This window comes from Xenopus laevis, chromosome 4S (assembly GCF_017654675.1).
Source record: "Xenopus laevis strain J_2021 chromosome 4S, Xenopus_laevis_v10.1, whole genome shotgun sequence".
NCBI lineage: Eukaryota > Metazoa > Chordata > Amphibia > Anura > Pipidae > Xenopus > Xenopus laevis.
The window spans coordinates 1603798-1747976 of record NC_054378.1 but is presented as its reverse complement, the minus strand read 5'-3'; the positions used below and the strand labels follow the sequence as shown (position 1 = coordinate 1747976).

At 40.5% G+C, this 144179-nt stretch overlaps 3 protein-coding genes across 53 annotated transcripts; 2 read left to right on the top strand and 1 right to left on the bottom strand.

Annotated features, from left to right (window-relative positions):
- The first annotated feature begins 2523 nt into the window (after positions 1-2523).
- nxf1.S (nuclear RNA export factor 1 S homeolog) lies at positions 2524-33663 on the top strand. 2 transcript variants are annotated; one of them, NM_001091506.1, is given in 21 exon segments: positions 2524-2559; positions 9123-9315; positions 9402-9537; positions 11052-11135; positions 12357-12461; positions 12870-12950; positions 13261-13330; positions 13419-13507; positions 15852-15959; positions 17398-17507; positions 21023-21059; positions 21311-21379; positions 21468-21523; positions 22396-22506; positions 22638-22696; positions 22991-23106; positions 24504-24546; positions 25854-25926; positions 27447-27623; positions 29308-29368; positions 30235-30353. In NM_001091506.1, coding segments are annotated over 21 exon segments (1845 nt in total). In that variant the 5' UTR covers positions 2524-2531; the 3' UTR covers positions 30274-30353.
- Positions 33664-48939: 15276 nt separating this feature from the next.
- slc3a2.S (solute carrier family 3 (amino acid transporter heavy chain), member 2 S homeolog) lies at positions 48940-59497 on the top strand. Its single transcript, NM_001086777.1, is given in 10 exon segments — positions 48940-48962; positions 49636-50049; positions 53089-53262; positions 53792-53895; positions 54005-54076; positions 54912-54976; positions 55259-55439; positions 55825-55968; positions 56061-56162; positions 58670-59497. Coding segments are annotated over 9 exon segments (1611 nt in total). The 5' UTR covers positions 48940-48962; positions 49636-49637; the 3' UTR covers positions 59027-59497.
- A 9151-nt stretch (positions 59498-68648) lies between these two features.
- ahnak.S (AHNAK nucleoprotein S homeolog) lies at positions 68649-122643 on the bottom strand. Of its 50 annotated transcripts, none has more exons than XM_041560740.1 (19): positions 122381-122641; positions 94780-94858; positions 92227-92389; positions 90590-90777; positions 85385-88187; positions 84128-85216; positions 83025-83635; positions 82803-82857; positions 81473-82251; positions 80755-81436; positions 79477-80592; positions 79066-79308; positions 77663-78726; positions 76831-77503; positions 76343-76671; positions 75598-75685; positions 74852-75099; positions 74635-74692; positions 68649-73641 (listed from the first exon to the last, which is right to left on the bottom strand). In XM_041560740.1, the coding sequence occupies exons 3-19, from the start codon at positions 92387-92389 to the stop codon at positions 69464-69466; spliced, it is 14367 nt and encodes a 4788-aa protein (XP_041416674.1). In that variant the 5' UTR covers positions 94780-94858; positions 122381-122641; the 3' UTR covers positions 68649-69463. The 50 variants fall into 50 exon arrangements, with proteins under 50 accessions (XP_041416674.1, XP_041416673.1, XP_041416675.1 ...); XM_041560739.1 differs by having other exon boundaries at positions 74635-74787; positions 74947-75099; XM_041560741.1 differs by having other exon boundaries at positions 74635-74796; positions 74956-75099.
- Positions 122644-144179: the final 21536 nt, after the last annotated feature.

Here is a 144179-nt window from a genome sequence, read left to right as displayed (position 1 = left end):
GCTTAGCATTGGTTCTGAATTTAGGGTGCCGACCGTGACAGGGACTAAGTGTGCTTAGGGTTGCCACTAGGGCTGCCACTTTTGCTGGTGGCTAAACCCGAACACAGAGGACAGGGCAGATCGCATTGGCGATGGAACAGTGATATTGGGATGGGCATGATGACATCAGAGGCAGGCACAATGATGTTGTGGAGTCAATTGCATCATCACTTATATGCAACTGGCTGGATTTCTGTTCAGTTTTCGCAAAGTTTTAAATGGGACAGAAAGTTTTGAAAGGACAGCCCTTTGCAAACTGAGATGTCCATTGCTGGAAAGTGGAAACCCTACGTCTATCTATTGTGCCCGAAGACCAATCCTTTAACTACAGGTCGGGATCTATTATACAGAAATCAGTTATCCAGAAAACTTTGAAATACAGCAATGCTCATTGAGAAAATAGATGTCTTATTTTTTTATTGATTTGCTTATTTCTGTTTCTGTAATAACAAGAAATGAAAGGGATCCTGTCATCGGAAAACATGTTTTTTTTATCAAAACGCATCAGTTAATAGTGCTACTTCAGCAGAATTCTGCACTGAAATCCATTTCTCAAAAGAGCAAACAGATTTTTTTTTTTTTGAAATCTGACATGGGGCTAAACATATTCTCAGTTTCCCAGCTGCCTCCTGTCATGTGACTTGTGCCTGCACTTTAGGAGAGAAATGCTTTCTGGCAGGCTGCTGTTTTTCCTTCTCAATGTAACTGAATGTGTCTCAGTGGGACCTGAATTTTACTATTGAGCGCTGTTCTTAGATCTACCAGGCAGTTGTTATCTTGTGTTAGGGAGCTGCTATCTGGTTACCTTCCCATTGTTCTGTTGTTAGGCTGCTGGGGGTGATATCACTCCAACTTGCAGTACAGCAGTAAAGAGTGACTGAAGTTTATCAGAGCACAAATCACATGACATGGGGCAGCTGGGAAATTGACAATATGTCTAGCCCCATGTCAGATTTCAAAATTGAATATAAAAAAATCTGTTTGCTCTTTTGAGAAATGGATTTCAGTGCAGAATTCTGCTGGAGCTGCAATATTAACGGATTCATTTTGAATTTTTTTTTTTCCCATGACAGTATCCCTTTAACTACACTTGATAATAACTAAGCCATGTCAAGGAGAGTATCTTGGTATTTAATTGGTTTTCATTTATTGGCCAGATTATTGTTCGGGTGTCACAAAGCTGAAAACCGAAGAGAAAGTTGAGACCCGAACAGACCTTAGAAAAACCGAACCGTTCGGGTCAAACCCTAGTTGCCACCTTTTCTGGAAAAAAAATACCGACCTGCCTATATTTTTATGTTTTTTCCTATAAATAAAATTGGCATCAAGCAACATTTTTAGCAGCCAGGCCGGGGGCAGCCCTATGGGCAGAGACACACGTGGAGATTTGGGGAGATTAGTAGCCTGGCAACACATCGCCTCTTCATCAGGCGACTAATCTCCCCGACTGCCTTCCTGCTGGCTGGAATGTAAATTGGCGGCGGGATTGTCACTTGGAATGCTTTGTTTTCCAAACTCGCCCAAAGTTTCCTCATGAGGCAACTTTTTAAAATGAAGTGTTCTGAGTGCCATCCCGCCAGCAATTTAGATTCTATCTGGCGGGAAGGCAGTTGGGGGAGATTAGTCACCCAGTGACAAATCGCCTCTTCTTCGGGCGACTAATCTCCCAGAACTGCCTTCCTGCCGGCTATAATCTAAAGCACCAGTGGGATGGCCCTCGGAGCGCTTTATTTTGTCTCACAAGGAAACCAGACGACTTCAGAAAATGAAGCGCTCCAAGTGCCATCCCGCCAGCAATTTAGATTCTATCCGGCGGGAAGGCAGTTCGGGGAGATTAGTCGCCCAGTGACAAATTGCCTCATCTTCGGGCGACTAATCTACCCTGCCGGCTAGAATTGAAATCGACGGCGGAATGGCACTTGGAGCGCTTCGTTTTCTGAAGTCGCCTGGTTTCCTCGTTTGGCAAAAAGAAGTGTCCGAGTGCGTTCCCTCTGGTGATTTAGATTGTAGCCGTCACAAAGGCAGTTCTGGGAGATTAGTCGCCCGAAGAAGAGGCGATTGGTTCCCGAGCAACTAAATCTGCCCGTGTATCTCCTCTTTTAACTCGTATTGCCAGGGCCTATTTCAAATCCCAGCCCTGTGTTCTACCCACACACTTGTTGTTTCTATTTGTGTGAGACTAGTACAGTGGGTCACACAGGAGCTTGTGTTACTGGGACACACGTCATGTAACTAATGTATCAGGATAAAGTCACACTACAGACGGACAGCTACACATAATCATCTGCTCTCGTATTAATGGGGCCCTTCAGCCCTTTATTTGTCACCAAACGAGCAGCGACCCCCCCCACACAACAACTTTATGTCTAAAAAAAAACCCCGCACTTCCTCTGTTGCCTAGGCGATGCTTTCCCGGAAGTGGGCGGGTCTCCATTAAGGGGAAGTGGCGTCAAACCATCAGAGAGAGAGAGAGAGAGCTGGACACAAAAAAAATGTCGGACGGTGGCAGGTGTTATAGCGGTAAGAGTAAATGTGAAGAGCAGGGTCTGGCTGTTCATCAGTAGTTTATGGCGGTTTGTGTCGGAGATCAGTTTCTACTTGTTTCCCAACGACACGGGCTGGCGAGTAGCGGCTTGAGTGGCCTGGGCTTTTATACACAGCGGGGTATAGTCATTATATTTTATATTTATATCGTTCTACTGTCAGGCAGTGTCCTGAGTCACAAGTCCCTGTACAAGTGTCTGTGTGAGGCCTCAGTATTCTCCTCTCATAAAGTCTTTTTCTCTCAGCCCTGCTGTGTTTTGTAGCCCCTCCTCTTGTAACAAATCCCACGTGTTGTTTTCTCTCCTCCTCAGTCATTGGGGCTCATTTATCAACACTGGGCAGATTTGCCCGTGGGCAGTTACCTATAGCAACCAATCAGTGAGTAGCTTTTTAAAGCCAGCCGCAAGTAGAACAGTGAATGCAGCAATCTGATTGGTTGCCATGGGTTACTGCCAAATTTGCCCAGTGTTGATAAATGATCCCCCACTGTCAGCTCTAATGTACAAAATCAGCGCAACAGTCGCCCAAATATAACCCAATATGTGCAGTGAGAAATAAATCTAATAAATGAATATATGGGAAAATGTGACTTTATTACATTTTCACTGTTTCCCAAATTTTGCCATGAAGTAAAATGGGAGAGATTGGGCCGTCACCAGGGGGGTAAGTAGAGAGGGGGCCCAGGAGGTATAGGGGTCCCTAATACAAATACAATTTCATTAAATATTGGTCAAACAGCTCAACCTCTAGACATTTTGGTGGTTTTTGCCCCAAAATTGTCTGAAATGGAGGAAAGTGAGTGGAAAAAGTGAGAATGCTTAAGAGTGACGGGAGACTGGGGTACAGAGGCCAAAATGTGGGAACTGCCGACTTCTACACAAGTCAGTCCCATTGCATGCTGGGTATTGTAGTCTTACATTCAACTTGCCACAAAAACCACATTACCCAACATGCACTGGGACACACAGGCTTGGCACATTAGGGCAACGAAAACATTGACTGGTTTCCAACCAAAGGCCCAAAAGTAGCCCAAATCTGTACCTTGACTAGTTTGTACTTTCAAAACCAGTCTGGGCTTTGAATTAGTAGCCCAATTTGGCTGGGAAACCACCAGTTCCCCCAGTAGCTCCCCTTTAGCAGTAAAGATCTGTGTCTCCAAAGATGCCCCAGTAGCTCCCCATCTTCTTTTCTGCTGATTCACTGATTCACATGCTCTGTGCTGCTGTCACTTACTGAGCTTAGGGAGCCACTCACAATATACAGTACACATAGAATAGAAATGTCACAATATAAGGCTGATTAGTAATTAATACACATAATTACTACATGGCAGCACAGAAACCAGTGCAATTAGCATCAGAATTGAATAATCAGCAAACCTGTAGCATCAGCTTATATTACAGCCAGGGAAGCTCATTTTCTGCTGCTGGATAATTAGTGACGAGCCCTAAGCTTAGCTTCTCAACAGCCAATCAGAGCCCACTGAGCATGTGAGTGTCACAGACACTTTCCAAGATGGTGACCCCCTGTGACAAGTTTGAAGTCCTGGATCATTGCTGCTATTGACAAGCTCAAACTTTAGCCTCGTGCAATAAGTTCACTATAGAAAATAGGACATTTCTACCCATATTCATTTTTAGGGTTTAGTTCTCCTTTAACTCTACTAGAAATTATGTAACCATTAAATAGTCTAATAGGTTTGTTTTGCTAATTATATTGATTTATGCAGCTTCATTATCATCAAGTACAAGCTGCTCACAGGTAATTTCAGACATAAAGGAAATTCGAATTCTTTCTTTAAAAGGGACTGTATTGGAGAAGATGGTTTTCACATAATTCAGAACTTTCTGGATAAGGGATCTAATAAGGTATCATGAATTGCTCGGTTTTAGTGGCTATTGAAGGTGTTGTTCTAACTGTGTTTGATTTTAAACCAGTAAGGTTATTTTTAGTGACCTGGAAAACTGTATTCCATTATCCAGTCTATTTAATCATTTACATTTCGGTTCAGGTGATACTTCCCAGCCAGGTATTACATGCGGCATTTGCAAGGGAACTACATTGACGCTACTTTTTATTGCTTCATTTAATTGTACATGGACAGAGCAGTTGATCCAGAAGCATTCAGTGTGAATCATATAGCAGAAATGGTATAAGAACATAGTATAACCATAATAGAAGTTGTTTTCTATGGAACTTAAAGGGCTTGTTCACCTTTGAGTTAACTGTTAGTATGATGTAGAGATTGGAACAATGTGCAATTTGTTTTCATCTTTTATTATTTGTGGCTTTTAAGTTATTTAGCTTTTTTATTCAGCAGCTGTCTAGTTTGCAATTGCAGCAATCTGGTAACTAAGGCCCACATTTCCCTAGCAACCATGCATTGATTTGAATAAGACACTGGAATATGAATAGGAGAATTCTGCATAGAAAGATGAGGAATAAAAAGTAAACCTTCATTGTCAGGAACATTTGTATTGAATTGACAACAATGCAGATACCTGTGTCAGCTCATTAATATCATTACTCCCCAGGCTTTAGGCTGATAGAACACTAGGATATTAGTTGTTGCCATAGTAAATCTGCGCCACTTCTGCTCACTAATCTCCTGACAATGCTTTTCTACTGGCACTAATGTAAATCCCCAGCAGGGAAAATACACTTCAGGTTTCTCAACTTGCCCAAAGATTTACATTATTGCCAGTGGGAAAGAAGGATTTATTACGGGTGACAAAATGTCCCATTTACCAAGACCCTTAAAGGGATACTGTCATGGGAAAAATGTTTGTTCCCAAAACACATCAGTAATAGTGCTGCTCCAGCAGAATTCTGCACTGAAATCCAGTTCTCAAACAGATTTTTTTTATATTTAATTTTGAAATTTGACATGGGGCTAGACATATTAGGCAGTTTCTACTCAATGTAACTGAATGTGTCTCAGTGGGACCTGGATTTTACTATAGAGTGCTGTTCTTTGATCTACCAGGGAGCTGTTATCTTGTGTTAAGCTGGCCATAGATGTTGAGATTTTTAAAAGATCAGATCCTCATACGATTTTTCTCGGAACGATCGTACGAATTGTCCATCAACTAAAAAGACCAACTTGTTAGGAAAACAAAGGGGAGCTGCCTGCTTGGCCCTGCAAACATAGATACATTGCACTGGGACCGACAAAGATTTTTTAACCTGGCCGATTCATTTCCTGACGGCTGAAAAATCGTAAGATGGTCGATCGTCCGAATCCCACTAACCGTACGATAATTTCGAAGGATTGGTCGGACTTCCCTAAAATCGGTCGTTCGGCAAGAAGAATCGTTGCGTCTATGGGGAGCTTTAGGGAGCTGCTATCTGGTTACCTTCCAATTATTCTGTTGTTAGGCTACTGGGGGGTGATATAACTGCAATTTGCAGTACAGCAGTAAAGAGAGACTGAAGGTTATCAGAGCACAAGTCACATGACTGAGGGCAGCTGGGAAACTGACAATATGTCTAGCCCCATGTCAGATTTCAGAATTAAATTTAAAAAAAATCTGCTCTTTTGAGAAATGGATTTTAGTGCAGAATTCTGCTGGAGCAGCACTCTGTGTTTTGGAAAAAAAACATGTTTTCCCATGACAGTGTCCCTGAACAGTATCCAAGCTCAGTTTTGCTAAATAAAACGGTTCTATTTGGCCTCATGACTCTGATTTGCTCAGCCAGTAGCGTGTGCTCCTGAGATAATGAACATTGTTTCTATATTGTTTAGCAGCAGTGTTAAATTCGCTGGAACGCTAGAAACTAATCTGATAATCCTGCTTTTCAGGGCCAGTAGTACCAGCACAAAGTGAAAAAGATCAATTTGAAAAGACATAGCCCAGTTCAATACTTGTACAAACAAACCCCCCACCTGTTCCAGTTGCGTCTGTTTGTTATGGCGACCTATAAAGTTATTTAATTGGGTGAAATGTTTAGGGCCTGGAATTTTCTCTATAAGGAATCTTTGTGTAAATTGAACCAACAGGGCCACAGTCTACTGAAAAACAGGGCAATCGCATGCTGGACAATTTTGGGCACATACCCCATCTTTAAATATTCTGCAGCTGATCCTAATCTTGAAGCTGCCCAATGTGTTGTTCCCCTTAAACATTAACCCCTATATATAACTAAAGGCACAACTTTTCCCCTGGATAATAACCAATAGCAACCAATAAGATGCTTCCATTTAAACAGGTGACCAGTAAATGCTACCTGCTGATTGGTTGCTATGGGTGATGAGAAGTGTAGCAAACTTTGCTCCTGATATTACATAGCCCCCTAAAAGTTCAGTTCAATATTCCTTATCTTGGCTTAGTTCACATCAAATACATTGTACTGAGCGAAAACTATTCAAAAATTGTAATTAAAAGTTACACATGCTTAAAGGGGTGGCTCACCTTTCTGTTAACTTTTAGTATGTTATATTATAGTTATTATATATTATAGTATTCTAATGAACGTTTCAATTGGTTGTCATTACTTATTTTTTATCGTTTTTTTTTTTTAAATTTAATTTGTCTTTTTCTTCCGACTCTTTCCAGCTTTCAAATGGGGGTCACTGACCCCATCTAAAAACAAATGCTCTGTAAGGCTACACATTTAATGTTACTGCTACTTTTTATTATTTGTCTTTCTATTCAAGCCATCGCCTATTCATTTTCCAGTCTCTTATTCAAATCTGTGCATGGTTGCTAGGGAAATTTGGACCCTGGCAACCAGATGGCTGAAAATGCAAACTGGAGAGCTGGTGAAAAGGGCAAAATAGCTCAAAAACTACAAATATTAAAAAATAAAAGCCAATTGCAAATTGTCTCAGAATATCCCTCTCTGCATCATACTAACAGTTCATTTGAAGGTGAACAACCCCTTTAATGTGCTAAGTAGCATAAAGTTAGTAAGTTAGAAAATAAATATATAGGCACCCCTCCTTAACAAATGGAATATAACCAAAAGCATAATGAATGTAACCAAAGGCTGCAGCGAAGGTGATTTATACTCGTTACAATCAAACTTCAGAGTGGCTGCTGTGGGGATTGTTGTTCACCTGTGATGCAGTGACTGCAGTTATTCAACACCCTGAATAAAGTGAATATTTTATTATAGGAATTTTGAGAAACGTACCTATGAAGTACAGGTGCATAAGCCAAAATGAATTCGAAAAATAATTTATATGAATCCCTTTATATAATTAGCTCTTTATTAGGTATCAAGTTTTAAAATGTCCTTTGTGTGGACGTGTTTTTTTTTTTTTTTATCAGTATGAATTTTAACCCATTTTTGAAAGGTTACATTTTTAGTTAAGAATAAATGATGGGGCTGCAAATAAGTTATTCTGGAACCAACCAAAGAAATGCCTTGTGTTCGGCACAAAATACTTGTACTGGAGATTCAGAACAGACATTGAGTTCATAGAATTCGCTAATGTTCACAGGCCCCAGCAGTAATAATGATAAAAATCTTCCACAAATATAGGACCTGTTATCCAGAATTCTTGGGACCTGAGGTTTACAGGATAATGGATCTTTCAGTAATTTGGAACTTCTTACTAGGGATGCACCGAATCCACTATTTTGGATTCGGCCGAACCCCCGAACCCTTCACAAAAGATTCGGCTGAATACCGAACCGAATCCGAACATATGCAAATTAGGGGTGGGAAGGGGAAAACATTTTTTACTTCCTTGTTTTGTGCCAAAAAGTCACACGATTTCCCTCCCCACCCCTAATTTGCATATACAAATTAGGATTCAGATTCGGTTCGGCCGGGCAGAAGGATTCGGCCGAATCCGAATCCTGCTTAAAAAGGCCGAATCCTGGCCGAATCCCGAACCAAATCCTGGATTTGGTGCATCCCTACTTCTTACCCTAAAGCTGGCCATAGATGTAAAGATTTTTAAAAGATGTTTTAGTTAATCGTTAGACCACGATTATCTCGAAACAATCATTTAAATGTATGATTTGTCCATCAACTTAAAAGACAATTTCAGGCGATATTACCAGGAAAACCAAGGGGAGCTGCCTGCTTGTCCCTGAAAACATACATACATTGCACTGGGACCGATAAAGATTTTTTAACCTGGCCGAAAATTTCCTGACAGACGTCGGACAAAAAATCGTAAGATGTTCGATTCCCACTAACTACACAATAATTTTACGGATTGGTTGGATTTCGCTAAAATCATTGCGTCTATGAGGACCTTAAATCTACTAGAAAATTGTGTAAAAAATAAACCCAATAGGCTGGTTTTGCTTCCAATAAGGATTAATTAAATCTTCATTGGGATCAGGTACAAGCGACTGTTTTATTATAACAGAGAAAAAGAAAATAATTTGTAAAGATTTGGATTATTTGATTATAATAGGGTCTATGGGAGACAGCTTTTCCGTAATTCAGATCTTTCTGGATAACTGGTTTCCAAATAACGGATACCATACCTGTTCTATCCTGTCATTGTCTCTGAACTTGCAATAGGTGCTGCTGACCATGTTACTGGATATTTATCAATTTGTTTTTTGCTTTCATAGACCACGATGATCATTATGGAGGGGGTTTCTTCGTGAAAAAACGGAAAGGGCGCGGTCCATTCGTGGGCAAGATGTACAGTGAAGGTCCCCATAAATATCGAAACAAGGGGGGCTATGGACCTTATCCCCGTTCTCGTCTTGAGGAAGATGATGGGGATGTGGGTGAATCATATGAATCGTCCCATCATAGATTGTGAGTATTTTTCTGAAAAAGCAAGCCTAATTATCTATGTTCTTAATGAATCTAAGGATGGAAACCTATTATTAATCTTTTTGCAGTATGCCATATGGTCGTGGTGGTAAAAGAAGTCATGAGAAAAGGGACAAGAAGAAATTTGGTGGCTTTCACAGAGACCCTCCGCACCAGGGCAGAGCAAAGTATAACGAGGGCTGGAAATCATGGTACAAGGTCACGGTAAGATGTTTCCTCGCAGACTCTTGTATTTAGTACATTTACATTATACAAACGCCTTACATACATGTTCTAAATGTCAAATTTCATCATTTTTAAATTGGATTTAAACATAGTAACATGGTAAGTTAGGTAGGTTGAAAAAAGACACACGTCTACCTTTTAACTCTATTTTAACCTGCCTAAGTGCCGGTCGAACCAGAGGAAGGTAAAATAAACCCATTTGAACCTCTCCAATTTGCCTCAGAGGGGGAAAAATTCCTATTTAACTCAAAAATGGCAATGGGACCAGTCCCTGGATCAACTTGTACTATGAGCTATCTCCCATATCCCTGTATTCCCTCACTTGCTAAACACCATCCAATCCTTCCTTGTACCTATCTAATGTATCAGTCTGTACCCCTGATTCACTTCCCAGCTCTCCCTGTAACACTCCTTTCCCTCCTCTAATCTCATTGGCTCCCTCCTGTCTGCTGGGAGGAGCTACTGGTGAATAAAGCATCCGACCCTTCCTTGTACCTATCTAATGTATCAGCCTGTACCACTGATTCACTTCCCAGCTTTCCCTGTAACACCCCTTTCCCTCCTCTAATCTCATTGGCTCCCTCCTGTCTGCTGGGAGGAGCTACTGGTGAATAAAGCATCCGACCCTTCCTTGTACCTATCTTATGTATCAGCCTGTACCACTGATTCAGGGAGACAATTGAACATCTTCACAGCTCTCACTGTAACAAACCCCTTCCCAATATTTAGCAGGAACCTCCTTTCTTCTAATCGGAATGGGTGACCTCTTGTCAGCTGGAAAGACCTACTGATAAATAAAGCATTCCAGAGATTATTAAAAGATCCCCTTATATATTTATACTAGGGATGCTCTGAATCCAGGATTTGGCCTTTCAGCAGGATTCGGCCGAATCCTTCTGCCCGGCTGAACCGAATCCGGCAGGGCAGGGGAAATGCGTGATTTTTTGTCACAAATTTTTTTTTCCCTTCCCACCGCTAATTTGCATATGCAAATTAGGATTTGGATTTGGATTCAGTTTGGTCTTCGGCTGAATCTGTTGTGAAGGATTCAGAGGTTCGGTTGAATCCAAAATAGTGGATTCGGTGCTTCCCTAATTTATGCATCGTTATCATATCACCCATTAAAGGAGAAACAAACAATACTAGAAAAAAAATCCTGCCATGGGGTATGGTTTTTTTCTAGTACGGGTCTGTTCCTCCTTTAAACAACATTAAGGGGATGAGATTGCTTACGTACAAAGCATTGTGCATAATGGAGTTGTTCTAGAAGATACTGTCCTACATGTGGTGCTTACCGTTGTTTGGAAAGCACATATGATCACCTCTTATATCTTCAATTAAAATGTCAATACAGAAACCAACTATGAAAGAGTTCCTGAGTGTCCTGTGATACGCACGTTAATGCAGTAATATTGTCCATTGCTTTTTCAATAGATTGTAAAACCTCACAGTATTAAGTTTGATTTTGCCTGACGCCCCCTAATTCCTACTAGATACCACATGGCAAGAAGTATGACAAGTTCTGGTTACTCGACACGTTGCAAGATGTCTGCCCTGTTCCCTTTACTCCAGTCCAGGTAGGACTCTTTTTCTACAACCTACATACTTTGTTGCCTTTAGAGTCTCTAAATGAAGTTAAGGGAGGCAGCGTCATGCAAGTTACAAGAAATGGGCAGTGTAGCAACATACTACACTAAGGGGCCGATTCACTAACTTCGAGTGAAGGATTCGAAGTAAAAAAACTTCGAATTTCGAAGGTTTTTTTGGGCTACTTCGACCATCGAATGGGCTACTTCGACCTTCGACTACGACTTCGAATCGAAGGATTCGAAGTAAAAATCGTTCGACCATTCGATAGTCGAAGTACTGTCTCTTAAAAAAAAATCTTCGACCCCCTAGTTCGCCATCTAAAAGCTACCGAAGTCAATGTTAGCCTATGGGGAAGGTCCCCATAGGTTGGCTAACTTTTTTTGATCGAAGGATATTCCTTCGATCGTTGGATTTAAATCCTTTGAATCGTTCGATTCAAAGGATTTAATCGTTCAATTGAAGGAATAATCCTTCGATCATACGATCGCACTATCTGCGCTAAATCCTTCGACTTCGATATTCAAAGTCGAAGGATTTCAATTCCCAGTCGAATATCGAGGGTTAATTAACCCTCGATATTCAACCCTTAGTGAATCAGCCCCTAAGTATGAAGTTGATGTAAACTGCAGCTTTATAAGTAGATGTCTGTTCCCATATGGCATGTAGGGTTGCCACCTGTAGGGTAAAAATGATGGCTGAACCCAATGATTTTAATTTGGAAAAAAGTTAAATATATAGGAAGGCCGGTATTGTTTTCCAGAAAAGGTGGCGACCCTAATGGCATGTGATTGTGTCTTTACCACAGCAATTTTACATGGCAAAACAGTCTCCTTTCAGATAATAGAAAATTGACCCTTGGGAGGCCCCACACCCAGTTATGTAGCAAATTAAGACATTGTGCTGGTGAGTTTTCCTGTTTACTGGGAAACGTTGCCAACATCAACATCCCTGCTACTAAACCAGTGGATACTGAGCCTAGAGCAGATCTTTTCACTGGATATCTGCTCCCTTCAATCAACAATTACTACCTCTAGATCAGAGTTTCCAGGCTCCATCTCCCAAGTGAAGCTGATGTTGGTACTCAGGACAAATACTAATCAAGGAGAGATTTTGAGAATCCTGCTAACTCAATGTCCTATCAAAGTAATACACAACTTGTGGGAAGACAATAAAATAATTATTGGCATGTGTTTCCCCCCCCGTAATAGTTTCATACTGACCATTCCCGGGCTCATTTCTATGTTGACAACTCTGCGGCTGGAAAAGCCTTAAAGCAAATATCTAGGACAATCACAGACCGAGACAACTTCAAGGTAAGTATTTAAGTGTTTAGACATTACTATAACCAATTCAAAAACAATGGAAATAAAGTCCAGAGAATGCTAGAGAATGTTATTTTGTTGCATAGACAACAAATAATATATACACAATTTTAGGCGCAAAAACAAAAAAAAAACAACAATGTAGGTTGCACAAAAATGAATGAAAATCGCTCTAAGTAGGGGTCTGAAATTCTATCTTGATAATTCTGTTATACAAATAAAAAGGAAAGAATAAAAAAACATGAAGCAACAACTTAGAGAGGCATTAGCCGTTTCTAAGTTTGACTTGTAGATCATTGTGTTGCAAAATGTTATTCTAAGGTTGAGGGAAAATGGTTCTAAATCACAAATTTTCCTAATGTTTTAGTTTCTAAGTTTTGTTTCATTCCCTAATTACAGGTCACAATTTTAACACGGCCGTGTCCTCCTCCTCAGAGCTTGGCAAAGGAGCTGAACGATGAAGAAATAGAACATTTTAAGGTATGCATCACTAATACCATTGATAGCTTTAGTTGAAATTATTGTTTTGATGTTGTTTTTTTAAACTCAGACTTTGCTAGCACTTATTTGCAAAAATGGATAAGACTAAGCTTTTGGATATAACATTATCATATGTATATAATGTAACTCCTTTTATAAGCCCTGTCTTGGGTGTGTTTTTTTAGACTCATTTTTATATAAAATAGATTTCATTTCTAACAGGAAATAACTCCTTTAAGCTTATGTATAGATTTAAGAATGGCTCTGAATAATTGTGTGCTTTCTTTTTTTTTTTTGTTTTCTTTGCTAGAACTGTATGCAGAAGAGATATGATGGTGCTAATCAAGCCATGGATATGAAGGCTGTGCGGAGTGACCCTGGTAAAGCCCCTCTAACAGCCTGTTAATACCCACTTTGACTATCCTTAACCTTAAGCAGCAGCTCATTGTATTCATCTCTCTCGCCTAGATTTAGTTGCCAATAAAGTAGATGTAATCCTGAACAGAAAATGTTACATGACAACAATGTTGCAGATAATTGAGGATAATGTACCTGAGGTAGGCCATTTTTATATTTCACAGTATTGACCTTACAATAAATATGATTTCAAAGGCGCAACACCTCTATATTAAAGGAACAGTAACACCAAAAACTGAAAGCCCTGCACTGGTAAAACTGGTGTGTTTGCTTCAGAAACACTACTATAGTTTATATAAACAAGCTGTTGAGTAGCAATGGCTGAAATTGAAAAACAGCTATATGGCACAGGATAAATAATGGATAACAGATAGCATTACGTTCTACAGAGCTTATCTACCATCTGCTGTGTAACTTGAGCCTTTTCTCCTTTGAATGGCTGTCCCCATTTCTATACAGCAGCTTATTTATATAAACAATTCTTCTGAATTCTTTCTGAAGCAAACACAGCAGTTTTACTAGTGCAGGGCAACAGTGCATTATATTTTCATTACTTTAAAACTATTTCATTTTTTGATGTTACTGGTCCTTTAAGTTGTGTAGTTTGAGGGGCAAAGATTTTTTTCTCTAAACCCTAGCAACTACTCTTTGTTTACATTCCTTATTCTTACCACACTACTGAATAACCACTATGTAATTTCTAGCATGCCTAATACTATTATTCCACAAGAACTGCTCTGTGCACAGCAAAATTAAACAGTAAATGTAATTCTTCTAGGGCAGTGCTGTCAGACAAGTTTCAGCCCCCGGTTCCACAGAAGTTGGACAGCACTGTTCTAGGGCAAGGAAAGTGAAAACCCTTGCAACTGTCATTTTAATAAGGTTTAAAGGAATTTACATCATTTTAACTGTTTCAATATGAGTTTCACACTTTATTTTCAGTGCCAGGCAAAAATGTTGTGCTTTTTTTTTTTTTTTTTTTTACTTTGAAGACATTTCAAACATCTGGTTTACCTAGCAGTGATATATGTTATTTTTTCAGGGCAACCTAAACTTTCTAAGTTTGTATAATTTCACCTACAGTGTGTAACAAGATATGCTACTTGCTACTAAGCTACTTGCTACTTGCTACTAAGCTAAGTAGCTGTTTTTATGACGTTTCTGAAACTCCTATTAAGGCAAACTTTACATCATCTTCTCTCCTACATATTTTTAGGTACTAAGTAAAGCCATAAATATTAATGGTAAGGGTCTTCTGAACAGTTTACAACATGTCGAGAACCCAAAAGGTACCCTGTACATAAAAAAAAAAATGGTGTCTTTTCAGTTACTGCAAGAACACATGCCAGTCCCAACCAGATAGTTATAGCATTTTTAAATAAAAATTTGAATTATACATGCAATAAATACATTTTACCAAATTAGATGAAAATTTCCCCATGCTCCGATTTTAGCGATTTTTAATAGCACTAGGATTTTCCCAATAAATGTGGTTTCTCTATGAAAAAGATCGACTATATTATCCCTTTCATTTCAGAAAGTGTAGGAAATAATGTTTTACCTTTAGTACAAAAGCAAACTTCTCAATACAGTAATATAAAAATGTTTGTTTACATGCTATGTTTTTGTGTTTGTATGTGCAAAAGACCATATACACAGGTATGGGATCCAGAAACCCATTATCTAGAATGCTCCAAATTATGGAAAGGCTGTCTCCCATAGACTCCATTATAATAAAATAATCCAAATTTTTTTTCTCTGTAGTAATTAAACAGTATATTGTACTTGAACCAAACTAAGATATAATTAATCCTTATTGGAATCAAAACCAGCCTATTGGGTTTATTTCATGTTTACATGATTTTCTAGTAGAGTTAGGGCAGAGACACATGGGAAGATTCGAGGCATTTTAGTCACCCGGCGACTAATCGCCTCTTCTTCGGGCGACTGATCTCCCCGGAAAGCCTTCCGCCGGCTAGAATGTAAATCCCTGGCGGGATGGCACTCAGAGTGCTTTATTTTCTGGTTTTGCCCGACGTTTACTTGTGAGGCAACTTTGGAAAACGAAGCACCCGGAGTGTCATCCCGCCAGCGATTTACATTCTAGCCGGCGGGAAGGCTTTTCGGGGAAATTAGTCGCCGGGCAACTAAATCTCCCTGAATCTTCGCTTCTGTCTCTCCCCTTAAGGTATAAAGATCCAAATTACTGAAAGATCAGGGAAAACCCCAGGTCTCAAGCATTCTGGACAACAGGTCCCATACCTGCATGTAATACTGTAAAAAGTATACCACCGGGTGGAAGATTCAGGAGGAAGAAAATAGGGCTGTAAATGATAGAAAATATTGAGGGTGTTGATGGGGGGGGGACATATGTTGTTGTGACAACAGCAGAAAGATTTTTCAGGTTAGTATTGCCTTTGTACACAATATTTACTCATGAGCTTTTTTTCTTTTTCCTCCTTACTCTGTTCTCCATTACTATAGCTACTTTCCCTGGATATCAGCAACAACAAACTCTTCAAACTAGATGATTTAGCAGAGATTACACTTAAAGCCCCCAATCTAAAGATCCTAAAACTGTCAGAGAACATGGTGAGTGTTTTAGCATGCGCCATGCAATGATTGTTGAACCAATCCTGAAATGTGGCGGCTGGATTGACCTTTGAATTCTACTGTTATCGGCAGCCGACCTGTCCAAACGACCAATCTCCGCCGGACCAAAAACATGTCTGGATTCACCACACCCGGTCCGAAAATCGTACGAATCCTCGATTCATACGATCAGATCTTTGCATCTATGGCCAGCTTAAATCTTAACAGATATCACTACCTCATTTTCAAGTGTTAGTATTACTTAAAGGGGTGGTTCACCGTTCAGTAAAATTTTAGTATATTATAGAATGGCAAATTCTAATCATCTTTTGAATTGGTCTTCATTATTTCTTTATTTTTTACAGTTTTTCAATTATTTGCCTTCTTCTAACTCTTTCCAGATTTCAAATGGGGTTCACTGACCCCATCTAAAAAAAACCACATGCTCTGTAAGGCTAAAATGTATCGTTAATGCTACTTTTTATTACTCAGGCCTCTCCTATTCATATTCCAGTCTTGTATTCAAATCAATGCATGGTTGCTAGGGGAATTTGGACACTGGCAACCAGATTGTTTAAAATTGCAAGCTGGAGAGCTGCTGAATAAAAAGTTAAATAAGTAAAAAATCCCCAAATAATAAAAAATGAAAACCAATTGCAAATTGTCTCAAAATATCACTCTCTACATAATACTAAAAGTTAATTTAAAGGTGAACCATCCCTTTCAGTTCAATTGTTTTCAGTTAACCAGGAATAGACTTTTTTTCAATTAATTTCTATTTTTTATTCTTTACAGTTTTTTCAAAATGTAAGTTTTAAAGTTTAACGTCCCTGTCTCCTCTGGCAGCTCAGTAATTCAGGTGTCGACTAAACTGTTACAATTTTACAACATTTAGTTTTTCAGCAGCATATCTTGAGTATTAACAACTATTGCATAAAAACTGCCTTTAATGAAACCTATGGATTTAGCTCAGCAGGAATAAAGATAAGAAATGTATCAACTAAATGTATCAATTTAAAAGGTCGGCGACCCCCCACCCTTCCAGAGCTGCTTTAGAAGGTGAAAAATTAGATGTTACACTTCAATATTAGAATAACGGTCACACATAGAAAATAGAAAGTAATTGGAAAAAGTCTTCTGAAACCAACTGAACTGAAAAAAGTGTTGGAAGGTGAACAACCCCTTTAAGAACCACTAACACCAAAAAATTGTATTGTTTTGAAGATGTAAAGACGGGTTTCAGAGGCAGTTTCCAGATCAGAGTTATTTGGTTTTGTTGTTATAGGTGTCTCAGTTACCTAATTGCCTAATAAAAATGAAACTTGAATAATGTGCTTAAATATAAATTCAATTTGAAATACAAAGATTTCCTTAATTGCTAGTAAAGATGACTGTTTTAGAAGATAAGAAGGTTTGATTTCAAATGCATATTTTTCAGATAAAAAGTGATCTTGAACTGAATAAACTAAAAGGTCTGAAGCTGGAGGAGCTGTGGTTAGAGGGAAACCCATTTTGTGATTCCTTCAGAGACCAGACCAGTTACATCAGGTCAGTTGATGGATCTTTGTGGAAAGCACATGGGAAGGAGGCTTATTTATTATTAATCACTGGTTTTGCAAATTAATCAAATGACACTTCCTGTGATTCTGAAATAGTTGGAGAGTGGGATTGAGAGGATTGGATATCCCATTTAGATGTTTATAGCATATATTTTATGTTTGCGTTTAAGTGGACCAGTCACCCAATAGAAGTATAATAGAAGTCCTTTTCAAATTAAACATGAAATACAATTTTTTTATTAAAGCAGGTATAGCTGTTGTAAGCTCATTTAAAAACCTCAGCTGTCAATCAAATATTGTCCCTCCTCTATGCCTTCACCAATTACTTTCACTTTCCATTCAGCACTTCCTACATGTCACTGCTCTCCCCACATTCCCCCCAATCTCTTCACCATTTAATTGTGTAACCAGGACATGGGGATGGACATCAGGTCCCCCATTCTGGTGCACAAACGATTCTGAGATGATACAAGACTTGTCTTAATAAGTGTCTGCAAAATGGTTCCCAGACTGAAGCAAACAAGATTCAGATAATTTATACAGTGCAATTAAAGTTCATTTTGCTTGACTAATGGGATAAAATAGGATTTTGAATAATTTTTAGGGGTGACGGGTCCCCTTTAACAGCCATTAGAGGAAGATTTGCAGAAATGCATTTAAATTGATACTGACACATTCCTATAAAAATCATAAGAACGTGTCTGTATCAAAGAGGTGCTGCAATCTAATCATTTACCTCCAAAAGCTGCCCCAGCCCTGTAAATCTTTATGAAGCCTCTGACATTGCTAATGGTTCTTCTGTGGTTGTTTTATTCACGCTGGGCTGGGGTCGGAGTGATCCTGCCATTGGCTGAAGTCCTGTTTTCATTTGTAGCAAGCCCATGGAAGGATCACTCCGACCCCAGCCCAGCGTGACTAAAACAACCACATAAGAACCATTAGCAGTGTCAGAGGGTTGGCTTCACAAAGGTTTACGGTGTTGGGGGGCTTTTGGCGGTAAATATTTATCTTCAGCGCCTCTTTGATACTGACATGTTCCTATAAAATAATAGGAATGTGTCTGTATCACTATATTAAATATTTAAATCCACTTTTAATTGAGCACTATAATCTTGCTCTTGACAAAACAAGTGTTCTAGTGTCTGCATTGCTTGTACTGTAGGCCTGATTATTTTGCTTGACCTTTACTCCAATCAACAGCTATTCTTGGAATCTAGTGGAAGGGAGGGGAGGCAAACGGATGTTTGATGGCAAAATATAGGGGTCAGGGAGAGATGAACGTTTAAAAGGGGGGTGCAATTAGTACACCGGTAAGAACAGAGATATTGACCTTGAGGACAAAGGGGGATAAGAATGTAGAGTGGAAAGTAAACCAGTAAGATGATAATACAATAAAATATGAGAGGGATAATAAAGAATGATTAATGTCATTTCATTAATAAGTCTAGACAAAGGCTGCGTATCATCCTATTTCATAGAGTTTAAAGAACCAAGTTACTATCTAAAAACAAAAATAAAGGCTACGGATATTGTGCACGTTCTTCTTACAGGGCTACCTGCAGAGTTGGGACACAGGTCATTTTTCACTTAGTGATGTATGTGAAGTGACTTGTACTCTACAAATATCACTTTTCGCTCAGTTACATGATTAATGTAAAACAAATCTTGAGATCTGTAAACAGACCTGCGATCCATTATTATTTAGGTGGAACATGGACACTTCAAAAGGGAAAAAAGGCTTTTGACTCATATTTACTTTTTTCTCCCGTCCTCTCATCCTGAACTCTTTTGTGTCTTTGCTCACACCTTTCATTGCATCACTGTTCATTCCCATTGTTTCATATTTTTGTGCCACACAAGTTCCCCCAGCCTTAAAGTAACGCACAGTCTCTGTAAATCCTGAAACAGTCTGCTCTTTATCCTTATCCTTCCTGTTGCTCCTCTTTAGGTCTGGGGGTGACTATTAATTGCCCTTCTCCTAATCAACCCCCTGCACACTCTTTCAAGCCACCCCTCAACGCAGCAAAACAAGTGTAATTTAAATGATATGTTGTCCCTTTGAGAACTCTTTTCACACAACACTCACCCATACCTCCCCCTCCGGCATGTGGATGTTTGGTCTATGACGGGTAAGTTTCCCCAGGAGGGGTACAACCTAAGGCAGACCCTAAAACAACCACAACACAATAGGAGGTTGATGGCTTTGGAGGCAGAGGTACAATGGACTGATCTTTTTTTTCCCACTCTACACACACATCTTCCCTATCCCCTCCATGCCAGGAGAGTGAGGGAGCAACTATCCCCCCACAGGGGACATGGAAATACTATTGCTAATTGCTTGCTACCATGGGGATACTGCTGCACTCTGAAATGCTTTGGATAAGGGTTTATGAGGGGTGGCACAGCACTGATCAGTAAAGTTGGAAAAGGTTTTAGCATGAGGAGGTAGAGGATTATGTGAAGCTAGGGCAGATCCACTTCAGGGAGGACAGAGGCGGTGCCACTTTTTTTTTTTTTTTTTAATGTCACTTTCCCAATACATCTCCATTTATCACCCCTTCTTTACATTCATATTTACACATAATCACTTGTCAACGTTGCCATTCATCCTTCCACCATCTTGACTCCCATTTCTTTCATTCATTTCCAGCTGACCATGTCTTTATAAGTGTTCCATAGCAAGTCTTAATGTTTTGGTCCTGAGAATCACACAGTATGAATAAATAGGTTGTGTGGTTTTAGGATCCATTTTAGAAGAAAAAAAAAAAAAAGTAAGATCCACCTTTTCCCTACTTCCCTGGACGCCTGTCCCTACTCTGCATAGTAGCCTTTGTTTAAAATAAACTGCAGTGGCAATGCCTTTATAAGTGTCCCATTGCAAGTCATATAGTTTTTTCTTGAGAATCCCGCAGTATGTATTAATGGTGTTTTGGGATCAATTTAAGAAAAAAAGATTCCCTGGACTCCTCTAGGCTTACTCTGCATGGTAGTCTTTGTTTAAAATAAGCGAGTGTGAAAATCAAATTGCAAAGGCAGGCTGCAGGTTTGTTAGACAAATTAGTGATGAGAAATTCCTATTGATATAAGCTGGATAAATCTCATTTCATAATGTGCCCTGTGTTGCTGTCTTACAAGAGTGTTGTGCCGCACCGTGGTTAAACAGGTGCCTTATCAGGGTGCGGAATAAAAGAGAGGTAATATCTAATGTTGGCTCACATTCTGCTATCAACTACATATTGAATAAGGCTACCATCCCAAATGATTTAGGACTTAACATTCCTGCTGACATTAAGCTGAATGCAGCACCTGGACTTCCTATAAGAAGACAGTGTGTGTGTGTGTGTGTGTTTATCCTCCCTCTCAGTGATTAGGGGGAGGTATGGTTGAGAGGTTATTTGGGGGGAATGGTGTGTGGGTTGGGGTTTGCTGTTACCTGGCACTGACATTGTGTTCCTTTTTGTTTGTCTGACCCTCTGTGGATCCACACGCTGCCCTGGATGACAGTGTCGTGCGACAACACTTTCCCAAACTGCTACGACTGGTAAGTGTTTTTTGGTCTTCTCTGCCTGTTTTCATATATGCACACATTTCTCTTTATAATTAATTATAATAATAATTTAATTTATAATAATTATAATAATTTATAAGTAATGAACATTTACTGTGTAATGACTTTTCCATTTCTTCTTTCTCTTCTATCAACACAATCTATCTGCTCCTTTTCTTTTTCTGCCATTGCTATTTCTTTGTTCTGTCTCCTACTCTGCCTTTTTCATGTTTTTCCCTTTATAGGATGGCCATGAACTGCCTCCTCCAATCACATTTGATGTCGAAACACCAACCACTCTTCCCCCTTGTAAGGTAAGAAGTTTGTCATAATAGGTGGTGTATAGACCTGCATTAGCAGTTTTGGGCAATCTAATATTTTTTTCTTCTCTGTCTGTTTAAGGGCAGCTATCTAGCATCTGATGACATTAAAGCTCTGGTCTTACGCTTTCTACAACAGTGAGTGCACAAAGCCCCTACCCTCTTTTAGGGATGCGTTGAATCCAGGATTTGGTTTCATCAGGATTCGGAATTCAGGCGAATCCTTCTGCCTAAAGAAAGCTTCTATATAGTAGGGTCACTTGATAGTTGTTACTCACCACATCGATGAAGTAGCCCAGGTGCACCGCCCTGGGCCCTTAGCACAAGGGGCGGATAAACCGAAATCTCAAATTGGAGCAGGCACTCAGGGGCAAAAACTTACACCAGGCAGATGTTCAAATGTGAAGAAGTTTATTGTGTCAAAACAGCCTAATCCTTCTGCCTGGCCGAACCGAATCCTAATTTGCATGTGTAAATTAGTGGTGGGTAGGGAAATCACTTGACTTTTCCTCACAAAAGATGATTTTTTTTCCACGTTTTCCTATGCAAATCAGGATTCGGTTCGGTATTCGGCCGAATCTTTCGCCAAGGATTCGGGGATTCGTCCAAATCCCAAATAGTGGATTCCGTGCATCCCTACCCTCTTTATTTCTTTTTTACTTTTTTTTTTTTGTTTGTTTTTTATCTTGTTGAACTACATACTCTTCCATTTGTGCAAATACAGCAGAGGTACATTCACAAACTGCACACAAAACCCTATAAACAAGTGGGTAATTATTATTACCAGATAATAGAGGTAAAAAGGCATATACTGAAGACAGGGTGTTTTTTCCTGTTGGTGTTTGTAGCCCACATGATTCATCCTGTTATATCTTGATTTAGCAGATGGCCTATCTTAAGCAAATTACCTTGTTGGGTATACTGGACACTCCATTTTCCCAGCGAAACACCCGATCCCCATCCCAAAAATGCAAATTGTTTTCTATTTTTTTTTTTTCTGTTTTTTTCAGGTTTTATGCTTGTTATGATTCTGAAGACAGACAGGGTCTTCTAAATGTGTATCACGATGAGGCATGTTGCTCTTTGAGCATTCCTTTCAGTGTAGGCCTGAACCCATCCAGGTTTGTTATTTCCTCTACGTTATTTACAATAGCCCGTTTTGCATATTTTTCTTTACTGAAATCTGTAATTGCACACGAAAATGAATGAATGCAAAGATTAAGATTATTAATATAATTGTCTCTTTGGGCAGGAGTACTATTGGAGAATATTTCAAGTACAGCAGGAATATAAGAAAACTTAGAGACGCAAGTAAGTTAAATCATTTTCTATCAAAGCGTTGCAGCAGAATACAGCATACTCTAGTTTCCATTGCCAAATAATCCTGTAGGTTTCCAGATAATAAATCTTTCCGTAATTTGGATCTTCAGACCTTAAGTCTACTGGAAAATCATGTAAACCTTAAATAAACCCAACAGACTCACCGCAGTTGTAGTTTGCTTGCCAGGTAATTGGATATACAAACCAAAGCAAAACAAGTGTGAGCAAAACTGCAAATCTAGGATTGGTATGAGGAATATTGTTAAGTAATCTTTTCATATACAGACCTGCGCTTCAAACTTCTTAAACAGAAGCGGCTAAATGTGGTTGGTTTCCTGAATGAACTTCCGAGAACCCAGCATGACCTTGGTTCCTTTGTAGTGGATATCCTTGCTCATTCAGTAAGTCCCCTTTAATCCCTCAATTTGTGGGGTTTTTTTGTTTTTTTTTAATGTTTTGCCTAGAATTCATAGCTATTTCAGTACAAGCTTTTCTTTTTTTATGGGTGGGTGTCTTTTCTTTTTTAATTGCTTTTACATGCTTATCTTTGTCTCATGGTTACCAATGAGCTATGCAATTGAAAAAATAGGATGGCTGATTGAAGCAAAACTAAAAGGGATTCTGTCATGATGATTTTTGTAAATGACACAGTTTACACTGCAAATAATTGACTGTACAATATAAAATGTCATTCCTGAAGCAGCAAGTGTATTTAGTTGTAATATTGGTGTGTAGCTGCATCTCCGCTCATTTTGCCTGGTCATGTGCTTTCAGAAAGAGCCAGCACTTTAGGATGGAACTGCTTTCTGGCAGCCTGTTGTTTCTCCTACTCAATGTTACATAGTTACATAGTTACATAGTTAAATTGGGTTGAAAAAAGACAAAGTCCATCAAGTTCAACCCCTCCAAATGAAAACCCAGCATCCATACACACACCCCTCCCTACTTTTAATTAAAATTCTATATACCCATACCTATATTAACTATAGAGTTTAGTATCACAATAGCCTTTAATATTATGTCTGTCCAAAAAATCATCCAAGCCATTCTTAAAGGCATTAACTGAATCAGCCATCACAACATCACCCGGCAGTGCATTCCACAACCTCACTGTCCTGACTGTAACTGAATGTGTCTCAGTGGGACCTGGATTTTACTATTGAGTGTTGTTCTTAGATCTACCAGGCAGCTGTTATCTTGTGTTAGGGAGCTGCTATCTGGTTACCTTCCCATTGTTCTGTTGTTAGGCTGCTGGGGGTGATATCAATCCAACTTGCAGTACAGCAGTAAAGAGTGACTGAAGTTTATTAGAGCACAAGTCACATGACTGGGGGCAGCTGGGAAACTGACAATATGTCTAGCCCCATGTCAGATTTTAAAATTAAATATAAAAAAATCAGTTCTTTTGAGAAATGGATTTCAGTGCAGAATTTTGCTGTTGCAGCACTATTAACTGATGCATTTAAAAAAATCCCTTTAAAATACCCACTACCCAAAGTTGGTAATTTACCATTTGACCTGAATCCAAATGGGTGATAATCAGTGTGTGGGTTCTTTCTACAGATTTGAATTAAACACCCTGTTGTGTGCTGTTGCCCTTAAGCGGCCTGACCAATCTATGCAATTATTGTTCTGTATCGAATACTCTGAGTTAATGTTATACCGGGCAGGAGCGTTTTGAGACAGTTCACCCATAAAACAAATTAGTGAAGTGCACATCTGTGCCTCATCAAGCAAATCATTATGAGAGATAGAAGCTAGATTCTAACCCAGTATGGTTTTTTTATGTTTTTTTCAGAACACATTACTTTGCTTTGTTGTAAATGGAATATTCAAAGAAGGTAAGTTCTATTTATTTGAAGGGATTTGGATTTTATTTCTAGGGGGCACATTTACTAAGGGTTGAATATCGAGGGTTAATAAACCCTTGAATTCGACCCTCGAGGCAAAATCCTACGAATTCGAATATTAAATTCGTAGAATTTACTGCAAATTCTACGATCGACGGAAAAATCGAACGATTCGAAGGATTTTGATCAGTCGATCGAAGGATTTTCCTTCAATCAAAAAAACCTTAGAAAAGTGATGGGGAAGGTCCCCATAGGCTAACATTGTAGCTCGGTAGGTTTAAAGTGACGAAGTATGTAGTCAAAGTTTTTTTTAAAGAGACAGTACTTTGACTATCGAATAGTCAAACGATTTTTAGTTCGAATCGTTCAAATCGAAGTTGTAGTCGAAGGTCGTAGTAGCCTATTCGATGGTCGAAGTACCCAAAAAAAACCTTCGAAATTCGAAGTTATTTTTAATTCGAATCCTTCACTCGAGCTTTAGTAAATGTGCCCCTAAGTGTCTCCATTTACTTCTTTCATTGAAACACGCCACTTCACTACTTGCCCCTGCATGGCTCAATATACTTTTCAGTATTCTCAGTACAGGTATGGGACCTGTTATTCAGAATGCTTGGGCCCTGGGGGTTTCCAGATAACTGGTCCTTCTGTAATTTGGATCTTAATTTCTTAAGTTTACTAGAAAATCATATTAACATTAAATAACCCCAATATGCTGGTTTTGCTTCCAATAAGGTTTAATTAAATCTTAGTTGGGATCAAGTATAAGCTACTGTTTTATTATTACAGGTATGGGACCTGATAACCAGAATGCTCAGGACCTGGGGTTTTCCAGATAAGGGATCTTTCCATAATTTGGATCTTCATACCTTAAGTCTACTAGAAAATCATGTAAACATTAAATAAATCCAATAGGCTGGTTTTGCTTCCAATAAGGATTAATTATATCTTAGTTGGGATCAAGTACAAGCGACTGTTTTATTATTACACTGAAAAAGGAAATCATTTTAGAAATTTTGGATTATTTGATTATAATGCAGACTATGGGAGACGGCCTTTCTGTAATTCGGAGCTTTCTGGATAACGGGTTTTACGGTTGCCTGTATTAATGAATCATAAGCAATATAAGGATATCTGACCATATATTCATAGATTAGCCCTGAACTGTTCCTTTCAGAAGTGAATGGGGAGGGTATTTACCAAATCAGTCAGCCTTTTCTCTTTTGATGCTTTATGTTTTTGAAATACGAAGCCCCAAACTCTAACCAGTTTCCTTTTTTTGTTTGTCTTCAAATACAAAGTTGAGGGACAATTCAGCCATGCTTTGCGCGCTTTCAGTCGAGTGTTTGTTGCTGTCCCAGGCAGTGATGGAGGGTAAGTCGTAATACGTGTCTAGAATTGACCAATAAAGAATCTTTTATTCTGTTTTTAGAAATGTATGTTATAGAAATGACTTGGGTTTTGTTTTTCCCCCTCTTAGTCTTACTAATACCAGTTCAGGAAGCCCCATGCTGACTCTTACATTTTCATATGTTAGTTTCTGGCATTTTTCTGATGCCAGTAAGAAGTGTTTAAAATAATGTTTTTACAGTTTGCAGTCTGGTCTGAATAGCTAATGTTGATACTGTAGGGAGGAAAACAAATTCATTTTTAAAACATTACAAAACAGCAAGTAATAGAAAATCCTAATAGAATCCTGTGCATCCATGCAAGTCTTTATGTATTATATACTATTTGATAGGGATGCACTGAATCCACTACTTTGGATTTGGGCGAACCCCTGAATCCTTCGCCAAAAATGCGGGCGAATATCAGTGACTCCTAATTTGCATATGCAAATTAGCGGTGGGAAGGGGGAAACATTTTTTACTTCCTTGTTTTGTGACAAAAGTCACGGGTGGAAAAAATCCCCTTCCCGCCCCTAATTTGCATATGCAGATTAGGGTTCGGCCAGGCAGATGGATTCGTCTGAATCTGAATCCTGCTGAGAAAGCCTTATCCTGGATTCTTTGCATCACTACTATTTAAAATGTTTTGTGAGGGTGAATTGCCCCTTTTTTGTTGCACTAAACAAGTCAATATCTGAAATTGAAAGTAAAATCACATTTTTCCTGTTCATCAAATTACCATTCTACTGAGTAACCCTCTGTATAAACAAACCTATGTTGTACGGAAATGATAAGGTGGAGATGGGATGTTTTCAGTGATGTTTTGAGCCATTCAGATAGATATAATAGTAATAGTGTCCATTAATGCTTACCGTATATACTCGAGTATAAGCCGTCCCGAGTATAAGCCGAGGTACCTAATTTTACCTCCAAAAACTGGGAAAGCTTATTGTCTCGAGTATAAGCCTAGGGTGAGAAATGCAGCAGCTTCTGGTAAGTTTCAATCAAAAAATTCAGGGTTTCTGCTCCCATTGGAGGTGCCGGCGTCTCATTTTTGGACGCCGGCGACTATTCTTGGACGCCGGCGACCGCTTTAGCGCTTGACCCGAGTATAAGCCGAGGTAGAGTTTTGCAGCATATTTTGGGGGCTGAAAAACTCGGCTTATAATCGAGTATATACGGTAATTAAATTAGGATAAAGATTAATGAGCAAAATCAGTCACTCTCACAAGTATCTGTATATTGCTATAGCAGGACAAATAGAAACGGAATAGTATCTGTATTGTCACTGCTGCACTGAAATATAATCGACATAGTAACATAGTAAGAATCTGAATACTTCTGCTAAGGGATGCAATAATGGACTTTATTTTAGTACACACATTAATGCTACGTTGCTATGCAATTTGGTCGTTGGTAACTTGCTTTATTCCAACAACACTTTCCTTGTTCGAGATTCCGTGCAAATGCTTGAATGTGTTTACATGAAACTGTCATGTCTCAAAGGCTACTTCTGGTGAATGATGAGCAGTTTATAAGAGATGCCAACACAGAGGAGATCCACAAAGCCTTTGCCACAACTGCTCCCACACCTTCCAGTAGCCCCGTGCACGTCCTGGCCTCTCAAGATATGGTGCTGGCTTTCATTCAGTTATCTGGCATGAATTCAGAATGGTCTCACAAGTAAGTGCAACTCCCAGTACAAGTTACATGTTTTCCAATCTGACTTTTCATTTTGTCCGTTTCTCAAGCACCCCCACACCCATTCTCATGGGTCCATTTCACTTAGATTCTGAGGCGCCACAGCTTTTTTTCCATTTCTCTAATGGACATTGGTGCTACTAGATTTTTAATGTTTAATGTTTCCTACCTTCTCCGCGCTTGATCTTTAAAGGAGAAGGAAAGACTAAAAGTAAGTAAGCTTTATCAGAAAGGTCTATATATATACACCAGTAACCCCTCAAAGTAATGCTGCTCTGAGTCCTCTGTCCAAACAAACAGCACATTTCTTTCCTTCTATTGTGTACTCATGGGCTTCTGTATCAGACTAACTGTTTTCAGCTTAAACCTCCAGGGCTAGGGCTTGAGCATGCTCAGTTTGCTCCTCACTCCCTCCTCCCATCCCTGCTGTAATCTGAGCTCAGAGCTATGAACGAGCGGGGAGAGACTCAGGCAGGAAGTAATGTCACAGCAAGCTAATATTGCAGCTGCTATTTTAAACTAGTTACTTTACTGAACTGATTTGTTACTTTAACAAGGGGATAAAAGGGCATGGGGACAGGTCTGCAGCTAGTTCGCCCCAACATATTTGATGAAAGATATTGGTGAGGGTGCCTCTGAGCTGTCATGTACCAAGTAACTGACTCCCAGGTACCATGTGATGCCAATCACTGTATAGTTCAAGAATTGGGCAGGACACGACTTGAATTGAACAGCATTTTGCTTGCCTAGCACTAAGGTTTACTGTGGAAGTGGACAAGTGCCCAGCTCACTGGGGAGACTGTCAGGGTTTTTAAAGAGATTGTACCTCAGTAATGTGATGCGCTATTTTTGGGGAGAGGATGGGTAGAAAGTTGGAGGAAAAATTAAAGTAGAAATTAAGTAAAAAAAAAAACTTCACTGATAAAAATCCTTTAAGAAAGTGACTTTTGCCATTTAAGGTCATTATTGCCATCCATAGAATCTTTTATTGTGGTATTTAACCATTACAGTTCTTGTTTTATCCCCTTAGTGAGAAAAATACAGAATCACTGATATTAATGCTATTAGTATAGCATTGGGTTGCTTCCTACATGTCACTGCTCTCCCCACATTCCCCCCAATCTCTTCACCATTTAATTGTGTAACCAGGACATGGGGATGGACATCAGGTCCCCCATTCTGGTGCACAAACAAGATTCTGAGATGATACAAGACTTGTCTTAATAACAGTGTCCACAAAATGGCTCCTGCCTGCTTGTTATAATTATGAATTCCCAGACTGAAGGAAACAAGATTCCAATAATTTATATAGTGTAATTAATGTTCATTTTGCTTGACTAATGTGATAAAATAGGATTCGGAATAATTTTTTTGGGCGACGGGTCCCCTTTAAAATTCCACACTTAGCCATTGGCAATTTTTTTTGTGAAAATACAGGAAAAAGTTGCTGCAAAAACAAAAAATCTGCCCTGTCAAGAAGAGGGCACTTATCGCATCAAAACAGGGCACCCATGTCAAGAATTTCCAGAACTTTTCAGCAGTTTCAGGAAATTTTCGGCAAAGTGACACTGGATAGATTCGCTCAAGACTATTTATTACTCACACACAAGATAAACCATTTGCTTATCTGATTTCATGAGTCTTCTTTCAACTCTTCTTTCATCAGGTGTCTTGAGGACAATGGTTGGGACTACGACCAAGCAACTCAAGTTTTTATGAAATTAAATGTAAGTAATCTATTCTGTGACAGCTTCATCCTTTGGGAGATCGTCTGTAAGCCTTTTTAAAAAAAAATGATATTGATCACTAGTCTTAATACACTTCCAGTTAACTTTAAAGGGATCCTGTCATCGGAAAACATGTTTTTTTTCCAAAACACATCAGTTAATAGTGCTGCTCCAGCAGAATTCTGCACTGAAATCCATTTCTCAAAAGAGCAAACTGATTTTTTTATATTTAATTTTGAAATCTGACATGGGACTAGACATTGTCAATTTCCCAGCTGCCCCCAGTCACGTGACTTGTGCCTGCACTTTAGGAGAGAAATGCTTTCTGGCAGGCTGCTGTTTTTCCTTCTCAATGTAACTGAATGTGTCTCAGTGGGACCTGGATTTTACTATTGAGTGTAGTTCTTAGATCTACCAGGCAGCTGTTATCTTGTGTTAGGGAGCTGCTATCTGGTTACCTTCCCATTGTTCTGTTGTTAGGCTGCTGGGGGAAAGGGAGGGGGTGATATCAGTCCAACTTGCAGTACAGCAGTAAAGAGTGACTGAAGTTTATCAGAGCACAAGTCACATGACTTGGGGCAGCTGGGAAATTGACAATATGTCTAGCACCATGTCAGATTTCAAAATTGAATATAAAAAAATCTGTTTGCTCTTTTGAGAAATGGATTTCAGTGCAGAATTCTGCTGGAGCAGCACTATTAACTGATGCGTTTTGGAAAAACATGTTTTCCGATGACAGGATCCCTTTAATGGGAAGTATTAGGAGAAAGGAGGCAACGCAAAACAAATACCTAGAAATTCTACTTTACAGGGGGATACAGATTCTAATTTCTAACTGTCCTAATTAATACAAAATCTCTCCACAGACAGAGGGAAAGATCCCCGATGTTGCCTTTATTAAGTGATTTTTCCATTCAACCATAAAAAGCGATTTCTGCTTCAACATCTTCCATAATAAAAACAGAAGTTTGTGGTACAAGAAAAAGATCTCGGTTATTTTTTGAACCTGCTTAATCCACACACGAGCTTCTACCCCGGGATATCCTATACATATACACTGAGAGCTCTATACCTCACCAGAAGCATCACCTCCCGCTACACACAACTGGGACTTCCCATCGCTCCTGCTGAATGAGCGCCACCTATCTACAATGTTATTTATAACCTCTAGAATAACGGCTTGGCAACAGAGGGCGGGCCTTAACTGGGACTATGTGAGGTTGATGGAGTATTCCAGAGCCGGAGAACGGAAACCATAACACAAGTTGTTCCCTTTTTACATTTTAATTTTGTTAACCACATTGTTTCTAGTGATCTTCCTAAGAGACTCTTCTGAGACATTCTGTCGTGAGAAACCCGTGAGCACTTGTATACAGAATTGTATTGTGCCTGTGCGAAAATACATCTAGAATGACAGCAGTGAATTATATGACATTTTCTTCTCATCCTGTCCCAGGTCAGACTTTAGATTTGACTGAATTCTTTTGCATTTTCATGTGCAGGGTAGATACGTTGGGAACCAGTATATTACGGGCACATAAATCATCAGACCTATTAGTGGCCAGCAGGGAGTAAAAATGTCAGTTCTCAGCAGGAGGAATTCTCTGTTCTTCTGTCAGCAGTGAAGCCATGAGCAGAGACCCCTGCAGCTCTCACCAGTTCTTTTCATTGCACGGCGCAAGTTTCTTTTAACTGTATTTTATTCAACTTTCAATGTTCAGGTTACTATTTGTAACTGTAAAACACTAAAAAAAAAATTCAATTTTGGGTCTAGTGGCAACTCATACTTTAATTTGGACCCTTTTATTTCTAGTTGTAGGTAAATGTGGGGGTGTATTAGCAATGAATTGACTGACGATTGGATGTGAGAGCTCTACTAATGGACTTGCTGCTCTTACCTTTCTGTAGCTACTAACTGCGTTGTCTTGTTTTATATAACCTGAGCTACTTTTAATAGGTCTCCATACAAATATTTTATTTCTTTTTTTTTATTACAGAAATTTTGTTTCAAAGAATTGCAAGTGTTTTTTGTTTGGGTGACAGTATCACTATGATGTTTAGAGAGACGTCTTTTTTTTTTTTTTTTTTTTTTTCTATTTTTTTTTTTCTTTTTTATACAAACCTGTAGGGAGAGACAGAGAGAGCAGAACCACTAAAGGTTCAATAGGAATGATTCTCCCATGTAGTTTCACAGCTGCAGCTATTGGGGCTAAGCTTTTTTTCCTCTTTCCTAGTATCTTGTTCTATAGCCTTGATTAGATCTCAAGGGCATCTTATAGATGATATCTATATAGATCTATTATAGATGCAGCTATAATAAACCAAAATATTAAAAGCCCTTTAACATCCCTCTATTCCTGTAAAAAAAGAAAAAAGAAGGGGAATGAGTGTTGTGAGATTGTGTAGTGTGTAGTGTGTGTGTGTGTAAGGATGAGTGAGCCTTGTATTTTTATGGGCCTAGTGTATATATAAAAAACATAAACGTTGCCCTAAAATTGAGGTAGAGGTGTGTGGGATTTGGATTTTTTGTTGACTGAAGGGAGCCATCACTGTGTGGAGTTGGACTAGTGGTATATGCAAGGATATATGTTGGGTTACATATGGGTTAGTTATGGCTTTGGGGGATTTGAGTGGTTTTTGGGGGACAGTTTATTTCGGCCATGGTGGTCCTAGGAATTGGGTGGTTGCTGATGTTGGGGTGAGTGCATGTGGGTCATAGTAAGGAGGAACAGGGAATTGGGTGGTTGTTGATATTGGGGTGAGTGCATGTGGGTCATAGTAAGGAGGGACAGGGAATTGGGTGGTTGTTGATATTGGGGAGGGTTTATGTAGATCATAGTGAGGGAGGGGATGAATTGGGCTGCAGTTAGATTTGGGTGGTTGCTGATGTTTGGGAGGGATATTGTGGGCCATAGTGAGGGTAGGCCAGGAAATCAGGGGGTTGCTGGTGTTTTGGGGGTTATGTGGGCCATAGTGAGGGTAAGACGGGAAATTGGGTGAACTTGTATGGTCCATAGTTGGGGTAGGAGAACTGATTAGTGGTGGAATGTAGGTTGATATTGGAATAAATTAGTGGGATGGGTAGTGGAGGAGTTAATGAGAAGGGGTTGGTGTGGGGATCATATTGGATTCACTTTAGTTGGAACAGGTTGGGGAGTTAAGGGATTGTTTATAATTTCCATGTTGAAATGAAATATTAGGTGTTACATATAAAATGTCTGAAGTATGAAAAACATTAACCCAATATTTCAGTCCAATATGGAACTTAACTCTCAAGTAGTAAGATGTCCAAAAACTCACTGTCAACTCAATTCAAGGTAGGAGTGCAACTTTCCTCAGTCAGGTCACCAAAATCCTGATCTATGTAATTCAAATGATAGAGAAATGAGGAGAGCACTCAATAGCCTTATTAATGCTGGGTTTGTTTATTTATTTGCCAACTACTAGTGCTACACAGCAGCATTAACAGCATTATTATGCCTATTGAGCCCTCTCCTCATTTCTCCATAAATGCTGTTAGAGGGGGGCTATTTATGGCTGGAACTGCACTTTAGGATTAGGGCTTCCCAAGCAACTGGCAACCCAACTTTATTTTAATTGGGTCGGACCCAATTGCTCAACCCAAACAAGCTCATGTGCCAATAGTGTGGGGAAGTGGTGCTTTTAGTGGGAATGTGTAAGGGATTGGGTAGTGTGTGGGGTTTCTGGAATGGGGTGGGCTTGGGGGTGACTCCTCCTAAAGGCATTGTCAATCCTGGAGTAGAGGATGGGCAACAAATATGGAGTTATGTGGCAATATTCTCTCTTTATTATTTGCAAGAATGTTTAATTCCAAAGCTGATATACCTCGTCTGGTTTTTAGGCAGAGATGGAATTAAATATCTTGCAGATTTTAAAGAAGAACTGAGTGTGCAACATGATTGGCTGTTGCTCCTGTTAATGTCCCTTTGTGCTTGGCTTTATCCCCAAGTGAAATGAAATTGGTTCTGGTAGAAAAGCCGTGTCTCTGTATCAACTGGCTCTTCGTACGACTCTAATACTTCTCAAAGCTTTAGCCTACAATGTAGATAAGAGATTTTAGAGATTGTCTGTAGACTCTCAAAATATGTCTTGAAATGTGTGTGATATAAGTTACCCTTTATCATCTGTCCTGTCCTCCATTTTATCTCCTGTGTTGTGTTTTCTACCCTTGTACATTAGATCCACTTTCATCCATTGGGAGGCAACAGAGAATTTTTGTCTTATTTGTAACTTCTTCTCACTGTAAATTGTTTAATAAATGTTTTTTGGTACAATTGTTGTTACCTTTTAGATAGAACTAAATCATTAGAATAAATATAAACGTTCTACTAAACTTCATATACAAGCCCAGAGGTTCAGTTCATTAACAGTAATGGATCTAGGCCTTTGTTGTGGAGCTTGCAATCTTTTATTTACATGCTCAGTGGGGTATAGGCAGCTGTTGAGTAGCTACGTTTCAAGCTCTTCAAGTTCTTCTGCTGTAGATGCTGGGGCTAATTAGCATAATTTTGGCTGCAGAATGCATTGGTTTCCAATCTGAACCTGAGTTAAATACTAATTGTACTAGGTTTGTCACTTTTATATTGAAATGCTATCTACTATATGTAGTAGTCGTAGTATGAAAGTCTTTTAGCTAATGCCGACCTCATCCAGTGAAGGGGGTCATCATGGAAATGGATAAAAGGTATGGGACCTGTTATCCAGAAAGCTCAAGACCTGGGGTTTTCCGGATAACTGATCTTTCCATAATTTGTATCTTCATACCTTAAGTCTACTAGAAAATCATATAAACATGAAATAAACCCAATAGGCTGGTTTTGCCTCCAATAAGGATTAATTATATCTTAGTTGGGATCAATTACACAATACTGTTTTAATATAACGGAGAAAAAGGAAATCCGTTTTAAAAAATTTGGACTATTCAGATAAAATGGAGTCTATGGGAGAGGGCCTTAGAGCTTTCTGGATAACGGATCCCATACCTGTACTTGAATTATGTCACACTTGTACTGGCGCTCATGTAGTGGGGATTATTTGTATAATAAAGGAAAGGATCTTATGATTTTTCAGGTTTCAAACAACCCACACATTTAGGTGCCTGGAAATCTAACAATGTACTTTTTGTTACTTATTATGGCAACGACCCCTTGTTTGTTACTACTTATTTATTGTTACTGTACAGTGCTTTGCCCTCAAGGAGCGCTATACAAAGAAATACAGGTATGGGACCTATTATCCAGAATGCTCGGCACCTGGGGCTCTCTGGATAACTGGTCTTTCCATAATTTGGATCTTCATACCTTAAGTCTACTAGAAAATCATATAAACATTAAATAAACCCAATAGGCTGGTTTTGCCTCCAATAAGGATTAATTATATCTTAGTTGGGATCAAGTACAAGTTACTGTTTTATTATTACAGGTATAGGACCTGTTATCCAGAATGCTCAGGACCTGGCGTTTTCCATATAACGGATCTTTCTGTAATGTGGATCTTCTTACCTTAAGTCTACTAGAAAATCATATAAACATTAAATAAAGCCAATAGGCTGGTTTTGCTTCCAATAAGGATTAATTATATCTTAGTTGGGATCAAGTACAAACTACTGTTTTATTATTACACAGAAAAAGGAAATCAGTTTTTAAAATTTGGATTATTTGATTATAATGGAGTCTATGGGAGACGGACTTTCCGTAATTTGGAACTTTCTGGATAACGGGTTTCCGGATAACTCTATATATATATATATATATATATTATACACCTGACACACACACACACCTGACACACACGACACACCTGACACACACGACACACCTGACAGACACACACACACGACACACCTGACAGACACACACACCTGACACACACACACACATTAGGAAGGGGACAAGAGCGAATACAGTCCTGTTAAGTCAACTTCTATCCTCTAGCAGTACAAATAATTGTGATGGAAATTCCAGAATAGGCAAATGTGAGTCGCTGTGTAAAATGCAGAAAGTGGACCCCATTATCTCACATACAGGTAAGTACAGTTTATTGCTGGAATATTGTGATATAAGGATACTTAGTGCTCACTAGTAGAACACAACATCATCTGTAGGCCGAATGCCCATTTACACATAAAGAAAAGAGTTGGAAGGAAGGGCACAACAAATGAGGTATTAGCTGAAAATAATACAATATACAGTATATTATTGGCAAATGCTATAACTGGCAAAAAATATTGAAAAATAACATTTTGCTCATGATAATTCTCTATATTTACTGTATAATTAAGCAGTGTAATGCTGTCCTATAACATAAATAATACAAACATAACCTTTTATTTCCATATTAAACCGTTGCAGTTAAATGGACAGTTCACCTTTAAGCCAACTGTCAGTATGTTATAAAATGGCTAATTCTATGCAACTAAATAAGAAAAAAAAGACCAATTGAAAAGTTGCTTAGCATACGTTGCCCTGTAACAAGTTAGACTTTTGTATGTTCTCCTAAAAAGTGTCTAAAAACAAAGTTAGCTTATTTGCCCATGCTGAAAAAGTAGCTTCCCTGGTCAGTATCTAATCTTGGTTTCCTCAGATAGTGATTGGACCAGGTAGAAAGTCCCAGGAGACAAAGACTGGATCTCATTCATGTTTTCCAAGGGTCTTGATGTTATCCAAGAATAAGTCCAAGGGCTGAATGTCTTTGAAATTGGAATGTTATGGCACTGGCTTGGGTTGTGTAGAAGTAGTAGCAGCTGGTTATGGATTGAGGAGTCCACTTGATACATTTTTACCTTTTACAGAGTTGCTATGAGTGCTTTGTGCCAATATTCTGCTCCACAAAGTCCCACCAAGAAAGTGTCCCTGGAAATGATTTCAAAATGTTGACACCGATGCTTTCATAAATATACATGTACCCAAATACCTCCCCTTCTTCTCTCCAACTTCTTGACCCATACAATTCTGCTTCACATTTAGAGGTGGCGTTTGCGGTTCAGCGATTGGCACCAGATCCGCTTTGAAACAATCCCAACTTGATTGGCCGTCACTTCTCATGCACGAGGGTGAATATGTGTGTTCCACAAGGTCACAAGGAATGGAGGACAGCGAGGAAGCTGAGCAGGTGAAGATTCCGTCTTCTGATTGGGACACGTGTGGCGGACGCAAAATTCTGCAGCGTTTTGTGCTTTTTGGAATGGTAAAGTGACTTCGAACCTCTGGCCGCAGTGGGGACTCAGGAGATTATGGACTTCTATGTCGGGAGTTACCTCCTGCTGCCCAGTACCTTGGGGATCAATCAGGAGTTGACAGGACAGGGGGCCACGATCCACAACAACAAAGGCCGTCTCTAAGGATTCTTTATTCCGGCAGTGCTTAGACAAGAACCAGCAGTAATATTGCTCGGAGTCTGGAACCAAAGAAAGATTCTTGATTAGTAAAAACAGTATATTATATATGTATTATGTTTCCCTAGGGTTTAGTTTAACCTCAATATCATTTCATTTTCCTCTATGAGGAATCACTGGCACCACATGTCGTTTTAGCCTTGGCCAATCTGCCCCCCTGTCATTTCAGTAGCGAAGAGGGAGCTTGGCCTAGCGGCACATGACCCCAAAAGGGCAGGGACACTGTGCCAATTAGGCAAGTTGCGAAACTCACTTCAGCTCCCCACAAGTTATCAGGGACAGCAAAAAGCCGCTCCTGATAACTTTAAAGGATAACTAAACCCCCCATTTTATAAAACCTATTGCCCCCTACCCTACATAGTCCCTGCTCCCGCCCGCACAGGTGATAACTCCAGTGATTGTCCCTATTCCTGTAATTACCCCTCGTTGCACAGTCGGCGCAGTGGAGTTCAAGGGAGCCATCTTCTGGTGCTTCTGTAATCTTTGGGTCTCCCTCCTTCACTTTTGGCGCATGCTAGAAGATTGCTTCAACTGCACATGTGCCAATACGGCAATTACATTATGTAGATCACTGAAGCGCCAAAGATGGCACCCGTGAGCTCCGCTGCTCAGACTCTGCAACAAGGGGTAATTACAGGATTTGGGGCAATTACTGGAGTTATCACCTGTGCGGGCAGGAGTAGGAAGGGGTGGACTATGTAGGGTAGGGGGGAATGGGTTTTATCATATGGGTTGTTGATTTCTCCTTTAAGAGCAGAATTTCTGGTTATAAACTATAAATTTGGCTCTTCTGGTGTAGCGAGTGCAATTACAATCAATGTAGACAACCCTGGATTCCCTCCATCACTGAGGGCAGCAGAGGTGTAAATTTTGCTCCTGCAAAAGAAGATGGGCGTAATTAGTCCTCTCTAAGAGAGGCCCTCTAATCAGCTAGCTCTACAGAACGATAAACTACGTGGATACAAGTATGTGGACTACCCGTTAGTTTAATGGGTTTGACTATTTTAGCCCCACCCTTTTATCACAGGCAACAAAATATATAGCTTTTTCCATTAGACAAATATTTGCAATAGAGCTCAGTGACGTTCAACATGGCACTGTCATAGGGTGACACCTCTCCAACATGGTCAAATTTTATGTACATTTTTAGCTCTGTCATTGCTAAGTGGAAATGCCTAAAACAGCAACAACTTTACTATGAAGCTGCAGGCCAGACAATGGGACCTCCCAAGTGGTGGAACATGTTGTGTCTTTCCTCAGTTGCAACTTTCCATACTGTCTCTGGAAGCAACGGCAGCCATTGGTTTAATGAACTGAGCTTTTATGGCTGGTCAACACGCACAATGCCAAACTTCATCTGGAGTGAGGCACAATTTGGAGTAATCAAGCTTCTCTATAGTCTAACAGATTAATCTGGATTTGGTGAATGCCGGGAACATGCTGTGTGTCATGCATAGTACCAACTGTAGACTTTAGTGGCTGTCTTATTAGGCCACGTAATTCAAATCAAGGAAACCTAAAAGCTACAGTATACAACGAGAGACTTGTGTGCTTCCACCTTTGTGGCAACAGTTTGGGGAACGTCTTTTTCTGTTTCAGCATGACAATGCCATTGGGCACAAAGCGAGGTCTGTAAAGCATTATGGAGTCTAATATAGAAGACCTGCATAGAGCCCAGACCTGAACCCAACTGTGAGCCAAGTCCCCTTGCCCACCATGACTGCCTGCCCTCACTGATGCTCATGTGTCTCAATGGGAGTAAGTTCTGTGTTCCAACATCTAGTGGAAAGCACTTTCAGACGAGTGGAGGCTTCTATAGCAACAAAGTGAGGACTAAATCCTTATGCCTGTAATCCAACAAGCACATGTGGGTGAGGTGCCCACATACTTTTGGCCATGAAGTCTACCGTACATTAAGGCCAGCAGAGGAATTCACCTGTACGAAGAACAAACTCTTCAAGGTATAACAGCCCTTCAACACATTCAAATCTAGATATATCAATAGAAACACTGTAAGTAAGATTTAAAGTTAAATGTGCTATAATTCATGTGCTTGTTTATGAGAAACCGCATTGATTCGGTGGCACAGCTATAAATATAGGATAGGTTACAAGTTCTTGGGCAGAACTTGGAGCATGTTAATGCTATTTGAATATTGTGTAATACTTTTGCATTATGCAGTAACAAATGAAAAGCAGATTCATCTCCAGAAGCTCACGCACACGCACATTTCTTTTCATACACTAGCGTGGTCATGCACAGTACCGCAGGTGTGCCCCTACTTGTGGTGGCTTCGGTAAACAGCACGCTCATTCTCCTCCCCTGCCCAAGGATCCTGTAGTAAGTCAGTGTGGCACAGCGCAGGGCACAGTCACTTGGCCGTGGTGGGGTGAAGCGACTTGCACCCTGCATAGGGTGACTGCATCCATCTGATTTCTGCAAGCCCCATGCCAGGGCCCACATTGTAGTAAAAGCCCCCCACAACCAGCCTGCAACCATCCTACTTTGCCTCCTCCCCAAAATCCATATTAATATCCTGGGCACCATTCCAGCACACGAGAGAGAAATCAGAGCTGGCAGGTGTCCCGGGCTCTATATTAACCCATGCAGTTTTAGAAGCATAAAGCAGTCGTTTAGCTTCTTCACACAGATTGATATGTTGGAAAAGAGCAAATAACGACAAAGAGCAAATGTGCAGTTTGAATTGTCCAGATTTGTATAACTTGCTCATGCTCAGTCTATCCTGTTCCTTCACAGTGGCCAAAAACTGCCACAAGATCTATTGTACTAAAAATGTATTACTGCTTAAAGTTCCATCTTCTCTAAAAACAGGAATAGGATTAATTCTATATGTAGGGCCTCATCCTTCTTTTCTCAGACATACGCAATAAGGTGCCAGAACCATCTACATATCTTGTTTCAATCTGATCTGTTGAGGGTGCTCACTTGCACACCGGCCTTATCATTAATGCCATTCATTAGGGATGGGCGAATTTCAGCCGTTTCGGCAAAAATTAGCCGACGCCCATTAAAGTCTATGGGCGTCAGAAAATTTTTGTCACGCGGTGAAATTTGTTTTTGACTCATGCCGCCATACAAGTCTATGGGCATCATTTCCACGGTGAAACAAGGTGAAAAAATTTGCTGATTGTCTTCAGGAGATTCCTTGGTCCAGGGAGCATAGGGAAGGCAGAGTATGGCACTCACATAGGGAGCATAGGGCAGGCAGAGTATGACACACACCGGGAGCATAGGGCAGACAGAGTATGGCACACACCGGGAGCATAGGGCAGGCAGAGTATGACACACACCGGGAGCATAGGGCAGACAGAGTATGACACACACCGGGAGCATAGGGCAGGCAGACTATGGAACACACAGGGAGCATAGGGCAGGCAGAGTATGGCACACACAGGGAGCATAGGGCAGGCAGAGCATGGCACTCACATAGGGAGCATAGGGCAGGCAGAGTATGACACACACCGGGAGCATAGGGCAGGCAGACTATGGCACACACAGGGAGCATAGGGCAGGCAGACTATGGCACACACAGGGAGCATAGGATAGGCAGAGTATGGCACACACAGTGAGCATAGGGCAGGCAGAGTATGGCACACACAGGGAGCATAGGGCAGGTAGAGTATGGCACACACAGGGAGCATAGGGCAGACAGAGTATGACACACACAGGGAGCATAGGGCAGGCAGAGTATGGCACACACAGGGAGCATAGGGCAGGCAGAGTATGGGACACAGAGAGAGCATAGGGCAGGCAGAGTATGACACACACAGGGAGCATAGGACAGGCAGAGTATGACACACACAGGGAGCATAGGACAGGCAGAGTATGGCGCATACAGGGAGCATAGGGCAGGCAGAGTATGGCACACACACTGGGAGCATAGGGCAGGCAGAGTATGGCACACACAGGGAGCATAGGACAGAGTATGACACACACAGGGAGCATAGGACAGAGTATGGCACACACAGGGAGCACAGGGGAAAATATGGCACACACAGGGAGCATAGGATATACCTGGGGTAACCTGGTTTGAGTCACCACCAATTGTGCCATATAAAAGGAATAAAATGACTGGATCAATGTTGACTAAATCAGATTTGGGAGTGGAAAAGATTAAACAAAGTTTTTGGTTCCGGGCAAATGTGATTCTTTCCCATGTTGCAGCTGCTGTTCCAACTGGCAGAAAGGCGATGTAACTTATCATCCGTGCATGGGCACCCCCATACAAATTCAGGGATATTATACTTGTGCAACAACTTCTATGTAATAAAATGCCCATGCGGTTTAATGTATGTGGGTCAGACGAGTCGCCCAGTTAGAGAACGTATAAGGGAACACAAATCTGCCGTAAGGACAAAAATTGTGTGGAAAATGCCATGGGTACTTTGTTGAAAATTGTAAGAAATTAGTGACGACAATGCCAGTAGATGGCGCAATATGTTTCCCAATAAAACACTGTTTTGTTTAGTGTTTGGTAAACTTGAAAAAAGGCTCAGTGTTCCAAAAAAAGGCATTTTTATTCAAATAAGATTTGTGCTGCTGCAAGAAGTCCTTGCCCATAAGTGCGGCCATTTGCAGTGGCACAAAGAAAAATGCACAAGATTTATAGCAGATTATTCCTTTGTCTCATATTAGTACCAAAAACCTTATCATTTGCAAGAATTCTAGGATGACAATTCAGTTTATGATACCCCAAAACTCATTGCCATTTCATGTAGAAATACCCCCAAGAACTCAGAACAGGATGGCACAGTGGTTGGTGCCTGAATAAAATTTTGGGTTTTGTAAATAGGCTAGAGGGATAGAGATTGGAGGAGTCGTAGTGACACCCCTAAATACAGCTCTAACAAGAACAATGGGGTGTGATCTCTGTTGTAAACATCTAAGGACTGTATTGAGGGGTACAAACTGGCGGGCCCTGGATGAGTACAAAGGGATTCTCTCATGATTTTTATGGTGTAGTTTTTATTTCTAAATGACACTGTTTACACTGCAAATAATTGACTGTACAATATAAAATGTCATTCCTGAAGCAGCAAGTGTATTTAGTTGTAATATTAGTGTGTAGGTGCATCTCAGCTCATTTTGCCTGGTCATGTGATTTCAGAAAGAGCCAGCACTTTAGGATGGAACTGCTTTCTGGCAGCCTGTTGTTTCTCCTACTCAATGTAACTGAATGTGTCTCAGTGGGACCTGGATTTTACTATTGAGTGTTGTTCTTAGATCTACCAGGCAGCTGTTATCTTGTGTTAGGGAACTGCTATCTGGCTATGTTCTGCTGGGGAAAGTGGATGAGGGAGGTGATATCAGTCCAACTTGCAGTACAGCAGTAAAGAGTGACTGAAGATTATCAGAGCACAAGTCACATGACTTGGGGCAGCTGGGAAATTGACAATATGTCTAGCCCCATGTCAGATTTCAAAATTGAATATAAAAAAAATCAGTTTGCTCTTTTGAGAAATGGATTTCAGTGCAGAATTCGACTGGAGCAGCACTATTAACTGATGTGTTTTGAATAAAACATGTTTCCCATGACAGTATCCCTTTAAGAGGAAATAAACAGATTGATTACGACTTCCCCGGCGTTTCTCTCTCAGCCTGTGACAGTCAGTAACATACAGAGCAGGGGGAGCAGGGAGTGCTGACAGCTATGAGATAAACAGGGAAAGCTGGGCGGACATTTTAGGTTGTTTATGTGGAGCCATTTTGTGCAGAGGAAAGCGAGCCTGTGCTGAAAGTGTACAGCAGACTGAAGCAGAGGATTATGGGCAAGATATAATGGGAGGAGGAAGCAGGAAGTGCTGATTATGAGTGACTGGAGGTGGGGAAAGAGTAATGTACAGTCATGTTGTGCCTCTACTTGTCTCTGAATTTCTCTGTGTTTTTAACCCTTCTCTGAGCAGAGACAGAGGATTCACTGAGTCCATGTTGTTTATGAGGGACAGAGTCACCCGGGAGTTACATGTGAGAACTCGGCAGCACCCGCGTCTTCTCACTGGAGTTTGGTAAAAAGAATATCCCTCCGCTCAGCTTATTACTGTGTGACTGAGTCAGTCAGGGGAGTGGGGGCAGGGACTGGAGTCGCTATTCAATAAGTCCCTCTGCTGCTTATTTAGTGTCTCACACGAGGACACGAGGAGAAAAAGTCTCTGCCTCAGGGTCACTGTCAGGTCTAATTCTACAAAATCAGCCCAAAACCAGACAATCATCACTTCAACAGTCGCCCAAAAGTAGCCCAATATGTGCAGTGAGAAAAGTCTAAAAAATAAATGAATATATGTGAAAATACGCAGGAATCCAAGACTTTTTAAGGGACAGCGCTAATTCAAAGCTCAGGGGAAAAATATGATGAAAAAGGGGAAAAATTTTTTAATGGTGTAGTATTTACTGAGAGTTGTAGTTCCACAACCAAACTAAACTCTTTGGTGCAGTTACCCTTTACGATTCTTCAAAACCAACGTTCGGCAGACTTCGACTTCAACTAATGCAGAGGCACAGGATCCTCTATACAATGACCAGAGCTAGAAAGAAAATAAAAATATTCTACAGCTTCATTTTCTACAAATCTTCATGTGCTTGTGTTACACTTAAACGTCTGTACCCATCTAATAGCCACGCGTGGTGAATCGTAAAGGGTAACTGCACCAAAGGGTTTATTTTGGTTGTGGAACTACAACTCTCAGTAAATACTACACTATAAAAAAAATGTTTCCCTTTTTCATCATATTTTTTCCCCTGAGCTTTGAATTAGCGCTGACCCTTAAAAAATCTCGTATTCCTGCTTTTTACTCGAGGAGAAACGAGGACTGTCGGGTCGGATAACAAAGGGGAAGATTCAGAGAATTTGGTCACACAACATTTTATAAGTTTATTTATATATGTGAAAATACTCCTTTTTCTAATTTTCACTGTTTCCCAAATATTGCCATGAAGTAAAATGGGAGAGATTGGGCCGTCACCAGGGGGGTAAGTAGAGAGGGGGCCCAGGAGGTATAGGGGTCCCTAATACAAATACAATTTCATTAAATATTGGTAAAACAGCTCAACCTCTAGACAATTTGGTGGTTTTTGCCCCAAAATTGTCTGAAATGGAGGAAAGTGAGTGGAAAAAGTGAGAATGCTTAAGAGTGACGGGAGACTGGGGTACAGAGGCCAAAATGTGGGAACTGCCGACTTCTACACAAGTCAGTCCCATTGCATGCTGGGTATTGTAGTCTTACATTCAACTTGCCACAAAAACCACATTACCCAACATGCACTGGGACACACAGGCTTGACACATTAGGGCAAGAAAAAACTTTAGCTGGTTTCCAGAGTACAAACCAACCAAAGGCCCAAAAAGTAGCCCAAATCTGTACCTTGACTGTACTTTCAAAACCCGCCTGGGCTTTAAATTAGTAGCCCAATTTGGCTGGAAAATTACCCACAGCTACTGCAAAAATTTCCATGACCAACAGACCTCCTTGTGTGCCATTACGTAATATAAATTATGTAAAATAAAGGCTTCAATTTGCCCATGTCTAGTAACCCATAGCAACCAATGAGATGTTTGTTTTCAAACAGCTGACTACAACATGCTACCTGCTGATGTTGCTATGGGTTACTAGACAATTAGCAAATTAGGATCACATATAACATTTCCCCCAGGAGGTTAGAGATTTTTATTCTAGTCCAGGGTTGCCAGGTTGGTGGTTTTCCAGCCAAATTGGGCTACTAATTTAAAGCCCAGGCTGGTTATGAAAGTACAAACTAGTCCCGGTACAGATTTGGGCTACTTTTTGGGCCTTTGGTTGGTTTGTACTTTGGAAACCAGTCCTTGCCCTAATGTGCCAAGCCTGTGTGTCCCAATGCATGTTGGGTAATGTGGTTTTTGTGGCAAGTTGAATGTAAGACTACAATACCCAGCATGCAATGGGACTGACTTGTGTAGAAGTCGGGAGTTCCCACATTTTGGCCTCTGTACCCCAGTCTCCCGTCACTCTTAAGCATTCTCACTTTTTCCACTCACTTTCCTCCATTTCAGACAATTTTGGGGCAAAAACCACCAAAATGTCTAGAGGTTGAGCTGTTTTACCAATATTTAATGAAATTGTATTTGTATTAGGGACCCGAATCTGTCCCATTTTACTTCATGGCAATATTAGAAAAACAGTGAAAGTTAATTTTAACATTTATTCATTTATTTTTTTCCCTGCACATATTGGGCTATTTTTGGGCTACTGTTGAAGTGACTTTGGCTAGTTTTGGGCTGGTTTTGTAGCGACTTTGGCTGGTTTTGAACATTAGACCTTGTTCTAGTCCTAAACCTCTGAATGAGCTTTTCTGGGTTTTAAGTTCAGATAGTAAACAACCAAATAATCAGTGGCGTAACTAGATATTACTGGGCCCCACAGCAAATTATTTTTCAGGCCCCCAAAATGTTTAGAGGTTGACTTGTTTCTCAATATTTATTGAAATTGTATATGAATTAGGGCCTCATGGGGCCCCTATACCTTCTGGGCCCCCCTGCAGCCGCAGGGTCTGCTTCCTCTATAGTTACGCCCCTGCAAATAATAATACCACACTTCAACACAAAGCACACACACAACCCTTACACTAGACCACAAGCCCATACAAACAGACCACTCTAACATTATGTCTCCCTATATAGTTAGTGAGGTGCCCGGCGTTCATTTGTGCTGTATCCCAGTGCCCTACAATATGATCTCCCTAGAATTACATTGGGAATCTCTATGTGCCGGGGAATATACAGTATATGTCAGTGCCATAGCCTATCTGTGCCAATATTTATGTAAGTTTGTGGAAATAACTAAATTGTGAGTTGTTTTTCTATGGCTTCATTGTGTTTGGGCCCTTCCTCTGCTCTACACTCAAATTCTAGACTGTCAAAAACAAACCTCAATGACCTGAGAAACAGCTTTCTCCCCTCTCCCCTTCAGTCTGTTTAGTACACGGAGCTCTGATCCTTATTTCTTAGAAGAATCTGGACGTCTCTTCCCTCCCCACATACCAAACTGTGTATATTTCTATTTGGCTTCAAAGCTCAGGCTGGGGCCGCCCTGTACTTAGGGTTACCACTTGCCCAGCCTGGCCAGTAACAATTAAAGGGACACTGTCATGGGAAAAAAACATTTTTTTCAAAAGGAATCAGTTAATAGTGCTGCTCCAGCAGAATTCTGCACTGAAATCCATTTCTCAAAAGAGCAAACAGATTTTTTTATATTCAATTTTGAATTCTGACATGGGGCTAGACATTTTGTCAATTTCCCAGCTGCCCCCAGTCATGTGACTTGTGCTCTGATAAACTTCAATCACTCTTTACTGCTGTACTGCAAGTTGGAGTGATATCACCCCCCTCCCTTTCCCCCCAGCAGCCAAACAACAGAACAATGGGAAGGTAACCAGATAGCAGCTCCCTAACACAAGATAACAGCTGCCTGGTAGATCTAAGAACAACACTCAATAGTAAAATCCAGGTCCCACTGAGACACATTCAGTTACATTGAGTAGGAGAAACAGCAGCCTGCCAGAAAGCATTTCTCTCCTAAAGTGCAGGCACAAGTCACATGACTTGGGGCAGCTGGGAAACTGACAAAATGTCTAGCCCCATGTCAGATTTTAAAATTGAATATAAAAAAAATCTGTTTGCTCTTTTGAGAAATGGATTTCAGTTCAGAATTCTGCTGGAGCAGCACTATTAACTGATTCATTTTGAAAAAAAAATTTTTTCCCATGACAGTATCCCTTTAAGCTTGAACCCAATGTTATTAATAGGGAAAATGCATAACAACATAGGAAGGCTGGTATTTTTTTTCAAGAAAAGGTGAGAACCCTTCAGTAGTACAAGAACATCTGATGGGCTGCCTGTAATGTCTCCTGGTTTAGGAGAATGTTCCCTTTTATATAAAAACTTTCAGAACATTATAGATCAGCGGGCCCCAACCGTTTTTGGCTTTGGGGACAGTTGTAGAGCCAAAGTTTTTTGCAAGAACCTGGTGAGGGTCGGGAGGGGTCGGCGTCCAATTCGTTGTGCCTCGTTAATTGGTCGCTAGGCTCAAGGGCCCAGTTCAAGACTGCCCATGGCCTGGTTCTGGGCCGCGGCCCGGCAGTTGGGGACCCCTGTTATAGATAGATCTATTCGGGGGAAAAAAATCCTTTCTAACTGGTATAACCTTCAACTGCCAGGTATAATCTGCAACTGCCAGGTGGGCCCAGAATTGTTGTGGAACCTTGAATGATGTTTGAAAAAAATTTCATCTTCCAGGATTTTTGTGAGCCCCTGAATGAATTTGCCTAAAAGTAAGAGCCATTAGCGGTGCTAACTGAAACAAGTAACCGTACTTAATGGGTTTGAAGCTTAGAGTCCTTTCAACCAGAAAAGCAAGTAACATGAAGTCTGACATCATACAACTTCATTTTAATTAGAACAGGTATGGGACCTGTTATACAGAATTCTTGGGACCGGTTATACTGAATTCTAAATGCGATTCTTGTCCCCTATTGCCCTGAAGGTTTAAACTGCTGCTCCAGCTCTCACCTTTCCCCTCCCCCAGTGCTCACCTTTCCAGGGTGTACAGGGGGTCCACTTTGCTAGTGCAGAGAGTGTGATTAGCCCTCGTTTTTTTTTTTTTTTTTATTGTTTTCGGAATTATTTGTGTTCTTCTTTTACAAGCTTTCAAATGGAGGTCACTGACCCCATCTAAAAATAAAAGCTCTGTAAGGCTTCACATTTATGGTTATTGCTACTTTTTATTACTCTTATTTCTATTAAGGCCCTTGGTTGCTAGGGTAATTTGGACCCTAGCAACCAGATTGCTGAAATTGCAAACTGGGAGCTGATGAATAATAAGTTAAATGACAATAATAAACAAATGAAAAAAATAAATAAAATGAAATCCAGTTGCCAAATGTCTTGGAATATCACTCTCTTACATGGTATTAAGGCTGGAACTACACGGTGCGCTTCTTTCTGATTCGATGCGATGAGAGGAAGCGCAGGCGTCACGTTGGATGCACCGAATCAAATGTAAGTAATACAAATGTCGCATCTACAAACTGATTGCATCCCACACAATGCGACATTTGTATTACTTACATTAGTTTCGGCACATCCAACGTGACACCTGCACCTTCTCTCGTTGCGTCGGATCGGAAGGACTCGCACCGTGTAGTTCCAGCCTAAGGGCTCTTACAAACGGGCGGTTTTCCTGCGCTCCCCTGTGTTGTGTTTTCTTCCGTTCAGCCGCAGGGGATCGCAGGAGGAGATGCAGTCAATTATACTCATGCAGACGCATGTAAGCAACAAATGCAGGTGGGACGCAGCATGTTGAATTTCACCTGTGATCGTGTGTGAGTACAGCCCCCTTCACAGTAATTGAGTGCGTCTACTCCTGCGCTCCCCTGCGGCTGAACGGAAGAAAGCGCAACGCAGGAAAAAAACGCCCGTGTGTAAGAGCCCTAAAAGTTGACTCAAATCTCAAATGGAATCATTTCTCAGTTCACCTGAAAACTTGTTCTACGACTACAGCTCGCATTATATTAAGCAGTTCCTTCTTAAAGGGGAACTATCGCAAAAATGAACATTTAATACAAGCTTCATCACACTGAAATAAGAAACTTTCTAAATAATTCTAATCAAGTAAATATTCTGCATCGTTTCTGAAATAATTAGAGCTCACTCAAATAACTGATTCCAGTACAAAGAAAATGAACACATTTTGGCACAAATCCTGCATGTAGAGAGACATGATGTCTGGTGAGTTTAATAGAGTGAGCTCTAATACATCTTCTAGGCAAAAGGAGCTCCCCTATAAGATATATTGGATGTAACTGTCAGTGAATATCTGACACCCAACTGCTGCATGAAGAGAGAATGAAGAGAAACAGATGCTGAGAGAGGAATAGTGAAGATAAACTTGATTATTTCAGAAACAATGCAGAATATTTAATTGATTGTATTTAGAAAGTTGCTGCAGCTTATTTAAAATTTTCATTTTCGCAATAGTTCCCCTTTAAGAAGGATTGGGAGGGGGGGAGTCTGTAGCTGAGGGAGGGACTATGAGCTCCTGCTTTATATAGTGAGACAGCCGCTGACACAGTGTCATTACAAGCACTTACTGACAGTTGCCTGGAGTGTGAGCTCAGGACACAAGGACACCGGTGAGACAGACGTTATCTGATTATTGCCTATATAAAGGGCAAATTATACTATAGTGCTATAGGAATCAATGGAGTCATTCTCATTGTACTGATGACTATATATAAGGCTGTGTTAATAGTATGTTTCATACATATTTTCATCTATGTTGTATATTTTGAAAGATTTTTTTTTTATATAATTTAAGGGGGTCATTTACTAAGCTCCAAAAAACCTGAAAAATTTGTGCTTTTTTTTGGGGGGCGGAAAAAAAAATCCCACATATTTATTATACCCCGAAGATGGAAAAAAGTCCGAACCCGAAAATCCGGCAAAGATATTTTGATCTGCGCTGGGTTTCGTGCAATAATCCAAAGATTTTGTGGTTTTTCTGAGTTCGTGGGTGGAAAACCCAAAAAATTCATACGATTAGTATGAGGGTATTTTCCCCCGCAAACAAAATTTACGTTAAAGTATATTGATAAATAAGGAGATAATATCAGTCGGAGTTGTATTCAGAAATTATTGAGAAAAATTTGAACTTTGATAAATGGGCCTCCCCGGTGTTTGTATAAAAGTTTTGCTTTGTTCATGTTACATTCCACAGGCCATTTTTCTTTTCTCTGTCTTTTTGTTTTCTTCTCTTCTCACCGCTGTTTGTTTTCTGCTGTTCCTTTGTTCCTTCATTGACTTCAGCCATGACCCAAGATACCGCCCTAGACATGAAAGACGTTGAACTGAATGAACTGGACCAAGAGAAGGTCCCAATGGCAGGTGGGGCCGGAGACAGCCCAAATGGAGGGGCAGAGAAGAATGGAGTTGTTAAGGTGAAGCTTGAAGATGAGGATGAGAAGAGTCAGAAATTTACAGGGTTGTCCAAAGAAGAATTACTGCGAGTGGCTGGTACCCCGGCATGGGTGAGAGTCCGATGGGCACTGCTGATTCTGTTTTGGCTAGGCTGGGCCGGCATGCTAGCAGGAGCTGTGGTCATCATCGTACAAGCCCCTCGTTGCCGACCTTTGCCAGCGATGGAGTGGTGGAACAAGGGACCCCTCTACCAAGTTGGAGATCCAGCAACCTTTCAAGAAGACGGGGCTGGAAATATTCAGAGTAAGTAACAGATTGTTATTTAGAACAAACGTGTGATTAGGAATATTTTTTCTATTTAATATTCTATCCCATGAGACCCATAACCAGTCATGACCGGGGGGATGAAGGTGAATCATTATGAGAGAGTCGGGCTTCTAGTCTGAGCATGAAAAGAGTTTTATTAGGGGTTTGTACTAAGGTGCTGTTACATGAAATACATCAGTTCTCTGCTATTAAGCAACCCTAGCCGCGTGCTTCTCTGCTGACGTATGAATGACACTGCATCACACTATTGCATCAGCTACTCTCCAACTGCCAGTTTCAGACAGTCAGGATTATTATTGCATCAGCTACTCCTGCACTTACAGGCGTGTTATTACGCTAGTGCCGGGGCCGATTTACTAGAATAATTCTCTAGTTCTAAATTTGGCTTCAGCTTCTTCAATATAATTTTTTTCTGTTTCTAGACAAAATATATTTATTTATCTATAAAGTAATTTCCTAGTGAATTCATTTGCCATTTAATGTTGTACTTTGAATACATTTTATTTTGTAGTGACCTCTGTATAGATTAGAAAGCTTTCCTTGCACAGCGCAGAATGTGAGAAAGGGGAAAAACAATGTACAGAGGGTATGAAGGCTGCGAGGAGGAGGAGGAGGGGGAGGGAGAGTATTTCAGAGTCCTGTGTTCTGAATGAGAGTGGGGGCTGGGAGAAAACATGTTCCTCTGCATTTCTCTAGGTTATCTGGAGGCATTAAACTTGCTTCTTAAAGGAGAACCAAACCCTTTATATTAAAATCCCCTACCACCCTCCCTGCTCCCCCCCCTCGGCCTAGTTGTTACCCTGGGTTAGGCTAAAGAACCCCCTATCCCCCCAGGCTGTGTCCCCACCATTCATTTAAACACAGAGACATGTTGTGGCAAATATCTGTGGAGGTCACAGGCTTAATTTAACATTTAAAGCATCAATGACTAGGTACACCCTGACCCCAGCTGTGGCTCATATTCTGAAAAAACGTGGGCTCACTGCCCAAACAATTAGGGTTACACTGAATCCAGGTTTCAGTTCGGGATTCAAACAGGATTCGGCATTTTTCAGCAGGATTTGCCCGAATCCTTCTGCCCAGCCAAACCGCATCCAAATCCTAATTGCATATGCAAATTAGGGGTGGGGAGGGAAATTGCCTGACTTTTTTGTCACAAAACAAGGAAGTAAAAAAAGTTTTCCCCTTCCCACTCCTAATTTGCATATGCAAATTCCCCCTGCTCCCCACATTGTGCATAACTGGCACTTACCCCAGTCTCTTGCATGTCTCAGACAAGACCAAGTCTGATGCACACTCGTGACTCAATACCCGTAACTAGGGTTGCCAGCTTTTCGACAAAAAAATACCGGCCTTTCTATATATTAATCTTTTTTCCCTATTAATAACATTGTGATCAAACATCATTTTTACCGGCCGGTAAAATACTGGCCATATGGCAACCCTAACAGTAACCAACTCCTGCTCCTAGAGCCACACTGACGCCTTCATTGATCTCCCTTGAGCCACAGCTGACCCCAGTCAAGTATCACTGACCAGAGGAAGGCAAAAAACTCTTTTCAGCCAATTATCGATACGAGCAGAAATTCCTTCCTGACCCCTTCCAGGCAATCGGTAGCAAGTACCCTGGAGCACAGTCCTTCCGAATGGCTCCATCTTACCTAGAGAGGGAGGGTGGGAAACAAAAAACAAAGTTAAAGGAACAGTAACACCAAAAACTGAAAGTGGTTTAAAGTAATGAAAATATTGTGTAATGTTGCCCTGCACTGGTAAAAATGATCTGTTTGCTTCAGAAACACTGCTACAGTTCATATAAACAAGCTTATGAGTAGCAATGGCGGAAATTGAAAAAAGGCTATATGGCACAGGATAAATAATGGATAACAGATAGCATTATGGTCTACAGAGCTGATCTGCTATCTGCTGTGTAACTTGAACCTTTTCTCCTTTGAATGGCTGCCCCCATGGCTACACAGCAGCTTATTTACATAAACTATAGTAATGTTTCTGAAGCAAACATAGCAGTTTTACTAATGCAGGGCAACACTGCATTATATTTTTATTATTTTAAAACAATTTAATTTTTTGATGTTACTGGTCCTTTAAGTCTGAGTTGCTTCACCTCCCCTTAAGAACCCTCCTGGAAAAACCAACTCCTCCCTTACCTCCACCTCCAGCCTGCCCCTCTTTTTCCCCACCACTGCCAGCCCCTCCATTGTTCTTACCTAGGGGGCTGGGGAAAAGGACACTGGGCTACATCTGGGGGGGAAGGGGGGCCCACCTAACCCCATGTCAGCCCTAAACGGCCTCATTTTACCAAATGCCCCTAACTCTTTACTTACCCCTCGTGGCAGATTCTGTGCCGTGGAGTTCACAGGCGCCATCTTCTTCTCTTCGGTAATCTTCAGGTCTTCTCTAAGAGCTTTGGCAATTTCGTGGTTTTCGGCTCATGTACAGTCATTAAAAAACCAGCAGACTGCGCCAACTGCGCATGCGCCGGCACTTACTTACCGAAGATTACCAAAGAGAAGAAGATGGCGCCCGTGAACTCCGATGCGCTGAATCTGTAACAAGGGGTAAGTACCAGGGGTAACACCTAGGCTGCGGGGGAGCAGGGAAGAGGGTCTATGGGGGGTAGGGTTTTTTTTTATAATTAAGAGTTTGGTTCTCCTTTAACAAGGTTGGTATGTGCTGAGAATGTGTCAATAACCAATACCAGAGGCTTTAAATATGATAACGTTGGAAATTATACCCCACCTTTTCTTGTTAAAATGACCCAAACATGGATGCCGTTCTGTCATTTAATAATCAGCAGCTTCTCTCTTTGCTTTTTTCTGGGTTTTGTGAACATTTTAAATATTTAACCCCCTGCAGTGCCTTTAAGGAAAACCGTAATTGTGACATGAGGTGAGAGGGGTCCCTTCTCCACTTTGCCTTAATGCTGTATTGTATAATAATAATAATAATTCTTTCTTGCTACGGAGGATAACAAGATTTTCCTTGCATCTCCTTCAGGTATAGAGAAGCGCATTGAGTCACTTTCCAGTCTGAAAGTCAAAGGTTTGATTATTGGCCCAATACACGTCACAAAGAAAGATCAGATCGGAGAAACCCAACTCACTGACATTGACCCCAATTACGGCACAAAGGAGCAATTCGCCAGTCTGCTGGAAGCTGCGCGCAAAAAGAGTAAGTGGTTTCAATGAGAGTCCGAGAGTTGTACAACTTTTTGTATCACCTGTTTCCCATTCCTTATAGATTGTCAGCTTAGCGTTAGCCTCTTAATCCAACTGATTCATTCATAACCTTTGTCTGTTAGTTTTTTGTTAAGTCCCCTGTTATGATGGAAGTGATGATGAAGTACTTTGTTATTATTAGGGATGCACCCAATACACTATTATGGATTCGTCCGAACCCCCGAGTCCTTTCGCGAAAGATTCGGCCAAATACCGAACTGAATCCGAATTTGCATATGCGAATTAGGGGTGGGAAGGGGAAAACATTTTTTACTTCCTTGTTTTGTGACAAAAAGTCACTCGATTTCTCTCCCTACCCCTAATTTGCATACGGATCCGAATCCTGTTGAAAAAGACCGAATCTTGGCCGAATCCGAACCAAATCCTGGATTCAGTGCATCCCTAGTTATTCTATCACTATTGAACATGCGGGTCAGCTTGTTTCTATCGCTTCCCATTCCTAAAATGTTCCTTTCTCGCAGGTATTCAGATCATCTTGGACCTTACTCCTAATTACCACAGTGAAAAGAGCTGGTTTGAAAAGACTGAAAGGGAGTCGATCGTTGACTTTGAGGATAATGTAACGGTGCGGCAGATTCAGTCGATATTAGAGACGGCATTTGAACTGATGCATAACTACACAACACTGTCGAAAGCAGATGTATTTGAAACATAATGCATTTCTCTATATTTAGGAAGCGGTTAATGTTTGGCTGGAACGTGGCGTCGGAGGAATATACTTTGGAGACAGTGAGAATTTTCCCAATGTGAGTAACATACTATTCTTACTAAAAGGAACATTAACATCAAAGGGTTTTTTTTTAAGTAATGATAATGTTTCGGAAGCAAACAAAGCAGTTTTACCAGTGCAGGCCAATTCATTTAATACACTTTCATTTGTTAGTGTTACTGTTCCTTTAATGTTTAGCCAATGTTAAAGGGATACTGTCATGGGAAAAAACATTTTTTTTCAAAATGAATCAGTTAATAGTGCTGCTCCAGCAGAATTCTGCCCTGAAATCCATTTCTCAAAAGAGCAAACAGATTTTTTTACATTTAATTTTGAAATCTGACATGGGGCTAGACATTTTGTCAATTTCCCAGCTGCCCCCAGTCATGTGACTTGTGCTCTGATAAACTTCAATCACTCTTTACTGCTGTACTGCAAGTTGGAGTGATATCACCCCCTCCCTTTCCCCCCAGCAGCCTAACAACAGAACAATGGGAAGGTTACCAGATAGCAGCTCCCTAACACAAGATAACAGCTGCCTGGTAGATCTAAGAACAACACTCAATAGTAAAATCCAGGTCCCACTGAGACACATTCAGTTACATTGAGAAGGAAAAACAGCAGCCTGCCAGAAAGCATTTCTCTCCTAAAGTGCAGGCACAAGTCACATGACCAGGGGCAGCTGGGAAATTGACAAAATGTCTAGCCCCATGTCAGATTTCAAAATTCAATATAAAAAAATCTGTTTGCTCTTTTGAGAAATGGATTTCAGTGCAGAATTCTGCTGGAGCAGCACTATTAACTGACAGCATTTTTGCCATGACAGTATCCCTTTAATGTGTAGGGTAATTAAATTCATGTTTATTCTGCAGGCAAGCAGTTTTCTTTCTGAATGGGGGAACATGACTGCCAATTACAGCAAAGAAGGAAAACCAAGGTGAATAGTGCTTTAAAGGGAGACTATATATATATATATATATATATATATATATAAATATATGTATATAAGAAGCTCTCACTACATGTTGTGTATATATATATACATATTTACTTTGTTTCATCTCTGTCTTTTCAAATTCTTTTTATTGAATTTTACAATAAAACAATATGACATCATCTATTTCATCTCTGTCTGTCCTTCTTTTCATTTGTGCCTGACAAATGTTCCTCTTTAGTTATTTTACCTTCTGAAATGTCATTTCTCATTCTCTCCCCCCAGAGTGTTACTGTTATCCACAAGTACTGTCCATAACAACCTTGCTGGTCCCTCAAACGAGACAGTTCAAGGCACACTCTTCTATCGCTTCCTGGATGCTGAAAACAAGAAAAACTTTAGTTCTTTGGGTGCGACCATCAAGCAATATGTGGCCGAGACTGGCATCCTGGGGAACAGTTGGATGGTGAGGACATTGGCATGTTCTTCTCAAATAATGGGCTAAAACAGCATGCCACCTTTATTACTAATATTGTTTAAAATGTATGTTCCAAGTTGAGTAAAGATTTTGGATATTAAGGTGTAAGCAGCTGAGTTATGTCTCTGTTGCTCATCTCTAATTTGATAACTTGCCTCTTCAATTATGGAAAGAGTGGGCACATAATTATGATGATTCTGGTGAAATGAGGCATTTTCTTCCTAACTAGTCATATATACAGTCATATATACGACATTAGGCAAGTGAGTAGGTGGAAGGCTTCATATGAACCAACTGGAAAGTGTTTCCCCCTCATCTGTGTATTATGTTCAAGTAGATAATAATAATAACAATAATATTGTTTCTTCCACAGGTTGGAGCACCACAAATGCGCCATTTGGCTTCTATGGTCAACGAGAATCTTCTTCGTGTCTACCAACTCCTGCTCTTCACACTGCCGGGGACTCCAATCTCTTTATATGGGGATGAAATTGGACTAAAAGACCTTTCTGGCCTGGTAAGTCAGATTGTCTGTAATATTGGCAGCTCTTTTCTCTTCCCAGTCGATAAAGCTTCTGTAATGACTTTCTTTCTCTTTCTTTTTTTCAGGCTGCACAGCTTTCAGGACCTATCATGCAGTGGGGAGAAGTTTCAGTGTCCAATAACTCTCCTCAAATTGCAACAGACGTAAATGCAAATGTCACATTTAAGGTGAGAATAGCACTAGAGCTAAGTTACAGTATGATTCTGTTTGGCTGTAGCAATGGAGAAGTCTACTGTTGGGTGGCCATACACGGGCTGATTAAAGCTGCCGATAATGGTCCTTTAGACTGATTCGTCAGCTTATCTGCCCGTGTCGGATTCTCCTGATTGATATCAGACCAAAAACCGGCCAGATATCGATCGGTCAAGTTTGATTTTTTTTTGAGATCCAGGACGTCATTGGCTAGTTGATGCAGTCCTGTGACCCGTCAGCGGCCATTCTCAGCATTGTAATCCGATTGTTCTGCCCTTGGGCTAAACGTTTGGATTCACCCGATATCCCCAGCTGTTAGTGGGCACATTGGATTCGCTTGTTTGGTCACGTCGCCAAATGAGCGGATCTAATAGCGTATGGCCACCTTTATATTCAACATCTACTGTGTTCAATTAAGCTGCCCCTGTGCCAATATTTGAATTTTAAGCATCTTGCCTCCCTATTGCTCTTGTGACTGCTTGAGGGGTTGTCAGTGTTGGACTAGATAAGAACACTTATCTAGATATTTCCAATCGCGAAAATGCGCGCCGGCGATCATGCGCGCCGAACGGCGCTGTTGCGCATGTGCGCCGAACGGCGATGTTACGCATGCGCGCCAAGCAGCGGTGTTGCTGGCCCGAGGCATTTTAGTAGGGGGACGGGGGGCCCCTGGACAGCAGTCCCGGTGGGCCCGGGCCCCCCAGTCCGACCCTGGGGGTTGTTGCACAACAGGACGGGATCTTTGCTGCCCTGTTCTTTCCATGTATGAACCAGTTAAAATGGAGCCACATTAATGATTTTTAGCCACTTTTTATTACCCTGTCCTCTCCAGGGCAAACTGTATCCATTCAGTGGTGATCCAGACACTGTTAGAGAAAAAGAGATGTCGATTATCACTGCTGATATACCTGGAAGGCTCAGCAAACTATCTATAGACAAATTAGACTATGGCCAACAACGACTATGGCCAACTAAACAAAATGAGGGTTTTGGTGCTAGCAGAAGTATTAATGAACTCATAGTTTGCTTACAGCAACATTAAAGTATACAAGCTCCATGAGAAACATCCCAACATACTTAGTCTATAACAATAGCAGAATATCATTCCACCAACATAAACAAAGTCACCATCAATCACAATGGGTTCCTTAGACCTCTAACTGGTTTCAGAAGCTTCAAATCATGAATAAATAGTGTAAACTACAACTTTTTTGGTCCCAAACCTGAAGTGCCGCCATTTTTATGGGATAATTCAAACAGTTATGGCAGGTTTGACATGCGCTCATTACTAATAGCTCAGTGTAGTATTAAATGGTATCACTGCTTTGGTTTAATATGTAATTAGATGGCTGCTTAGCATCAAGGTGTATAATGTATAAATGATGTGAACGAGACGCCTGATATTTACTGTGTAATCACCTCATTTCTGTTCCACTGCCCTTTAGTCTCAGATTTATGTCTGGATAATCAGCAGATTCATTCTTGCTGTCGTCAGCATTCCAAGCACATGTCTCCACTCAGCACATTTCATTGTTCTCTCATTTCCCCTTCGGCCAAGCCGGTTCCAGTAGTCGCTTAGCTACAACCTTTGTCCTACTTACTCAAGTTGGCTACGGCTACAAAAAAACGGCTTAACCAGACCACAGGGACTTGAATTACACACCAACAATGTTACTGTAATGCAGTGATCCCCAACCAGTATCAGATGAATGGCTACAGACATGGATGTAAAGAATATACATTTGCTACATTTTCATATGAGTTTAAAGGAGAACTAAAGCCTAACTAAAGAACTAGGTAGAAATGTTACCAGCCCAAGGCAACCACAGCCCTTTAGCAGTAAAGATCTGCTTCTCCAAAGATGCCCCAGTAGCTCCCCATCTTCTTTTCTGCTGATTCACTGATTCACATGCTCTGTGCTGCTGTCACTTACTGAGCTTAGGGAGCCACTCACAATATACAGTACACATAGAATAGAAATGTCACAATATAAGGCTGATTAGTAATTAATACACATAATTACTACATGGCAGCACAGAAACCAGTGCAATTAGCATCAGAATTGAATAATCAGCAAACCTGTAGCATCAGCTTATATTACAGCCAGGGAAGCTCATTTTCTGCTGGATAATTAGTGACGAGCCCTAAGCTTAGCTTCTCAACAGCCAATCAGAGCCCACTGAGCATGTGAGTGTCACAGACACTTTCCAAGATGGTGACCCCCTGTGACAAGTTTGAAGTCCTGGATCATTGCTGCTATTGACAAGCTCAAACTTTAGCCTCCTGCAATAAGTTCACTATAGAAAATAGGACATTTTTAGCCACATTCATTTTTAGGGTTTAGTTCTCCTTTAAGCAGAAAAGGGTAGAGCCCAGGTTCTGTAACAATCATTGGACAATAACAATAAGCCAATCGTCTTTGCTAAAACACAGCAGTCAGTTGGACTGATTACTAATATCGTTATTCTATATGTATCTGCAGGGACAAGATGCCGACAAGGGGTCGTTCCTAAACGTATACAGGAAGTTGAGTGACCTGCGGGGGAAAGAGCGGTCCCTCCTGCACGGCGACTTTGCACTACTATATAATAGTGACCAGGCCATATCTTTCCTAAGAAGTTGGGATCAGAATGAGCGATATGTGACGGCTTTAAACTTTAACTACGAGGGGGAGGCAGAACTGTTCCTGAAACAAGATGGAGACAAAGAGCTGCCAGAACAGGGAACAGTTGTGTTGAGTTCCAACCCACAACGAAAAGACGGGGACACTGTTTCCCTAAAAAGCTTGAAGTTAGGAGCCGGAGAGGCTTTACTCCTTAAATATCCTTATAGTGGATAACCCCCGACATCCCTGTGAGGGACAAACACTTCCACATTCCACTTGCTGAGCCTTTTTCTCCAGTGCCAAGACGCACAGGTTAACTTTCCCTTTAAACCCTTTACCACCCGTCTCAGTGAGAGATTTATATAATGTGTCGTTTATATTTACCAGGCGTCTAGTTTATTTCATGTTCAGAGGATAAAAACTTCAGAACAGTTCCTGAAACGCGTTAAGAGCAATAAGTGTCGTTTTTCTGCTTCGTTTTGTGGTTTTGTCACTATTTTGTGCAAATAGGAAATCTCGGAGGATTTGTCATTTCATGTTTATTTGAGGCTGCGGCACTTTTAGTCCTCTGAGCCTGGAGAGATGGACGGGAATATCAATGTCTGAGGGTCTCGTTTATTTGGGGAGGGAAAGTTTGGTTACAGTTTAGCAACACGGGGCTGGTCAGCAAGAAATTCCTACTTCAATAAAGTTAGTGTTTGTGAATCTGTGTCTGTGTGTTGTTATTGTACAATTCCTTACTGGATATTCACATTTTTCTCTACGTCCATCATTCATCTCTCTATATATAAATAATGCACCTGTTTACACCTGTATACTCGTTAATAATAATAATCATTTTGTATACTAAATATAAACATGAACTTACTGCACCACAAGCCTAATCAAACAAATGATTTATGCTTTCAAAGTTGGCCACAGGGGGTCACCATCTTGTAACTTTGTTATACATCTTTGCAAGACCAAGACTGTGCACATGCTCAGTGTGGTCTGGGCTGCTTAGGGATCATCATAAATGATCAAAACAGCACAAATAAGTCAAATAATATCTGCCAGAAGCCGATACACAAGACTGATTAATAATCAGAATATACAGACTGCACTGGGTCCTGTGTTGTCATGTAATCTAATGTGGATTTTATAGTTTTTCTATTGTTTAATACAAACTTTCTCCAACTCTGCAGAACCAGTGGCTGCAGCAAAATAATCCTCCAAATAGAATCCCAGTTTATCTGTTTAAATCTGGCTCCATGATCTTTGTCCCTGCAGCTGGAGTTGGAAACAGTAAAGGGGATGTAAAGGAAAAATAAAATCCAATACAAATCTCTACAAAGTCGCCGACTGCTCTACAGGGAAACAAACAAAGCTGCTTGAGTTCTGCATGGCTGGGAAGTAAGGCGGGGGCTCCCCCTGCTGTACATAAGTATGATTGTTTCCCTGCAGAGCAGTTAGGGACCGTCTGACAATTCCTATCCACAGCAGTAAATGAAGGGAGAATTTCACTGCATACAGTCAGGTTTCTTATAAAAACAGTACAGATTTTTTAATTAAAGTATATTGGAGATAGGTTTCTTTTTCATTAAATGGGATTTTATTTATTTTTCTTTACATGCCCTTTAAATGTATGGGACAAATGCAGATGTAGCTGCTTAATAAACATGCAGTGCTGAATTAACAAATACCTTCATGGTGGCGGTTTTTCGGGGGTGGACAGTGAGTGACATGGAACGCTTAGGGGGTTATTTATCAAAGTCCAAATTTATCTCAACATGTTCTGCCAAAGACTCCGATTACATCTGCACGTCTTTCCCTCGCTTATTTATTATTACATTTTCCTGAAAATGTGGTTTGCGGGAAAAAATTCAAATTTCACATGTTTTTTTTTTTTTTTTGGATTTTCCACCTGAAAACTCAGATTTTGTATGCTTTTTTTCCCAAAACTCAAAAATCTTTGGGATAATGCATAAGACCCAGCACACATCAAAAAAATCTTTGGGACTTCTCCCGTTTACTTATATGTAACCTCGACTGGTCTGAGATGCCGGACATTCTGATTGGACTTTTTTTCCATCCTCTGGGTTTAATAAATACTGAAAAATTCGTGATTTTTTTAAAAGTCTGAATTTATACAAAAAAAATCACAAATGTTTTCAGGATTTTTGCATTGGGAGTTTAGTAAATAACCCCCTTAGAGTGCAGAGGGCGGTGTAGACAGGGATGTTGTGTGTGTGTTTGTCTGCTCCCATTACACCCAGGTTATGTCAGTGACACTACTTGTAACATGACAACTTTTGTGGCCTGTAGACAAACTACTGACCTGCCGACACAATTCAGCACTTATTTGCTCTACTACAAATCGCTTCTTCGGGCGACTAATCTCCCCAAACTGCCTCCCGTCAGCTAGAAACTAAATCACCAGCGGGAATGCAAGTGGTGCGCTTTGTTTTCCGAAGTTGCCTCACGAGGAAATTTCAGACGACTTCAGTAAAAGAAGCGCTCCGAGTGCCATCCCACCATTGATTTCTAGCTGGCGGGAAGGCTTTTCGGGGAAATTAGTCGCCCGAAATTAGTCTCCCCGAATCTGAGCGTGTGTCTCTGCCCTTAGGTGTAGTTATCCATCTGTCTCTAATCCCGTTCTTGTTAAGTCACCGATAGACACATGGGACTTAATTGTGATTTCACTCCCAAATTTCCTGAAATGATTCTTCTGGCTAAAAAAGTGCACATTAGTAACAGAAAGAATAAATCTGCAATGGATTTAGTGATGGGGCAAAACAATTCTACATAATGATAAACTGTACAGTCAAGAATGTATAGAGGAACTTTGCTTAAAGGAGAAGCAAACCCAAAAGTTAAAAAAACCCAAAGATTACCGAATCGGCTTAAGATGGCGCCCATGAATTCCGATGTCTGAATCTGCACCGAGGGGTAAGTTAAAAGTTTGGGGCACTTGCCCGGGGTAACACTTAGGCTGGGGGAGGAGGATCTATATAGGGTAGAGGGGTAGGTTTTTTTTAGCTTTTGGGTTTGCTTCTCCTTTAAAAGAAATATTTAAGCTACACACAGGGGCAGATGATCAAGGGTCAAATAGAAAATTTGAAGTTGGAATTTTCGAATTATTTTATGGTCAAAGCTTTCAAATTTGACTAGGGAGTTATTCAAATTTGATTCAAGTTTTTTTAAAAAAAAAAAAAAAATCAAATTTCGAGATTTATCATACTCTGGCTCTTTAAGAACTCACAGTTGACTATTTGCCACCTAAAACCTGCCGAATTGCTGTTTGATTCAATGGGAAACGTCCAGGGATCAATTTGGAGTTCTTTGCAGCCTTCCTGACATTCAAGTTTTTTTTCAGAGAAATAACTCTAATCAAGTTTTTTAAATTCAAACCGAATTGAAGTTTTTGGGTCGATTTAATTCAACCGAGTTTGAAAAAAATGCGATTTTTTTTTTTTTTTAAATAAATTTTGACTGGTCGAATTGGTGGGAATTTTTAAAAACTCGAAATTTGACCCTTTGATAAATGTGCCTCACGGTGTCACTTATCAGATGGCAATTTGGGCCTAATCCGCCATGTGACAGTTGAATCGGATCTTTTTCAGGCAATATTGCTCTGCCGGGTTAATCTCATGTCAGGCAACAGCTTTTGTTGTACTAATACAATATTTGTAAAGTCGGCTTCAATTATGGACACAGAACTCTGGAAATTCTTCTATGGTTTTTACAGTGGGAGGAAATGATTCAGGGGCCCATTTACTTAGTTCGAGTGAAGGAATAAAGGAAAAATAGTTCGAATTTCGAATGGTCGAATATGGCTACTTGGACCTTCAACTACGACCTTCGACTTTGAAATGAACGATTTGAACTAAAAATCGTTTGACTATTCGACCATTCGATAGTCGAAGTACTGTCTCTTTAAAAAATTCTTTAACCCCCTAGTTCGCCACCTAAAAGCTACCGAGGCCCATGTTAGCGTATGGGGAAGGTCTTCATAGGCTTCCTAACAATTTTCTGATTGAAGGAATATCGTTCGTTCGTAGGAATAGCACAAAATCCTTCGACTTTGATATTCGAAGTCTAAGGATTTTACTTCGACGGTCGAATATCGAGGGTTAATTAACCCTCAATATTCGACCCTAGGTAAATTTGCCCAAAAATGTTATAGAGACAAATTGTTTACGGTTTTGTTTCTTTATCTCCTTTTTAGGGTTTTGTAACAAATGGGTTTTAAATGGAAACTGTCACATGAGCTTATAAAGTTCACTGGTGACATCTTGTGGGAGTAAATGGATTTTTTTATATATATTCCCGTATTTAATGCACTCATTTATAATATCGGCTTATTATGTCTGAGTATTTATATTACATGTTTTTCTACACTCATTAATGATGTCTAATAATAAATATTGCTATATAAATATAGATGTTCTTGAAACTATGGCTGACACTGATACCTTCCTATATCTGTAGAGCTGGGGGGGGACTCTGGTCAAAGCCTAGACCTTGAAGGTGGAGGTTATTGAAGTGAAAAGGTTTGACAACGACTGCTCTAGTAACAAAGCTGTCCAAGTAAAGGTCAGGGGCCCTTCCAATTATTTTTTACAGGGCTCCCCAACTGTTCCATTTGCCCCTTTATGCAGCACCATAATTATAATCCTATTTGGCCTATGAACGGATATGGAAAATTGCATCGTAGGCCTATGTTTGTGTTGAAAAAAGTTGGACAACTCTGCCTTAAAATGATGTCGATGTTTGTTTCAAGATTGTGATAGAGAATATTTGTTGTTACGTTTCTGACTGTATGATGGATTGTCTCTGTGGGAAAGAGAATTAGTAAATCATGTGTCAGATCTGGGCTGTTTAACAGAAATACTGATGTAGACATGAATGTGGCCAGCGCTGGATACAGTATCGAGCAGGGGTCCCCATCCTTTTTTACCCATGAGCAACATTCAGATGTAAAAATAGTTGGGGAGCCATGCAAGCATGACAATGTTTCCTGGGGGTGCTGAATAAAGGCTGTGATTGGCTATTGTACAAAATACAAAAAGGAAAAATTGTGAGAGCACTCCATGGCTAAATAAAAATGTACTAAAATACATTGGAAGTGCTACTGATCTGGCCAAATTAACTACAGACATAGAAAAAAAGAAGAAAAATTGATCAATGCACATTCCCTGGGCCCCTGTCATATCAGTAATCTATGCAGATGCATGTATTTACAAAGACAGGGGGGTTTTTAGTTACAAAATGATGATCATAAGATTGATAAGCCACCATACCACGTCAAGGTAAAACCCATATGGCGGTCCCTAACTATTTACCTCTGGTCATAATTTCAAATGCTAAAGCCTCCCGGCATAAGAGCATTACCTGAAAAATAAGGTCTCCCGACCTGGGCATTGGTTTTCATCATAGGGCTTAGTCCTCCCCCGCCATTAGCTTTCAAAGGGGAGAGATAACCTAGACCCCAGCATTGGTTCCATGAGATTAATCCTCCCCCGCTTGCGGCTTTTAAGAGAGAGAAACTGCCCAGACCAACACCCATTTCCAAAGGCATTGTTCCACCATTTAAAGAGACAGGTATGGGGGTGCTACAACCACATGGAAGCCTGGCCTGCAGCATAGCTGCTGAACTTCCAAACAGAATAAATCTGCTACAATACAAAATACAAAAAGGAAAAATTTTGAAAATTCTTCTTTTTTTCTGTGATTGGCTATTGGTAGCCCCTATGGTAGTCCTGTAGCCTACTAGAGACTCTGTTTGATAGGACACCTGGTTTTTAAGAAACTAAAACTTGCCCCCAGCCTGGAATTCAAAAATAATCTCCTGCTTTGAGGCCACTGGGAGCAACATCCAAGGGGTTGGAGCAGTGTCGGACTGGGACACCACGGGCCCACCCAAAAACCTTAGACCAGGGTCACTATTATTCTCCCTCTCCTCACTCCACCTAGTCTCTTTTCTTTACAGACTATAATCTGTTATTCCATCTATTTAGCCTCTTTGTTCTCATAGAAATAAGGAATGGCCATGAAATAGGCCAAATGTTTAGCAGCATGAGGGGCCACTGACACCTGGGCCCACCGGGACCTTTCCTGGTATCCCTGTGGGCCAGTCCAACACTGGGTTGGAGAGAAATATGTTACTCACAAACTACTGGTTGGGGATCATTGGTATAGGTCAGTGATCCCCAACCAGTAGCTTGTGAGTAACATGTTACTCTCCAACCCCTTGGGTGTTGCTCCCAGTGGCCTCAAAGCAGGTGATTATTTTTGAATTCCAGGCTTGGAGGTAAGTTGTGGTTTCATAAAAACCAGGTGCACTGCCAAACAGAGTCTCAATGTAGGTTGACAATCCACATAGGGGCTACTAAATGGCCAATCACAGCACTTATTTGGCACCCCAAGAACATTTTTCATGCTTGTGTTGCTCCCCAACTCCTTTTACTTCTGAATGTTGCTCACGGGTTCAAAAGGTTGTGGATCCCTGGTATAGAGGGACAGTTCTAGAGTTTATATTGTACAATGTGCTAATTAAGTGCACTTACCATGAAGGCGGCATCCACACAGTTCTTCATGGCCAAGCCACTAGATTCCAAGACATCTGGAGTCATGAGGAGTGGAGGAGAGAGGACGGCCATCTCGGAGCCACTCACTTTCTTGAAGTTCACTCAGACTCAGCCTGCAAGTGGGGTCCACAATCAGAAGGCCTGAGAATTCCCCATAAGTACTTTGTAATACTCTTATAACTGTGCACTATAGTCTGGGAGGCACATATAAATGCAATTTTGCCACAACCCACATTCTGGTTTTCAGACAAGAGGGTGCAGACAAAGCCCCAGAAGCTGGGTCACACCCCTCAATAGCCCTACATTCATGCCTACGCACACAAGTCTTGAGGTGACGACACACAAAACATTGAGAACAGAGAACAAAAGCACATTTTTTGCACTCATGACCAAAAAGAAAGTAGAGGCGACAAAATGTAACATCTTGTAATGTTGAATATTCCTCCTGCAGCCTGATAACCATAGATGGACTACAGCTCCAGGAACACTTTACTAAAGGTACTTGCAGGAAATTGAAATTTAAGTTAAAGGATAAGTAAACCTTTAAAATAAGCGATTTTAAAATTGATGAGAGTGCTATTGTAAGCACTTTTGTAATTTATATTCATTATTTATTCTTTTTTCATTCCAAGATATTAAGGGATACATGTGCTGTTAATATGAATGTATTTTGTTACAACAGCGCCACCTGCTGGTCAGTTTCCCACCAGTCTGACCAGCAAGTAGTCAAGGAAGTTGTCAGGAGAAAGAAAGAGGCTGATGTTCTTCTGCTTAGGAAAGATGTCAGAAAGGTTTCTAATTTTATTCCTAAGCAGAAGAACATCAGCCTCTTTCTTTCTCCTGACAACTTCCTTGACTACTTGCTGGTCAGACTGGTGGGAAAATGACTAGCAGGTGGCGCTGTTGTAACACAATTCATTCATATTAACTGTACATGTATCCCTTAATATCTTGGGATGAAAAATTAATAAATAATGAATGTAAATTACAAAAGTGCTTAAATTAGCACTCTAATCAATTTTACATTCATTTATTTTAAAGGTTTGCTTATCCTTTAAACATATTTATAGAATACATGACCAAATAGAGGTCTATAGGCTGTAACCAAGAATGTTGGGATTGTTCTGGGCCACATTGCTCAGACGCTCAGTAGGCTTAGGTTCCATGCATCATTTTAATGTTATCCAACCCCCTGGACATAGGGTATATCAGATTTTCACACTGTGTAAAAAAAGAGTTGGACCGGTCTCTTCCAAGCAAATGATCCTCCAGAGAAAAGACTCTGGCTGAGGTTTATTGAGCAACTCGAATGTGATCAATCTGTGCCATTGGATCCTGATGGAAAATCCACTGGTCAGCTCGGCTTTCATAAAGCTTTGATGGCTTGCCAAAGACGTAGCCCTCCAGTAATCAGCTCCTCACATGGTTCTGTTTGGCTGCAAGAAGACATAGCGTTTCCTCTTGTACCGCGTTTGTTTGTCAATATCATATTTCCCAGGTGTTTTCCCAGTGTAGCACACAAAGTTGATGTTGTTCAGGCTCATGGAAGTGCATTTCTTCTTATACAGTTAAATATAATTCCAATATTTTCCACAAACTCATGTTAGAATTCTGTATCGTACTTTGCTATTTTATGCTAAAAAAGCCATAATCCTTCAATGGCTTCAGCCTGCGCCTCCCTCAGTTCAATACTGGCTTACCTTGGTCAACCGCACTTTACTACTCATTAAACTCACTTATGAAGCTCGTGGCTCCTCAACTAAATTCGAAAAAATCTGGGAGAGATGGCTTGAGATATACCCCAACCCCAAAGTTCTGTAAATGATTTGATCCAAACCTGTCTTTGACAAAAGCAATGTTTTGTCTTTTGTTAAATAAAAGTGAACTTTTAAAAAAAAAATATATATAATTCCAATATTTAAAAAGGGATTACGATCTCAGCCTGGCAATTATAGGCCAGTAAATCTGACATCTGTGGTGGGCAAATTATTTGAAGGTTTGTTAAGGGATCACATTCAAAATGTTGTCCTAGTGAATGTCATTATGGGCAGCAATCAGCATGGCTTTATGAAGGATAGGTCATGTCAGACTAATTTGATTGCATTTTATGATGAGGTAAGTAAGATGCTGGACAGTGGGGGGGCAGTAGATGTGATCTATTTGGATTTTGCCAAAGCGTTTGATACTGTGCCCCACAAACGACTGCTTTCTAAACTAAGGTCTGTTGGGCTTAATGAAGTCGTTTGCACGTGGATAGGAAACTGGCTACAGGATCGGGTACAGAGGGTGGTTGTTCATTGTACCAGCTTCTAGCGTTCCATTTTCTTCATTTTATGCCATTTTTTTGCTTTCCACCCAGTCACTTACAGACTGCCCTTTTAACCCTTTCCCCTTTTCTGCTTTTTAAAGGTTTTCCATAAGCCACTGTACCCCCTTTTCCGCTCTGCCCTTACCAAGGGCACGTGGAGCATCATCTCCGCTCCTCTTAGCTGCATTTTTCTTTCAGACTATGAGATAGGGTTGCCACCTTGATATGATGAGATGAGAAGATTCGAAGAGATTAGTCGCCAGCCATCAAAGTGCCATCCTGGAGGTGATTTCAATTCTAGCCGGTGGGGAGGCAGTTCAGGGATATTAGTCGCCCGAAGAAGAGGCGATTTGTCGCCTGGTGACTACATCTCCCCGAATCTTCTCGTCTGTCTCTGCCCTAAGGATTAATTATTTCTTAAATAGGATCAAGTACAAGGCAATATTTTATTTTTACAGAGAAAAAGGAAATCGTTTTTAAATTTTTTAACCTTTTAATTAAAATGGAGCCTGTGGGAGATGGCCGTTAATTCGGAACTCTGGATAATGTGTTTCAGGTAGGGATGCACCAAATCTAGCATTCGGTTCAGGATTCGGCCTTTTTTCAGCAGGATTCGGATCCAGCTGAATCCTTGTGCCTGGCCGAAACCAATTATAATTTGCATATGCAAATTAGGGGCGGGAAGCAAATCATGTGACTTTTCGTCATAAAACAAGGATGAATTTTTTTCCCCACTTTTTCCTTTCCTGGCCCTAATTTGCATAAGCAAATTAAGAATCAGATTTGGTTAGATATTTGGCAGAACCTTTCACAAACGATTCGGCCGAATCCTAAATTCGGTGCATCCTTAGTTTCCGGATAATGGATCCCATACCTGCACTTTTTGTCTGGCCAAAGCAGCCTTGCATTAGGAATCCGTTATATACAGTAGACCTGAAAGCTATTTGTTTAGTACTTTATTAATCACACAGACACATTATAAAGGTCAGAAGCTTTATTTTGCTCAGAAACAATCCCCCGCTTCACACTTCTTTTTGCTTTGGACATTAAAGTGCTTACAGATTTTTGAAGTTACAATGTTTTATTAACAGAAATGTAAGCTAGGTTACTTCTCCCCCCCCCAAAAAAAATAAAAAATAAAAAAACAAACAAGCGGCAGTTGAGATATAGTTGACGACAATCAACTATTTGTATATTACAAATAACAAGTCGAACCAGACTGGGAAAGGGTCAAGTTGAAGATTTTGAAGAATTATGAGAATTGAAAGGTATTCAAATGAGCTAAACCAGGTAACAAATGAAAGCACTTGTTTTTAAACTGCCATAAAAGGCAAATTAATTTTTTTTTTTATTTGTTGATGTCTGTAACAGTTAATACTGCTGCTTTAAATGAGGCCTTGATTCTTTCCCAGTGGCTCACCCACATATACAGTGTCTTCAATAAATCCCATTTTATGTCATCAAAGAAATGAAAGCTTTAAAAGCAAGTTAAAAAAATATGGAAAAATATATTTCCACGTACACACTTGTTATAACAAAATAGATGATCAACGTCTCACCTGCCAGAGAGACTCAAAAGCAGACGCATCTGTGGCAGGCAAAGCTTTAGAGTGTGTATGGAATTCATTAGAGAGCTGATAATTCTTCTCTTTTTATTTTATTTTGTGAGCTCTAAAAAATGTCATCTACTGTTATTAAAGACATTTAGCATTATATAAAGGCTTCAAAAATGTATGTACAAACACACAGATATATATATTTATATACATGATTTTAGTAAAGGAAATAAACATTCTACTTCTTTGCAACGGTTAATTCAACGTTTGGCAATTGAACACTTGCTTTGGTGCCACCGTCGTTGCTTGAGGAAGAGGAAACTCTGGACACAGACGCCCCACTTCCCTCAATGTTTTCATCATCACCCAACGTGACCTCATAAGAACCCTTTGACTTTGAACCCAAACCTCCAAAGGTGCCAAATTTGATCTTTGAATGTTTTCCCTTTTTCTCTGCACCTTCCAGCGACATACCACCACTATCAAGCTCCAGTGTACCACTTGGTGAAGACCCCTCTATCTCCTCACTCATGGAGGAAGACCTAGGTCTTGGCTTTTTGCTTGTAAATAAAGAAAATTCATATTTCGGTGATTTCTCTCTAGATGAGATGCCTTTTCCACTTTCCACCTCTATACTAGCAGAGCCAGGTACAACTTCAGCTGCTGGGAGACTATATTCACCTTTACCCTTTCCTTTTGAAAAGTTAAATTTTGGCATTTTTATCTTGGACTTTTTGATTTTTATGTCACCGTCTTCTACTTCAAGATCAGCTTGACCTAAGTTTGTAGTTTCTACTTTTGGAAAGTCAACATCAACTCCCATTTCCCTACCAAAATCTTCAGGTCCTTTAAACTTTGGCATTAAGAGTCGGGGAAATGTAACTTTAACTGCTGAGCTGTCTGTATCAGTCGCTATTCCTCTTGCAATAAAATGACCATCTACACCAGCCTGTCCTGCCAAATTTCCTTTCAAGTTCAGACCTTGCCCTTCCATATTAATTTCTGGTTTGCCCATGCTGAATTTAAGGCCTGCAGCATCTCCATGTAACAATGATTGACTTGCATCACAAGAGACTTTTGGACTAACTGAGGGAATATCAATTTTGGGGCCTTCCAGATTCAGATGTCCCCCAAAACCGGAATTAGAGAGGTCTGCATCTTGCGTGCTTAATTTTACATCAGTACTAGGAGTTTTAATGTCTCCTTCAAACTTTAACCCTGGTATGTTAATGCTGTCTTTCGGAGGAGAAATATCAAGCCCAGATTCTACTTTTGCCCCAGACATACTGAAAGCTGGAAGTTTTATTTTGGATTTCTTACCCTTCAAATCAAGACCCTCAATGTCCAAACCTGGAGCAGATAACTCTGCCTCTTGTGTATGAATTCCACCTCCTATGTCCAAATCTGGTGTCTTTATGTCTGCTTTAGGACTGTGAAGGGATGCTTCTCCCTTTAGTTTTGAGGATTTTATGTCAAATTCAACATCAGGGAAATAGATTTTTCCAAACAGGGGTTTGCGAGTTTTAGTTGCCTTTATGCCAAGATCTGATTTTATGGCTGCATCTCCCCCTGAAATGTCTATGTCTGCATCACAGCTCTTCATGGATACCTCACTATCTAATTCTGGAGTGTTTACATCAAATCCACCTTTCTTGCCTTTGATTTTTGGGCCACTCATGTGAATTTTAGGCATTTTTACCTTGCCTTTCTTTCCTTTCCCTGTAACACCTGCTCCGGGCATTTCTGCATTTACATCAACCTCTGGTGTGCCAATATCTACTGAAGGTACATTAATATCTGCTTTAGGGGATTTCATTCCAAAACCAAATTTTGGTTTCTTTACCTTTGGTAATTTCAAATTCCCTTCAGGACCCGCAATATCCAGTCCTGTATCTTTCAAGCTAAGATCTGGAGCCTGAATAGTTACGTCTGTTGCCTTGATATCTAATCCTGTTTTGGGCATAGTAACATCAATGTCACCCTTAAATTGTGTTGTCTTAAGATCTATGCCTAATTCTGTCTTTGAAGAATCAATATCAATGTTTGAACCAGAAACAGCTAGTTTGCCTTTAGGAGGTTTAATAGCAAAATCTGTTGTTTCCACTTTAGGACCAGAAATAAATTTAGGCATTTTAAGTTTAACATCTGGGCCCTCAATGTCTGCAGATGGTACTTCAAAATCTAATTCCGGGCCGTCTAACTTTGGACCCTTCAGATTTAGTTTATTCTCAGGTATAGAAACATCTGGAAATATTAAATTCATTGAGGGCATCTGAATGTTTGAACCTGTGACTGTAGTCTCGACTTCAGAGCCTAGTTTAGGACCTTTCAAATTTAAGTCTATGTCATGCGTGGTGATTTTGGGCATCTTAAATTTGGGACCTTGCACATTTCCATCAACACATATGTCTGCAGCTGCAAGATTACATTCTGGAGCCACAATGTCAATTTCAGGGCCTTTAAAATCATGTTCCAGTTTAGTACCTTTAAGATTAAAGCCCAAATCAGGCATATGCACTGAAGGTGTCTTAAATTTGGGACCTTTCACTTTTCCATCAACATCTATATCTGGAGCCTGAAGATTAACGTCTGGAGCCTTGATGTCAACTTTGGGACCTTTAAAATCACCTTCCAGTTTAGGACCTTTAAGATTGAAGTCTAGATCAGGCATGGAGACTTTGGGCATAGAAGGCATCTTAAATTTGGGACCTTTTACCTTTCCATCAACATCTATATCTGGAGCCTGAAGATTAACGTCTGGAGCCTTGATATCAACTTTGGGACCTTTTAAATCACCTTCCAGTTTAGGACCTTTAAGATTCATGTCTATATCAGGCATATGCAATGAAGGCATCTTAAATTTGGGATCTTTCACTTTTCCCTCTGGGCATTCTATGTCTAACTGTGGGGCACTGATGTCAATCTTTGGTCCTGATATATCTATTTCTCCTTCTGGAAGTATAAGATCTACATCTTTACCCTCCACTTTTGGGCCAGAAAACCCAAACTTAGGCATTTTAAATTTCTGCATTTTCAGTTTTCCTTCTGGCCCCTCCAGCTCAACATCTGGAATTTCTACATCAACATCTGGCCCTTTCATATCAATGTTGGGTCCTTTCAATCCCCCCTCTATTTTAGGTCCTTTTACATTTAAGCCTAGATCAGGCATGGAGACTTTAGGCATAGAAGGCATCTTAAATTTGGGACCTTTCACATTTCCATCAACATCTATATCTGGAGCCTGAAGATTAACGTCTGGAGCCTTGATGTCAACTTTGGGACCTTTTAAATCACCTTCCAGTTTAGAACCTTTAAGATTCAAGTCTATATCATGCATATGCATCGAAGGCATTGTCATTTTGGGACCTTTCACTTTTCCCTCTGGGCATTCGATGTCTAACTGTGGGGCATTGATGTCCATCTTTGGTCCTGATATACCTATTTCTCCTTCTGGAAGTTTAAAATCTTTACCCTCAACTTTTGAGCCAGAAAACCCAAACTTAGGCATTTTAAGTTTTGGCATTTTCAGTTTTCCTTCTGGCCCCTCCAGCTCAATATCTGAAATAGCTACATCAAAATCTGGTCCTTTCATATCAATTCTGGGTCCTTTCAATTCTCCCTCTACCTTAAGACCTTTTAGATGTAAGTCAGTTTCAGGCATGGAAACTTTTGGCGGATTCACTGAAGGCATCTTAAATTTGGGGCCTTTCACTTTACCATCAATGTCAACATCTGGGGCCTTAATATCAACTTCTGGGCAATGAATATCAACTTTGGGATATTTTATATCACTTTCAATTTTTGGAACTGTGACATCCATGTCTTCTTTAAACTTTGGCCCTTTCAAGTTTAATTCAATATCTGGCATGGACACGTTGGGACTTTTTATATTTAATGATGGCATTTTGAATTTTGGAGAAGTTACTTCTAAGTCTGTGTTAGGAAGCTTTACATCTGTTGTTGGTGCTTGAGCTTTGTGACTTGAAAAATTAAATTTAGGCAGTTTGAATCTGGATTTTTTAACTTTACCCTCAGGCATTTCAAGATCTATACTAGGGTCACTAATTGCTAAATCAGAGCCTTTAAGACTACCTCCTTTAGAAATTGAAAGATCAACATCACCTTTGATTTTAGGTCCTTTCATGTCAATTTCTGTGCCAGAAATGTTAGGTTTGGAAAATCCCCAGGATGGTAATTTAAACTTTGGTCCCTTGACTTTTGCTTCTGGGACCTCAACAGACACACTTGGGCTTGGGACCTTAATTTCAAGATTTTCAAAATCAACTTTAGGAGACTTCAATTCCAAATTACCCTCTGGTATCTCTACATCACCCTTAAGTTTTGGTCCTTTTAAATTATAATCAACTTTGGGACCTTTTAAATCACCTTCCAGTTTAGGACCTTTAAGATTGAAGTCTATTTCAGGCATATGCAATGAAGGCATCTTAAATTTGGAACCTTTAACTTTTCCATCAACATCTATATCTGGAGCCTGAAGATTAACGTCTGGAGCCTTGATGTCAACTTTGGGACCTTTTAAATCACCTTCCAGTTTAGGACCTTTAAGATTGAAGTCTAGATCAGGCATGGAGACTTTGGGCATAGAAGGCATCTTAAATTTGGAACCTTTCACATTTCCATCAACATCTATATCTGGAGCCTGAAGATTAACGTCTGGTGCCTTGATGTCAACTTTGGGACCTTTTAAATCACCTTCCAGTTTAGGACCTTTAAGATTGAAGTCTAGATCAGGCATGGAGGCTTTGGGCATAGAAGGCATCTTAAATTTGGGACCTTTCACATTTCCATCAACATCTATATCTGGAGCCTGAAGATTAACGTCTGGAGCCTTGATGTCAACTTTGGGACCTTTTAAATCACCTTCCAGTTTAGGACCTTTAAGATTTAAGTCTATATCAGGCATATGCAATGAAGGCATCTTAAATTTGGAACCTTTAACTTTTCCATCAACATCTATATCTGGAGCCTGAAGATTGACGTCTGGAGCCTTGATGTCAACTTTGGGACCTTTTAAATCACCTTCCAGTTTAGGACCTTTAAGATTGAAGTCTAGATCAGGCATGGAGACTTTGGGCATAGAAGGCATCTTAAATTTGGGACCTTTCACTTTTCCCTCTGGGCATTCTAGGTCTAACTCTGGGGCATTGATGTCTACCTTTGGTCCTGATAAATTTATTTCTCTTTCTGGAATTGTGATATCTATATCTTTACCCTCCACGTTTGGGCCAGAAAACCCAAACTTAGGCATTTTAAATTTCGGCATTTTCAATTTTCCTTCTGGCCCCTCCAGCTCAACATCTGGAATTGCTACATCAAACTCTGGCCCTTTCATGTCAATGTTGGGTCCTTTCAATTCTCCCTCTACTTTGGGCCCTTTTACATTTAAGCCTAGATCAGGCATGGAGACTTTGGGCATAGAAGGCATCTTAAATTTGGGTCCTTTCACCTTTCCATCAACATCTATATCTGGAGCCTGAAGATTAATGTCTAGAGCCTTGATGTCAACTTTGGGACCTTTTAAATCACCTTCCAGTTTAGGACCTTTAAGATTTAAGTCTATATCAGGCATATGCAATGAAGGCATCTTAAATTTGGAACCTTTAACTTTTCCATCAACATCTATATCTGGAGCCTGAAGATTAACGTCTGGAGCCTTGATATCAACTTTGGGACCTTTTAAGTCACCTTCCAGTTTAGGACCTTTAAGATTGAAGTCTAGATCAGGCATGGAGACTTTGGGCATAGAAGGCATCTTAAATTTGGGACCTTTTACCTTTCCATCAACATCTATATCTGGAGCCTGAAGATCAATGCCTGGAGCCTTGATGTCAACTTTGGGACCTTTTAAATCACCTTCCAATTTAGGACCTTTAAGACTGAAGTCTAGATCAGGCATATGCAATGATGGCATCTTAAATTTGGGACCTTTTCCTTTTCCCGCTGGGAATTCTATGTCTAACTCTGGGGCATCGATGTCTACCTTTGGTCCTGATAAATTTATTTCTCCTTCTGGAAGTGTAATATCTATATCTTTACCATCCACGTTTGGGCCAGAAAACCCAAACTTAGGCATTTTAAATTTCGGCATTTTCAATTTTCCTTCTGGCCCCTCCAGCTCAACATCTGGAATTGCTACATCAAACTCTGGCCCTTTCATGTCAATGTTGGGTCCTTTCAATTCTCCCTCTACTTTAGGCCCTTTTACATTTAAGCCTAGATCAGGCATGGTGACTTTGGGCATAGAAGGCATCTTAAATTTGGGACCTTTTACCTTTCCATCAACATCTATATCTGGAGCCTGAAGATTAACGTCTGGAGCCTTGATATCAACTTTGGGACCTTTTAAGTCACCTTCCAGTTTAGGACCTTTAAGATTGAAGTCTAGATCAGGCATGGAGACTTTGGGCATAGAAGGCATCTTAAATTTGGGACCTTTCACCTTTCCATCAACATCTATATCTGGAGCCTGAAGATCAATGTCTGGAGCCTTGATGTCAACTTTGGGACCTTTTAAATCACCTTCCAATTTAGGACCTTTAAGATTGAAGTCTAGATCAGGCATATGCAAGGACGGCATCTTAAATTTGGGACCTTTTCCTTTTCCCGCTGGGAATTCTATGTCTAACTCTGGGGCATCGATGTCTACCTTTGGTCCTGATAAATTTATTTCTCCTTCTGGAAGTGTAATATCTATATCTTTACCATTCACGTTTGGGCCAGAAAACCCAAACTTAGGCATTTTAAATTTCGGCATTTTCAATTTTCCTTCTGGCCCCTCCAGCTCAACATCTGGAATTGCTACATCAAACTCTGGCCCTTTCATGTCAATGTTGGGTCCTTTCAATTCTCCCTCTACTTTAGGCCCTTTTACATTTAAGCCTAGATCAGGCATGGCGACTTTGGGCATAGAAGGCATCTTAAATATGGGACCTTTCACATTTCCATCAACATCTATATCTGGAGCCTGAAGATTAACGTCTGGAGCCTTGATGTCAACTTTGGGACCTTTTAAATCACCTCCCAGTTTAGGACCTTTAAGATTTAAGTCTATATCAGGCATATGCAATGAAGGCATCTTAAATTTGGAACCTTTCACTTTTCCATCAACATCTATATCTGGAGCCTGAAGATTAACGTCTGGAGCCTTGATGTCAACTTTGGGACCTTTTAAATCACCTTCCAGTTTAGGACCTTTTAGATTGAAGTCTAGATCAGGCATGGAGACTTTGGGCATAGAAGGCATCTTAAATTTGGGACCTTTCACCTTTCCATCAACATCTATATCTGGAGCCTGAAGATCAATGTCTGGAGCCTTGATGTCAACTTTGGGACCTTTTAAATCACCTTCCAGTTTAGGACCTTTAAGATTAAAGTCTAGATCAGGCATGGACACTTTGGGCATAGAAGGCATCTTAAATTTGGGACCTTTCACCTTTCCATCAATATCTATATCTGGAGCCTGAAGATTAACGTCTGGAGCCTTGATGTCAACTTTGGGACCTTTTAAATCACCTTCCAGTTTAGGACCTTTAAGATTTAAGTCTATATCAGGCATATGCAATGAAGGCATCTTAAATTTGGGACCTTTCACTTTTCCATCAACATCTATATCTGGAGCCTGAAGATTAACGTCTGGAGCCTTGATGTCAACTTTGGGACCTTTTAAATCACCTTCCAGTTTAGGACCTTTAAGATTGAAGTCTAGATCAGGCATGGAGACTTTGGGCATAGAAGGCATCTTAAATTTGGGACCTTTCACCTTTCCATCAACATCTATATCTGGAGCCTGAAGATCAACGTCTGGAGCCTTGATGTCAACTTTGGGACCTTTTAAATCACCTTCCAGTTTAGGACCTTTAAGATTGAAGTCTATATCAGGCATATGCAATGACGGCATCTTAAATTTGGAACCTTTTACTTTTCCCGCTGGGAATTCTATGTCTAACTCTGGGGCATCGATGTCTACCTTTGGTCCTGATAAATTTATTTCTCCTTCTGGAAGTGTAATATCTATATCTTTACCCTCCACGTTTGGGCCAGAAAACCCAAACTTAGGCATTTTAAATTTTGGCATTTTCAATTTTCCTTCTGATCCCTCCAGCTCAACATCTGGAATTGCTACATCAAACTCTGGCCCTTTCATGTCAATGTTGGGTCCTTTCAATTCTCCCTCTACTTTAGGCCCTTTTACATTTAAGCTTAGATCAGGCATGGAGACTTTGGGCATAGAAGGCATCTTAAATTTGGGACCTTTCACCTTTCCATCAACATCTATATCTGGAGCCTGCAGATTAACGTCTGGAGCCTTGATATCAACTTTGGGACCTTTTAAATCACCTTCCAGTTTAGGACCTTTAAGATTTAAGTCTATATCAGGCATTTGCAATGAAGGCATCTTAAATTTGGAACCTTTAACTTTTCCATCAATATCTATATCTGGAGCCTGAAGATTAACGTCTGGAGCATTGATGTCAACTTTGGGACCTTTTAAATCACCTTCCAGTTTAGGACCTTTAAGATTGAAGTCTAGATCAGGCATATGCAATGACGGCATCTTAAATTTGGGACCTTTTACTTTTCCCGCTGGGAATTCTATGTCTAACTCTGGGGCATCGATGTCTACCTTTGGCCCTGATACATCAATTTCTCCTTCAGGAAGTGTAATACCTAAATCTTTTCCCTCCCCTTTTGAGCTAGAAAAACCAAATTTAGGCATTTTAAATTTTGGCATTTTCAGCTTCCCCTTTCCTTCAGGACTTTCAATATCCAAAGTAGGTGTGTCAAGCTCAACATTAAGGGCGTTAATATCAGTTTCTGGAACCCTGAACTCTCCTTCAGCCTTGGATCCTGATGTATCTGTGCCTTTCCACTTGGGGCTTTTAATATTTAGATCAACATCAGGCATTGACATTTTTGGAAGTGAAGGCATTTTAAATTTGGGCCCCTTGACTTTTCCTTCTGGACCTTCAATATCAAGTTTTGGTGATTCGATGTTAACTTTGGGAACTGAAATATTAAGGTTAGTTTTTGGAGGTTTAACGTCTATATCTGGGAGTTCAGCTTTGGCACTGGAGAAACCAAACTTTGGCAAATGGAATCTAGACTTTTTAACTTTGACTTTTGCATCTGCACCACCTATATTTATATCAGAAATATGAATTTCTGGACTCTTTACCTCAACATCTGGCCCCTTCACATCTCCCTCCAATTTCTGTCCTGAAATATCCAATCCTCCCTTCCACTTTGGGGATTTTATATTTAGATCAACATCTGGCACTTTAGGTAAATTAACATTCACTGATGGCATGTTCATTTTCGGACCTTTCACCTTTCCATCAACATCTATATCTGGAGCCTGAAGATTAACGTCTGGAGCCTTGATGTCAACTTTGGGACCTTTTAAATCACCTTCCAGTTTAGGACCTTTAAGATTGAAGTCTATATCAGGCATATGCAATGAAGGCATCTTAAATTTGGGACCTTTCACTTTTCCCTCTGGGCATTCTATGTCTAACTCTGGGGCACTGATGTCTACCTTTGGTCCTGATAAATTTATTTCTCCTTCTGGAAGTGTAATATCTATATCTTTACCCTCCACATTTGGGCCAGAAAACCCAAACTTAGGCATTTTAAATTTCGGCATTTTCAGTTTTCCTTCTGACCCCTCCAGCTCAACATCTGGAATTGCTACATCAACCTCTGGCCCTTTCATATCAATATTGGGTCCTTTCAATTCCCCCTCCATTTTAGGCCCTTTTACATTTAATCCAAGATCAGGCATGGAGACTTTGGGCATAGAAGGCATCTTAAATTTAGGACCTTTCACCTTTCCATCAACATCTATATCTGGAGCCTGAAAATTAACATCTGGAGCCTTGATGTCAACTTTGGGACCTTTTAAATCACCTTCCACTTTAGGACCTTTAAGATTGAAGTCTAGATCAGGCATGGAGACTTTGGGCATAGAAGGCATCTTAAATTTGGGACCTTTCACCTTTCCATCAATATCTATATCTGGAGCCTGAAGATTAACGTCTGGGGCCTTGATGTCAACTTTGGGACCTTTTAAATCACCTTCCAGTTTAGGACCTTTAAGATTCAAGTCTAGATCAGGCATGGAGACTTTGGGCATAGATGGCATCTTAAATTTGGAACCTTTCACCTTTCCATCAATATCTATATCTGGAGCCTGAAGATCAATGTCTGGAGCCTTGATATCAACTTTAGGACCTTTTAAATCACCTTCCAGTTTAGGACCTTTAAGATTGAAGTCTAGATCAGGCATGGAGACTTTGGGCATAGACGGCATCTTAAATTTGGAACCTTTCACCTTTCCATCAATATCTATATCTGGAGCCTGAAGATTAACGTCTGGAGCCTTGATGTCAATTTTGGGACCTTTTAAATCTCCCTCCAGTTTAGGGCCTTTAAGATTAAAGTCTAGATCAGGCATGGAGACTTTGGGCATAGAAGGCATCTTAAATTTGGGACCTTTCACCTTTCCATCAATATCTATATCTGGAGCCTGAAGATCAATGTCTGAAGCTTTGATATCAACTTTAGGACCTTTTAAATCACCTTCCAGTTTAGGACCTTTAAGATTAAAGTCTATATCAGGCATATGCAATGAAGGCATCTTAAATTTGGGACCTTTCACTTTTCCCTCTGGGCATTCTATGTCTAACTGTGGGGCACTGATGTCCACCTTTGGTCCTGATACATCTATTTCTCCTTCTGGAAGTGTAATATCTACAGCCTTACCCTCCACTTTTGGGCCAGAAAATCCAAATTTAGGCATTTTAAATTTCGGCATTTTCAGTTTTCCTTCTGGCCCCTCCAGCTCAACATCAGGAATTTCTACATCAACCTCTGGCCCTTTCATATCAATGTTGGGCCCTTTCAAATCCCCCTCTATTTTAGGTCCTTTTACATTTAATCCTAGATCAGGCATGGAGACTTGGGGCATAGAAGGCATCTTTAATTTGGGTCCTTTCACTTTTCCATCAACGTCTATATCTGGAGCCTGAAGATTAAAGTCTGGAGCCTTGATGTCAACTTTGGGACCTTTTAAATCACCTTCCAGTTTAGGACCTTTAAGATTGAAGTCTAGATCAGGCATGGAGACTTTGGGCATAGAAGGCATCTTAAATTTGGAACCTTTCACCTTTCCATCAATATCTATATCTGGAGCCTGAAGATTAACGTCTGGAGCCTTGATGTCAACTTTGGGACCTTTTAAATCACCTTCCAGTTTAGGACCTTTAAGATTGAAGTCTAGATCAGGCATGGAGACTTTGGGCATAGAAGGCATCTTAAATTTGGGACCTTTCACCTTTCCATCAATATCTATATCCTGAAGATTAACGTCTGGAGCCTTGATGTCAACTTTGGGACCTTTTAAATCACCCTCCAGTTTAGGGCCTTTAAGATTAAAGTCTAGATCAGGCATGGAGACTTTGGGCATAGAAGGCATCTTAAATTTGGGACCTTTCACCTTTCCATCAATATCTATATCTGGAGCCTGAAGATCAATGTCTGAAGCTTTGATATCAACTTTAGGACCTTTTAAATCACCTTCCAGTTTAGGACCTTTAAGATTAAAGTCTATATCAGGCATATGCAATGAAGGCATCTTAAATTTGGGACCTTTCACTTTTCCCTCTGGGCATTCTATGTCTAACTGTGGGGCACTGATGTCCACCTTTGGTCCTGATACATCTATTTCTCCTTCTGGAAGTGTAATATCTACAGCCTTACCCTCCACTTTTGGGCCAGAAAATCCAAACTTAGGCATTTTAAATTTCGGCATTTTCAGTTTTCCTTCTGGCCCCTCCAGCTCAACATCAGGAATTTCTACATCAACCTCTGGACCTTTCATATCAATGTTGGGCCCTTTCAATTCCCCCTCTATTTTAGGTCCTTTTACATTTAATCCTAGATCAGGCATGGAGACTTTGGGCATAGAAGGCATCTTAAATTTGGGTCCTTTCACCTTTCCATCAACATCTATATCTGGAGCCTGAAGATTAATGTCTAGAGCCTTGATGTCAACTTTGGGACCTTTTAAATCACCTTCCAGTTTAGGACCTTTAAGATTTAAGTCTATATCAGGCATATGCAATGAAGGCATCTTAAATTTGGAACCTTTAACTTTTCCATCAACATCTATATCTGGAGCCTGAAGATTAACGTCTGGAGCCTGAAGATTAAAGTCTGGAGCTTTGATGTCAACTTTGGGACCTTTTAAATCACCTTCCAGTTTAGGACCTTTAAGATTGAAGTCTAGATCAGGCATGGAGACTTTAGGCATAGAAGGAATCTTAAATTTGGGACCTTTCACATTTCCATCAATATCTATATCTGGAGCTTGAAGATTAACGTCTGCAGTCTTGATGTCAACTTTGGGACCTTTTAAATCACCTTCCAGTTTAGGACCTTTAAGATTGAAGTCTAGATCAGGCATGGAGACTTTGGGCATAGAAGGCATCTTAAATTTGGAACCTTTCACCTTTCCATCAATATCTATATCTGGAGCCTGAAGATTAACTTCTGGAGCCTTGATGTCAACTTTGGGACCTTTTAAATCACCTTCCACTTTAGGACCTTTAAGATTGAAGTCTAGATCAGGCATGGAGACTTTGGGCATAGAAGGCATCTTAAATTTGGGACCTTTCACCTTTCCATCAATATCTATATCTGGAGCCTGAAGATCAACGTCTGGAGCCTTGATGTCAACTTTGGGACCTTTTAAATCACCTTCCAGTTTAGGACCTTTAAGATTGAAGTCTAGATCAGGCATGGAGACTTTGGGCATAGAAGGCATCTTAAATTTGGGACCTTTCACTTTTCCATCAATATCTATATCTGGAGCCTGAAGATTAACGTCTGGAGCTTTGATGTCAACTTTGGGACCTTTTAAATCACCCTCCAGTTTAGGGCCTTTAAGATTAAAGTCTAGATCAGGCATGGAGACTTTGGGCATAGAAGGCATCTTAAATTTGGGACCTTTCACCTTTCCATCAATATCTATATCTGGAGCCTGAAGATCAATGTCTGAAGCTTTGATATCAACTTTAGGACCTTTTAAATCACCTTCCAGTTTAGGACCTTTAAGATTAAAGTCTATATCAGGATATGCAATGAAGGCATCTTAAACTGTTGGAACCTTTGTCACACTTTTCCATCAGGGAGTACTATACTCTTGGACGCCAGAATCTTAATTTTAACTTTGGACTTTCAGTATTTTTGGCCCAACAGGCTTTTAAATCAACCCTCCTAATTGTGGGCCTTTCAAGATCTATTTAGTCTATAATCAGGCATGGAGACTTTGGCATAGAAGGCATCCTTAAATTTGGACCTTTCACCTTTCCATCATATCTATATCTGGAGCCTGAAGATTAACTCTGGAGCCTTGATGTCAACTTTGGACCTTTTTAAGAGACACACTGGTCGTAGGTTGTAGGGCACAAGCCTTTAAGATCTATTAACTACAGATCGGAATAAAGACTTCCTAGGCATGGAGACTTTGGGCATAGAAGGCATCTTAAATTTGGAACCTTTCACCTTTCCATCAATATCTATATCTGGAGCTTGAAGATTAACGTCTGGAGTCTTGATGTCAACTTTGGACCTTTTAAATCACCCTCCAGTTAGGACCTTTAAGATTGAAGTCTAGATCAGGCATGGAGACTTTGGGCATTAGAAGGCATCTTAAATTTGGACCTTTCACCTTTCCATCAATATCTATATCTGGAGCCTGAAAGATCAACGTCTGGAGCCTTGATGTCAACTTTGGGACCTTTTAAATCACCTTCCAGTTTAGGACCTTTAAGATTGAAATCTAGATCAGGCATATGTAATGAAGGCATCTTAAATTTGGGACCTTTCACTTTTCCCTCTGGCCATTCTATGTCTAACTGTGGGGCACTGATGTCCACCTTTGGTCCTGATACATCTATTTCTCCTTCTGGAAGTGTAATATCTACATCTTTACCCTCCACTTTTGGACCAGAAAATCCAAACTTAGGCATTTTAAATTTTGGCATTTTCAGTTTTGCCTCTGGCCCCTCCAGCTCAAAATCTGGAATTTCTACATCAACCTCTGGCCCTTTCAATTCCCCCTCTATTTTAGGTCCTTTTACATTTAATCCTAGATCAGGCATGGAGACTTTGGGCATAGAAGGCATCTTAAATTTGGAACCTTTCACCTTTCCATCAATATCTATATCTGGAGCCTGAAGATTAACGTCTGGAGCCTTGATGTCAACTTTGGGACCTTTTAAATCACCTTCCAGTTTAGGACCTTTAAGATTGAAGTCTAGATCAGGCATGGAGACTTTGGGCATAGAAGGCATCTTAAATTTGGAACCTTTCACCTTTCCATCAATATCTATATCTGGAGCCTGAAGATTAACGTCTGGAGCCTTGATGTCAACTTTCGGACCTTTTAAATCACCTTCCAGATTAGGACCTTCAAGATTAAAGTCTATATCAGGCATATGCAATGAAGGCATCTTAAATTTGGGACCTTTCACTTTTCCCTCTGGGCATTCTATGTCTAACTGTGGGGCACTGATGTCCACCTTTGGTCCTGATACATCTATTTCTCCTTCTGGAAGTGTAATATCTACAGCCTTACCCTCCACTTTTGGGCCAGAAAATCCAAACTTAGGCATTTTAAATTTTGGCATTTTCAGTTTTCCTTCTGGCCCCTCCAGCTCAACATCTGGAACTTCTACATCAACCTCTGGCCCTTTCATATCAATGTTGGGCCCTTTCAATTCCCCCTCTATTTTAGGTCCTTTTACATTTAATCCTAGATCAGGCATGGAGACTTTGGGCATAGAAGGCATCTTAAATTTGGGTCCTTTCACTTTTCCATCAATATCTATATCTGGAGCCTGAAGATTAACGTCTGGAGCCTTGATGTCAACTTTGGGACCTTTTAAATCACCTTCTAGTTTAGGACCTTTAAGATTGAAGTCTAGATCAGGCATGGAGACTTTGGGCATAGAAGGCATCTTAAATTTGGAACCTTTCACCTTTCCATCAATATCTATATCTGGAGCCTGAAGATTAACTTCTGGAGCCTTGATGTCAACTTTGGGACCTTTTAAATCACCTTCCAGTTTAGGAGCTTTAAGATTGAAGTCTAGATCAGGCATGGAGACTTTGGGCATAGAAGGCATCTTAAATTTGGAACCTTTCACCTTTCCATCAATATCTATATCTGGAGTCTGAAGATTAACATCTGGAGCCTTGCTGTCAACTTTGGGACCTTTTAAATCACCCTCCAGTTTAGGACCTTTAAGATTTAAGTCTAGATCAGGCATGGAGACTTTGGGCATAGAAGGCATCTTAAATTTGGAACCTTTCACCTTTCCATCAACATCTATATCTGCAGCCTGAAGATTAATGTCTGGAGTCTTGATGTCAACTTTGGGACCTTTTAAATCACCTTCCAGTTTAGGACCTTTAAGATTGAAGTCTAGATCAGGCATATGCAATGAAGGCATCTTAAATTTAGGACCTTTCACTTCTCCCTCTGGGCATGCTATGTCTAACTGTGGGGCACTGATGTCCACCTTTGGTCCTGATACATCTATTTCTCCTTCTGGAAATGTAATATCTACATCTTTACCATCCACTTTTGGGCCAGAAAATCCAAACTTAGGCATTTTAAATTTTGGCATTTTCAGTTTTCCCTCTGGCCCCTCCAACTCAACATCTGGAATTTCTACATCAACCTCTGGCCCTTTCATATCAACGTTGGGCCCTTTCAATTCCCCCTCTATTTTAGGTCCTTTTACATTTAATCCTAGATCAGGCATGGAGACTTTGGGCATAGAAGGCATCTTAAATTTGGAACCTTTCACCTTTCCATCAACATCTATATCTGCAGCCTGAAGATTAACGTCTGGAGCCTTGATGTCAACTTTGGGACCTTTTAAATCACCTTCCAGTTTAGGACCTTTAAAATTGAAGTCTAGATCAGGCATGGAGACTTTGGGCATAGAAGGCATCTTAAATTTAGGACCTTTCACCTTTCCATCAACATCTATATCTGGAGCCTGAAGATCAACGTCTGGATCCTTGATGTCAACTTTGGGACCTTTGAAATCACCTTCCAGTTTAGGACCTTTAAGATTGAAGTCTAGATCAGGCATATGCAATGAAGGCATCTTAAATGTGGGACCTTTCACTTCTCCCACTGGGCATGCTATGTCTAACTGTGGGGCACTGATGTCCACCTTTGGTCCTGATACATCTATTTCTCCTTCTGGAAGTGTAATATCTACATCTTTACCCTCCACTTTTGGGCCAGAAAATCCAAACTTAGGCATTTTAAATTTTGGCATTTTCAGTTTTCCCTCTGGCCCCTCCAACTCAACATCTGGAATTTCTACATCAACCTCTGGCCCTTTCATATCAACGTTGGGCCCTTTCAATTCCCCCTCTATTTTAGGTCCTTTTACATTTAATCCTAGATCAGGCATAGAGACTTTGGGCATAGAAGGCATCTTAAATTTGGAACCTTTCACCTTTCCATCAATATCTATATCTGGAGCCTGAAGACTAATGTCTGGAGCCTTGATGTCAACTTTGGGACCTTTTAAATCACCCTCCAGTTTAGGACCTTTAAGATTTAAGTCTAGATCAGGCATGGAGACTTTGGGCATAGAAGGCATCTTAAATTTGGAACCTTTCACCTTTCCATCAATATCTATATCTGGAGCCTGAAGACTAATGTCTGGAGCCTTGATGTCAACTTTGGGAGCTTTTAAATCACCCTCCAGTTTAGGACCTTTAAGATTGAAGTCTAGATCAGGCATGGAGACTTTGGACATAGAAGGCATCTTAAATTTGGGACCTTTCACCTTTCCATCAACATCTATATCTGGAGCCTGAAGATCAACATCTGGAGCCTTGATGTCAACTTTGGGACCTTTTAAATCACCCTCCAGTTTAGGAACTTTAAGATTTAAGTCTAGATCAGGCATGGAGACTTTGGGCATAGAAGGCATCTTAAATTTGGAACCTTTCACCTTTCCATCAATATCTATATCTGGAGCCTGAAGACTAATGTCTGGAGCCTTGATGTCAACTTTGGGACCTTTTAAATCACCCTCCAGTTTAGGACCTTTAAGATTTAAGTCTAGATCAGGCATGGAGACTTTTGGCATAGAAGGCTTCTTAAATTTGGGACCTTTCACCTTTCCATCAATATCTATATCTGGAGCCTGAAGATTAATGTCTGGAGCACTGATGTCAACTTTGGGACCTTTTAAATCACCTTCCAGTTTAGGACCTTTAAGATTGAAGTCTATATCAGACATATGCAATGAAGGCATCTTAAATTTGGGACCTTTTACTTTTCCCTCTGTGCATTCTATGTTTAACTGTGGGACACTGATGTCCATATTGGGTCCTGATACATCTATTTCTCCTTTTGGAAGTGTAATATCAACATCTTTACCATCCACTTTTGGGCCAGAAAACCCAAACTTAGGCATTTTAAATTTTGGCATTTTCAGTTTTCCCTCTGGCCCCTCCAGCTCAACATCTTGAATTGCTACATCAACCTCTGGCCCTTTCATATCAATGTTGGGTCCTTTCAATTCCCCCTCTATTTTATGTCCTTTTACATTTAAGCTTAGCATATTCCCTTTTAATGCAGAACCTTTCAGATTCATGTCTACTGATTCTAGAACCTCCACATCAAGCTTTGAACTTTCCATTTGTATCTGAGGGCCTTTCAGACCACTTTCCAGTGTAGGAAAAGATATGTCTACCTCTTTTGCTTTAGACCCTTTCAAATGCAAATTAATGTCAGTTATTGGCACCTTGGGTAAATTTACATTCTCTGAAGGTATTTTAAAAGTAGGCCCCTTAACATCACCTTTTAAATCATGAATATCAATTTTAGAACTTACATCAGTCACATCAGGAGCTTTAGCTTTCAAGCTTGATATGTCAAAGTTAGACTCTTTTAGCTTAATTCCAGCACTTTGAATCTTACCATCTTTCTGTAATAATGCTGCCTGTGTATCAGGAGATGCAACATTAATGGCAGTAGCTGGCCCATGAAGTTTCCGTTCTCCAGCAGTCTCTTTCTTTCCTGAAACGGGGAGGTTTATATCTGCTTGTGGTACTTTAACACTGATGTCAGATTGTTCTACTGTAAACCCCTCTGGTTTTTGCATGTCAAACCGTGTCTCTTTTAGCGTGATAGCAGATGACTGAAATCCACCTTTAGAAATCCCAAACGTTTTTTCTGTGCTGGCAAATTCAGTGTTTATGGTGGATCTTCCTGCACGGCCAGCTTCCGCTCCTTTAAGTATGGAACCTTTCATCTGTATATCAATGGAAGAATCCTGAGGGCTTCTTAAATGACCCTTTTGGGCAGCTTCATATGTGGATGATTTGACATCTATTTGCTGCTCGTAACTTTGGTATTTTGGTCCAGAAACACTTGGTGAGCTTATACTTATGTTACCACCACTGTGGATTCCATGAAGCCCAAATGTTCCTGCATTTGTAACCTGCGAGTAAACAGAGGAGCTGGAAATGCTTTGTGTGCCACCTGTCAATGAGACTCCAGGCCCTGTTGCGTCTAAATTAATCTCTTTTCCAAACTCAAAAGTTCTTCCAGAAATATCAGCGCCAGGAATTTTGATCACGGTTTTCCCCTCCTCTGTATCTATGTTAGTTTTGGAAATCTCGGTTATCTCATGCCTTGGAATTTTAATCTTGTACTCCGGGCTACTTATATCAATCTCTTTTGTGCCTTTAGAACCAGTCACATCTACTGTGTAAGCTGTTACCTTCCTGGTGACAGTAATTGTCCTTGTTTGCGTTTCTGGCTCCAGCGTTTCATCTGACTTCAGACGTGGCTTAATTTTCTTTGTGTATATTCTTCGGTACTCTTCGTCGTCCCCACTCTGCAGAATCAAACAAAAAGAGCTTTTTATAATTTAAAGTCCGCTATGCCCAGAATAATTTAATTTCATGGCACCTGCATATTTTTGACAGTAGTTGCCCTGAATCCTTTTATTTAGTATGGTGACTTTTTTTTCTAACTTGTAATCTGCCTTGGAAGTGCTGAATTAATTTGGCTGAAGGCACATTGGATAGGAGAAACTGCAACAATCAAGGTGTCCTTGTCTCTCTGAGGTTACTCCTATTTAATTAAACGCAACCTGTCACCCACACATAAAAAGCTAATAAGTACTAAATTCTAAACTGTGTATAAAAATCTGAACAGTCAAATTTTGCCTCTATATCCTTGGCTGCCTGAGGATTCCAATGCCACCACCCCATTCCTAACATTCAGAGCTTCTGTGAGGGCCAATGGGGGGAGCCGCATTGCTACTGCAAAGCGAGCAACTGCATGATTGCTTTTTGCCACCCCTGATAACTTTATAACTGATAAGTTTCTAAACTATCCTCATGGCAGCAGCTCCCCTGAATGGAACATATGAAAGATCCACACAAAGAAATGTTAATACAGAGGGATATCATGACTGAGAGTTCCAATGCCCAAGGGTAGAGACGTGCTCAGATTCGGGAAGATTATTCACCCAGCGCCTCTCCTTTGGGACTAATCTCCCCGAATTGCCTCTTGCGGGCTAGAATGTAAATCGCCGACGAGATGGCAATCAGTGCACTTCACGCCTCACGAGGAAACTTCGGAAAACTAATCTCTCCGAGTGCCATCCTGCCAGCGATTTAGGTGCTAGCCAGCAGGAGACAGTTCGGGGAGATTAGTCCCGAATAAGAGGCGATTTATCGCCGGGCGACTGAATCTCCCCGAATTGTCGCATGTGCCCTTAACCTAAGAGAATACCAATATCTAAGAACAACATGTCAGTGGAGTTACTACATTACTACTACAATACTACATTAATCATCTCCCTGCAATCTGCCAAGGCAGCTTTCTATACAGTGGCCCTTATCTGTATGAGATAAGAAATGAGCAAATATTTCACTGAATGGATGCAACTTATATATTGTGACCTGGTGACGCACGTTTATGGCAACTGGATAATATCACCCCCCCACCCACACACGCGCGATACTTGCCCCAGAGATGGTGATTTTAATACCGTTGTTTCTGTCCTTGAGCTTGGCTCAATAATGGAAAACACTATTTTATATAAAGTTAATGTACTACACATTTATAACCCTGGTGCTATGCTCCGATACTTGCCCCAGAGATGGTGATTTTAATACCGTTGTTTCTGTCCTTGAGCTTGGCTCAATAATGGAAAACACTATTTTATATAAAGTTAATGTACTACACATTTATAACCCTGGTGCTATGCTCAAAGAAGTTTTCACTTAGATTGCTTTAGGAATTCTTGGGGGCTGCATATTTTCTATTGCTCCTAATGCAGAAATATGTGATACTCTTAAAGGAATTATTCAATGTAAAAATAAAAACTGGGTAAATAGATAGGCTGTGCAAAATAAAAAATGTTTCTAATATAGTTAGTTAGCCCAAACTGCCTCCTGCCGGCTAGAATGAAAATCGTGTTGCGAGATTGCACTCGGAGCGCTTTCCAAAGTTGACTGAAGTTTCCTCGTGAGGCAACTTCAGAAAACGAAGCACTCCGAGTTCCATCCCGCCGGCTATTTCCATTCTAGCCGGCAGGAGGCAGTTCGGAGAGATTAGTCGCCCCAAAGATGAGGAGATTTGTCGCCGGGCGACTAATCTCCTCGAATCTGCCCGTGTGTCTCTGACCTTAAGGTGGCCATAGACACACAGATAATATTATATGAAACAAATTTTCGTACAATATTTGGTGCATGTATGGTGGGAAAAGAGCCGACCGATATTGGCATATCGGTTGGCTCATCAATCAGGCTGGACAGAAAATTTTGATTGATTGCCTTCGAAGGCACCTTAACATCGGCCATTGCTGAATCATCAGATACAGGTAGAGTTCTATTGTTTCTATATGTATATCTGACTATTCAGCTCTACACGTGTGTATTGAAACTAAATCTTATTTGGAAAGATCTTTTCCAAGAAAGATGGTAATTGTTACGTCTATGGCCACCTTAAGGGACAGATTTATTCAGGGTCAAATTGAAAATTTATAGAAATGTGACAATTTTAGTGATCAATTTCTTTATGATATTAATGATTTAGATTTATTATTGCTTGACACTAATCTCTATACGTGGATTTGCCTGACTCACAAATTAAATCATGTATCTGTCTTTTGCTAGTAAACTAAAACTTGTTAAAAAAGTAACAACCCCGTAGTTAGGCAAATGCTGCTTTCAATAGCAATAACTTGGTATTTAATACACATTTATTTTGTTTGCGCTTACTCACCAGAACAACATCTGGACTTTTCGAACTGAAGACATCGTGGGACCAGGTCATTCCAGGCTGTGGGGATCGATCTCCTTTCCTCTGGAGTTTTAGTCCCACGGTGTGATGTCCTACATTTGTTAGAAGTCTCTCAATGTCCTCTGAAGACATGTTATCAAAGTATAACGTTGCACCAACAATCTGGTCACCTGAGCAGAAATAAGTAACAGGGGACGTAGGTTCATTAGTGGGAGCACTGAGGCACTTGTAGAAATTATACACCTTAGCCCTACCTAAATTTGCTAAAAACACTTTCCCAAATATAAGCATTTATTATTAAAAATAGTCTTTCATATAGTCTGTCCTAAAGTTTTCACCCCCTGCCGATATCCACATATAACCCAAAGGGCAAACGTTAATTTATAGGGATACTGTCATGGGAAATTTTTTTTTTTTCAAAACACATCAGTTAATAGTGCTGCTCCAGCAGAATTCTGCACTAGAATCCGTTTCTCAAAAGAGCAAACACATTTTTTTATATATAATTTTGAAATCTGACATGAGGCTAGACATACTGTCAGTTTCCCAGCTGCCCCCAGTCATGTGACTTGTGCTCTGATACACTTCAGTCACTCTTTACTGCAAGTTGGAGTGATATCACCCCCTCCCTTTCCCCCCAGCAGCCTAACAACAGAACAATGGGAAGGTAAGCAGATAGCAGCTCCCTAAAGGTGGCCATAGACGTAGAGATCCGCTCGTTTGGCGACATACACACATTGAAGTGGGCGATATCGGGCTGATCCAATCGTGGGCCATAGGGCCCAACGATCATATCATAATGCAACCGAGCGGTTAATTGCGGGACCGCATAAACGCTCAGATGCGGCTGGGATCCGACTGGATTTTTTGACCTGCCCGATCGAGATATTGATTGGGGAAGCACGTCGGATAGCCCCACACACGGCTGCAACTTGGTCTGTCTGCAGCTATTTTCGGCCCGTGTATGGGGGCCTTAACACAAGATAACAGCTGCCTGGTAGATCTAAGAACAGCACTCAATAGTAAAATCCAGGTCCCACTGAGACACATTCAGTTACATTAAGTAGGAGAAACAACAGCCTGCCAGAAAGCAGTTCCATCCTAAAGTGCTGGCTCTTTCTGAAATCACATGACCAGGCAAAATGAGCTGAGATGCACCTACACACCAATATTACAACTAAATACACTTGCTGCTTCAGGAATGACATTTTATATTGTACAGTCAATTATTTGCAGTGTCATTTAGAAATAAAAACTACACCATAAATATCATGACAGAATCCCTTTAAGATGCAACTCCACAAGAGGCCTGCTTATCTTCAATTGTTACAATTGTTTCTTTGCTTATTTTAAATTGTTACAAATGTATCTACGTGCAGCTGCCATATATTCTTGGCTCTCTGCCAAATGCCAATTAAGTTAGAAACTTTTGTGTCTTTTTCTGGCTGTCCAGTGCAGGAATGACATTTTATATTGTGAAGGGAATTTTTTGCAGTGTAACCAGATTACATCATAGAAGTCATGGCAGAATCCCTTCAAATTTTCCCCAAAAATAAAGTGGTGATTAGACACATTTTCTAAGTATAAAATGGAATAACCTTGCCCAGTCATAGTCTCACCTTCTTTTGCAACTCCAGTTTTCCCGGCTGGAGAATCCTGCACCAATTGCTTAACAAACACCCCCTCCTCATTCTTATCCAAGGTGATGCCCATGGATCCACTCCCCTGCCAGTTGGGGAGCAAAAGCTCTCTTGTTTTTTCTTCTTCTTCTTCTTTATCCATCTAGGAAAATGTAAATAAGGATTGAAGCATGATATTTCCTGTCTGGCATAACAGGAGTCATCAAGATTTAAAAATGTTTTCTGATGAAACATACATATAAATAAACGTCACACATATATTGATATATATCAGTGTGTGGATAAGAATCGATCTGACAGTTGCAAAGTGTTGCTACCCCTTTGTTTTGACTTCTATCTTCACACAGAAGTGCCATCTTTGAGGTTTTTACTAGAGATGTCGCGAACTGTTCGCCGGCGAACTTGTTCGCGCGAACATCGGGTGTTCGCGCTCGCCGGAAGTTCGCGAACGTCGCGCGACGTTCGCCATTTTGGGTTCGCCATTGTTGGCGCTTTTTTTTGCCCTCTCACCCCAGACCAGCAGGTACATGGCAGCCAATCAGGAAGCTCTCCCCTGGACCACTCCCCTTCCCTATAAAAACCGAAGCCCTGCAGCGTTTTTTCACTCTGCCTGTGTGTGCTGAAGAGATAGTGTAGGGAGCGAGCTGCTGCCTGTTAGTGATTTCAGGGACAGTTGAAAGTTTGCTGGCTAGTAATCGTTTTGATACTGCTCTGTTATTGTAGGGACAGAAGTCTGCAGGGGTTTGAGGGACATTTAAGCTTAGGTAGCTTTGCTGGCTAGTAATCTACCTTCTACTGCAGTGCTCTGTATGTAGCTGCAGTGGGCAGCTGTCCTGCTTCAGATCTCATCTGCTGACTGCTGCAATAACAGTAGTCCTTGTAAGGACTGCTTTTATTTATTTTTTTGTTGTTTTACTACTACTACTACTACTACTACTACTACTACTATAAGAGCCCAGTGCTATTAGTCTAGCAGTGTTGGGGAGTGGGACTGGTGTCCCTGAAATCACTAACAGCTCTCCCCCTACACTATCTCTTCCAAGCACACACAGGCAGATTTTTCAGATACATTTTTGCCCTTGATCCCCCTCTGGCATGCCACTGTCCAGGTCGTTGCACCCTTTAAACAACTTTAAAATCATTTTTCTGGCCAGAAATGTCTTTTCTAGATGTTAAAGTTCGCCTTCCCATTGAAGTCTATGGGGTTCGCGAACCGTTCGCGAACCGCTCGCATTTTTGCGCAAGTTCGCGAATATGTTCGCGAACTTTTTTTCCGACGTTCGCTACATCCCTAGTTTTTACAATCCGGTCGAACTGATTTTCTATTCTTGAAGTAAAGGTACGGGATTTATTATCCATTTCTTTTTTATCTAAACCAGGGTTTTTTATAATTATAAGTAGGGATGCACCGAATCCAGGATTCTGTTTGGGTTACGGCCTTTTTCAGCATTATTCAGATTTGGCCGAATCCTTCTGCCAGGCCAAAATGAATCCGAATTTGCATATGCAAATTAGGGAGGAGGGAAATCAAATTACTTTTTGTCAAAAAACAAGGAAGTAAAAAATGTTTCCCCTTCCCGAATCCGAATTTGCAGGATTCTCTTTTGGTATTCGCCGAATCTTTTGCGAAGGATTCAGGGGTTCGGGCGAATCCAAAATAGTGGATTCGGTGCATCCCTAATTGTAAGCAACATGTCTAAAGTCTCCTTAGTAGTAGATTCTGTTCTGGCAACACCGCTATCGCATGCTACAGTGTAACACTTAAAAAAAGGCTGTTTCAGATATTATTTGTATGTTCTTATAGCTTTCAGATAAGGGAATAGCATTTAAGGCCCTGAAAAAAGGAGAACTAAAAGGTATAATCACTAAGGGATACCAAAATGTTAGGCGTTAAAGTCCTTTTTACTTTAATATGCACTCACCTGCTTGTACTAGTCAAGTAAAAGTCTACTCTAACTCTTTAAAAATGTACACTTTAGTAGTAGAAGTGCATTTTTCTTCAAGATATTTCTTAAACAGTGAGAATTTTCTGTTCTACTGTTAACTGTAGATTTCTGGTGATTGCCAATAGAAAATGTAATGTTCTTTATTTGATAATGATATATGCTTTTAGATATGATAGCTATGCCTAGGAGTAAGTGCCCCCAACAGGCACGAAACGCGTTAGGCCTCTCCACTCAATATGTCCTAATATTTTTATTATTTTTGGAGGAACTCACAATTATTGTTGTTTTCTCATAGATATGGTTTACCGAAGTTCTGGAAATTTTCTCTATTTTACTACTGATCTTAGTTCTTTTCGGGCAACATGTAATTCTGCCATGCAGCCACCAGGGAGTGCCATTGTAACATGGTTTTTGTATGCGGAGAAGTGATAACTTAGGACCATTACATGGCTATGACCAAACATGCAACAGAGCAGAAGACAAAATGGAGGGCGGACATCAAAGAATTATTGAAAGACAGTTAAATGACACTTGCAGAGACAAAATGAGGATTAGACTAAGAGAACATGAAGAAAGCTGACATTACCTTGACACTGGTTAGTTAGTTACCAGTTCAGTAAGACTTTGCTGGCTTCGCTGCACGATGTTTGCATGAGGACACAAGGCTGTTGAAGAAAGAAGAAATAAATAGAATGTAGCTTTAGGACTGTCATTTATTCATTCTCATTCTTTTAGTAGGAACATTACAGGAACAAACGGTGACAAGGCCGTGCTTACAAAAGCTGCCAAGCAAGTGGCAAAAAGTGATAGGAAAAGGAACAATTGTGAATATTAACAGAATCAGACTGTGATTTATGGTCCGGTGGGTCAAACCAAACTCATTTTGAACACTTGCATCTGAATGGCAAGGTATATACATGGCTGGTTGCGACTGTCTCACAGTAAATGAAACACGGAGCTCTATAAAAGCCATGTGACGCTCAGCAAACCTCCCTGTGTCAATAATAGACAAAAATTGCAATTAAGAAACTCCCTTTCTCATGACTCCAGAGGCACAGCAAATGCCCTGAACCAACTAAGCTCACTAACTCAGGAGAACTCTGTACCCAGCTCATTTGGGTATCGCTTATTTGTTGCTGTTTTTATGTAAATCTGTATATTCCATTTATATAACCATTTTGTGTACAGCACTGTGTATGTTCTTTATTATATATGCTACAAGTATAATAATTAGGTATGCACCGAATCCACTATTTTGGATATGGCCGAACCATCGAATCCTTCACAAAAGATTTGGCTGAATACCGAACTGAATCCTAATTTGCATATGCAAATTAGGGGTGGGAAGGGGAAGACATTTATTACTTCCTTGTTTTGTGCCAAAAAGTCATGTGATTTCCCTCCCCGTCCCTAATTTGCATATGCAAATTAGGATTTGGATTCGGTTCAGCCGGGAAGAAGAATTCGCCAAATCAGAATCCTGATGAAAAAGGCAGAAACCTGGCCTAATCCCGAACCGAATCCTGGATTTGGTGTATCCCTAATAATAATAATAATAATAATAATAATAATAATACCCTCCCAACACCTGCCTGAAACATAAAACATACCTCCCAACATTTTGGAAATAGAAAGAGGGCTAAAAAGATTGGGAGGGGAGGGAAATTGCGTCACTTTTTGTCACAAAACAAGGAAGTAAAAAATGTTTTCCCCTTCCCACCCCTAATTTGAATATGCAAATTACGATTCGGTTCGGTATTCAGCCGAATATTTTACAAAGGATTCGCGGGTTTGAACGAATCCAAAATAGTGGATTCGTGCATCCCTATCGCAAATGCAGAGTGAGCGCAGCAGAGCTCACGGGTGCCATCTTCTTCTCTTCAGTAATCTTCGTGGAGTGAGTGGTGTAATGGCGCATGCGCAGTTGGAGTAATCTTCTGGTTAGCGATAACTGTGCATACGATGAAAGGGACGGAAATTGCCAAAGGGGAGGAAGAAGACACGAAGATTACCGAAGAGAATAAGATGGCGCTCCGATGCGCACACTCTGCATTTGTGGTCACTATTTCAAGAGGGGACAGATTTCTGGGGTAAGACTGTGCAGGGGGGCCAGTGGGGACTTAGATTGCAGGGGGTTTAGTTCTGCTTTAAGTGCAGGAGATTAAACAGAAAGTCAGGACATTTCAGTAACAAACCCAGGACTGGGGGTTAAGCTGTCAAAATTGGGACTGTCCCGTGAAAAAACCTGACAGTTGGGAGGTATGCCATTGGTCTGATTAGATCCAAACATTTACCTTTAGAATGAAGGCCCATTTAATTTCTGCTATGATTTTGTAACCTTATGGGAGTCTCCCGGTGAGCATGAAGTTGTATACTATAGAGCTATAACCACACATGCACAACTCAGCTCTAGGAGAGCAAGAAATCAGAAATCTGACAGTTAATTTAGTGCTGGTGGGGAAATGGAGAGACCAAGGGAGGGACATGCTGCAAGATGAGGGAGGGTGAATTTGACAGGATTTTTTTTTTTTTTTTTTACAAGGCCAAAAAAGGGGGTTATTTAAAAAAAAATAGACGTGGTCTAGAAACAAAGCAGGATTGTTGTGTCCTGTGAACAGAGGCGCTTTGAGGTGCAGGAATGCAGGGAGGCCACGCAGAGACATGCTGGGAGGCTGCAAGATCCAGCAGAGCTGGTTTATCCATAATTCCACATATTCCACCTCTCGCATTACAGAAAGAGAGGAGGGAAAAAAGCTGGAGGAGAAGATCTGCCCTCAAAACATGTCTCCAACATCTGCAGCTGATAAACTCCTTCCCCCTCTCTCGTTCTCTAATAAGAGGAAAATATTTCCTGCATTAGACATTTGCTTTATTTTACCATTTTCGAGAGAGAAATAATTCCCTGTCCCTGAAGAACTTTTCCAGCAACCCCCCCACCCCCCAGACAATTCCATTCCATCATTTGTAAATGTATAAAGTTGGGAGCAATTTTGGGTGTTTCTATGTTACAATACATGAAGGGAGAAGCTGATCGCTGATTGCATTATTATTTTATTATTATTTATTATTATTATTGTTTTTCACGGGACAGTCTAGGATTGTTACTAAAATGTCCCGACTTTCTCTTTGATCTCCTGCACTGGACAACCAGAAAAAGACACAAAAGTTTCTAACTTAATTGGCATTTGGCAGAGAGCCAAGAATATGTGGCAGCTGCACGTAGATACATTTGTAACAAATGAAGATAAGCAAAGAAACAATTGTAACAATTGAAGATAAGCAGGCCTCTTGTGGAGTTGCATCTTAAAGAGATTCTGTCATGAAATAATTTTTATTTCTAAATGACACAGTTTACACTGCAAATAATTGACTGTACAATATAAAATGTCATTCCTGAAGCAGCAAGTGTATTTAGTTGTAATATTGGTGTGTAGGTGCATCTCAGCTCATTTTGCCTGGTCATGTGATTTCAGAAAGAGCCAGCACTTTAGGATGGAACTGCTTTCTGGCAGCCTGTTGTTTCTCCTACTCAATGGAACTGAATGTGTCTCAGTGGGACCTGGATTTTACTATTGAGTGCTGTTCTTAGATCTACCAGGCAGCTGTTATCTTGTGTTAGGGAGCTGCTATCTGGTTACCTTCCCATTGTTAGGCTGCTGGTGGGGAAGATGAAATCAGTCCAACTTGCAGTACAGCAGTAAAGAGAGACTGAAGTTTATCAGAGCACAAGTTGCATGACTGGGGGCAACTGGGAAACTGACAATATGACTAGCCTCATGTCAGATTTCAAAATTAAATATAAAAAAAAATCTGTTTGCTCTTTTGAGAAACGGATTTCAGTGCAGAATTCTGCTGGAGCAGCACTATTAACTGATGAAAAAACTTTTTTTTCCCTATCACAGTATCCCTCTAAAGGGCAATTCACCTTCATTAGTAATAACACATAAAAAACACACAAATGTGTTCAAACTTTCTTAACCCGATACATTTTATAAAATGAACATGGTAACTAAGGGTGTGTGGTCTTTTTATTTCCAAAATGTTGGGAGGTATGGCTTAAGTCAGGGATCCCCAACCTTTTGAACCCGTGAGCAACATTCAGAAGTAAAAGGAGTTGGGGAGCAATACAAACATAAAAAATGTTCTTTGGGTGCTAAATAAGTGCTGTGATTGGCCATTTAGTAGCCCCTATGAGGATTGTCAACCTACATTGAGACTCTGTTTGGCAGTACAACCAAAACTTGCCTCCAAGTCTGGAACTCAAAAATAATCTCCTGCTTTGAGGCCACTGGGAGCAACATCCAAGGGGTTGGAGAGCAACATGTTACTCATGAGCTACTGGTTGGGGATCATTGTAAAGCAAACATATGTAACATTAAAACACCACCAACTTGGGAAGATCAGTTTGTTTCAGGAGGTCGGTAAAAAGGCAATCTCTGCCTGATTTGTCCATCCCAAAGGTGGGCCAAGTTTGGCTCATACGACTATTTGGCCTCTGTGAATTTATTGAGCCCCATGCAGACAATATAAGGAGAACTCCATAACCACAACGTTTCAGCCTCCGTATCTGACCAAGCCTCATTCGGTCAGCCGCCATTTTACCACTTTATATGGGGAGACACCAGCTTGAAATTTGAACAGATAATGTTGGATTATCCCTTACACTATAACATAAGAATACTAGATTTCTATTTCTGGTCTGTCCTTCTTCAGAAGTTCTAATGTAAAACTGTGTGTATAGGTTTTTTGCAAATTCTATTTTAAACATTTAAGGAGAACACCTGTTAGAGGATTAGAATCATTTTTGTTTGAGTGCAGTACTCCATGCTAGGAAGGTCATAGTAACTGCCCTCTAAATACTCCCGTAGAATACTGGGGGACGGGGGTTACAGCTTCAGTAGATGAAGAGCTGAGTTTTGGTCCCCCAAGAAATGTTTAGTTCAGCTGCTTCAAGGGCAGTAATGCCCATCTATCATGGCGTTAACACATGAAAACAATTTCCTGTAATGTTGTGCCGACATTTCCTCAATTTGTCTGTTTAAAGGGGAACTATTGTGAAAATGAAAATTTAATATAAGCTTCATCATACTGAAATAAGACACTTTCTAAATACAACCAATTAAATATTCTGTATGGTTTCTGAAATAATCAAGTTTCTCTTCACTATTCCTCTCTCAGCATCTGTTTCTCTTCATTCTCTCTTCATGCAGCAGTTGTGTGTCAGATATTCACTGACAGTTACATCCAATATATCTTATAGGGGGCTCCTTTTGCCTAGAAGATGTATTAGAGCTCACTCTATTAAACTCACCAGACATCATGTCTCTCTACATGCAGGATTTGTGCAAAAGGCAGTTATTTTGTTACATTTTGTTTGTACTGGAATCAGTTATTTGAGTGAACTCTAATACATCTGCTAGGAAAGGAGCCCCCCTATAAGATATATTGGATCATTCATCTGACACCCAACTGCTGCATGAAGAGAGAATGAAGAGAAACACGCGGAGAGGAATAGTGAAGATAAACTTGATTATTTCAGAAACAATACAGAATTTTTTATTGATTGTATTTAGAAAGTCTAGTTATTTCCGTATGATGAAGCGTATATTAAATTTTCATTTTTGTAATAGTTCCCCTTTAAAAATAAAATTTTTGCACAGGAAATCAGTTGTGTGTATAACCACCGAAATAAAGGGGGCACGGGATGCAAAATATGTTGATCAGTCACCACGTAGAACAGGTGGTCTGGGTGCACTGGCCCCCAACACTCAGTTTAGGGAGAGGATAAACCAGCAAAATACAAGAACAGGGATATCGGACACTCAAAAAGACTCCACAAAGGCTACCAAAAATAAAGTTGAAAATGTAATATTTATTGTAGATTCATTTAAAAAGGAACAGTATCTCCACTGACCCTACGCCCATGACTAAGTGCCCTGGGGCATGAAACGCGTAGGGCCAGTGGAGATACTGTTCCTTTTTAAATTAATCTACAATAAATATTACATTTTCAACTTTATTTTTGGTGGCCTTTGTGGAGTCTTTTTGAGTGCCCGATACACCTCTTCTTGTACTGGTTAATCAGTTGTGTGTGCCCGACTAGTACAGTGTATGATAATGTGTATTTTATGTTCTTCAACGCGTCCTGTACAATAAGTGATCTGTGTGTAGAACACTTTCACTTCTTTGCAATGAAGCACATGAAGGCCAGCTTTTAAACCAAGATCAAAAAGTAACGTGTGTGTATATGTGGATGGAGGAGAATTAAAAGGAGAAATGGAAAAATAAAATGGGTTGAGTAAGACGGCCTTGCTTTGAATGTCATTGCTGAATTCCAGGTAATGTGAGAGTTGGAATGTTTTCATGGAATGTTTTCATGGAATGTTTTGACGCTATTTTCATCTTTGTCACATGTGTCAGGGCACAGGGGCAACCGGGATCGAGTGTCTAAGAGACATCCAAGGGACACTAAGAGACATTCAAGGGACACTAAGAAACATACAAGGGACACTACGAGACATCCAAGGGACACTAAGAGACATTCAAGGGACACTAAGAGACATTCAAGGGACACTAAGAAACATACAAGGGACACTACGAGACATCCAAGGGACACTAAGAGACATTCAAGGGACACTAAGAGACATTCAAGGGACACTAAGAAACATACAAGGGACACTACGAGACATCCAAGGGACATTACAAGACATCCAAGGGACACTAAGAGACATCCAAGGGACACTAAGAGTCATCCAGGGGACACTAAGAGACATCCAAGGGACACAGAGACAGAGGTACAGGAGACAAGCGTCTGTTGGCTCCTGTAACAGGCAAAGCTTCAGCTCACAGATATCATGGATTCTGTCATGATTTTTATGATGTTAGGGAGCTGCTATTTGGTTACCTAACAATTGTTCTGTTGTTAGACTGCTGGGAGGGGGAAAAGGGAGGGGAGCGATATGACTCCAACTTGCAGTACAGCAGTAAAGAGTGACTGAAGTTTATCAGAGCACAAGTCACATGACTGAGGGTAACTGGGAAACTGACAATATGACTAGCCTCATGTCAGATTTCAAAGTTGAATATAAGAGCATTGTTTGCACTAAAAGGTGTCAGTATCACTTCAATTTACATATATACAGTACAAGATGAAAACGATCGCTGTATAGAATAACCTTTGTCCAGAAGTGAAAGTAAAATAACAAACGCAATGCATTTCTCTTTTAACCGTGCCAGTATCTTGCTGCACATTGGTCTGAAGAAGGAAATGGTGACATTTTCTGAAATAAAGAATACGAGGTCCCCGCAGAGGAGGGAAGGGGGGATTGCGGCATCAGGCACCACATTCTGCCCCAGTGAAGCTTAGACCATTAACACACTGGCTGTTGACTCTGGATGTTGTGTATTTTGTCAGGCTAAAGGTGGCCATACACAGGGAGGTCAGCTCGTTTGGTGATGTCGCCAAACAAGTGGATCTCTCCCCGATATGCTCACACTGACGTGGGCCCCTAGGACCCAACGATCGGATCATAATGGCAATACGGGAGGTCGGAATGCGGGACCGTATGTAGCTGATGTGTAGCCATGGGGACGGCCATTCAAGCACAGGATACACAGTAGATAACAGATAAGTACTACTATAGTTTATATAAACAATCTGCTGTGTAGCCATGGGGGCAGCCATTCAAGCACAGGATACACAGTAGATAACAGATAAGTACTACTATAGTATATATAAACAAGCTGCTGTGTAGCCATGGGGACGGCCATTCAAGCACAGGATACACAGTAGATAACAGATAAGTACTACTATAGTTTATATAAACAATCTGCTGTGTAGCCATGGGGGCAGCCATTCAAGCACAGGATACACAGTAGATAACAGATAAGTACTACTATAGTATATATAAACAAGCTGCTGTGTAGCCATGGGGACGGCCATTCAAGCACAGGATACACAGTAGATAACAGATAAGTACTACTATAGTTTATATAAACAATCTGCTGTGTAGCCATGGGGGCAGCCATTCAAGCACAGGATACACAGTAGATAACAGATAAGTACTACTATAGTTTATATAAACAAGCTGCTGTGTAGCCATGGGGGCAGCCATTCAAGCACAGGATACACAGTAGATAACAGATAAGTACTACTATAGTTTATATAAACAAGCTGCTGTGTAGCCATGGGGGCAGCCATTCAAGCACAGGATACACAGTAGATAACAGATAAGTACTACTATAGTTTATATAAACAAGCTGCTGTGTAGCCATGGGGGCAGCCATTCAAGCACAGGATACACAGTAGATAACAGATAAGTACTACTATAGTTTATATAAAGAAGCTGTTGTGTAGCCATGGGGGCAGCCATTCAAGCACAGGATACACAGTAGATAACAGATAAGTACTACTATAGTTTATATAAACAAGCTGCTGTGTAGCCATGGGGGCAGCCATTCAAGCACAGGATACACAGTAGATAACAGATAAGTACTACTATAGTTTATATAAACAAGCTGCTGTGTAGTCATGGGGGCAGCCATTCAAGCACAGGATACACAGTAGATAACAGATAAGTACTACTATAGTTTATATAAACAAGCTGCTGTGTAGCCATGGGGGCAGCCATTCAAGCACAGAATACACAGTAGATAACAGATAAGTACTACTATAGTTTATATAAACAAGCTGCTGTGTAGCCAAAGAGAAAAGGCTCAGGTTACACAGCAGATAAGCTCTGTAGAACATAATGGAGTTATCTGTTATCCACTATTTAACCTGTGCAATATAGCCTTTTTTCGATTTTCGCCATTGCTACACAGCAGCTTGTTTATATAAACTATAATAGTGTTTCTGAAGCAAACACATCAGTTTTACCAGCGCAGGGCAACACTACATAATATTTTCATTACTTTAAAACACTTTCTTTTTTATGGTGTTACTGTTGCTTTAAATCACAAAGCAGTGGAAATAAAAAGCATCATGTATCACGAGAGAAGCGGATGACTGGGAAGGAAGCAGACTGTAACTACTTGAAAGCAATGGCACATAAACAAGCAATTAAATACAGATTTATATTCTTTAATTTAGAGACTTTAGTAGCTCTGTGAAGAGTTGTATCAGACTGCTTCAAATAATAAACACAATTGATATAGAGCGGAAGTAAATGCTTGGAGGCCTGTAATTAGTTGTTAGATATTGAGATGTAGCGATATTTGCTTCCCCTTTACAATAAGTCCCTGTGTGACATTAACCTTAGAGGTTTCAATGAACTCCTACCATCCTCAATGAAAGAAGAAGGGGAGGTCAAAATGAGTGGTTGCCATTAGTTACAGGGCTGCTATGGGCAGAAGGGCAGCAGTGGAGGAGCCAATTCTTGGCCTGTGTTTCTCCGGAGGTCAATGGGACTGTGATGCCAACTTTCCCAAATGGTACCAGCTGACACCCCAAATATATATATATATATATATATCTATATAAATCTGATGTTATTGTTGGTAGTGACATGCATTTTGATCAATGATTATGAACTATAGGTTCCATGCAAGATGCTGACACTTTGCACAGTGAGTTGGGAAACTGGGCAGCAAACTGGAAAATGAGCTTCAATGTTGATAAATGTTGGCAAAAATAATAAAAATGCAAGTTCTACACTAAATGGCAGTGTGTTGGGAGTTTCCTTAAATGAGAAGGATCTTGGGGTCTTTGTAGATAACAAGTTGTCTAATTCTGGGCAGTGTCATTCTGTGGCTACTAAAGCAAATCAAGTTCTTGTATAAAAAAGGGCATTAACTCAAGGGATGAAACATAATTGTGTCTCTTTATAGGTCCCTGGTGAGGCCTCATCTGGAGTATGGGGGCAGTTTTGGACTCCAGTCCTTAAGAGGGATATAAATGAGCTGGAGAGAGTGCAGAGACTAAGTGCAACTAAACTGGTTAGAGGGAGGGAAGAGTTAAATTATGAGGGGAGACTGACAAGGTTGGGGTTGTTTTCTCTGGAAAAAAGGCGCTTGTGAGGGGACATGATTAGACTTTACAAGTACATTAGAGGACATTATAGACAAATAGCAGGGGACCTTTTTACCCATAAAGAGAATCACGTACCAGAGGCCTCCCCTTCAGACTAGAGGAAAAGAAGTTTCATTTAAAGGAACAGAGTAGGGGGTTCATCACAGTGAGGACAGTGAGGTTGGGGAATGCACTGCCGGGTGATGATTCAGTTAATGACTATAAGAGGGACTTGGATGATTTCTTGGACAGACATAATACAAAGGCTATTGTGATACTAAACTCTATAGTTAGTATAGATATGGGGATATATCATTTATGTGACAGTAGGGAGGGCTGTGTGTATGGGGCTGGGTTTTCATTTGGAGGGTTTGAACTTGATGGACTTTGACTTTTTTCAAACCGATTTAACTATGTAACTATGTAACTATGTAATGAGAAGATCAGCAACTCAATGAGCCATATCAGAGCAATGGAGCTAATTCCCATTCAGCTGCAAAAAGAATGTGCTGCCATCTTTCCTTCCACACTTACACTTCCCTAAAGGGACTATTATTGAAAAAATAAAATATTGAAATAAAAAAAAGAGGAATTTACTAAATGGTTCTAATGTTGCGTATTGTCGGAGCAGCACCCTATCTGCCAATTCCTCTTTCCTTGCAGATCCCCCGAAACCTCGGCCTAGGCAAACTGTATTTCCAGGAGAGATTTTGTGTTACTTTCTTGTTACCAGGTGATATTGTGCTACAACAAAGGTGTTTGGCCTGAGGTTTGACACACCCAAAAACGTCTGTGTAAACAGAGTGATGAGCACCCACAAAAGATACACAGCCTAGAGAAGAATAGCGCATATATTAACAAAGGCACATGTACTGAGGAAAGATACACGGTCTGCATGTAAAATATCTGGGGGAAAACGAGGTTGATAGGCAACATACATGTACACAAGATATTCACACAGACTCACACACAGATGTAGTAATGTCACAACATCACCTGCATACCTTGATAGAAAAATAAGATGAACATCTGAAGGTGATTCATAGCCCGAGGTCCCTTCTGAACATGGATAAAATCTGAGGTTGGGCTTATATTTGTGGGGTGCTCGTTTGGCAAGGTTTCCCCTGGGGCAAACAACTGGATCACATGGGTGGGTGTGGGCTTGCTCAACAGGATGTCCCAGGTTCAGCAATCTATCTAAGCCAATACGGCTTAAAGGGATCCTGTCATTGGAAAACATGTTTTTTCCAAAACACATCAGTTAATAGTGCTACTCCAGCAGAATTCTGCACTGAAATCCATTTCTCAAAAGAGCAAACAGATTTTTTTATATTCAATTTTGAAATCTAACATGGAGCTAGACATTTTGTCAGTTTCCCAGCTGCCCCAGTCATGTGACTTGTGCCTGCACTTTAGGAGAGAAATGCTTTCTGGCAGGCTTCTCAATGTAACTGAATGTGTCTCAGTGGGACCTGGAATTTACTACTGAGTGCTGTTCTTAAATCTACCAGGCAGCTGTTATCTTGTGTTAGGGAGCTGCTATCTGGTTACCTTCCCATTGTTCTGTTGTTAGGCTGCTGGGGGGGGGGAAGGGAGGGGTGATATCAGTCCAACTTGCAGTACAGCAGTAAAGAGTAAAGAAGTTTATCAGAGCACAAGTCACATGACTGGGGGCAGCTGGGAAACTGACAATATGTCTAGCCCCATGTCAGATTTCAAAATTAAATATAAAAAATTCAGTTTGCTCTTTTGAGAAACAAGTTTCAGTGTAGAATTCTGCTGGAGCAGCACTATTAACTGATGTGTTTTGAAAATAAATGTTTTTTTCCCATGACAGTATCCCTTTAAGGTACTGTTAAAATCTGCATTCTTCGAGAAGTCAGTAGGATTAAAAGAGTTGTAGTCGCTGGAGGGCTGCAATTTGGACATGCCTGTATATCTAGTAAAAATAACAAACATATGATCTATCCTTTGTAATTGTAAAGGTATTTTATTTATACTGAGTGTAGCAAGTACATACTACAAGAGCAAATTGCCACCAGATAGGGCTGATATCACAGGCACAGGTATGGCAAAGAGACAGTGCTGGGCCACGCTGGGCAGGCGCCCTAGGCAGGCCCGGCAGTCGCGACGCCTGTTTAGTGTGCGCATGTGCAAATTTGCGCTGACGTGCGCATGCGTGAATTGAAGTTCGCTCACATGCGCAGAAGCACAAAAAACTTGAAAAATGCATAGAGTCAGGCAGAGAAGGGAACCGGACTTGGGGTAGGCGACAGAGGAGGTACGTGCCTGGCAAACTCCCAGCTTTGCGTCCTAGGCACGTGCCTACTCTGCCTACCCCTAGTTCCGGCCCTGCAAAGAGATGTTTATGCACAGCACTGAGGAATATGCTGAAATTCCATTAATAAATGACACTCTAATAAAATAGTCCATACACAGTAAATGTGGGTAAAAGCAGACAGAGGAACCCATTAAAATGTCTCTTCCTGCAGCCGCACCCATTGGAGGCACTGCCAGCGAAGCAGCTCAGCTCTGTCCAACCTCACCAGTCACCGTGGGCTTTGCTCCCCTCTCAGCCCAAACAGCTACAAGAAAACTTTTAGTGCAATTTAAAGGGAAAATCCCGAGCCTCGTTGCCACATTCACCTCCTCCCTCACTTTGTGCAGATTTGTGCAGAGGCACTTGCCAAGGAAATACTCAGAGCAAGTTAATTAACAGCTTGGCATTAACTTGCAAATGAAACAATCACAAGAATTGAACCATCATTCCTTTAAGTGTAAATCACAGAGGAATTATCAAACCACCCCCTCCTTCCAAAAGATAATCCATACGGCAGTAGCCACTTACATTGTTTGTGTAAATACAAATATATATATATACACACACAATAACCTTGGTACCCAGTTTAGTACAGGTATGGGACCTGTTATACAGAATGCTCAGGACCTGAGGTTTCCCTTTATACCTTAAAGGGGTTGGTTCACCTTTAAGTTGACTTATAGTATGTTATAGAATGGCCAGTTCTAAGCATCTGTTAATTGATCTTCATATTTTCTTTTTTTACAGCTTTTAAACCTGTGAAATCAGTTAATAGTGCTGCTCCAGCAGAATTTTGAACTGAAATCCATTTCTCAAAAGAGCAAACAGATTTTTTTATATTCAATTTTGAAATCTGACATGGGGCTAGACATATTGTCAGTTTCCCAGCTGCCCCCAGTCATGTGACTTGTGCTCTGATAAACTTCAATCACGCTTTACTGCAAGTTGGAGTGATATCAACCCCCTCCCCCCCCAGCAGCCAAACAAAAGAACAATGGGAATGTAACCAGATAGCAGCTCCCTAACACAAGATAACAGCTGCCTGGTAGATCTAAAAACAGCACTCAATAGTAAAATCCAGGTCCCACTGAGACACATTCCCACTGGAAAAACAGCAGCCTGCCAAAAAGCATTTCTCTCCTAAAGTGCAGGCACAAGTCACATGACCAGGGGCAGCTGGGAAACTGACAATATGTCTAGCCCCATGTCAGATTTCAAAATTGAATATAAAAAAATCTGTTTGCTCTTTTCAGAAATGGATTTCAGTGCAGAATTCTGCTGGAGCAGCACTATTAACTGATGCGTTTTGAAAAAAACATGTTTTCCGATGACGGGATCCCTTTAAACTATTTGCCTTCTTCCTCTGACTCTTTCCAGCTTTCAAATGGGGGGGGGGGTCACTGACCCCATCTAAAAAAAACCAAATGCTTTGCAAGCCTTCACATTGATTGTTTATTGGATACTTTTGTAACAATTTAAGATAAGCAAAGAAACAGGTAAGAAAAGCAGGTGTCTTGGGGAAAACGTGACTAGGGTTGCCACCTTTTCTAAAAAAAAATGACCGGATCCCTTCCTATTCATATTATATGTATATATTTTATATATTTTATTACATGTACATACATATCCACACATAGGAATAGTTAGTCTGCATCCCAGACACTCTCACTTGGGAATTATAGAGTTTTTACTACAGCTTGTAGAGATTAACACATGATTTATATATCGTTCATCACAGCATTTCATTTACATTACTCATAGTAGAGCCACATCTGTGAGAACTCAAAGCTGTCTCGCATATTCTCTCATGCTGGTAACTTTCACACAACAATTCCACACTGTTCCAAACAATAATGGGTGTGTCCCTTGGCAAACAGTTGCATATAATATAAGTTATAAATCCTTATCCAACATAATGCAAGGCGCGCACAAACACAATTATTTCCCATCAATATGTGAGTAAGGCGGATGCTCGCCCACCAATGCTCTGAAGGAAGTTTTAAAGCTCTCTGTTCACTTATATAGGATTTTACAGGCATGTTTGTGAAAGGAACATAAATATGCCTTTACAACACTGGCCTACAAAGCAAAATCACATTCTACTTCTTGATTCATGTACATACACTCAAAACTAATCAACAGTCCATTGAGAGATCTCTGTATAATCAACCCCCCCCCATTCCCCATTCTGGGCCATGGAAACTGAATTTCCTTCCATTAGTGTATGATCTTGGAAAGAGCTTTTAACTGCCCAAGCCCACTCAGCTGTACACATACATGTGTTTGAGGTTGTTCGACACATGTCTAAACCAGAAGTAATGAGAAAGATTCATTTGTTTCAAAAGACAACAGATGTGTCAGGCAGCAACTTGTTTACATGAAATATTCACAGCTTGGTAGTTAGTAATTAACTGGCAGACAGGTATACCACATGGCATATGCATAAAGAGGGCACTAGCACTGAAATACAAATTGTTTCCATATAACAGAGCATGGCAGTTAGTAATTAACTGGCAAGTAAGTCATAGATATACAGTTGCCAGCACTAACAATGGAAAGCACTGTTGAATTTCCATATGTGAAGTTAAACCTGCAATTGCAAAGCTACTACTTCTGCAGAAATGGGGCCTAGACACATTTGGGGCCCAGTGATTTTCATATATATATATATATATTCATTTCCTGAAGAAGGCTCGAGTGTCAGAGCCGAAACGTCGGAATAAAACCACTTTATTTGCACCAAATCAAGTCCTGTGAGTGCGGTTCTTTTTGTTATTTATATATATATATATATATATATATATATATATATATATATATATATATATAAAGTCATCTGATATTTTTGATCAAACCAGGGCTTCATAATGGTGATTTTGGTGTCGGCCCGAAAACCATGGAACCACTGTGGATTTCTCCATCTTTTAAAATGAATGAGAAGCACTGAAATCAAGCGTTGTCCGGCTGCACAGTTTTAAAGTGGACCTGTCACCCAGACACAAAAATCTGTATAATAAAAGTCCTTTTCAAATTAAACATGAAATCCAATTTCTATTTTTTATTAAAGCATTCATAGCTGTTGTAAACTCGTTTAAATATCTCAGCTGTCAATCAAATATTGTCTGCCCCTCCTCTATGCCATGGGCATAGAGGCGGGGCAGACAATTACTTTCACTCTCCATTTAGCATTTCCTACATGTCACTGCTCTCCCCACATTCCCCCGTTCTCTTTACCATTTAATTGTGTAGCCAGGGCATGGGGATGGACATCGCCCCCCCCATTCTGGTGCACAAACAAGATTCTGAGATGATGCAAGGCTTTTCTTAAAAACAGTGTCCACAAAATGGCTGCTGCCTGCTTGTTATAATTATGAATTCCTAGACTGAAGGAAACAAGATTCAAATAATTTATATAGTGTAATTAAAGTTCATTTTGCTTGACTGATGTGATAAAATAGGATTTTGAATAATTTTTTTGGGTGACGGGTCCCCTTTAAGCAATATTTGTCACTAAATAAGACAATGACATGATGATGGAAGGGTTAACATGCCTACGTGCCGACCCTTGTAGGCCTCTGTACTTGTTTTTCTGTACGACCCTGTACTTGCTCTTCTTAGACAACCTTGCACAAGTATCATCATGTACCATAAACAATGTTATCAGTTTGCCTCAGCCAAAATGTCTTAGTTAATGCGCATGAACATATTTATCTCTTTTTTTCTCTCTTGTCCATCCTGAATGCTGTACCTATTACACACATGTACTATGCCAATACGTCACTATATTGGGATGTCTTTACTTATAACCTATACAAGCATATGTTTGGCCTTCAATAAACGGAACTTGTTATTCTGATTAGGGATGCACCGAATCCAGGATTCGGTTCGGGATTCGGCCGAACCGAATCCGAATCCTAATTTGCATATGTAAATTAGGGGCGGGGAAGAAAATCACGTGATTTGTTGTCACAAAACAAGGAAGTAAAAAAAGTTTCCCCCTTCCCACCCCTAATTTGCATATGTAAATTAGGGTTCGGATTCGGTTCGGTATTCAGCCAAATCTTTTGCAAAGGATTCGGGGGTTCGGCCGAATCCAAAAAAGTGGATTTGGTGCATCCCTAATTCTGATCCACTTGTTGGTGTTTCTTTGTGCAAGTTCCCCGGATCCGGAATACGAGGCATTGTTGGGCAGCTAGAATCCAAGGTTCCAGTGGCAGTCGGTTCGTTTCCCCAACAGTGATGTAGAGTTTTGTCTCCCTTCCTTGGAGTGATATAGAAAGAGGGTCAAAAAAGATTTGGGTCGCGTAGTTAGGCAAACTTTTTTTTGTGTGACCACGCCCATTTTTGTGACCACACCCCAATTACCATGTTCATTTTACTTACTTTAATGAAAGTTTGAACACATTACTGTGGTTTTTGTGTGTTATTACAGTTTTGCTAATGAAGGCGGATTGCCCTTTGAGATTCAAGTCACAGTTTCCACAAGAGACTTGCTTATTTTAAATTGTTACAATTGCTTCTTTGCTTATCTTAAATTGTTACAAAAGTGTCTAAGTGCACCTGGTGGGTGTTCCGGACTCTCTGCCAAAATCCAATTAAGTTAGAACCTAGAAACTTTGAATCTTTTTCCGGCTGTTCAGTGCAGGAGATCAAAGAGAAAGTCGGTAAGAAATCCGGGACTGCGGGCTGAGCTGTCAAAATCGGGACAGTTGGGAGGTATGCAACAGCCTCTTTGCCAGAACCTACAGATTGCCATTCTGGGCCTGCCCCCTGCTACTGCTTCAGGATCTCTAAGGGAACTGCAGTTAGTTGGATGCAGGCCCATGGAGTGGATTAAGACAACAAAAGGCATTCTCAGGCATTTTGGGGTCCAAATCCACAACATGCACCTACGCCCAGGTCAATGCAGTGGCTTCAAGTGCAGACACATGAGAGGGCTGATGTGCATAGAGGGAATGATTCCCAGTCTGCAGAATAAGCCCCTCCAGTCATAGGATCGTAGCCTGTAAGGGTCAGGGCACACAGGCAGATTCAGGGAGATTAGTCGCCCCGAAGAAGAGATTTGTCGCCGGGCGACTAATGTCCTTGAATCTGCCTGTGTGCCCTGACCCTAAGGGTAAGAGATTCGGTGAGATTAGTCACCCTGACGAAAAATCGCCTCTTCTTTGGGGCAACAATCTCCCCAAACTGCCTTCCCCTACCTGCCCGCCGGCCATAATGAAAAATCACCAGCGGGATGGCGGCACTCGTTTTCCGAAGTTGCTTTGCAAGGAAACTTCAGTCGACTTCGGAAAACGAAGCACCGCTGGCCTTATCTAAACCAATATTGTTTTACAGGCTAGAGAGATTAGAAGCAGTAAAAGGCTAATATTATTATATACTTCTGCCTGTTCTCCCGAATTCTCCTATTTTTCTTAAAAATACATTTTTGGGGGTTCCTCCCAAGTTGCAAATCTCTCATTCGTATGCCTTCTCTCCTATCTAACCACTGGTTGTGTTTTGCCTTCATATTTCAAGGTTCTGTACATGTAAGTCATAATAAACTTGCAGAGGAGACAATAAACGAGTGTTTCCGGATACCATGGACATCTCTGTTCTTTATCAGTATAGAATGGCTATAGTAATCTGTGAGTGGCAACATTTCAACATCTCCCTACAGATAGTGTAGAGCCAAAGTCAGAGCTTTCTGGCAATTATATTTGTACTGGCATTTGAGTACGCGTTGCCTAACAGTATCGGATAAGCACTCTAAGGTGATATTTCTGAAAGGTCCAACACATATTCTACACATATTTTCTGTATGCCCTGAAATCACCCCCACTGCCTACCAAGGCAACCACAGCCCTTTAGCAGTAAAGATCTGTGTCTCCAAAGATGCCCCAGTAGCTCCCCATCTTCTTTTCTGCTGATTCACATGCTCTGTGCTGCTGTCACTTACTGAGATTAGGGACCCACTCACAATATACAGTACACATAGAATAGAAATGTCACAATATAAGGCTGATTAGTAATTAATACACATAATTACTACATGGCAGCACAGAAACCAGTGCAATTAGCATCAGAATTGAATAATCAGCAAACCTGTAGCATCAGCTTATATTACAGCCAGGGAAGCTCATTTTCTGCTGCTGGATAATTAGTGACGAGCCCTAAGCTTAGCTTCTCAACAGCCAATCAGAGCCCACTGAGCATGTGAGTGTCACAGACACTTTCCAAGATGGTGACCCCCTGTGACAAGTTTGAAGTCCTGGATCATTGCTGCTATTGACAAGCTCAAACTTTAGCCTCCTGCAATAAGTGCAGTCTATAAATTATGGCATTTTTGGCCACATTCATTTCTAGGGTTTAGTTCTCCTTTATGCATGTGCCTTATAGGCTGAAATTGCATTGCAAGCTATTACCACTATAAAAACTGTGTTGATAGACGACGATTCACACCCTCAGTTCTGCTGCTTTTATTCTCTGTGCATATCCTGATCATTATTGATGGGGGAGATGCCGTATCATAGTAAATCCCAGTTGGGGAGGGACCAGCATACAGACCCCAAGGCATCACTTCTTTTCAATCCTGCAAGGATCCATATAATTCCTAAGTAACAATGAATGACATAACTTGCTGTGAATGACATCTGACCTCTATTTATCAGAATTTACTGAACTCATTGTATTCCCCCTGGATTATCTGTTATCTGCTATTTTAATTGGGCCCTATTGAACCTTAAAGCCGGCCATAGATGTTGAGATTTTTAAAAGATCAGATCCTGATCGTGAGACCACAATCTTCTCGGAACGATCGTACGCATTTACCATCAACTAAAAAGACCAATTTTGCCTGCTTGGCCCTGCAAACATAGATACATTGCACTGGGACCGACAAAGATTTTTTTAACCTGGCCGATCAATTTCCTGACAGATGTCGGCCGAAAAATAGTAAGATGTTCGATCGCTCGAATCCCACTAACCGCACGATAATTCCGAAGGATTGGTCGGACTTCCCTAAAATCGGTTGTTTGGCAAGAAGAATCGTCGCATCTATGGGAGCTAAGGTTTCACTTTGTCACAGGTAATCGCCTCTCTTGTGGGCAACAAAGCCACCAAAATAGCTTTGAAGCTGGACATGCCGATAAATCCTTGTGTCCGACCAACGACCCGACGTTGAGAGTTATGTCTGACAAATAGTAGTGACAGTCCCCCTTTGATATGGTCAGATAGGCAATACATGAAGCAGGGATAATATCGTTAGCTGTCAGAAATCTTTTTACCGATCAACTGAACGACCGAACTCCATGGCAGGAAAAATGTCGGGACGATCCCCACGCGTTCCAAAAATTGTACAAATCGAGGGTTCGTACAACCGAATTGTTGCGTTTATGGCCATCTTTAATCTGGAAGATATGGCATCTGCAAAGCAAAAAAGATTCTCCCCCATTTGCACTGAATCCAAACAGGTAAAGTGATTTACATACAGTGATCTCAGATTAAAAAGGTACTTCCGGGCACAGACAGAATCGGGCACAACGGAGTTATCTCATAAACAAAAACAACCACAACAAAGGATGAATGCAGAGAGTTCTTTCTACCAAGTTTATAATCTCTAGTTACACCAGCTTGGATAATTACAGGTGAAAGCAAAATAATGTTACTATTACTTATAATTATATAATAACGTATCCACATCCAATAAAGTGGAGTAGACTAAAGGAATCACATTTGATCACTCTAGTGCAAATACCATATGACTATATAAACCAGGAGGCTGTACTGAGTGAATGAAGCCCACGTGCTCCTTATTCAAGTAAAAAGGAAGTTACTGGGGATGAATGGGGCAATTGTGTATCTATATATATATATATATGTAATTGTGAATATATGTAAAGTACAGATGAATGTGACCAGACCATACTCCTAGCTGAGAATTTCACCTTTGAGATGCTTAAGATGGTTGTCACTTCTCAACAGAACATTGCAGTTGCTGGGATAATGTAGGAAAGTGATGTCACGTATGTAAGCTGTGACCAAATCAGTTAGCCAGATGCACACCACAATCACATACAGGGATACACCTTGAATGTGATATTCCAGCAGTTACACAGAAGCTTCATTTGAAGCAATGGCATGCATTGTTTCCAAGCATATTGGTCTCCAGGTTATAAGTCAGCCTCTAAATTACACCAAAAAGGGGCTACTAGCCTCTAGTTAAAAAATTATTGTATTGTATGACAAAACTTGTTAGATTGTTAATCCTGAAAACATTATAATTTGTTGTGCATGGGCCATCGTCTTTAAAAGTTATCATAGCTACATTCGGGGACAGCTTTACGTAGGGTTGAATATCGAGGGTTAATTAACCCTCGATATTCGACTGCCGAATGTAAATCCTTCAACTTCGAATATCGACGTCGAAGGATTTACCGAAAAACGTTTGATCGAACTATTAAATCCTTCGAAACGTCCGATTCGAAGGATTTTAATCCATCGATCGAACGATTTTTCTTCGCCCTAAAAATTGATAGAAAGCCTATGGGGACCTTCCCCATACGCTAACATGGCACCTTGGTAGGTTTTAGGTGGCAAAGTAGGGGGTCAAAGTTTTTTTTGAAGAGACAGTACTTCGACTATCGAATGGTCGAATAGTCGAACGATTTTTAGTTTGAATCGTTAGATTCGAAGTCGTAGTCGAAGGTCGAAGTAGCCAAAAAAATCATTCGAAATTCGAAGTTTTTTTTTATTCTATTCCTTCACTCGAGCTAAGTAAATGGGCCCCTAAATATATATATATATATATATATATATATATATATATATATATATATATATATATATATATATATATATATATATATATATATATAATTATATATCTAATGTAGATATAACTTTTAAAGACAAGGGCCAATGCAACTAGTTAAGGTGGTGGTTCACCTTCAAATTTCCTTTTAGCAGATCATAGAATTGCCAGTTCTAAGTGGCTTTTCAGTTGGTCTTCATTATTTGTTTTTTATATATCAATCTGTACATCATACTAAAAGATAATTTAAAGGTGAACAACCCCTTTAAAGCCTTACGTGTCCTCAATACTTTACTAATGATCTGTTACTGCTTGCCCACAGCAGCACCTGAGCAAGGCCTGAAACTGGGTGGGCACCATATGAGGTATGTCCAAAAGGTAAGTGTGCTTGGATACGGAGAGCTAACACTCTATTGGGGCTGCTGTTCATTGGGAAGAGAAGCCAGCAGGCATACAGGCATACATGTAAGGACTTTAGTTATCAGGCTACAAACACATGGACTATTGAGAGATGCTGCCGACAAATAATTGAGTTAACTACAGGATTAGATTCTATTGTCTTTAAGCAAATTAGTGTTTTTTTAGGAGATATCGTCCCTTTTTGAAGGGCCTCCCCCACTGTTCTCTCATCACTTAAGCAAAAAGTCTTTGCATTCCTGAACATGAAAGAAAGAGAGAGATAAGGAGAGAGAGATGGGTATGATGATACATAGTATTCAACTAGTTTCCTCACTGACGGAAGGGCAGACAGATGTTTAACCTGCACAGATATTCAGCATGAAGGATAGAGTAGCCGCACATTTGTACCCCATGAACATTCCTGTCTGCTTCCCCCACCCCTCAGCTCTCCCTTGTGTTCCCCCCCCCTCTGCTCCCAAATTGCTGTGACTCACTCTGCTCCCAAACCAACATTCCTCAACGTTCCTGGACACAGGCCAGAGCTTCCAGGCACACCCACATCACAGCAATATGCAGAGCAATATGCAGAGCAATACACAGTCAGACAATCCAGGCACACCCACATCACAGCAATATGCAGAGCAATACGCAGAGCAATACACAGTCAGACAATCCAGGCACACCCACATCACAGCAATATGCAGAGCAATACGCAGAGCAATACACAGTCAGACAATCCAGGCACACCCACATCACAGCAATATGCAGAGCAATACGCAGAGCAATACACAGTCAGATAATCCAGGCACACCCACATCACAGCAATATGCAGAGCAATACACAGTCAGACAATCCAGGCACACCCACATCACAGCAATATGCAGAGCAATACACAGTCAGAGCTTCCAGGTACACCAAGAACAGAGCAATATGCAGAGCAATACGCAGTCAGACAATCCAGGCACACCCACATCACAGCAATATGCAGAGCAATATGCAGAGCAATACACAGTCAGAGCTTCCATGTACACCCACATCACAGCAACATGCAGAGCAATACACAGAGCTTCCAGGCACACCAAGAACAGAGCAATATGGAGAGCAGGCCTGGACTGGCAATCTGTGGGTTCTGGCAAATACCAGAGGGGCTGCTATAAGGTCCGATAGAAAGTCAGTATTTAGTGGGCTGGTGGGGGTTGTTTGGGCCTCTATGTGGGCCTCTGTGTACCTGAAATGTCAGGGCCTATTTTAATTTTCAGTCCGGACCTGATGGAGATTAATGTGCAGAGCAATACGCATTCAGACAATCCAGGCACACCCACATCACAGCAATATGCAGAGCAATATGCAGAGCAATACACAGTCAGACAATCCAGGCACACCCACATCACAGCAATATGCAGAGCAATATGCACAGCAATACACAGTCAGAGCTTCCAGGCACACCAAGAACAGAGCAATATGCAGAGCAATACGCAGAGCCTGCACAGCCCCCTCTCCCAAGTTCTTAACAACTCAGAGCTGCCAAGAAGTTTTATGAGGCAGGCGGAATGTTTTCTATGAGAATCTGTCCCTCTCAGGTCTTCTACAGGCTCATGTCCCTACACAAAATAATTAGTAGATTCAGGGGGTTCACGCTGTTTCTCCTAAATATCTCATGCCAGCAAAGCAACCTTTAAGCTAAGATCAAGGTGCTGAATTCCCACACAATGTCTACCTGGGCTTACCTGCAAGTCTGACCCATGGGTTCAAATCCATGTCCCAAACTATCATATTAGGGAGTAGAATCTCTGCCCCTTTATGAAACGATCCCAGAACTAATTTTAAACAGGAATGTTGTGTCTTTGCAATAGTCAGGCTGGCTAAGGATGATGGGAGTTGCAGTCCTTAGCAGTACAGCATTTAAAGGCTTTACACACTCTCTCTCTGCCCAGATTTACTATTTTCATCATTTAAAGGTAATCCTGAGAAGACGGCAAATAAAGCGTATATGTTAAGGTTCAGTTAATCCTCAGGCCCTGGTGAAAATGAACACTTCCCTGGGCTCAGAGCTCCGAGGGCACCGCACCCTTCTCTCATATTACAGCTCTTGACTCATTCACGCTCAGAATTTTGTGAAGCTCTGTCGCCCAATCACAGCCTCAGAGCTGGCTCCCTCCCATCACACAAGGCACGCTGAGCTCTAAGAATACAACACAAGACATATACATCTGTTGGTGGACAACATAAATACATTTATTTTACACTGCATGCAGGGTCTGCATCTGATCTCCACATAAATAAAGCACATGGCTACACACATAAGACACTTTTTGCAACATAGTCGCAACTCACAAGGTTGTAGAATCAGTCACTTTGTAACATTTATAAAAAATAAAATCGGATGACTTCTGAGACATGTGACTCCTACTTATTTGCCAAAAAATGACTATACAATGACATATATCTTCATGCTCTGGGCAAATCCCCTTGGATAAAGTACTGAGTCTGTTTCATCTTAAAGGGGTGGTTCACCTTTAAGTTAAGTATATTATAGAATGGCCAATTATAAGCAATTTTTCAATTGATCATCATTTATTATTTGCCTCCTTCTTCTGACTTTTTACAGCTTTCAAATGGGGGGTCACTGACCCCATCAAATAACAAATGCAATTGTAAGGCTACACATTTATCGTTATTGCTACTTTTTATTACTTGTCTGTCTATTCAGGCCTCACCTATTCATAATTCAGTGTCTTATTCACATCAATGCATGGTTGCTAGGGGAATTTGGACCCTAGAAACCAGATTGCTGAAATTGCAAACTGGAAAGCTGCTGAATAAAAAGCTAAATAACCCAAAAACCACAAATAATAAAAATTGAAAACCAATTACATATTTTCTGAGAATAACACTCTAAATCATACTAAAAGTTATGCAAAGGTGAATCACCCCTTTAAAAGGGGGGGTTCACTTTTTACACTATATCCAAAAGGTGTGAGGGTCTCCAAAAATAAAGTGGCAAATATAAAAAGTAGAAAAATTTATTAGGACATGAAGACCTAACGCGTTTCGTGCCTATATGGGCACTTACTCATAGGCCCTATATAGAGCCTATGAGTAAGTGCCCCTATAGGCACGAAACGCGTTAGGTCTTCATGTCCTAATAAATTTTTCTACTTTTTATATTTGCCTCTTTATTTTTGGAGACCCTCACACCTTTTGGATATAGTGTTTTTGGTTTTTGCACCTTGGGACTGAGGTGAACTGTGAGTGTTTTCTCCTTATTTATTTTTTCTATTATATATTTTTGTACCTTTACTTATCTAATATTTATTTGTTGAGTGGTACCATAGATATTTTTTGCTATGTGGCAGTAGCACAAACCAAAGTATTTTCAGGGTTCACCTTTTAGTTAACTCTTAGTATGTTATAGCATGGCCAAGTCTAAGCAACTTTTCAAGTGGTCTTCATTATTTTTTTTCATAGTTTTTTTAATTGTTTGCCTTCTTCTTCTGACTCTCCCAGCTTTCAAATGGGGGTCACTGACCCCATCTACAAACGAATGCTTTATAAAGCTACAATACAAATGTATTGTTATTGCTACGTTTGATTATTCATCGCTCTCTCTAGGCATCTCCTATTTATACTCCAGTCTCTTATTGAAATTAATGCATGGTTGCTAGGGTAATTTGGCCCCTAGCAACCAGATTGCTGAAATCACAAACTGGAGAGCTGCTGAATAAAAAGCTAAATAAGTAAAAAACCACAAATAATAAAAAATGCAAACCAATTGCAAATTGTCTCAGAATATCCATCTCTACATCTTACTAAAAGTACATTTAAAGGTGAACAACGCCTTTAAGGAATAAACCCCACGAGTCTCCTCCTCCTGTTCAGGGCCAGTACACAATGAATGGACCCAACAGCACAAATATATCCTAAACCCTCTTCATGGCCAGGTGCACAAATAAATATGCAACATATAAATACACAACATATAAATACACAGCAACTATGGTGGCACAGTTTACTGTCAGTGGACCATCTTCATGATAGTGGCACAGCCCATGGGGGTGTATATATAAATATATATATATATATATATATATATATATATATATTTTTGCAGGTAACACATAAGCACCTACAGTAGTACTGCAGCTAATAGCTCTAGGGAGGGGACAGCCCGTATAAAACTATAACAATACTTTATATCAATGTCGTCCAGGTTGCGTTACAACTCCCAACAACCTCCAAAACTGCCCGGGGGTGTGATGTTCAGTTCAACAACAGACCATAGGTTGGACACTATTTCTCCCTCACCGAGGGTCTCTGTTTATCCTCCCCACCCTACTTCTCTATTGCCTTCCTCCACTCCTAAAATCTCCAGCAGGGGAGGGTGCGGTGCCCTGAGCCCTGTGTTGTAACAGCCAGGGAAATCCATCCAAAGCAAACATTAGCAATAAAGCAAAAAGGGAGAGTTTGGCTGCACACAGCGCTGCTGGGAGTCTTTATGCCGTAACTTTATCAGGAGGACTCCCAGCATTGGTTCTCATTGGAGTCACAATGTAATTGAAGAATAAAAGCAAAGAGAGTCCACAGAGTAAATACCCACTGAATACAATATACTGCAGCACAATAACACCAGCAAAGCTATAAACTACAATAAATGATTTCCATATACACACAATGTGCACAGACTATAGAAAGGAGAGCTGGCACTAATAAATATATATATATATAACATTGGGATCACTGTCCTTCCTATATATTTATCTTTATTCCCTATTAATAACATTGGGATCACTGACCTTCCTATATATTTATCTTTATTCCCTATTAATAACATTGGGATCACTGGCCTTCCTATATATTTATCTTTATTCCCTATTAATAACATTGGGATCACTGACCTTCCTATATATTTATCTTTATTCCCTATTAATAACATTGGGATCACTGACCTTCCTATATATTTATCTTTATTCCCTATTAATAACATTGGGATCACTGACCTTCCTATATATTTATCTTTATTCCCTATTAATAACATTGGGATCACTGACCTTCCTATATATTTATCTTTATTCCCTATTAATAACATTGGGATCACTGACCTTCCTATATATTTATCTTTATTCCCTATTAATAACATTGGGATCAACCATCATTTTTACTGGCCAGGTGGCAACTAGGGTTGCTACCTGGCCAGTATTTTACTGGCCTGGCCGGTAAAAATGATGGTTGATCCCAATGTTATTAATAGGGAATAAAGATAAATATATAGGAAGGTCAGTGATCCCAATGTTATTAATAGGGAATAAAGATAAATATATAGGAAGGCCGGTATTTTTTTCCAGAAAAGGTGGCAACCCTAGTGGCAACCCTAGCCAGGACTGGCAATCTGTGGGTTCTGGCACATGCTAGAGGGGCTGTTTAAGTTGCCATAGACAGTCATTATTTAGTGGGCTGGTGGGGGGCTGTTTGGGCCTCTGTGTACCTGAAATGCCAGGGCCTATTTTCAGGGTTGCCAGGTTGGAGGTTTTCCAGCCAAATTGGGCTACTAATGTAAAGCCCAGGCGGGTTATGAAAGTACAAACCAGTCAAGGTACAGATTTGGGCTACTTTTTGGGCCTTTGGCTGGTTTGTACTTTGGAAACCAGTCAATGATTTCCTTACCCTAATGTGCCAAGCCTGTGTGTCCCAGTGCATGTTGGGTAATGTGGTTTTTGTGGCAAGTTGAATGTAAGACTACAATACCCAGCATGCAATGGGACTGACTTGTGTAGAAGTCGGGAGTTCCCACATTTTGGCCTCTGTACCCCAGTCTCCCGTCACTCTTAAGCATTCTCACATTTTCCACTCACTTTCCTCCATTTCAGACAATTTTGGGGCAAAAACCACCAAAATGTCTAGAGGTTGAGCTGTTTTACCAATATCTAATGAAATTGTATTTGTATTAGGGACCCCTATACCTCCTGGGCCCCCTCTCTACTTACCCCCCTCTGTCCCATTTTACTTCATGGGAATATTTGGGAAACAGTGAAAATTAGAAAAATAAGTTTTTTCACATATATTCATTTATTGATTAGACTTTTCTGACTGCACATATTGGGTTATATTTGGGCGACTGTTGAAATGACTTTGACTAGTTTTGTAGCTGATTTTGTGGCTGATTTTGTAGCTGATTTTGTGGCTGATTTTGTGGCTGATTTTGTAGCTGATTTTGTGGCTGATTTTGTAGCTGATTTTGTGGCTGATTTTGCAGCTGATTTTGTGGCTGATTTTGCAGCTGATTTTGTGGCTGATTTTGGACATTAGAGCTGACAGTGACTGTGAGGGGGAGAGACAATAATATTTCATATTAAAGAGCCAATAACCCAAATCAGCTAAAAGTCTCTCACAGCCAGTCCCTAAGTAAATGCCTCAGGAGCTGAACTAGAAACATAAGAAGGACGTTTCTTCTGTAATAAGTCGATTTTAAAAGAAGCAAAAAACAAGTTTCCCCCCTTGACAAGATTGTTCCCGACCAATTCCCACTCCCCCGGGATCCAGAAGAGACACAAATAGACAAGAAGGAAAGTTGTGCGCGTCACAAACTCTGAGGTAACAGTTTCCCGCTCAGTAAGAGACCAGACACGATACAGAATAGATACAAAATAGATGTATAATAAGTGGGTTATTACCTGGTGCTGTTGAGCTGCCGCTACATGTGCAGGAGCCAGCGCTGTGTTGTGACTGGAGAAGCAGAGCTGAGTGATCAGTAGAGTCAGGGTTGGGCTCCTATACGGCTCAGCTCGCCCTGCTGCTGGGTGTGTCCTACTCCCAATCCTGCTCAGGAGGCTGAGCCTGCCCCGGGCGTGTGTTCTTGTTGCTGCTCCTCTCACTTCTGTGTCTATGGACTCACTTCTATTTCTATACAGGGCCCCACTGTATCCCCATGTAACTGGATCCCAGGGGCCCGAGGAGCTTGTGCCCTTATCTACCTGTGCTGTGACGTATGGTTGTCACAATTCTGCTGGGAAATATACAAAGTTCTGTTGCTCACACACTTATTTCACTCACACACGTATTTCCCTCACACTATTTCACTCACACACTTATTTCCCTCACACTTATTTCCCTCACAGACTTATTTCCCTCACACACTTATTTCCCTCACACTTATTTCCCTCACACTATTTCACTCACACACTTATTTCACTCACACACTTATTTCCCTCACACACTTATTTCCCTCACACTTATTTCCCTCACACACTTATTTCTCTCACACTTATTTCCCTCACACACTTATTTCCCTCACACTTATTTCCCTCACACACTTATTTCCCTCACACTTATTTTCACTCAAACACTATTTCCCTCACACACTTATTTCCCTCACACACTTATTTCCCTCACACTTATTTCCCTCACAGACTTATTTCCCTCACACACTTAATTCCCTCACAAATTTATTTCCCTCACACTTATTTCCCTCACACACTTATTTCCCTCACACTTATTTCACTCACACACTTTTTTCCCTCACACACTTATTTCTCTCACACTTATTTCACTCACACACTTATTTCCCTCACACACTTATTTCTCTCACACTTATTTCCCTCACACACTTATTTCCCTCACACACTTATTTCCCTCACACACTTATTTCCCTCACACACTTATTTCCCTCACACACTTATTTCCCTCACACACTTATTTCCCTCACACTTATTTCCCTCACACTTATTTCACTCAAACACTATTTCCCTCACACACTTATTTCCCTCACACACTTATTTCCCTCACAAATTTATTTCGCGCACACTTATTTCCCTCACACACTTATTTCCCTCACACACTTATTTCCCTCACACTTATTTCACTCACACACTTTTTTCCCTCACACACTTATTTCTCTCACACTTATTTCACTCACACACTTATTTCCCTCACACACTTATTTCCCTCACACACTTATTTCCCTCACACACTTATTTCCCTCACACACTTATTTCACTCACACACTTATTTCCCTCACACACTTATTTCACTCACATATTTGCTGTAATAAGGGCAGAGACACACGTTATTTCCCTCGGGGAGTCACCCGGCGACAAATCGCCTCTTCTTCAGGAGACTAATCTTCCCAAACTGTCTTCCCGCCGGCTACAATCTAAATCACTGTCGTAATGGCACTCGGAGCGATTCGATATCGGAATTGCCCAAAATTGCCTCAGGGCAGAGACACACAAAGCTATTTGAGGGAGATTAATTGCCCGGCGACAAATCTCCTCTTCTTCGGGCGACTAATCTCCCTGCAATGCCTTCCCGCCGGCTAGAATGTAAATGACCGTCTAGATGGCACTCGGAGCTCTTCGTTTTCCGAAGTTGCCTGAAGTTTCCTCATGAGACAACTTTGCAAAACGAAGTGCTACTAGTGCCATCCCACCAGGAATTAAGGGAAAATGAGTCACCCGCGACAAATCTCCTCTTCTTAGGGGCGGCTTATCTCCCCAAACTGCCTTCCCACTGTCTAAAATGCAAATCGACCTACGGTATAGCACTCAACGCGATTCATTTTCCAAAGTTGCCCGAAGTTTCCTCGTGAGGGAACTTCAGAAAACGAAGAACTCCAAATGCCATCCCATCGGCGATTAAGGGTCAGGGCACACAGGCAGATTCTGGTAGATTAGTCGCCTGGCGATAAATCTCCTCTTCTTCAGGGCGTCTAATCTCCCCAATCTGCCTCCCCGTCAGCTAAAATGTAAGTCACCGGCAGGAAGGTACTCAGAGCAATTCGTTTTCCAAAGTCGCCCGGAATTGCCTCACGAGGAAACTTCAAGCGACTTCGGAAAACGATTCGGTCCGACGGGGATGCAATTCGGGGAGATTAGATTTGTTGCTGGGCGACTAATCTCCCTGAATCTGCCTGTGTGCCCTGACCCTTCGATTCTAGCAATTCGGGGAGGAACTAATCTCCCAGAATCTCCACGTGTGTCTCTGCTCTAAGGCTACCTAAAGGATTGCTGCCCTAGGCTCAGGCCATTTCACAAATACAGCTCCACTGGGACTCCCTTTAGCATTTTGAGGCGGATATAGTAATTTATATATACATATGAGTGAGTTCTTAACACACAAAGCACCACAGGAATAGTCATTGGTTTAGGCACAATTTAGGGTTGCCACCTCACCCCTTTAAAACTGAACACTTATGGAATCCACAGCCTGCATGGCTAATTAGCAATTCATTTAGATGCATGCTGTAGACTGAACTGATTTATGTGCAGCCATGCATCTAAATGAATTGCTAATTAGTCATGCAGGCTGTGGATTCCATATGTGTTCGGTTTTAGGGCCCTTACACACGGGCGGTTTTACCTGCGCTCCCCTGCGTTGTGCTTTTTTCCTTTTAGCCGCAGGGTGGTGCAGGAGTAGACGCACTCAATTATTTTGAGTGCGTCTACTCCTGTATCTGCTGTAATCACACAGATACATGTATGCGTGAAATGCAACATGCTGCGTCCCAACCTGCGTTTGGCGCTTACATGCGTCCGAGTGTAAGAGCCCTTAAAGGGGTGAGGTGGCAACCCTAGCACAATTTGTGTTGAGTGCAGAATTTGATATTGACATGGTGGATGCCAATGTTATGGTCACAACCGCTCCCTGTATCATCTCTAAGGGGTGCAACTTTTTTTCGAGTAATGTTGTACATAGACCATGCAAGAACATGGATTATGATTGGTTTACATGTGCTCTTGCAACCCATTAATTTGAAAAAGCCCTTGTGGTGCATTTAAAATGATCGTAGAGTAGATGCACCACAAGCCCATAGGTAAGCCTTTCTAGTGGCAAATAATTAGGATGACTGGGCCTTACTGATAGAAATAAATAACAAGGATAATAATAATCTCTCCACCCTACTATAAAGAACCACATTAATTTCATAAATCGAATGTCCTCCCTCCTGATGAAAACATTTATTTATAAATCTATCAGTGACTAAGTGACTAAGGTTGCCACCTGGTCGGTAAAAATGTTGCTTGATTCCAATGTTATTTATAGGGAAAAACCATAAAAACATTGTAAGTATTTTTTTCCAGAAATGGTGGCAACCCTAGCTGGGACATGTCTTTCCATAAATGTGTTATGCTTCTTTTATTTATATTGTGCAAGCCTAAACAGTACAGGGTAGAACCTACACTGACTGCCAAAAATGTAAATATCGTCATAAGTATCAACCTAGAAAAGGGGAGCAAAACCAAAACATTTTATATTTTAGGTCAAATGAGCTAAATGAGATAATGGCTCAGAAATAAACATCTGAACAATGCATGTCTGGCCCCAAGTTGTGTGCCTCAGTGTTATATTTGGGTGTGACCCTCACTGAGTTCTTAGTTTATTAGTGAGTCGTGTGATTTTGCTAATGAGACCCAGAGCAACATGCTTCCTCCAGTATTAGCTCGGGGGTTTATTTGAGGAGAATCTGGCTGCTGGAGACGTTTGCTAAGTAATTCAATTGAATCTGTGAAACTCAATTCAAAGTTTCTGAAACACCTACATTTTTTATTATAGCAGGGCTGACCATCCTAAAAGCAAATATTTGTACCTATTGTCATTATACATTAACATATGAGCAGTGTTGCATTGTGTCTCCAGGAAAGGAGGTGTAGCTAGATAAACTTCCATCGTTTTATAGAAAACACATGTAGCACCTTTGCTAACAGTGAGGCTCTTTCCTTAGCACACCCCACCCTTACGGCTAATGTTGATACAAGCATTTGCTTCATCAATTCTCCAGTATAAAAATCTGTTATTTAGGAACATGCAAATATATCATGTTCTGTCTCATGCATTAAAAGTAGAAATGGACACATGTTAAACAAATAACAGTAGTATATCATCAAGCTCTGTCCAGACCCATCCCGATCTTCTGAGTTTCACCGCATGCGCAGCTGACGCGAACCGCCAAATTGCTCCAACTGCACATGCGCCGCTTCGCCGGTCTCCCACTTAAGCTTACCAAAGACCCGGAAGATGGCTGAGTGGAACTCCGATGTCTGAATCTGCACCGAGGGGTAAGTATAAAGTTAGGGGCATTTCCCCGGGCAGGGGCGTAACTATAGAGGAAGCAGACCCTGCGGCTGCAGGGGGGCCCAGGAGGTATAGGGGCCCCACGAGACCCTAATTCATATACAATTTCAATAAATATTGGAGAAACAAGTCAACCTCTAAACATTTTGGGGGCCTGAAAAATAATTTGCTGTGGGGCCCAGTAATATCTAGTTACGCCACTGTTCCCGGGGGCAGCTATGCTGGGGAGGAGGAGGGAGGGGATCTACGTGGGGTGGGGAGTAGGGTTTTTTTTTTTTTAAACGGATGAATTCTCCTTTAAGAGGTAGTACTTATCAGGTTACTAGATTCAACAGGGACATAATTCCATGTATGTATCTACTAATGTATCTACTTGAGTTGAAACTTAATTGGCTTAATATACATCTCCAAAGTCAATTACGGTTCCAAAAAGTGTTACCGATCGTACCGCATAAGAAAATGGGGAAACAAGAAAATATAAATAGTCTAGCGTTCTTTCAGCAGGCGTGTGGGTATCTCCTTTTCATTACATTTTTCCTTTTATAAACACAGCAGTGCACTTACTTGATGGTGTAAAAGTATGTTTGACTTGTACACTAGATTTTGGGTGGATATTACAGCACTACTAATGTGTGTATGTATTTGCACAGAAGCGTGAATCTGTCTAAAAATAACGCTACACTTTTTATATTTTCTTGTTTCCCCATTTCCTTTTGAGGTACGATCGGTACCACTTTTTGGAACCTTAATTGACTTTGGAGGTTGGAGAGAACCTACACGTTACTGAACTGGGAACTACACTTGGTTTGAGACTTTGATATGAACTGAACTGGGAACTACACTTGGTTTGGGACTTATATATATTTGATTTAACATACATCAATACTAACCATATCTAAAGTTGCCCATATTTAGGCTGATATTTACTGTCACTCCTGAGCAAGGTAGTAGCCCATTGGCCCTTGTACTGGCCCAAAACGATGTCCTTCTCAATTGTTACATGATTAGGATTTGGTCAAATATTGATTGGAAAGGCTGGAAAATTCAACTTGACGAGATCCATATCTGCCAGTGTATGCTGCCTTTCCCCAGCAGGTTTGCCCATCCCTCAATGTTAGCCCTGGGGCAAAATCTGACCAAGATTCATTTCTTTAGAGACATTACTAAACAAGTTGATCTACCCTTGTCTTGTAGACTGTAAACACTAAAGAGCAGGGCCCTTTGGCTTGATGAAATGTTAGATGAGAAGGGTTACACTTTCTTTAGTTTAATCTCACAATCTGGAGTGCACATTTGATCTAGATAATGCTGATCCACAGTATAGACAGTATTTTTCTGCCTCAGCTTGTGAATTGACACTTAAACCAAGGTTATTAATTTGGAGGGCAGATAAAAGAAATAGAAAGGCCAGTTTTTATTTACAGGCACTGGACTTGATTTCCATTATTCATAATAGTCTATATACTGTTTTAAAGCAACACTTACTGCACATATAACATAAGGCAAAGCAGACCATTAATTGACCCCTTCAAGGGCCACCTTTAAGGACATACTAGAACTTTATAAGAAGGCAGCAAAAGTTGAGTTACTGTGGTTTACCAGGTTTAGCAGTGAACAAGAGCTGCATTGTGTATTCCAGATTGCCCTAGAATGGATGCATAAGCACATGACATGTGTCTCTTCATGACAATTACAGGTTCTACGGAGCCTCGGGGACAAACAGATTTGATGGGTGTGCAAGTTAAACCAGCCTTAATGACTAAGCATCTGTGACAAAAGGAAAAAAGCCGTGTAAAACGAGTCAGCTTTTTATAAACATTCAAAGAGTTCAATAAATAAACATATTACAGAGACCTATAACAACTACTAGGGAACACGAAAACAACTGCAGGGTAAAGAGAAATCCTGTGATAACTTGTAGCAGTTTGTGTCCTGATAGTCTCAGGGTAAAGAGCAGCATTGAATCGAAAGTATCCAGGCAAAGAACGTATTTAACTAATATCTAGTATAGGTCAATCTAAAAAAAAAAAAAAAAATGCCATTGTAAATGGATTAGTGGAAGAGTTTATATGCCGAGAACTTCCCACACCAGTCAGTTGAACTGAAGGAGCTGCTCGGATGAGTAGTGAAACGTCTTCATTGATTACTCAGCAAGTCCAGTTGTTTTTAGATTGACCTATACTAGATATACTATGACCTGGATGAATGAAAATCTTCATAGTCTTATTTAACTAATGCTGCGATTGAGAGCAGAGGGAAGGTGCCTGGCAGGGAAGTGCAACACACTACAAGAATAGAAGGCACAAGTATATAGTATAACTCATGTTAGACACGCGGCTCTGTTGACACACGCGGAATTTTATATACAAAGGAAACACCGACACTAAAGCTTTTAAACAGCTCAAGAGACAGGAGCCACAATGCTGATACTTAAATTAAATTCCTTATGCAGATTATTTGTTTACTAACCAATCCACGTTGTAGAAAAGGGCTGAAAATTTTACAAATTGGTGTCTGCAAACTAGGGGTATAACTGGGTATAGAGAATTATCACAGGGATTTTGTGTATATATATATATATATATATATACACATATATACATATATATAGCGGTCTGTGTGTAGCCAGCACAACTCGTGTAAAAAGTATAATGTGCCTGGGTGCAGTGGAGTAACTAGATGCTACTGGGCCCCACAGCAAATTAATTTTAGGGCCCCCAATATTTCCAGAGGTTGTCCAGTTTTACAAATATATATTGACATTTCTCATTAATTAGGGCCTCATAGGCCCCCTATACCTCCTGGGCCCCCCTGCAGCCGCAGGGTCTGCTTCCTCTGTAGTTACGCCCCTGCCTGGGTGCTATCAGCATAAGAAGTCCATATATATCTGCAAGGAAGGTGAGCACTCACAGGTCTCATGAAAAATGGAAGTGAACTTTATTTAGCAAAAAAGTTGCTACTTTTTTGCTAAATAAAGTTCACTTCCATTTTTCATAAGACCTGTGAGTGCTCGCCTTCCTTGCAGAGATATATATATATATGTGTGTGTGTGTTTGGGGAACCGATCATCTTGCACAAGGATTTATCGGAGAAGGTGGGGCAGGGAAATAAAAAAGATTGTTGTGGGTGTGCATATATTTGTAGTTACACGCACCACTGCTGTAAAATCTACTGCCCCAGTGCCTATAAGTTACTTCAGTTCTTCCAGTGCCTCAGGTGTTCCCATATAAGGCACCTTTCATACTAGAATTGGGAGTCTAAAACATTCCCTTTGTTGAATATTAGGCGGTGACTGTTATTAGTGAGGCATTGGGGACAATGCAGTCACATCATTCACATAGTACTTTTCCTTTGGGGAAACAATTCACCTACATCTTGCTATGGATCTTCATTCAGGGGCCCTCTCTAGTTCAATTTGCACTTCAGCTCCTCATATCTCCAACTATTTCTGAACTATCTCCAGACAATTGCCTGTTCCATGCACACATAATAGCATTTATACATCTCATATCTGGAACCACAGATAACTATTGTATTTCAGGTATACACTTTCCACAGTTTTCAGAATAGCAAATACTATTTGGAATTTCATAGTAGTAATAGTGCATCTGAAATCTTCATTGCTGCTAAAGTAGTCTTGGTCTGGTAAATAAGGAACAGTTGCCAACTATGTACTCCCACCCAGAAGGTCCAGAGTTTCTGGATAATTATCAGAACAACAGGCCAGCAAAGAACCGCAGCATTCCTCAGTTTGTCATTTGGTAATAATAATTAGTTTCAGTCTCATTCATCTGTTTACTGAAGCTGTTAAGGCCTCAATAGCGACGTGTTAGTATACATTTTGTGGATGTGCTTCTTTTCAGTTTGGCCCAGTTAGATTGGTAATAGCACAACAATAGTGCATACAAGGCTTAAACACACATTAGGGACTGGTTAGCTTTGTAGTTAAATAGCCGGGTTTTGTTGACAGTTCTTGTGGCTTTTTGGCAAAATCTCTTGTGCCTCGGCAACCAGAACCCAGTATTGTAAGCTCTTACAAATTAGGCACCCATTGTGTCTGAATGATCAGTGTACATGACTGCTTAGTCAGTCAACATAATATATATAAAAAAAACATAAACATACATATATCACATAATGATGTGTAGACCATTTGGTAACATGATATGAATCTATGGCTGCCAGCCAAAATCATGGGGTCACATGTGAGTAAAGACGTCCCACCTCACACCCAGTGCCAGGGACCTTCTAGAAGAACTAGTGGGGACAAGATATTGACTTGACTGCCCACTGGAGTTCTGCCAAGCAGCAGGTCCCTAGCCAGAGCCAAGATGTCTGTCACTGAACCTAGTGTAAAGTAAAGTACAAAAATAGCAATGTGCATAATACCTATGCAATGAGAACAAGCCAAACAGGCCTACAAGAGTACAAGAGGATTTCCAGGTGTGACCAGGACTTAGTGGGCTTCAACAACACATAATTATTATTATCCCTTCCTTATTTCCACCATAGGCCTAATTACACCTATAGTCACCTGCAGGTCCTTCCAGCAGATGCTAAGGCATTCCATTAAACTAGTTCCATCTTAAGTTGTTGTACTTGCAGATCAATTAGAGGTAGTTTTAACAAAGGATTAGTTACCCTCTAGCAAATTAGAAAAAAAACTTTCCAGCAATTAGTTGGTGTGTAGGTGCATCTCAGGTCATTTTGCCTGGTCATGTGTTTTCAGAAAGAGCCAGCACTTTAGGATGGAACTGCTTTCTGGCAGCCTGTTGTTTCTCCTACTCAATGTGTCTCAGTGGGACCTGGATTTTACTATTGATTGCTGTTCTTTGATCTACCAGGCAGCTGTTATCTTGTGTTAGGGAGCTGCTATCTGGTTACCTTCCCATTGTTCTGTTGTTAGGCTGCTGGGGGTGATATCAGTCCAACTTGCAGTACAGCAGTAAAGAGTGACTGATGGCAGCTGGGAAACTGACAATATCTCTAGCCCCATGTCAGATTTCAAAATTAAATGTAAAAAAATTAATTTCAGTGCAGAATTCTGCTGGAGCAGCACTATTAACCGATGTGTTTTGAAAAAAACATTTTTTCCAATGACAGTATCCCTTTAAGCACTGCCTGCATCAAATTTTCATGGGTCCTGGAAATCAACTTCTTCGCTGGGTACAGTCCCACAAAAGGAGGCCTGCCCTCTTGGATATAGCTTAGATGAAGGTTTTTGCTTTTAACCTCGACTACTATGTCCCTATGTTATATAAAGCACTGCCTCATCTCATTTTCATGGGCTCTGGAAATCAGATTCTTTGCTGGGCCCAGTCCCACAAAGGAGGTCCAGTACTATAGAGGGCAAATGTTTTTTTCATAATGAATGGTAGTTCTGCTTGAGACGATCAGGATGATTTAACACAGGGCTGCCAAACTGGAGTCCAAGACACTTTTGGCTTTCTGAAATTCTGGGTGGAGAGAGGCAGAAAGTAAAGGCAAATATGTAAACAAAACAAAAAATCAGAAATAGGAGACAAATTCAAGGCCAATATCATAATAAGGTTTACTCTGAAGTGGACCTTCCCTTTTACCAGTCTGCTGAAAACTGCTCATTCTCATTCAACATGTTGGTATGTGTATGTTAACTTGTCTGCGGGTGTATGGTGGGTCTGAAAGGAACTTACTATAAGCTGATGCATGTCCTTGTTAATGCTGATGACAGACATGTTTTTAGGCAGTGGCTTTTACACTCTATAAACTCACATACACTAATACCATGGATATACTCACGCAAAGTAAATAAGAGTGATGGGAGGGGATGAAAACTAATGCTGTAATCAATTGTACAACGCAAGAAAAAAGCCTATAGTTGTGTAAGGGCTCATTTACTGCTGCTATGGGGCACAACATTGCAAAAATCCCCGTAGCAGTGCAAAGTAAGTACTTAAAGGGGTGGTTCATCTACAGGTTAACGTTTAGTATGTTATAGAATATCCAATTCTAAGCAACCTTTCAATTGGTCTTCATTATTTATTCTGTATAGTTTATTAATTATTTGCTTTATTCATCTGACGCTTTACAGCTTTCAAAAGGGGGTCACTGACCCCATCTAAAAAAACAAATGCTCTGTAAGGCTACACATTAAGGGGCAGATTTACATATGGTCAAATATCAAGGGTTAATTAACCCTCGATATTCGACTGCCGAATGTAAATCCTTCGACTTCGAATATCGAAGCCAAAGGATTTACCGCAAATAGTTCGATCAAACGAGAAATCGTTTGATCGAACGATTAAATCCTTCGAATCGTTCGATCCGAAGGATTTTAATCCATCGATCGAACGATTTTCCTTCGACCAAAAAATTGTTAGAAAGCCTATGGGGACCTTCCCCATAGGCTAACATTGCACCTCGGTAGGTTTTAGGTGGCGAAGTAGGGGGTCAAAGTTTTTTTTAAAGAGACAGTACTTCGACTATCGAACGGTCCAATATTCGAACGATTTTTAGTTTGTTCGATTCGAAGTCGTAGTCGAAGGTCGAAGTAGCCAATTCGATGGTCAAAGTAGCCAAAAAAAACATTTGAAATTCAAAGTTTTTTTTATTCTATTCCTTCACTCGAGCAAAGTAAATGTGCCCCTAATTGTTATTGCTACTTTTTTATTTACTCCTCTTTGTATTCAGTCCATCCCCTATTCATAATCCGGTGTCATATTCAAACGAATGCATGGTTGCATGCATTACTTGGACCCTAGCAACCAGATTGCTGAAATGGATAAACTGAAATGCTGCCTGTAAAAAGGCAAATAACTCAAAAAAACATAAATAATAACAAATGAAAACAAATTGCATATTGTCTCAGAATATCAATCTCTACATCATGCTGAACAACCCCTTTAATTCCAACTTAATACAGCTGGTAGTTTTTGATAAAGAAGTCTTAATTTGGAGCATGAGAAGAGATGTGATAGGCAAGATTTATACAGAATGGATTTGCTGAGATGGGAGTGAAATAAACGAAACACCTTCAGGATGAATTGCCACACTAACTGCAAGCCAGACCTGATCATCCAACATCAATGCCCTACAGGCCCGGACTGGCAATCTGTGGGTTCTGGCAAATGCCAGAGGGGCTGCTGTAAGATGTAACACTATTTAGTGGGCTGGTGGGGAGCTGTTTAGGCATCTGTGTACTTGAAATGCCAGGGCCTATTTTAAATCCCAGCCCAGACCTGATGCCCTACCTTACTAGTGTTCTATTGAAGCAAATCCCATCAGCAGCATAGTTGTTTTAGGCATCACATTTAATAAATCTGTTGGAAAAAAACCTGGCAGCACTTCTGTTACCTCTAAACAATCTCATCCCTTACTGAAGAATTTCATTAGAATAAGTAAGCAAGGGAAGCATGGAATGCAAGAGCTGATGGGAACATGGAGAAAAGCACAGAAAGAAAGGAACTGCTATTAAACAAATTAAAACAAAAGAATTGGTGAATTAGGACTGATATCCAGACATGGGAGGATTATAAAGAAGGTTTGGGGAGACTAAACCTCACCCAACCAGACCATGTTCATCCTGTCTGTGTTCTGGGTTTATTATGCATGCAACTGCCATTCTATTTAAAGTACTATGTGTTCTGGGGACATAATATATAGAATTGCCACTGTATTTATCCTGCCATGTGTTCTGGGTAGGGATACACCGAATCCAGGATTCGGTTTGGGATTCGGCCGTTTTCAGCAGGATTCGGATTCAGCCGAATCCTTTTGCCTGGCCGAACCTAACCCGCATACACAAATTAGAGATGGGGACGGAAGTTGCATGACTTTATGTCACAAAATAAGGAAGTAAAAAATGTTTTCCCTTCCCACCCCTAATTTGCATATGTAAATTAGGATTATGATTCTGTTTGGTACTTGGCTGAATCTTTTGCAAAGGATTCAGGGATTCGGCTGAATCCAAATTAGTGGATTCGGTGCATCCCTAGTTCTGGGGAACAATATGTTTTATGTGCAATTGCAACTGCATTAATCCTGCATTATGTTCTGGGGTATTAGGCTAATTTCACAAGTGGCTGTTTCTCTGTCTGCATATAAATGCAGGTGGAGAAACAGCGGAACCTCTCCATTCAGACATGTATCTGCACTGATAGGCACTACCCTGTAACAACCTGTGAAAATACACAGCATGAAAATGCAAACTCTCAAGCTATTGTGCCACAATCCGCTCTGTGTGTTTGTACACAGGCCAATATCAATGCCTGTCAGTACAGATAGAGGTCTGAATGGATGAGAGCTGTTAACATGTGTAGCATTAGTCTTATACATGGAATTGACGAATGGATAGTATAAAGGAATGCGTGTAGAATCTGTCTTTTAAGGAGAAGTAAAGCTTAACTAAAGAAGTAGTTAGAAATGTTGTACATGATGTTTTGTGCTTCTGTACCAGCCCAAGGAAACCACAGCCCTTTAGCAGTAAAGATCTGTGTCTCCAAAGATGCCCCAGTAGCTCCCCATCTTCTTTTCTGCTGATTCACTGATTCACATGCTCTGTGCTGCTGTCACTTACTGAGCTTAGGGAGCCACTCACAATATACAGTACACATAGAATAGAAATGTCACAATATAAGGCTGATTAGTAATTAATACACATAATTACTACATGGCAGCACAGAAACCAGGGCAATTAGCATCAGAATTGAATAATCAGCAAACCTGTAGCATCAGCTTATATTACAGCCAGGGAAGCTCATCTTCTGCTGGATAATTAGTGACGAGCCCTAAGCTTAGCTTCTCAACAGCCAATCAGAGCCCACTGAGCATGTGAGTGTCACAGACACTTTCCAAGATGGTGACCCCCTGTGACAAGTTTGAAGTCCTGGATCATTGCTGCTATTGACAAGCTCAAACTTTAGCCTCCTGCAATAAGTTCACTATAGAAAATATAGCATTTCTAGCCACATTCATTTTTAGGGCTTAGTTTTACTTTAATTAGCCTCACTGAACAGTAAAATCACCCTCTATGGAGACAGATAGAAAGTAAATATAGCACGAGAGAAAGGAAATGGGGTGAAAGATGTGTGAAATTAGAAGTAGATGCAATAAAGGCGTGAAGAGCAAAGAAAGCATTACTATCCTCCCAAATTAGGCATCACTTTACTCCAGCAAATAAACTAACTTGTCTACATTGTGCCTTACTCCATCTTACAGCACATTGGCTTCTTTTATTCTTTACCCATCATATTAAAAACAGTCAGCCTTGAGCACCTGCTCAAAGTACTTGTGTGGTTTCAGCTAATCAAAGTGTCTATCTGGATTCATCTGCTTAGAGCACCTCTATAGTTTAATCTACTCAACCTGTGTATTGTTCACCTGCTTAAAGTACTTGCAGTTTCAACTGCACTAAGCACCTGTATAATTTCAACTGCTCTGAGTGCCTGTGTATTATCAAGTGCTCACATGGCCTGTATATTTTCAACTGCTCAGAGGGCCTCTGTGTTTTCAAATACTCAAAGTTACTGCATAATTTCAGCTGCTTAAAGTACCTGTATGGTTAGGACCTGTGTAGTTTCAACTGTTCAATGAAACTGTTATGTTTTGGGTAGCCGAGGATGAGTAGAGTATAACAGTGCTTTATTAGCAGAGTCACGCAGCCATTACACAACAGTAACTTTCACTTTTAAGCTGACAGGAAGTATACACAGATAAGCACAGTGACATCTACAGGCCATTTGTATAAACACCACAGAAACAATAGAGTTTAACCTACTCAAAGTACCTGTAAAATTCAATTTCGTGAGCTAGTAACAATACTGCAGTAGAGTAGAAGGACAAACTAATGGGGATATCCAATCTTTGTTGAACTACATATTTTAGCTTTGGCTTTCAATGGATTTTGGGGGTTATAGTTTAGGTCAACCTCAATCACAGGTAAGGCAAGCCTGGAATAAAGCCTAAAATGATGTACCCATTAAAACATTTAGGAGTAGAGTTATTATGTGGTATAAAAAATGGGGGAATAGTTAGCCACACGTTGCCTGGCATTGACATGTAAAAAAATGGTGCACATTTTCTTTGAGCAACTTCTGCTGGAACTTACTTACCTGAAGCAGTGTAAAATCTGGCCTTCACATGGCATAAAATAAGAAACACCTTGATTAAATTCGCCATTTATTTAACACAGTTTTTTATGCGATTTTTGTTGGTGAATTTCGTTTTACATAATAATAAATAGGCCCCATAATGTAATAATTTTACAAATGACATTTCCTAGCCAAAGGGAGGCCTTTCTTTCCTTGCCCTAGAATGTCACCTTGATGTAAACAAAATAGGGTGCACCGAACCCTCCTTATCACACAGGATTTGGCCGAACACTGAACTGAATCCAAATTCCTTTCCCTGAAGCCACAAACAGGTGTTCTATGGCAAATAATTGAAGCGTAAAAATTGCTGTTGCAAATTTGTAAAACTTTGTCGGGTTTGGATTAGGTTCAACCAGGCTTTTAGATTTGGACGAATCCTGCTTAAAAAGGCTCGCATTCAGCCAAATCCCTAAATTGCGGGGGTTGTTTTGAGCACCACTTTATATCACCATCTTTTGTCTACTGATAGGGAAGTTGGTATATTTTATAAACCATATATAATAGAGTAGGAACTAGGGGTAATTAGCAGAGGCGGGGGGGGGGGTGCAGTGTACAACTACAGAGAATAATTATTGCTGTTTTATTGTCAAAATCCAATTAACTAACAATAACTGCCTGTGTTTAGCAGCACAGTATTCATGAAGGATGGCCTGGGGGAGACAAATAGGTGTATGATACCCCTAGCCCCTACCTGCCCCCTAAATTGAGTGTCATTCAGTGTCGGACTGGCCCACCGAGATACCAGGAAAACTCCCGGTGGGCCAAGGTGTCAGTGGGCCCTCATGCTGCTAAACTTTTGGCCTATTTCATGGCCATTCCCTATTCTATTAGAACAAAGAGGCTAAATAGATGGAATAATAGATTATAGTCTGTAAAGAAAACAAACTAGCAGAATTGAGGAGATAAAGAATATTAGTACTGAAAGTGGGCCCCTGGTCTAAGGTTTTATGGTGGGCCCCTGGTCTAAGGATTTTGGGTGGGCCCCTGGTGTCCCAGTCCGACACTGGTGTCATTTACCCCCTGAATGATCACATTTCACTCAGCAATTCTCCAGACACAAGTGTACCTTTAAAGGCCAGGGCACACGCTGCTATTTCGGGAGAGCGACAAATCGATTTTTTTTCAGGCGACTAATCTCCCAGAACTGCTTTCCCGTCGGCTAGAATGTAGTCGATGCAGTCGGATCGATTCGGCTTTCCGAAGTCGCCCAAAGTTTCCTTGTGAGGCAACTTCGGAAAACGAAGCACTCCGAGTGCCATCCCGCCGGCGATTTAGATTCTAGCCAGCGGGAAGGCAGTTTGGGGGGAGATTAGTCGCCTGATAAAGAAGAGATTTGTTGCTGGCCGACTAATCTCCCGAAATAGCAGCGTAGAACCACAAGGGGTGGGTTAACAGATGCAAAACTTGTTTTTAGAGCCAATGCATGTTGGTTTGCACCCACAAAATGGCTAACTGTTATATATTGTAATTTCCAACATGGTTCCATTCAAACTAAGGATGTATCAGAAAGTAACTCTATAAATAATGAAGATTAGTAGAATGTATTACTCTTGGAGCAACTTGTTTCAAATTAAACTGTTTAATAAACTGTACCTTGTTAAAACCCTCACGCTACAAGGCTGGTGTTAACAAGTAGAAACTGGTTTTAAATGAGTCTTATGGCATTTCCAAGCCCAAATGTTTTAGCTTCAGCCTGGGCGCTGGCAGTGGGTGCAGGGTGACCGCAGAATGTCTGTTTACAGTGGATACGGGCAGAGAAAGCAACCAGTAGCGATTCATAGAGCCATATGAGTTGCAGGGAGGAAACCCAGATCACTCACCACTTCCTGCAATCACTGATAAAGAATTATAGTTACAGAAATGCTCTTCAAAGAACATGCAATATCTAAATATATAAAAACAACACTGCACTTTGCTCTGTGGCGTGCACCTTTTGCTTATATCTTAACCAATAAGTTTTACTTAGACCCACAAAACCTATTTTAAAGAAGTTGGAAAGTTTGTTTAGGATAGCAGCTCCCATATTAGCTTGGTGTGACATCACTTCCTGCCTGAGTCTCCGCCTGCTCACTCATAGCTCTGGGCTCAGATTACAGCAGGGAGGGAGAGGAGCAAACTGAGCATGCTCAAGCCCTAGCCCTGGAGGTTTAAGCTGAAAACAGTTAGTCTGATACAGAAGCCCATGAGTACACAATAGAAGGAAAGAAATGTGATGTTTCTTTTGACAGAGGACTCAGAGCAGCATTACTTTGAGGGGTTACTTGTGTGTTTATATAGACCTTTCTGATTAAGCTTACTTAATTTTAGCCTTTCCCTTCTTCTCTTTTAATCCTTTTAAATATATAAATATAACATTTTTTTCGGGGGCCCATGGCCCCACCCCACACCACAGTTAAAAACGCTAAAGCACACAAGTTATAAAAAGCCATAGATGGTCAGGGCGCCCCTACAAGTTAAAAAAAACTGTGGCGCCAGGGACCCCGTAAAAGTTTTTTTAACAATGATTGGTGGTCAGGGCCCCCATTAGTTAAAAAAAATGCTGGCACCAGGGCCCCCAAGTTAAAAAAAACATTGGGCTCCAGAGGATATTTAAAAAAAAAACAAACATTGGTGGCAGGGGCCTGTAGACTATTAGAATAACACATTGGTGGCTAGGGCTTTAAAAAAAGTAAAAAAGGACATCAACTTCGGCTCCTTTTGGGACGTAACTACGCTAATTCACTAAGTTGCAGATTTTACTGAACGTTACCTCTTGGGCTAGACTTTACTTCGCCAGCTCAGACCAGGCGAAGTGCAATAAAGTAGATAGGAGTTTGTCAAAAAAAAGTTGAACATTTTTCTAACTCCCAAAAACGCTGGCTTTTTTTACTTAAATTTTGTGGCCTTGTCAAGTGTAATGTATTTGCTGCAGCATATACGTCCATTGTACTTTAACTGCACGCCGTATGCTAATTAGGCATCGCTAGAGTAACTTCGGGCTGCTTATCGTATTATGGCTAGCGCAACTTCGCAACTTCAAATTCCGGCTTAGACACTGTGTGTGTCATATATTGTATTATATAAGTAAAAGTTTAATTTTAAAATTAGGCCTTGAGTGAGATAAAGCTACACCCCCTGTAATATATACTGTATATATTTTTTATGAAAAGGTTGCTATGGTAGCTTGGGGGAGTTAGTATTGTAGGCTACTTTCGTTTGCGTCTGACCCTCCATCATGCTTTAGTTTTTCTCTTCTCTCCCGTGTCCTTGTTTGGCTAGGAAGTATTTTGCTTGTATTTTGAGCCGCTGCCTTGGTTACCAGCTGTATTCAGGGTGTGTGTGTATGAGTGTGTGTTCATGCTCAGGAATCCCCGTCCTGTGTGATACATCATTTTAGGGAACCTCTTGTCACACTGTTGTGGGTGTGTTATGTGTGGGTGTGTTACCCAGTAACACACTCTGTGCATGACTCAGTCTCAGATCTTAGAAAAGCATGTGATTTCAGCATGGTATAAAACCGCATACCCTCTGCTATTCTCCAAGTCCTTTTTGTGGCCGAAAATATAAAACCAAATACTTCTTTCCACACACACCAAAAAACCCCATTCAGTCTATTGTTTAGTTGCAAAAATATCCCCTTCAAACTGGTGTACAATCTGTGAGAGATCAGATTTTTCACTATGAATGTGTTGGATTGTATGAATATATATATATATATTCAGATGTTTCCATATCTCCATAAACAATAAAATCAGCCAATGCTGCACGTGCATAAAGCCAAAGAAAAGCATTAAGGGCAGAGACACACCCTCAGATTCGGGAGATTAGTCGCCCGGCGTTAAATCTCCTCTTCTTCAGGGCGACTAATCTCCCCAAACTGCCTCCCCCAGCCTTCCTGCCGGCTGGAATGTAAAGCGGGATGGCGTTCGGAGCGATTAGTTTTCCGAAGTCACCTGAAGTTTCCTCATGAGGCAACTTCGGACGACTTCAGAAAACGAAGTGCTCTGAGTGCCATCCTGCTGGTGATTTACATTCTAGCCGGCGGGAAGGCAGTTCGGGGAGATTAGTCGCCCGAAGAAGAGGATATTTGCCGCTGGGCGACTAATCTCCCCGAATCTGACCGTGTTTCTCTGCCCTTACTATATCTGGCTCTTATCTTTTCCTCCTTGATCTTGTTCTAGCAGATTATAGCCTGCTGCCCGGGAGGTGAGGAGAGCATAGGACAATGGCTTCTTCTAGCTGCTTTGCAAAACTGTTTGTTTTACTAAAAGGGATACTGTCATGGGAAAAATTTTTTTTTTTTCAAGAAGCATCCGTTTATAGTGCTACTGGGGTAAACAGGATAATAAAAAGATTTATAATATATAGACAAATGGTTAAAAAACATGTTATATATTAGACCCAGGAGAAACTGGAATATGCTAACTACACTGTATAGCTAACTTTGTCATTAATCATAATAATTATGGAGGAGGATAAAGGAGGAATTAATTTATGTGACAAAACATTTAAGTCTTTATAAAAACGTACATATAAAGAGAATACTTATTTTATTCTTAGCCTGTGAAACTATAGAACAGTGATCTCCAACCTATGGTTTGTGAGCAACATGTTCTTCACCAACCCCTTGGATGTTGCTCTCAGTGGCCTCAAAGCAGGAGCTTCGTTTTGAATTCCTGGCTTGGAGGCAAGTTTTGGTTGTACTGCCAAACAGAGCCTCCTGTAGGCTGCCACTCTACAATGGGGCTACCAAATGGCAAATCACATCTCTAAGCTAGGGACAAAGGGGTTTTACTCCCCGAAACGTTGCATCGCACTCCGCATTGAAATACATTTTTGAAGATTTCTCACAGTCCTGTGTGCCGTTGGAATTCCTTTGCTGCAAATCACATCTCTAAACATTTCTGTTGCTCCTCAACTCTTTTTACATTGGAATGTGGCTTACGGGTAAAAAAAAAAGGAGACCCCTGATATAGAAGAATGGCTGTAACCGTGCCGTGTTAGGTGCTAATGGAGCCTTGCCGAATGTTGGACCACAACCTGCTACTGCAAGATTAGGCTCAGGATATGCTGTTTACAATTTAGATTAAAATATGGAAATAACATTCCATATTCAGCAGGATCTTTCGTGGAAGCTTCGGTATACTGTCGAACCCAAAAAAATATGATTTGTTGCCTTTCTAAAACAAAACATTGGGGCCCATTTGTTTTGTAAATGCACCACAGCAAGCTATATCTAACAGAAAGGGACTAGGAGATTAGGGTACTTCAACCTGGTGATCTCAGAGCATGACCACACAAGAAAAAAGTCACTATAATGTTTAGGGGGAAAAAGTTAGTGTTAGTTGATGATGTGTTTCCTTTATCTAACCAAAATAAAAATCATAGATTGGCTATTTATGGATATAGCAGTTTGGAAGAAAAAAAAATAATCAGAAGAAAGAGCCTATTCACACTCATGAAGAATGTTATTGAGAGCTCCTGTAATTGACACTGCTGCAAATATTTGAAACCCAAGATTCAAGAGCAGAAATAACAGAGATGCCATTGCTGTTGCTTTTGACTGTATTGCAAAACAAGCTACACACTTGGGATGTTGGCAGGGGAATCATGTGTGTGTGTGTTGCGGAATACATCATATCTTCAGCTATTTGCCTCAGCCGCCCTGTTTTTCACTTTGCCAATATATTTCTCCTGTAGCATGGGAATAAAGCCATTGTAGAACAAGCTCACACTTTACTTGCCCCTTGGCTGCTTCAGATTCCACAGAGATCTACAACAGTGCCGGGCAACCATTTTGACTCCACGCTTTTGCAGTTGCCACAAGAGTTCGAACAGGTTTCAGGTCTGGAACATGGCTTGCTTTCTGAAAAGGAGTAATTGCAGAAGGAGAGACTGAAAGTGAACTGGAAACTTGAGAATATTGAGTACAATTTGGCTGAAAAATAACCTGTAACATGATCTTGGGGAGAGAAAAAGGAATGGTGTTTAGTAATAGGTTGATGTTCTCTTTCTTTACATGAAAGAATAAGGCTTCGGGGGATCTTCAGCGAGCCAAATATTGCCAGTGCTATATGACATTCTCTAGTTTAAACTACTGGGTATAGCAAACTCCGATCTTTTGTGGGCCATATCTGCCACCATCATTATAGTTGATGGCTTTTATTTTAATGCTGAGAACTATAGTTCAGTTTGCACTGGTAGCACAGATTTATCAGCTTTGCTTTAGACATTCGCCTTTAGTCTGTATTTCTCCATAACCATCTAAAAGTAAAACACAGGTTCAGGGTTTGTTTTGCCTCAGACAAAGTCTGTTGAAATCACACTCCTGGCTTCCACCCAAATGTTTAGAATAGAGTCACAGAATTCTTCTCCTCTGATTTCCAAAGCCCCTCCTTAAGGTATATCTCTGATCTAGACTCCTACTCAATCCTCTGTTGATAGCCATGGTTAATATATCCCACATGCTTCAAGGCTTTTTCTTCAAAGCTCAAAATAAAATTCCTGCATGATGGATTATATTGGTAGAAACCCAGCCTGTTCACTTTCAGCAAATGCTTGACAAAACATTTACAGACTTTTAATGGTATATATATATATATATATATATATATATATATATATATATATATATATATATATATATATATATATATATATATATATATACTTGAACAAAAAACCAGCACCAAGGGACTTTTTGTGCTTCTGTATTAATTACATTGTGTGTTCCAAAAGCAACCGAAACGTCGGTTTTACACATAATGTAACTAATACAGAAGTTTTTTGCACAAAAAGTCCCTTGGTGCTGGTTTTTTGTTCAGGTCTATATGGAATTTATACCGAGCACAGGGGCAGCTACAAGTCAGCTTTTTGGAGATGTGGTGCTGTCCATTTACTGATGTGTATATATATATATATATCTTATTTCCGAAGATAGCAATAAAAATGAGGTGTGCAAGTCTTTATAAACCAATTTTTTTGGGGGGTCGAAGGCTGATTTCCAGACTTAATCCAAGAGAAAAAAATCATGATCTGTAGACTACTATGTTCACATAAAGGTCAGACCATTCTCTTCTCTTGCAAGCTGTGTCAGCGCCATCTTACTTACATATCAACTCCCTCCAACTTTGTATTTGCATAAGGCATTACACAGGTCTCCATCAGCAGTAGACTGTCCAAACGTAGGCCCTTCAGCTGTTATTGAAGTACAATTACCATAACCCACCAACAGCTGAAGCTCTAGTGATTGGACAACGCTGAGAAGTGTTTCTGCTGGCATTTTGCACTACTATTA

Excerpts from the sequence above, each read along its gene's own strand:
- nxf1.S (XM_018259562.2), top strand. The coding sequence starts at position 2,607 with ATGGCGGTTTGTGTCGGAGATCAGTTTCTACTTGTTTCCCAACGACAC. Across the intron at positions 12,462-12,869 it reads CAGACCGAGACAACTTCAAG|GTCACAATTTTAACACGGCC; the intron begins GTAAGTATTTAA and ends CCCTAATTACAG. Across the intron at positions 21,524-22,395 it reads GTCTTACGCTTTCTACAACA|GTTTTATGCTTGTTATGATT; the intron begins GTGAGTGCACAA and ends TGTTTTTTTCAG.
- ahnak.S (XM_041560760.1), bottom strand. The coding sequence starts at position 92,389 with ATGGATAAAGAAGAAGAAGAAGAAAAAACAAGAGAGCTTTTGCTCCCC. Across the intron at positions 90,778-92,226 it reads AACTGGAGTTGCAAAAGAAG|GTGACCAGATTGTTGGTGCA; the intron begins GTGAGACTATGA and ends ATTTCTGCTCAG. Across the intron at positions 76,471-76,578 it reads ACTGGAAGGTGATTTAAAAG|TCTCCATGCCTGATCTAGAC; the intron begins GTCCCAAAGTTG and ends CTATGCCCAAAG.